Raw genomic sequence first — 144,179 nt, forward strand, 5'->3', positions numbered from 1 at the left:
CACCAACTCCCGGAGTTCACTCAAACTCACGTCCATAGAGTCGGTGATGCCATCCAGCCATCTCATTCTCTGTCATCCCCTTCTCCTCCCACCCCCAATCCCTCCCACCATCAGACTCTTTTCCAGAGAGTCAACTCGTCGCATGAGGTGGCCAAAGTATTGGAGTTTCAGCTTTAACATCAGCCCTTCCAATGAACACCCAGGATTGATCTCCTTTAGGATGGACTGGTTGGATCTCCTTGCAGTCCAAGGGACTCTCAAGAGTCTTCTCCAGCACCACAGTTCAAAAGCATCAATTCTTCGGTGATCAGCTTTCTTCACAGTCCAACTCTCACATCCATACATGGCCACGGGAAAAACCATAGCCTTGACTAGACGGACCTTGGTTGGCAAAGTAATGTCTCTGCTTTTTAATATGCTATCTAGGTTGGTCATAACTTTCCTTCCAAGGAGTAAGCGTCTTTTAATTTCCTGGCTGCAATCAGCATCTGCAGTGATTTTGGAGCCCAAAAAAATAAAGTCTGACACTGTTTCCACTGTTTCCCCATCTATTTCCCATGAAGTGATGGGACCAGATGCCATGATCTTTGTTTTCTGAATCTTGAGCTTCAAGCCAACCTTTTCACTCTCCTCTTTCACTTTCATCAAGAGGCCTTTGAGTTCCTCTTCACTTTCTGCCATAAGGGTGGTGTCGTCTGCATATCTGAGGTTATTGATATTTCTCCCAGCAATCTTAATTCCAGCTTGTGCTTCTTCCAGCCCGGCGTTCCTCATGATGTACTTTGCATAGAAGTTAAATAAGCAAGGTGACAATATACAACCTTGACGTACTCCTTTTCCTATTTGGAACCAGTCTGTTGTTCCATGTCCAGTTCTAACTGTTGCTTCATAATACAAATCTTTATAGTTTGTGTTGTTTCAAGTAATGATGATGGTGATCATGATGATAAAATTGATACTAATAATACAAAATTTTACATTTATTTAGCATTCTGGGTAAGACTCTGTTCTAAAAACTTTCCATTTGTTTGTTTACTTACATATCATATAAACTTTATGAGATAGTTACTATTATTTTCCCAGTTTTACAAATAGGGGACCTAAGGCCCAGAGGGGTTAAACAATGGGAGTTTACTCAGTAAATAGTCAAACGAAGATCTGAATTCAGGCCACTACTCTCTACCGGACAACTGTGTAAATTCGGGTGGATGTGGATTCCTGTACAGTGATTACACCAAAAATCTGCATAACTGATCTAGGATTTGGAGTCAGAAATTTGGGGATGAGTGCTTTTCATTTTCATGCCAAAGAAACTGCTCAGCTCTGGCACTATTGATATTTTGTGCAAGTAATTATTGTGTGTACGTGAGAAGCTGTCCTATGCATTTTAGGGCAGCATTTCATGCTTTCACCCACTAGATGCCAGTATATCTTCTTCAGTTGTGACAACCAAACATGTCTCCAGACATTGTCCAGTGTCCCCTGGAGACAACATTGCTCCCAGTTGGGAACTCCTGGCCTAGAGAATTCTGAAATCTCTCAGCGAGAAGCCTAGGAATAATTACCAACATGATCAAATGCTGTGACTAAATTGCCCTGGTATGTTTTTCCCAGGTATTCTTCCACAGTATCCTGTCATTATTCGTTAATAGCGGGTGTGTCTCATTTGTCATATCAGAAATAAATACACAGTGCCAGCTTGTACCAGCTATTGGTTTTTAATGCAATAGGTGGTGAATCTTTAACTTTGTGGTTTACGTATATAATGAACAATCAGCTTCTCATTTTCTAGAATCCAGTGGCTGCACACTTGGCAAGAAATGACAAGTGAACTCAATCTTTTAAAATATTTAAGCCAGTACATGTTTCTTTCCTTGACTTGTTGTTTGGTCACATCAAGAATTTGTGTATGTATGTAAGAGAGGGTGTTCTCTGTCAAAATGGGATAGACTATAAATTAGGTCCATTCTCTGTATTTGAATATGGTTGTTAGGATTTTCAGTATGATGATCAATACTTTGTTCATGATGTCAGAATACATCGTAAAATATCGAAGAGCTATGAAAGGACAAATCATCTCTCAGGTGGGGCTTTCTGGTCATTAAATCATTAAATCTTACTAGACACCAGAGTCTAGCAATAGCATCATCTAATTATTTTTATTTTACTGTGCCTTGGCCTCCATGGCATCTGCCATAGCATTCTCTGCCAGTCAAAACCTTCCTTCCAATCCCTTCAGATCTATTCAAGCATCAAAGCCCAGCAAAAGTCACCTCCTCCATGATTGCCTCCAGAAACTGTAATCAGAAGAGCCACTTCCTTCCCCTGGCCCCACATGTTATCTATTGCCCATCTTTGTATTCTTTATATTCCATCCAATTAAGTGAGGGACTAGCCCTCCAGTTCAGTCTTGCTCCTTATCTCTTCTGTGCAGAAATAAGTGAGCTCAAATTAAAGCTGGCAGTTATTTCGGGGTTGAGAAGGTTCATACATGACCATTCATATTGACAAATACTGTAGCTGCTTTATTTTTGAAGGTGGATGAGTTCATCCTGAAACTCTCACCCCACTGGGTAGTATATATTCAGGGGGTAGGGTCTTAAATCTACCAGTTAAGATACTCTTTTTTAAAAAAATTAAAGTATAGTTGATTTATGATAGTGCTAATTTCAAGTATATATTACTCCTGATTTGGTCTCTTTCTGTTTAAATGCAGCCATCTGACACGGGCTACGGTTTCTATCCAGCGACCCTCCACCTGGAATATTTCGTCTTCCTATTCCATTTCTCCTCAAGATACGCCAATAGTAACTAAAATAAAAATAATTCAGGAAACTCTTTCTCAACAAAACTTGTTTTTCAAGACTGTTATCTTGTTTGGACTCAAAAATCCCATTTTTAAAAATTTCAAAAAATGAATCTTGACTTTCTTTGTAATCATCCTTATTTGCTCAAAGGCAAATGGATGATCTTCACTTTTTGATTACTTTTTTTCCCTGAATTTTGCTTTCCTGGGCCTACCTTTCACCAGATACCTGATTCAGTAATACCTTCTAAAAGCAAAAGAAAGAAATGACTATGTATTGAGGCTATACAAATTCTAAGATGATATGGTCACTAATAACATTGAATTAAATCTTTGCAAATTTTTAAAGAAAGAGAAGTTACTTCTGTAAAGTGAGAGAACAAATGCTTACATAGACCTGGGCCAAGAAAGAACCAATTTCCATTTTTCCTGGGATCAGCTACAATGGGAGCCAAGAAAGTATCCTATCTCACACTGAGATCTCATTTACAGAGGTCATGAAACAGTCATATTATACTTAATTTGATCCTTGATCACAGATCATACTAGTAGACAAACTTGTATTTCTCGTTGGACAGTTAGATTACGTGTTGCTCAAGGTGTAAAGTTTGAGTGACACAGTGTAGAAGGAAACAAAAATATTCCATTTCAGCCAAGCTCTAAGCCATTGTGGCAATATACCCAAATAAGCTAAAAAGATCTGAGATGGACACATACCATATATGGAACACAAACTCAGACAATTTCCATATTAGTCCAATAGCAAGAAATTCTTCATTTATCTCATGGCTCTCCCAATGGCTATCAGGGGGTAGAGAAATTATTTCCCTGATCTTGTTTATTCAGTTGCTAAATTGTGTCCCACTCTTTATGACCTCATGGACTGTAGCCCACCAGGCTTCTCTGTCCATGAGATTTTCCAGGCAAGAATACTGGAGTGGGTATGTTGAAAAATGCCTGCTTATTTCTTGTATGGAAAAGTCTAGATTGGGGGGATTATTTTGTATATGAAAAAATTGTATTATGATTGGGCATGGGATTACTGAAATGTAGAGTTAAGAATGGACATTAGAAGTCATCTTTCTTAGCCTCTTCATTCAACAGATTTATTCTAACATGTGCTTATTGAGTGCCTGAGGCCTAAAGAGGTCTGAGAAGTGGTTGTCAACATTGTGCTTTGAGTCACCAGGGAATATTTTAAAAAAACATGCATTTCCTGGGCTCCAGCTGAGGAATTCTGATACAATTGCTCTGGTGTGACATCTGGATGTTGGTAAATTTAAAGGCTTCTCAGGTGATTTTTCATGCTCATAAAACTACCCTCTCCCTCCATTAAAAAATGACATTAAATTTTTTATCCTGTATCTTATCCACTTACTTAGATTAATTTGATGAAGTAAAGGGGAGAAAATGAGAGAAACTCTCCAGATACTTCATCATTTCTATCAGCTTTTATAATCTTGTCCCTTTTACGTCTAGACTTACTTTTGCAGCTAGTCCAACCTCTCTGGGGCTTCCCAGGTGGCGCAGTGGTAAAGAATCCACCTGCCAATGCAGGAGATGCAAGAAACACATGTTGGATTACTGAGTCGGGAAGATACCCTGGGGTAGGAAATGGCAACCCACTCCAGTATTCTTGCCTGGGAAATCTCATGGACAGAGGAGTCTGGCAGGCTATAGTTCATGGAGTCACAAAGAGTCAGACACGACTGAGCACACACAGTCCAAACTCTTAAAAAAAAGTTGAATGCCTACTGAGAAATTCACAAATTCTATGCACTTGAAATGTGATTTTATTCCCCATGACGGATATTGTGAAAGTATTTTCAACGAAGGATAAACCGTGCCTGTAGCTGACTGACTTTACCATGTCTACCTGAGGTACCAAAGAACACAAAACCTGAGGCTCAGTGGTGACCTTGAGACTGTACAAACCTCAATTGGACCGCTGCTCAGCAATCCGAAGTCCATCAATTTCCAAGGAAGTATTTGGTACTATCAGATACTGGAGACAAATTAGAGAAAGAATTGCAGGAACTTTAAGGCCTGAGAGAATGGTTTACATAAAAGTCAACAGTCAGAAATGGGGAAGTATAGAAATTGGAGGTTGCAGATGTAGAAATGTTGTGTGAGATCAGCCCCTAGTGGGCAACTTAATGATTACAATTGTTCAGCCCTGGAGTTGAGACGACGTGGCTTGATGCTGGAACAGTATTCATGGCCTCGTCAGACCACAAATATTCTAAACACAGACTGCAGATGGCAGAAATGTGACATTCTCTTTATTATATATAAACATATAATATTAATCTTTCACAGGGTATATGGCAAAGGATATCCGTGCTTCTCTCTAAAACAGACAGCTCTTGTTTTCCATCACTTGTAGAAGAGAATGCTAGAAACTCTTCAATGCAGAGAACAATGGTCCCATATGATGGTGCTTCTTCCTACCTCTCCATCTTCACCTCCTGCTTCTTCAGTGTTCCATTCACAGTGTCAAGACGAGAAGGTTTTCAGGCAGAGAAGGAGGAAAAGCATTCTAGACAGGGATATTCTGCATGCAAAGACCCAAAGGGAGTAAGCAGCATGGCATGTTTAGGAAATTCTAAATGTCTTGGTATTTCTGAAGTCTAAAGTGCAGATAAGGATGGACATCTGGGCTTTCAAGTCTAGCGTTCATTTCCTTCACTTACCACTTGCCACAGAGACAAGGTTAGAGAAGTACTTCTCTATCCTGAGATAACGGACAAGCGAGATGGTTTTCGCAACTGACAGCTTCCTATCAGAGGCAGGGGTGGTGGAGAAAGCCCATGTTCTGTTTCAGCTGAGAAGCCTGTCCTCAGCTTCACTGACTGGTGTAGGAATGGGGGTCTAAGGCTCTGGGATTTACCACATTTTCAAGAGAATCCCCAAATCTCTTTTTTTTTTTAATGGGATTTCTACTCCCTAGGCCATATTTATTCATTTATTCAATACTAAGTGCTGTTCTAAGCCTGAGGACACGGCTGAGAACAAAGCAGATAGAAGCTCGCACATCTGGGGTGCTTCAAGTTCTAATTGAAGAGACAATTTTAAAAACTAAGAAAATTATTAAATATGTTAAATGATAATAAATGTTATGGAGAAAAATAATGTAAAATGTGGCTGAGGAGGGCTGGAGATGTGTTGTTACTTATTTATTTATTTTGGTTGTATGACCACTCATAGGGCCTAGGACTTTTCAGCTTCTGCTTGTTTACTTTTTTAATTTATTTTTGATTGGAAGATAATTAAATGCTTTACAATGTTGTGTTGGTTTCTGCTGTACAGTGTGAATGAGCTGTAAGTATACATAGATCCCCTTCCTCTTGAGTCTCCCTCCCACTTCCATCCCCATCCCTCCTCCCCAAGGTCACCACAGAGCACAGAAGAGCTCCCTGCGCTATACAGCAGTTTCCTGCTAGCCGTCTATTTCACACGTGATCATCAATCCTGCTCTCTCAATTTGTCCCATTCTCTCCTTCCCTCACTGTGTCCACAAGTCCGTTCTCTGCATCTGCATCTCTATTCCTGTCCCGCAAATGGGCTCATCAGTAGTGTAGCAATCTTAAACAGCATGGTTGGGGGAAGACTAACTGAGAAGGTGACATGGGAGAGCTCAGATCTCACATAACTGATTCACTCATTCAGTGTGTTCAGTGGCATTTATTGAGCATTCCTATGTGTGAGGCATGAATCGACATATTGGGGATAGACTGATGAACAAGACAGACCAGCTTCTTTCACAGAGATTATATTCTTGCTGGGGAGACAGACAATAAACAAGAAATCACACAGAATAATGTCAAAACAGCAATTCTTTGCAACAAAGAAATAAAGCAAGATAATACGTTGGCGAAAGAAGGGGAAGTGGCTAGGCTGGACAGAGAAGTTGGTGAAGGTCACTCTAAGTGACAGTGGGTGGAATGAAGGGAACCTGCTGCACAGAGGTCTGGGGAAAGGCATTCAAGGTTAAGGGAACAGCAAGGGCAAAAGCTGGGGGGTGGGAACGAGCTAGGCCAGGGGTGATGCCTTGGTTCATGGAACAGAACAAAGCACATTCAGGAGCAAAGCCATGGCCAAGGCCAGGCTCAGACAAAACTGAATCAGAAAGTGTTCACAGTGACTTCCTCTTCCCTTTCGTTAGCCAGCTTGTCCTCCTCTCCTGGTGGTTCCCTGGCCTCATTTAATCTTCAGGCTCTTTCTCTTTCAGACTGCCTCTCAGAAAAAGATGTGACGTGGACTTCCTTGGTGGTTCAGTGGTTAAGAATCCACTCTCCAGTGCAGGGGACATGGGTTCGCTCTCTGGTCGGAACAAAGTTCTCAGCGGCCATGGGGCAACCAAGTCCATGTGCCACAACTCCTGCATGCCACAACTAGAGCAAAGCTGACACGTGGCAACAAAGACTCGAAGCTGACAATAAATAAGTAAATAGATAAGTAAATATATATATAAATTTTAAAAGTTGTGATAGCCTGTCTGTAATAAAAAACGATAAGGCTAAAGAGGTTTTATTCCCACTAAGAGTATCCATGTGTGCCTGTGTACTCAGTCATGTCTGATTCTTTGTGACCTATCAACTGCAGCCCAAAAGGCTCCTTCGTTCATGGGATTCTTCAGACAAGAATACTGGAGTGGGTTGCCATTGCCTCCTCCAGGGGCTCTTCCCGACCCAGGGGTTGAACCTGCAGTCTCTTGTATCTCCTGCATTGGCAGGCAGATTCTTTACCACTGTGCCACCTGGGAAGTTCCAAGGGTATTTATACTTCAACTAAAATGATTTAATTATAAAATTTGATGCATCAGTTGTTTGAGTGTTGGAGTACTTGATTGGTGTGGGAGGATACTAATTTCCTATGGATGTGGTAACAAATTATTGCAAATGTAGTGGCATAAAACAACACAAATGTATTATCTTAAGAGTTCTGGAGATTAGAAATCCAAACTAAGTTGGCAGGGCTAGGATCTTTTTGGAAGCTTTGGCGGAGAATCTGTTTTTCTTTTCCAGATCCAAGAAGGTGTCCATGCTCCTTGCCCTGTGGCTCTGTGTCACTACATCCTCTGCTTCAGCTGTCACATCTTCATCTCTGACTCTGGCTTTCTCACCTCCCTCTCCTAAGGACCCTGGGATTACATTGAGCCTGCTCGGATAATCTGGGATAATCTCCCATCTCAAGATCCTTCACTTAATCACATCAGCAAACTCCCTTCTGCCTCATGAGGTTAACATATTCTCAGGTTCCAGGGATTGAGACATGGACATTTGGGGAGTCATTAATCTATCGGCCACAGGGAGTAATATTCTGGAGACCATGAAATTAGACCACCAGATAACTCCCTACTTCCAGGTTGTTTCTGCTCCTTATTTTTGTTGAAGTTGTGGGAATGAAATAGTTCTGTAGTCTTTCTGAAGGGCAGCTGCTCAAGACACCTGAGTAATTTTTCTTAGTCCACATTGGTAAAGTCAGAGAAGACTGAATCTCATTGCACTTGTAATTTTAAACATATTGTTTACCCATAAGGTTAATTTGAATGGCAGCTTCCGGGATGGGGCTTCCAACACTGCAGTTTCTGACCTCTCTGAAACTTGAATAGCAAAGTCCTACTGAAGCAAAAATGACCGGAGGCCTGAGACAAGGACCTAAGAGGATGGACATTACTGTTTACCAAGGCTCCATGGGGACTTCCCTGATGGTCCAGTAGCTGAGTCCACGTTCCCAATGCAGGAGGCCTGGGTTTGATCTCTGGTTGGGGAACTAGATCCCATACACCACTGGCAACCAAGAGTTCACATGCTGCAACTAAAAAAAGATCCCACGTGCTGCAATTAAGAAGACCCAGTGCATGCCTGCGTGCTCAGTTGCTTCAGTCATGTCCGACTCTTGACTCTTTGTGACCCTATGGACTGCAGCCTGCCAGTCTCCTCTGTCCATAGTATTCTTCAGGCAAGAATACTGGGGTGGGTTGCCACTTCCTCCTCCAGGGGATCTTCCTGACTCAAGGATGGAACCTGTGTTTCCTACATCTCCTGAATTGGCAGGCTGATTCTTTACCCCTGAGCCACCTGGGAAGCCCATTTGTTTCAACTCATCAGACATAATGAGGTCCCTGCTATGTGTTGGACTTGCCAGCTGCTGAGCTGTGCCCTAAGCATCATAAAACTTTCCAAGTCATATATCTGGCATGTGTGTAATAGAATATTATTTAAAACCATTGTTTAAAACTGAAATGTAGTCACAAAAATACTGAACTGGTTTATGGCTACTTGCCAGTAACAAAGATCATTAATTTGCTAAGCCAGAGTAACAAATTCTGGACAAAAGTGTTCACAAAGATCTTCCCAATAGAATTGAAATTAAGATAGGCTGAATTTCTGCCTTTTAAAAGTGACTCTGGAGACATTTGTAAGGAGCAGAGCAGCTGTATGCAAGAATATTTATCTTAGATTCCCTCCCAGTCTCTCCCACATCAGCAACAACTGCTTAACATTCAGTTCCCTGAAGTCCTACAATGTAAGAATCTGGACCTTTGTGAGAACTGCTTGGTGGTCCAGTGGTTAGGACTCTGCCATTCACTGCTGAGGACCCAGGTTCAATCTCTAGTGGGGGAACTAAGATCCTGCAAGCTGCAGGGCAGTCCGCAAAACAAAACGAGCATTTGGACATTTGAAGGAGAGCCCACTTGTTTCTCTTGCACAAGATGCAACAACTACCAGTTGGAGATGAAGGATCATGAGCCTTTTGCTCTACCACTCCACTGTGGGGACAGCTGTCTTACACATTCCTTCATGAGCCTGGACCCCTTCCCCGTGGCCTCGGTTCAGGGTTGGCTACTGGGGGGCCCCCGGGACCTCACCGCTCTTGCACTTTTTAAAGTCGTCACTTTCACACATTGGAGAAGGAAATGGCAACCCACTCCAGTGTTCTTGTCTGGAGAATCCCAGGGACGGGGGAGCCTGGTGGGCTGCCGTCTATGGGGTCGCACAGAGTCGGACACGACTGAAGCACAACTGAAGCAACTTAGCAGCAGCAGCAGCATGGCCCCCATCCCAAGTCGTTCCTTCTAGGTATCCCATCCGAGTGCCTGTAGCCGCCTGCTCCAGGGCCACCCGGGCTCACATTTGGGGAAAGTGGGTCATCCAGCAGTGACACTACAACCCCAAGTGATTCATCCAGAGACTAACAGAGGGATACGGGGCGCGCGGACAGGGAGTCACTACCCGGGTAACAGCGGCTCCACCCGCCTGGTCCACGCGCGTGCAGGGGGCGGGGCAGCAGGCCAGTCCCGGGGCGGCCCCGCCCCTCGGCCCCGCCCCCTCGGCCCCGCTCCGGCGAGCGGAAGTGACGCACACCCTAAGCCATTTCCGGCCAGCCCGAAACTAGGAAGCAACTTGGAGCCGCCGAGGTGTCCGGCCGCCCCTCTCCGCTGCTCCCGTGCCCCGTGGCCCGGGCCGCGCCGAGCTGTCGGGAGCCCAGGCCATGGGGCAGCCCGGGCCGTCCTCAGTGTGAGGCGCGGGGCCTCCCGCGGGCTCCCCGGACGGGCGGAGGGCGGGCAGGCGGGAGGCGTCGTTCCAGCGGCGGTCCCGGCCGCTGCTGCCCGCCCAGGCTCCCGGCATCATGAACATAGACGTGGAGTTCCACATCCGGCACAACTACCCCTGGAGCAGGCTGCCGGCCAACGTGAGGCAGGTACGGAAGCTGGGGACCCGGTCCCGCCCCGCCGCCACCTGCTCGCGCGCCTCTGGGCTCACTCCCGGCCTTGCCCCTGCTAAGGGTCTGGATTTAACCGATCCCAAACCCGGGTGTTCATTGGAAGGACTGATGCTAAGGCTGAAACTCCAATACTTGGGCCACCTCATGCGACGAGTTGACTCACTGGAAAAGACTCTGATGCTAGGAAAGGTTGGGGGAGGGAGGGGATGGGGACGACAGAGAATGAGATGGCTGGATGGCCTCACCGACTCCGTGGACATGAGTTTGAGTAAACTCCGGGAGTTGGTGATGGACAGGGAGGCCTGGCGTGCTGTGATTCATGGGGTCGCGGAGAGTCGGACACGACTGAGCGACTGAACTGAACTGAACTGAAACCCGCGGGTGGGGAGGGGGTGGCCGTGGGGCCACAAGGGCAGGATGGGGCTGTTGCGAAATGGGATGGAACGGTGTCCGCTGGACTCGCCTGGCTCCTTCGCACGCGGTCTTCGTTTTACCAGGCACTGGGCTAGACACTTTCGAAACAAATTTGAAACACAGCTCCTGATCTTAAGAACTTGGGGGTGGTGGCAAAAGGACGAGAAACTAATGACTGCATTACAGGCTGATAGCTGCTCACACGAACCAGCATCATAGTATAGGGGAGCGCACAGAGGAGGGACTCAGAAACTGTCAATGGAGCATCAGAAGGATGTGTAGGAGAGGCATTTAAAATGGGTTTTAAAAGAAAAATAAGAGATAGCTAGAAAAGAGGGGGATTAAAGATTTTCCAACGAGAGAGAAAGTCATTATGAAAAGCTTAGATGACTGAAAGCGTACTTTCACGATCTGGAGGTGGGGCTTGGTTAGTAGTGCTTGGGAGTGGGAGCTGTCAGGGCCGGATTTTGAAGAGGTTTCATACTTTCTTTTGTTGGACTTTATAGCCTCCCGACGAGGTGGGTTTATTAGAGATGTTGCAGCAAGAGAGTGACAAGGAGGTTTGGTCTATTTTTCCCTCAGAAGTAGTTCTCAAATGCTGGAGTGTCATTTTCACTTAGTTTTCCAGATATCTATTGAACACCTACTATGTACTATGCCTCGTTTTAGGTGCGGGTAATTTGCAGCAGTCAACACAAGAAAGCCCTGTCTTCATGGAGCTTACATTTTAGAAAAGAAAGACGTAAACAAATGAATAAATACATGATATGGCGAGTGGTGGTGAAGCTTTTGAAGGGAGTGATGAGTGCTGTATAGAAGGCACTGTTTTTCTCTGGTCATTGGTTGACCTTCAAGTTCCTACCATTTTACTTGGTTGGGAGTGAAATTTTGTCTTCCATTGGTTCTGAACACTGGCATATTTGGAGGGTTTGGGATGGTGGTGGTGATGTTATAAAGATTGTTACTTTGCCTTCTCTCTCAGCTTGGGGTCTTAGTTCCAGGAAATGAATAATTTAAGGTTCTGGCAGTGTATCACGTGGCAGAGAAAATGCTTTCACTTCAAGATACTAAAAACACAAGAAAGTGGAAAGATAAATTTAAGGAACTCTGATTTCTTGGGTGGTAGTGGCTGCCCTTGTGACATTAATCTTGAACAGGAAGAAGAAAGCTCTAAACCTGGAGGAGTAAGTTTTTCTTGTTAAGCTTCAATGAGGGCCTTAATGGACACTTTCTGTTTTTAGAATTTTGTGGCATATGGCAAGACAACTGGAAGAACCAGTAATCCTTTGTTTCCATGTTTACTCTTCCTTTAACAAAAATAAATGTAGCTTAATAGGCAAGAGCTGGATGATTCCATTATGTCCAACAGAAATAATCGATCTTAATTAGTGTTGGCAAAGTTTTCTAAACCTTAGTCACAACTATTAAAAATAATCTCCAAACTGTTATAATCTGGTACAAACATGACATTAAATTAAAACTTTTGGTAACAAAAAATTAAAAGAATTGATGTTTTAGCTTAGGATAAGCTTCCACTTGTCGAAGGTGTTGCAAAACACCTCTGCACAAGTTACTTCATGGACTTCCTCTTGCTCTGTTTTCCTAGGTCAGGCTCTGCCTTGATTTACTACATCAGCTTTCTCTCTGGTCTCCTCCCTCCTGTCCATTCCTCATACTGTATTGGGGTGCTGCTGCTGCTGCTAAGTCACTTCAGTCGTGTCCGACTCTGTGTGACCCCATAGACGGCAGCCCACCAGGCTCCCCCGTCCCTGGGATTCTCCAGGCAAGAACACTGGAGTGGGTTGCCATTTCCTTCTCCAATGTGTGAAAGTGAAAAGTGAAAGTGAAGTCGCTCAGTCATGTCTGACCCTTAGCGACCCCACGGACTGCAGCCTACCAGGCTCCTCCATCCATGGGATTTTCCAGGCAAGAGTACTGGAGTGGCTTGCCATTGCCTTCTCCGGTACTGGGGTGAGGTTTCTAAAATGCAGACCCAACCCTTTTACCGCTGTCTCCATAGATTACTTGTTGCTTCTTGAATCCAGATGTTCACTTCTCCAGGAAGGTTTCCCTGACCTAAATCTGAAGTAGTTGACCTCCAGCACTGTATTTCTTGTCTATAGGGCTGTAGTTGTCTTCCAGTAAATATTTTTGGAGTGAAGGAATGATAGCATCAGTTTGAGATTTTCTTTTTTCCTGGAGCTTAAAGCTCAGTCTGTTTAAAAGTGGGGAATAGTCCTTGTGTGAAAGAATTTGGGTGTTGTTTTTTTTTTTATGTTAACAGATACTAAGTACTTTGATAAGAGTTTCCAGTAAGTTTTGAGGCGTTTAATTTGGAAGTGAATCATTTCTGAAAGCTGGGGGAAGGTGATTCAGATTTTTTTTTTAATGTATTAAATTTTTTATATATAAATAAGGTGAAAGGTTTTTTTTTACTTGGTATGAGCTATACTAGACTTCCAAGAATATATTAAAAAGTTGTGGATCACACCATTGTTTGAGGATTTGGCGGGGGGATTTTTGAGGATTTGAGGATTACTGGTAAAGCTATAAGTTTACCAGTATTCATTGTTCAAAACAATTCATAGTTGTTTTATTTGAAGGGAGATTTTTATGATGTGGTTCTGTGTGATCCAAGGAGGGTCAATTAAAAAAATTACTATGTACTTCTTTGAGGGGGCTGCATATTGGGACAGGATTTATGGAGCAAAAGCTTTAGGAAAAAATGCTTTATGTTAATCTGATGCACAGTGGATGTTTCGCAGCGAGTTTCTGTGGCACTCCATCTGTTACAGTTCCTTTTATACTCAGCCCAGCTTCATTTGTCAGACCTGGTTGGAATTTCTGCAGGGTCAGCACTGCCTCAGAGTAAAATGACCTTTCTTTAGTTGCCTCCTATAGAGGCAACAGTGTTTTAAAATGTGAATGGTGGGAAATTTGGGGTAGGAGTGGAAGAGAGGTAAAGAATCTTTGTGAACAAAGCAGTTAATATTTTATGTACCAGGGTGGTGAAGAATAGAATCAGCTTTTCTTTTAATGTAGTTTTTAGTTATTTGTGCGTGCACACATGTATTGATCAGAACCAGTCATTACTTAATGACTATGGCAAAGACTTAGATGTTTAATAGCTCTGTTCTCTAATTAGCTTACAAATAACAGGGCCCTTATATTTCGTGTAAGTGGTTTGATTTACACTTTTTATCCTGGAGTTAACCAGGAACAGAATTTTAAAGGAAGAAAATAGTTGTAAGTTAGGATAAATTAAGGGACTTATTTTGAAACAGAAGAGCAAATCCTCAAGTTTGAGAGTTGCTAAGATTTTAGCAGATTGTGTGCTGTGTTGAGTGAGTGTGTAGTGTGTGTGTATGTGTGTTTTGTGTTCCTTGAGAAAGAGACTTTTATTTGGCAGTAGAGCTAGAGGAGATCCTTTAAAAGTTTTACAGAAAGCCTGATATTTTGAATCCCCTAGATATCTTGAGTCCTGAGCTTGGCTTTGGGGCTGCATCAGAGATGGGAGAGCAGTTTCTCTGTTAAATAAACTTTTAACTTCTAACTACTTGTAATGTTAAAGTGGATGAAAAGAATGTAAGCACATACATTTCAGCATTTTAGTTTTCTCACATTATGTCCCTTTTTTCTTAAAATGGTACCCACCAATAGTTCCAGTTAGATGTGTTTCATCTGTCTTATGAAGATGGCCTTAAATGAAAGTATGTATGTGGACATTTACCTTGGCTCTCAAAAACCTACAAGTAAGAAGTATAGTAACTGAATCCTCTGATCTTTTCTGTCATTAATCTCTTCAGTTCAGTAGCTCAGTCGTGTCCTACTCTTTGTGACCCCATGGATTGCACCACACCAGGCCTCCCTGTCCATCACCAGCTCCCGGAATTTACTCAAACCCATGTCGGTTGAGTCGGTGATGTCATCCAACCATCTCCTCCTCTGTCGTCCCCTTCTCCGCCTGCCTTCAATCTTTCTCAGCATCAGGGTCTTTTCCAATGATTCAGTTCTTTGCATCCGGTGGCCAAAGTATTGGAGTTTCAGCTTCAGCATCAGTTCTTCCAATGAATATTCCATTAATCTCTTAAGATGTTTTTTATAGTATGTTGGAAAGATCATGGCTAATAATTAGAAGGGGGATAGCAGTCACATATTAAATGTAGTTTATGGTCTCACATTGAATGTAATGTTTAATCAGACCAGCTTACACTTTGCTTTCATGAAAACCAATTTTGAACTTAAAACACTTAAGTTCACAGCTAGAAAGTATTTTGCTCATTAAAAAATATATTGGAAATTTAGACATCTCTATTTTCTAGAGTTGTCTAAATGTTTTCTAATGAGACCATTAGATGATGTTTTTAAGAAATAATCTTATTTAGAGGTACATTTGAAATATACATTCCTCAGAAATCTTAATTTTTAATAATCATAGCCTTCAACTGTAAGTAATTATCAGACAGGGATCTGTTCTTAGTGTCCATTCTTAAATTTTAAAAAATGTAGGTGAAAGAAATCATCCATCCCCATTCACACAAGTTGGAAACCGGCAAGAAGGAAATTTTTTATTAGTAAAATTTAGTTTTTTGTTAAGTGCAATTATGCTCTCTGACTGCTCTTTTTATATATATATATATATATATATAATACTTTAGATAGCATCAGTAAATCCTTTTAGAAAGGCAGACTGAAGGTAAGCACACTGGTTTTTTTGCTCTAATACCACTGCAGAAAAGTTTGTATGATAAAATTTAAGAAAACCTTTACTCAGTTCTTGAACTTAGAGATTCCAGGATAAAATTGGGGGGCATGGTATTGAAATTTTAAGGAGGGAAAGTACTGTTGGTTAAGTTATTTAAAATCTATTTGAATTTTTTTTTTTAGAGTCTTGGAAATTCACAGAGAGAATATGAGAAGCAGGTTGTCCTATACAGTATTCGAAATCAGTTACGCTATAGAAATAACTTAGGTAAGTAGAGCCATTTTTACATTGAGATAGAATTGACTGTTAATAAGTTATCATTTTCATAAATCTCTCCTGTCTTTTCACCGTATTTCATAGTACTGAAATCGTTCATGTACAGACTTTATGAAATTCTATAATGACCCATTACACCTAACAATAATTTGCATTAGCAAGTAGATTTTTCCTTCTAATTCCAATGAAAATGATTTTTTAGAGTCTTCTTTATAGATTTATTTTACCTACAGAGTACTAATTTGATTCACATGTCTTCTTTTTTACTTTATGTGAGAAAATATGCCAGAAAGAATTACATTTCTTTTTGATTTTTGGCTTTGAGTTTTTTGTTTTGTTTTCTATAAATTTTCCAAGTAATGTAACTTTATGAAGCCTCTTTCTATAATAATTGGAACAAATTTTAAACAATTAGCTCCATTTTTTTTTAACTTCTCTTCTGTAATGTTTGCCTTTTATGTGTCAGATTATTCTGTTGCCCTGCTGATCTTCCTTTCCATTTGTTACTCTTATTTTAAACATAGTATTTCAGAGAGAGGTTTTCTATGTGAAGTGTGTATTCTGTGGAACTCAGGGGTCTTTTTGCATTTAAAGCACAGAGACCAGCAAATAATTTTTTAAAAATAGACTTGATTTCATGGAAAGCTGCCATTCAGATTGGCTGTTTTGTAAAGTATCATAGTAAGGGATTGGATGGTGTATAGCTAATGTTTTGGTGGGGGAGACATTCCATGCTCTCTTTCTTTGCTTTTTGATTTATTAAGAATTACTTTTGTACTTATGTGTCCCATTATACATTTTATTTATATTCTCTGAAGTCTGTTTCTTGTGTTATAATTGTTTCCTTGTTCCAGCTTAGGTTGTTTTATTTGTTCTCTTCCAGTTTACATATTTTTATTTTTAATTAATACTAGCTTGTAAAGAATTTAACATTGTATTTACAATACTAACTTGTAAAGAATTTAGCATTGCGTTTACTAGTAAGACGTAAATAAAATGAGAATTCCCCTCTGTCTCCCAGTTAAGCATGTCAAGAAAGATGAACGCAAGTACTATGAGGAGCTGTTGAAGTACAGTCGGGATCACCTCATGCTGTACCCTTACCATTTGTCAGACATCATGGTGAAAGGCCTGAGGATAACACCCTTCTCATATTATACTGGGATCATGGAGGTGAGTTTACAGGATATATGAATCTAGGGGAGGGATGAGCCTTCATGTCACAGACGCTTTGTGGATGATGACCAGCTCTGTGGCACCCCGCCACAGTGGACATTGTTTCTGAATTGATAGTGTAAAAAGGACAGTTGTTTGCAAGGTAACTGTTGCACTACACGTGGTTGTCCTTCGCAGTGTTTTCACAGTGGGAAAGTATCTATTCTTATTCTGTGTTCTTGAAGATGTTGTTGACCCCTTGTGCTCTTGTAGGTTAATCAGTCATTTATGTTAGCACAGTTTATATAAAATTAATTGATTTTAATACATGGTTAAGGTTGAAAATGTGGCTGACAGAATTGGACGTTAAGCTCAATATATATTTAGCTATTTGCGAACTGTAGAAAGAATCATTGATGATATAGACTCAACATTATATAATGCATGTGTCAGAAGAATAGAAATATATTACTGATCCTGGCTGCTGATCTTTCTGTGATTATTAACTTTTAGATGTTAGCCTTTTTCTAAAGGCAGTGTTTAGACTTGTGTTGAATAACCTTAAGAACTAGTTTATATACTGCTTCTAAGGGAGCTTTATATAAAGATGGGCAGTATTTATCTGGTATTCATTGGTGATTTAATTCTGTTTGAGTGCTGCTATTCTGGGCTCACTGGCCCCTTGAAGAGCAGAGGGCACATAGAACTGAAGAAGCTGGGTGCCTGCAGGATAAGGCTGCCTTCACAGGAGCTCCCTCTGCCTGTCTTCTTAAGCCCCCTTTTCAAGGCACTGCTGCCGCCCCATGTCTCCTGTGTGTCCCTGTTTTGGAGGAAATACAAAGTAAAGGTTGAGGCCTGGCAGCTGAGTTTCTGTCAGTCCCTTTCCCTGGAACCAGTGCAGCATAAAGAAGGTGGCAGCTGAGCAGTATGTAGAATAGTTGTTGCTGTCTGATTATTATCCTGGTGTTTGTCCACAGGTTTGGGGGAGATAACAGCGAGATTTTGTCCCAGTTTCCAGCTTTCAGTTGCATCCATATGCTTGCTATTCTCTGGTTTCTGTTCTTAAACCATTGGGTATAACTCCTGGGTTGAAAATGGGTCTTATCCCCACAGTAAACAGCTTTTATTACTGGAGAAACAGATGAGGGTTGGAAGAAGCTGGATACTGACTGTGTCTGTGTTGCTGGTTGCAACTTGGAGGAGCAAAGACTACTTAGTGGTTAGGTCTTTGTTGGCAGTGCTGTGACCCACTGTCAGGCCTTCTCTTGGGATTCTCTCTTGCCCTGGGGTAGGAGTCTAGGATCAGGTTTGAAGTGTGGAGACCCTGCAACCCTCAGCTCAAAGGGAAGTAGTCCTTGCATAGCCTCTGCAGGGCAGAGGTTGCAGGGCAACTGTCTGGGCTTCATAGCTCTGTGAGGAACCCAGACCTGAAAGCCTGACCTTCAGTTATTAGACAAGAGACCACGTGGTATGTGCCACTCTGTGATATGTGTGGCCTGGACATTTTGCATGTAACATTTACTTTTTTTTTTTCTTTTTAAAAGGACATTATGAACAGTGAGAAAAGTTATGATTCACTGCCCAATTTCACCGCTGCTGACTGTAAGTATTACTCTGAGCCAGGTAACAGTTAGTGTCTTTGCATGTGTGTGCTCTTGTCTGTGTTGTAATATGTGCATTTTAACATGAAAAATGAGAACATAAGCAAGATTATTGATAATTTTATCAGGTGGTATAAGTCAAGTATGAGATTTAGTTTTAAATGTCTAAGAGAGGGATATTTTGGAGTGGCAGAATCAGACAAATGGGACTAGTTTCTTTCTAGAGAGTGAAGTTCCTTTTCAAACTTGGGCTGTGGTGTGTACTAAATGAGGAAGAAAATTCACTCACAGTATTTTTGCAGCACAGTACATGGCTTTTACTAACAAAATTCGCTGCTTTTTTTCATTATACTTATGAAGCGTGTCTATTTGAAATGGACAGTTCTGTTGTGCTAAGAAGAAACTTTTGCTGAGAAGTACATTTTGACTTCGTGGAATTGGGAGGACTTCTGCTTTTAAAAAATTTTCTCATTTAGCATTGTCAAAAGTGTCAGCAAGAATTTATCTCTCCCAATTGGTTTTCTTTTGTATTTCGTTTGAAGACTTCTTTTTAACTTGATCCTAATTGTCAGTAATAATCAAAAGAGGAACGAAAGTCAAAGATTTTTTCCTAGTAGACTGTGTGTGTACTGACTTTTCAAGATGTATTAAGTGATTTTAAAAGAAAGACTCTTTCTTCTAGGTCTGAGGCTTCTTGGCATAGGAAGAAACCAATACATTGATCTGATGAATCAGTGCAGGTCATCAAAAGTAAGCTAGTTCTTTCTCTTTCTCATTTCTTGTCCCTCTTACCACAGTCTTGTTAAATTTTTAAGTAGTAGAAATAATGAATTGTGATTTCTTGGATCAAATAAAGTATGCTTAATACAGAAATAATACAAAAACAACTCATCAGTATCTCTGGGTTATAGCTTAAGTGCTTATTGAATTTAAAATGTTTAAGGCATAGGACGCTTCATTTATTTTTAAAAATCTGCTCCATTGATCTCACCTGTCATTCCACTCCCAGGGTACAGTTTATGAGTGAAATTGATACACATTTTCACATGGGTTTCTTTTGAATATCTGGATTTAGATTCAGAATTAATGATAGTATTTTGAAGTAATTTATTTTGAAATCATTTACGAATGACTTTCTCCATTCAGTATATCTAAAATACCTTAGATTTTAAAATGTGAGAATTTTAAAAGGTATTTAGCCTGTTAGAAATAATCTTGTTATAGTGTGAGTAATAAAAAAGAAAACAGTAATTTTAGGTTGATTGCAAATTCTCATATATTTGAACCATTGCAGAAATTTTTCAGAAGGAAAACGGCACGTGATCTTTTACCGGTAAAGCCAGTGGAAATTGCCATAGAGGCCTGGTGGGTGGTGCAGGCCGCATATATCACAGAAGATGACATAAAGGTAGGTATCTTTAAAAATTAAGCATTTTTATTTAAAAAATTATATTTAACTATAGTTGCAGAACTTTTTTTAAAACGTGACACTATTTGGTGTTCCTGAAGGAAATTAAACTTAAATTCAAAATTGTAAATGATCTCAGTAGATGAGAATATTGGTAAGTTTGGAAAATACTCTTCATTAATGAGGGAGATTTGATGTGGTTCTTATAGGGTCATCTGGGGATTTAATTAGATGGATGTTTCATGTACAGTTGACGTGATGCCGCAACTCCCAGCAGTAACATTGATAACACTTTTTGAGCGCTTGGTGTGTGCTCGGGGTGCCAGGCACTGTTCCAAGTGCTTTTTATAGTGTCACATTTGATTCTCATAACAACCCCAATGGTGCGGGGTTGTTTGTAGCCTATTTCACATGTGAGGAAAGTGAACACAGAGAAGTGAAGTAATGACTCCAGTCACAGTGGAGTAAAGTCCAGGGTTTTAAATCGGACAGTTTGCTGTGCTCTTAAATCACTGTTGAAATGCTGTACTCAAGTGTTAGATGCTTGATAGAGCACTAAGGTCAAGATCAAGGGAAATGCTATTTGCAGTGGTCAGACCACATTTGTTACAAGCTGTATACATTTAAGAAGAGATGTTGATTTAGAGGAAGGAGGTGGAGCAGTAGATGAGGTGCCTAGAGACCAGTCATACCCCTGGGCTGAAGGAATTAAGTGAGCATGTGGACTTCTTTTTAATTTGCATTTTATTTTACTTCCAAGGACAGAATAAATCCAGTGAGAGCAAGGCTTAGAAATTCTGCTTCAGTGCATTTACTTTTAATTAAGATATCAGACTGTTTCATAAGATAGTAATCTTGTCACTGATAATAATCCTGTGGCATGTGAATTAACTTTTGATTTGAAAGCTTCAGAATCAGTATGTGGATCAGATTCCAATTCAAAAACGGTGAATAAATATTAGTATTTATTAGTGAACATGTTACTTATCAGCAAGTATTAGTACTTAAAATTACTTTGTTTTGTGAGTTCCGTTGGTAGCATACTTTGGCACCTTAATTGATGGTTATGTGCATAGCCTTTTCTGTTTGAATTCTAGAGTAAAGAATGAATATAACAGGTAGTTCATATAATTAATGACATATAATCCTTGGTTTAAACGTAAATAGATTTGAGGAGACTTATCAGTTAGTTAATTTGGACAGCACTTAATTGAAAATATTTTGCTTTTCCTAGATATGCACTTTGCCTGAGAAATGCGCTATTGATAAGATCATTGATGCAGGCCCTCAACTCTCTGGATCACTAGATTACAATGTAGTCCATAGTAAGTGGTTAGTAGAAATGGTCTTCTGTCAACATAAAAACTTATTTTAAGCCATCAACAATTAGTAGCAATTCTTTATCAATTAGATAAGAATAGTAATATTTCCTCAGGAAGGTGTGGTATTATTTAAAATGTGACCTTTGTCCATTGTTTTCCAGTGTGTCTGTAATTAGTCACATAGACTATAAATTTATGTGAATGAATCATAAGAAAAATTTTGCAGTTCTGAGCATTTGAGGGAAACCAAGATTTTGAAAGCTCTGATAATAATGTTTTTCTTCTGTCTTTTTTTCACATACCATTAAGTTGTAAGAATCTTTATGGAAAATCAAGAATAAAGTTTTTATTTTATTTTTTTAACTGCTAATGTTTACTGTTTCATCTAAAACAAGATACTTTTGCTTCTGTAGGTTTATATAACAAAGGATTTGTTTATCTGGATGTACCAATATCTGATGACAGTTGTATAGCAGGTGAGTATGTGGTAATATTTCTCAATGTTTTTTGAATGGCTGCTAGGTGCTGGGCACTGTGTATCACCCTAATAAGTTAGACACACATCATCCTGGGATCTTTGTGTTAGAATTTCTCAAAGAAAACCATTTCTTCCTCATTACGTTACAGCACATTGTGGTGACTTTAGTTAAATTCCTTCTTTTTATTTTTATCTTATGGTGGTGTAAACACTGTGTTAAAATAGAAATCCAAGGTAAATTTCTTAAAATCCTAAATCAAATCTGTCTTTATACATGTATGTCACCTTTTAAACCTTGTTCACTGCGTCAGTTTCTCCATGTATTCAGTAACATCACAGAATTGCATGTTGTTCATTTTTACCAGACATACCTGTGTCTTATTTTTTCATGTAATGACCGTCTTTTTTGGCTTATCTCTTCCTCCCTTCTTCACTCCCTCCCCAAGTCAAATCAGTATTAAGACCCTTGTATTAATACGAGGAAGTTTGGGGCTTCCCAAGTGGCTTAGTGGTAAAAAATCCTCCTGCCAGTGCAAGAGACACAGGTTTGATTGGAGAAGGAAATGGTAACCTGCTCCAGTATTCTTGCCTGGGAAATCCCATGGACAGAGGAGCCTGGTGGGCTACAGTCTGTGGGGTTGCAAAAGAGACACCACTTGGCAATAAACAAACGAACAAGAACAACAGTGGTTTCAGTTTACTAAACCATTACTCTGTTGCTGGTTATTTAGATCATTTCCTTCTTTATTTATTTTTGTGATGTGGTTAATATCTTTGAACACAGTAGAGCTTTTTTTCTATAGGTTAGATTTCTTCCCAATTTGTAGAAGCACTTGTTACATTAAGGTTATGTGTTGTAAGTGTGTTTTCGATCATACCTTTTTGCTTGTTTGTGATATCATCTGCATTCTAAGATATTTGTATAATCAAATATATAAAGAGTCAAAAAATTTCGGGAACCTTACTGTTAACTACTGAGTGATAGGGCTTATTACAGAAATACTCCCTCATATCAGGTTGTCATGCTCCAGTGTGTCCTGACCTTTATGTTTTATTTGTGTTTATATGTGTTTATGCCCAGGCCTTCCTTGTCCTTAATTTTTTAAAAAATAATTTTCTTTGCTATTTCCAGGTATTTTTCTTTATTTTTATTAATGTCCTTTTGAGTAGGAAATAATTAGGATTATAAAATACTAAACTTACAACAGAGTATAAAAACATCTGCTTCCGATGCCTGCCCTGAGTTACTCAATTTCTCTCTTGGCCACTACTGCTAAGTTGCCTATATACTCTCTCACAAACATACTATGCACAAATATATATATATCCTTTTTTGTGTGATTTTATTCTTACACAGATGGTGTATCCAACGCATGCTTTGCTTTTTTAACTTAATATATATTGAAGACTATTCTGTATCTCTTTATGTAGAGATAAATAGTTTCTCATTCTTTTTGCCCAATGTAAATTGCATATTTCTAACCTCTTAATGCCTTGGTTTCTTCATCTCTAAGATAAGGTATAGTTTTTAACAACTCTTGATATTAAGAGGATTAAGTGAAATTATATCTATAAAGCAGCTAGTAGTGTAGTCTGGTATTTAGTAAGCATTCAGTAAATTTTGACACTTCTTTTTCACATAGTTGATAGTGTAGTAAAAGAACTAATTATATTAAAGGATGGGATTGCTGAAATATTGCTAAAAAGAAACCTTTGATTCTTGACAGTTCTTGGTTGATTAGAAATATGGGTAGCAGCAAATCGGGAAATGCCGTGAGACAGAGCTGTAACTGGGACAGCCTACCCTGATGTGTGCATTGTGGCTCTTCACAGCGTCTTCATTCTGCTCACTTGTGTTTTGTCTTACAGCTCTCTGTTGGAAATGCTTTCAGGTTTGGGGTGCAGGGAGGTAGTGTTAGGGTCAGAGGACACAGGGACACCAAATCCTCTTGTGATCTAGGCACACATCTTCCCAGAATTCTTTTAAGGAAGTGTGCCCACAGAGGAGACTGGCAAAGGCAAGCGTAGTGCCTCCTCATTATGGTTGGGAAGAGCAGCCTAGTACATTGGAGTAGGGCATCTGGCCCAAAGAGATGGGGAGAAGTGAGTACCAACTGCCAGGTGGAGAGTAGTGACTGGGCAGCCTCTTGTGCGGACAAAGGTTTTGACCCTCTTCCCATTAAGGAGGATACAGAATAGAAACCCCCAAAGAGCAAATTACATCAGTGATAAACGTGGCAGTCACACATATGGGTTTCCCCTTTTGTCAGGATGGAGCGGGGATGATGGGATGAAGGGCAGCGAGTTGATACTTTTTGTCCCCCTGGTTTTGTATAGCATGGCAGCTTGCAGCCCTTGTTTCTCTGCTTCAGACCAGGCATCCTGCTGCCTAAGACCGATCAAAAACATACCCTTGGCAGGCTTCCCCATTCTGAAGCAACTACAGTCCCCCTGCCTTTCTACTGAGTCCACGCCTGTAAGCACTTCTCTGCCTGAGTAATGCTGAGCGGTCCCTGGGGGTGAAAGTACTTTTATGGATTTATGCTCTGCCATCAGAGTCCACTATGTGTAGACAGCATTCTGTATAGGACCTTTACTTTGGGAGTTTTAGAAAAACTTGCAGTGGAGTTGATAAAATGAATCAAAGGCTGAATTCATTTCCTAAGTTGGAGGTCTCTTTTTGAATAGTTATTTGAATTAAACTTTCTTCTTTTATAAAATTAAATTGCTAAGAAATGTCTGTTTTGTTTATTTTAGTTCCTCCTCTTGAAGGTTTTGTAATGAATCGAGTGCAAGGTGATTATTTTGAAACTCTGCTTTATAAGATATTTGTGTCAATAGATGAGCATACTAATGTTGCAGAGGTAAGTGTGACAGCATCTTATGAAAGAATTTAGCCTCAAGATTATAAAATAAGTTTGTGTAAAGTAGATAAAATTATTTAATGATATAACTAAAATATTTTAAAAATCCGTTCATGGTTGGATCTTAGACTATTAATATACTTAAGTCACGATTCTTAAGTTACTTCCTGCATATGTATATAGTTGTGATTTGGTTGAATAACTTTATGTGATGACTTTATAGTAAAAGCATTGTAAACAATTGATCTAGAATTTTTTCATTTTAAATGAGAAAATTAAAACTAAGTAATTCTAATTAAAGTAGCTCAAGTAATTATAATTCACACTAAGTTGTTAGGGTCACTACCTGGATTTGTACTACTCTAAATGTCTTAAAGATATGGAAAGAAGAAAATTCTGCTTACCAAATTTATTTATTTAGTATTTCCATGATTAATAATTTAACTTTTGCTCATGATGGATAGGTTATCTATAACTGTTTATGATGATATACTGATAATTCTTAGGGTGTAAAATAATTTTTAATTTTATTGTCCAGCTTGCAAATGTTCTTGAGATAGACCTGTCTCTGGTTAAGGTATGTAATTTTCCTACTCTTTTTCACTCATGTTACGAGCACTGAATGGATTATAGATCTTTGTCTTGATACTGAGAAGCGGAAGCAGTGAGATGCTTACAGAGTCAGAGGAAGCAGAGCAGAGCAAGATCAGAACCCTGAAGCAGTATCCCACCCCAGGGAGTGAAAGCTGTCCTCACCCATCTGTGCTCAGCAGGGAGCAGCCTGACCAGTGCCTTGTAATGAAGTCACAGTGTCTTGCGGTGATGTCAGTTAAAGCACCAACTCCCGCTTCTTGGGGGGTGGATCTAGGGAGGGCCAAGCCAGAGGGTTGGCGGCTTTCCCTCTCCTGCGTATGTGGAGATCTTAGGGGAAGACCAGGCCTACTGAAAATGATTTTTTCTGGCTATGGGATGAAAATATTTGAGGATCTCTATAAATGTAGTCCATAATAATGTTTTCTGTCTACAGACATTCTGACATCTGGTTTATTTCAGATACTCGTTTCCTTTATATTCCTTTTAGAATGCTGTGTCAATGTACTGCCGATTGGGGTTTGCCCACAAGAAAGGCCAAGTAATAAATTTGGACCAGCTTCATTCATCGTGGAAGAACGTTCCATCCGTAAACAGATTAAAGTAACTCATTTATTTAGTATGAGAGTTTTTTGTTTTGGGGAAAAGATACAATTTTATGTACAAAATTTTATGTATTCAGCAGATTGAACCCTATATATTAGTGATGTTTAATCTTGTGTGTTTTGGGATTTTTTTTAGAATCTGTTGAAAACTATGACACTTTCCCTAGAGAAAAGCTCATACTATATGTTACATACAAATTTAAAATGTTCTCAGATTCTCTAAAGCCCGTCCATGGGTTTAGTTAAGAACCTTTGCTGTGGGTGCAGAATATTTTAGGGCTCCGTCTCAGTTTGGGGCCGGAATGTAAGAGTGGATTTAGGTGAATGTTTGTAACCTCAGTACTGACTTCAGTGGCTGTTTTTTATACGGTCATCTATGTGGTTTTTCAAAAGTGACTGTTTTCTTCATCAACAGGAGTACTTTAGATCCACAGAAGATGCTCCTGTCGTGGGATGGCGGGGCAAGTAGGAGCCCTGTACAGGAAGCTTCATCGGCTACTGACACGGATACAAACAGTCAAGAAGACCCAGGTTAGTGGTGGCCCAGCTTGAGCCTGTCTGTAAATAAGCCGTGTGTCTGCACATACACTCATAAAGCTAACTCTCCAGGCTTACGGTTAATTTGTGATTTGGGCTGGATTTTCTTCACTCAGTATGTATCTTTGAGTCCTTACCCATATGCTGCTAGATCTCAGGGGCGTAAAATTGATAGGAAATACAATAGTTTTCTTCTAAAAACTGAATCTGCAGAGTGTAAGAGCCACCGCAGCGTGAGAGGCACTGTGGTGTTTGTGGGGAGCAAAGAGGAAGAGCCCTCCTTCTGCCCAGAGGGGTGTAGGCAGCCTTCGTGGAGAAGATGGTGTTGGGGCCGAGAACAACCAAGAGAGCGCCAGCTGGCGCGTGCAGGAAGACCACCGCAGGAAGGCCTCTAGGTACAGAGGGGACAGAGCATAGAGGACGAGGGGCTTGCACGTGGTTGTGTGGGGAGAGGAGAAGGCACAGTCAAGTGGCTGCTGTTCCTGCCCTCGGTAGTTCTGTTCCCTGGACCCGGCGACTTGTCCACAGAGGTTAAGCTCGGTAGTCATTTTGATCTGACAGTGATCAAGTCGTGGTTTATTATTGACTTTCAGAAAGTTTACTGCACAAGTGAATGGCTTAAAAAATTTTTTTCTTTCTCTATGTTGGAAATAAGGTAGAATTGGGACCGCTTATGACTTACAGTATTGCCTATATTATGTACTTTTAATTCTTAAATAAAGTTGAAATGAAATACTTTCTCACTGCAAATGATAAGTAATAAACAGTTTTCATTTACTTGATTTTTATCCCCCCAGCAGACACAGCCAGTATAAACAGTTTGAATCTGTCTACAGGATACACAAAGCGTATCGCGTTCCTTTTTGACTCAACACTTACTGCCTTTTTAATGATGGGAAACCTTTCACCAGTAAGTCAAATTGTTAATTAAATATAAAAAGGTTTAACAGTTCGGTACATAATAACTCAGTGTTGTTAAATCTTTTTTTTAAGTATTAAATTTATTCCTGAAAATGCAGCCAGCTTTGTTTTATATTCTTTAGAGGAGTGTGGCAGCTTTTTAGTGAGGGCTGCTTTTATAATTAGAAAAATCAACTCTATATGCACACTTGAGGTTAAACATATTGGAAAGCATAGTATAAAGATAAGATGCTTAGCATTCAGAGGGAAAGCTAGAACTTATTAATAATAGGCTCAAATAAGGTACATTTCAGTTTTGGTTTTGTTTCTCTATTTCAGAATTTGAAAAGCCATGCAGTCACAATGTTTGAAGTTGGCAAACTCTCAGATGAGTCTCTGGACAGCTTTCTTATTGAACTAGAAAAGGTAAATCTAGATAGCTTATGGGATGTCAGGGTGTTTGGACTCTTTTCTTGCTTGATAAAACATCAGTTGTTGGTTGTGTAGATTTTTGGTATATTCTTGCTCATTCCTACCTCATTCCCACCCTAAAACTGTGGCAGTCATTTAGGTTTAAACATATTGAGTGGATGAATGAATTTTGTGATTTTAAAAGAGTCATTTACCTCACATAAGCTCTTAGGATAATTTGACTTAATGAGGAAATGGGGTACAGAAATCTTAAAGTCTATGTGCAGTTTTTATGCACTTTTCTAAAATAGCCTTTCTTTATTTTTTTCTTTTCATCGTGACTTAAAAAATCTACTCTTAAGCAATTTTTATTTGAAATTTTTTTCCACTTAATCTGGAACAGTATCCCTGGGTATCATATTTATGTCTACTCTCACTGTCCCTTTTAGCATCTTGAAGACTTCAGCCATATTTGTTTTTAACCATCTTCCCCCCCCATGAGTACAGCCTAGTTTTCCTTCATTCTAAATCTAGATCGCCTTTTTGGTGTGTTTCATTCCCTGAGTATTTTATTCTGCGCTCTGTGCTTCTGTAAGCAAGTGGTTTGTGTGCCTAATCTGTTGTTTGATGAATCATTTCGGTACCTTCCTTGCTCTAGTGATGAACTCACGTATGTTTAGAGAATGTTTGGTAATTTTGTACTTCCTTTGTATCTAAAAAAAAAAAAAATAAACCACCATAACATTTTTTCCTTCCCACCTTCTCCATAGGATTTTTACTTTTTTAGTGCCTGAGATGATCCTTGTTATGAATTTGTCTCCTTAACTTTTATCTTTATATTTTCACTGTTTCCTCAGTGTTTTTAATATCTTGTTTAGCCCCATTTCTTATTGTGTATCATCTTTTCCAATAAATTTTTTATATTCCAGCACATTTTAACATGCTTTCCAGCTTTTTATTTTTCTCACCTCAGCTGGTCTTTTACCAAGTACAGCAAATTGGAAGATCTCTTTTACACTATATATATCTGTTTTCTTTTTTACCACATAGACATTCTTGGAAAAGCCCTTTAAGTCTGAAATTTAATTTTTAAAACTAGTTTCTTAGCTATTTTTTAAAAAGCTTCATCTTGATCAAACTTAATTGGCTGATCTTGTTAATGTAATCCAAATATAATTAGTTATTTCCCCCTGTAGACCTGGCCTTCTGCTTTCTCTGCTGCTTCTGGAATGTGTGTGCTTTTACATATTAAATGGGTGACTGACTCAGTGTCAGAAGCGCATGCATTAAAATGTAAACCCGGTGAAGGCAGGAGTTCTGTCCACTCTTCTGTCCTTACATCCTAAAGAGGTCATAGCACAGAACCAGGGACTCGGGGAATCCTTGTTGAGTGATTTAAAGCTGTATGTTCAGCAGTACTGAAGAGCTGTATTGAGTCACATACTCTGTTGTCCCTTGCAGAGTTGTGAACAGGGTGATAAAATAGCGGCACCATTGGTGACCATGGATTAGACTACTTGTCTAGACAAAGCAGAATATACAGATCTTAGAGTTTTTTGAGCACCCTGTTTGAATCATATATGGAACATATAATGTTATAATTTGACATGACTTTGTTGCTGAAGTTGTTAGTTTTACTTTTCGGGGTAATTTCTGTCACCTTCCAAAGTATAATCGAATGGAAGCTCAGCCAAGATTGAGGTTAATATGTGTTTCAGTATTGCCTGGACAAATTTCTGACTGGCTCATTTTTCAGTTCAGTTCAGTTGTGACTGACTCTTTGTGACCCCGTGGCCTGTAGCATGCCAGGCTTCCCTGTTCATCACCAACTCCTGGAGCCTGCTCAAACGCTGCCCATTGAGTCGGTGATGCCATCCAACCATCTCATCCTCTGTCGTCCCCTTCTCCTCCTGCCTTCCATCTTTCCCAGCATCAGGGTCTTTTCCAATGAGCCAGCTCTTCACATCAGGTGGCCAAAGTATTGATGTTTCAGCTTCAGCATCAGTCCTTCCAATGAATGTTCAGGATTGATTTCCTTTAGGATGGACTGGTTGAATCTCCTTGCAGTCCAAGGGACTCTCAAGAATCTTCTCCAGCACCACAGTTCAAAAGCAGCAATTCTTTGGTGCTTGGCTTTCTTTACAGTCCAACTCTCACGTCCGTACATGACTGCTGGAAAAGCCATAGCTTTGACTACACGGACCTTTGTTGGCAAAGTAATGTCTCTACTTTTCAATGTGCTGTCTAGGTTGGGCATAGCTTTTTTTCCATGGAGCAAGCAGAAAACTAATTTCACAGTATGAAAAGACTGATTTTTAATAATGTCTAAATATTTCTACTTTATGGTTATAAACCAGCATGAATGGCTTGGGAGTGGTTTTCGTTGCAACCCGTACGTTCTCTTGTTTCAGGTTCAGAGCACTGGTGAAGGGGAAGCACAGAGGTACTTTGACCATGCGCTCACTCTGAGGAACACAATACTGTTTCTGCGTCATAATAAAGATCTAGTTGCTCAGACTTCACAGCCAGACCAACCCAGTTATGGTACGCTAAATATACTCGATTTTGAAGACATGATCCTATGAAACTTCTTTCTAAGAAATTAACAAGTCATGCTCACTTATTTAATCACCACTTATTTTAAAAACATTTCTTGTTCTGTGAATTTCTTTGCTCGTCAGCCGTTTCTTAGATTACTTTCTCTCCTCTCTTGGGTGCCGCTGACATTTGTAGTATCTAAATGTTTTTAGCTGTCTGCAAGAAAAGTGGGAGTGTTAATTTGTTTAAGTAGCTGCATGGGATGTAGGCATTTGTAGATGTCTATCTACAGATGTGAAACAGGCATCTGTTTTGAGAGGTGGACACAACGACAAAATTTATTTAGGAAGCATGAAGCATCAAGAATGAAGAATTCATTTTATAAAGATAAGAAACAGGGCCTTTGTGTTCAAATGCTGCTGTAGTATTTACTGAAGTATTTTACTTGCTGCCTTGGTGTGCCTTCTCAGTTTTGTGATAGAAAGGGGTTCCCAGACTTCAGTTGAGTTGATGTAGTAGCTCCTGAATTGAGGAGTGGCCCCAGAAATGTGCTTTTACAAAGATGCAGCAGCTTGGGCACCAGTGTAAGAACATCCCACTGTGAATGTAATCGCATCCCGTAGTCCTTGGACATTCATGGGAGTTGCCTTTTGGGGGCCTTGTGAATTCTGGCACCACTGTCACATTTGATTTCACGCATTCTTTCATTTACCTCAAAGTTCTATTTTCTGGCCAAGAACCATCAGTTTCTTAGTCATATCCATTTTCATTCTACTTCTTTCACCAAGCATCTGGCTTTCTTTTCAGCTCAGCTAAAAACGTTTAGGATGGAATCATTTGTTACTTCACAAGAGTTGTTGCACAGGGAAGAACAAAAACTCTAGGTAGTTCAGCTGAGTGAGGCTAGACACTCAATACCTGGTGACCCACTGCTTCAGCTTTAGAGTGTTTGGTTCAGAGTTATGCTTTAACAGAATTATAAATGATTCCATGCTGGAGGTTATTCATAAACAGTTGAAACTGAGTATTAAGTCACCAAATACCAAGAGACTAAAGCTCTTTTTGATAAGCGTTTGTTGATAGTAATCATTTTTTGGTTACCAAATATTAAATCATGTGACCTAGCAGTGAATGCCAACAATCTTAAATATATCTCTGGATACACAAACCCTGGGATTTCTTGGACTTTTTAGTGATTTTCAGAGATAATGGGTTAGAATATTTTAAGTGTCCTACTGCCCATCATAGAATCCAAGAATGTTACAGAGTGCTAGTGACCAGCCAGGGGTAACTCATTTTATAAAGAAATTCAAGCTTTTCTTTGTTAAATCTCCTGTGCATTTAGTCATTAAAGCTCATATGATTAGTAAATGGAAGAGCTGGGGCTTGAATCCACGTCTCTTGAATATTTTCCATTTAACACGAAGGTTTTTATTGATTTATTCATGAACAGTCTATTGCTTAATGGGTTGGGTTAAACTTTTTCACATGCATAATGAATAATCTATGTATCATCAACAAAATGGTAAACCTAAACTTATTCTGTGTGAAAGTAGAGTATAATTTTAACGTTTAAAGTAGATTTAGTAGTTGACTGTTTCTGGAGCTTTGATTGCTTAGAATAACTGACGTGCCTCCAAAGTTAAAATGTAAGTAACTCCTCCCTCCCCTTGAGACCAGATTGGCAATTGTTTATGAAGTTTCATTCTTCTAACCAGCCTTTCTTAACTGGGACTCCTCATTAGAACCACAGAAGATGATTTCAGTGACTCTTTTCAATTTTTCTAATAATGATGTATAACTAGTACCATTTTAGATTCATAGAAAAGAAGGCCATTCATTCCAGATAAAGAATTAACTTTTTTTTAGGACATAATAAATACCCTCCATGTTAACAAAGTAGCTTTTTGTAGGTACCAGATGGGTTAACTCAGTCTTACTCCTTTTTAAAGGAGAAGCTCTGTAGTATTGGTGTTTAAGCATCTATTTTTGAATAGAAAGAATTTTCTTTTTATGCCATTAGCAATTTGTAGTTTGAGTATATCATGTCGTACTTGATATTGTAAAGCAAAAAGCCTTGTGATCCTATCATAGAAGCAAAGTTCTGATACTGTGACAGGACTAATTTCTTAGTAATCTTCTGGTTTTAGACAGCTTGAGGCACTGCTTGAAAAATGAAAACAATGTGTGGTCTAACTTAGTAAGATCATAGGCACTCCCCTTATTTGTGAGAGGCCAGACACAAACACCTTCCAGAATCCCTTTGCCTTGTATGCCGTTAGCTGGATTGATTGTCCCCCCGATCATGCAGAACAAAACTCTTGCTGAACAAACTATGCTTAAGCATCTGTCCTTGTGATATTAGTGAATTTTGACCACCCAGTTAGTGTTTTCTGATTTCTACATTGTGTAGTCCACTGTTATTCCCCCCACGACTAATAAGCGATCTGTAGGGGAGACACTTTAAGACCATGCATATATCCTACTCTATCAGTGTTTCCTCCTAGATTTAGCATTCTCTGTTGATCCTTGTCTGAACCATTCTTTACTGTGATGGCTGCGAATTGATCTTTTTTCCTCCCAACTCCACCATTTCTTCCTCATTTAACATTTGGGACAAGTTTTCTCTTATATTCTCAGTATGGATTTATCAGTTTTTAATTTTTCAATGATTTATAACCAGTCATTATTGTCTCATTTTTTTGCTACTGTTGTCTCAGATTTGGCCCATGGACTCCTCTTGTCGTGCTCTGCCTCTATCTTTTTTTAATTTGGTGGGGAGTAAGTCCTTAGTTTCTGACAAAGCTATCTTACTTTGTGTTTCTGCTCCAGCCTTGGAATCAGCCTCCTCCTCTGGTTTCTTTTAGTGGTGAATGGTATGAAAGACCAGGATCTTGGGTGCCAGTTGTACTCAGGGCTTCTAGGCTCTTTTAGCAAGCCATATCCTTTTTTAGATTCATTTTTGCTTAGAGGGCTCACTTGATCTTCTGAAGGTTCAATGAACTCTTTTTTAGAAGCAATAGCATTGGAAATTTCCAGAAGGATTAAGAGTGGGAACACTTAACATCATTTGCGTGCTGAGCTCATGCTTTATGGACCCCAGTTTAGGGCATGTGTTTCTAAATAGGAATTCTTGCCCCTCTGGTCAGTTCAGAATTTGGCTGTGAAGTTTTATAGAGATAAAAAATTGGGAGAGGGAAGCATACAGCTTTCCCGTGGCACTTGGGCTTTCATAAGATGGCATTGCCATGATGGAGAGGAAGTAAGGTAAAGCAAACGTATTTAAAGTGAAAGGTTAGCTCGAAGAACACCAGTAGACAGTTATCTTTCTGGATCAGAATAAAGACTTTAGCTTTAAATCTTAGGAAGTCTTAGTTGACCTCCTAGGAAATAAAGTGCTTTTAAAAAGATACTCGACCTTGTTTTATAGACTTTAAGTTTTCACGTGAAACACTGAAGGCAGTTCTCAGTATTTTCATGCTCAGCGTCTCGTTTCACGCTGTCAGTCTCTCATCCTCTGTGTGTGGTTGATCGCAATCCAGGTTTTCCTCTGGATCTCCTGCGCTGTGAGAGCCTTCTTGGGTTGGACCCTGCAACCTGCAGCAGAGTTCTGAACAAAAATTACACATTGCTTGTTTCCATGGCGCCTCTCACCAACGAAATCCGGCCCGTCAGCAGCTGCACCCCTCAGGTAAAGAAAGACCCACTGGGAAGCCTGCTCTGCCGCTGTTTTCTTCTTCCTCACGGCAACTTGAAGGGGAGGTTTAACAGTCTTATGTATTGATTCTCAAATTGTAGATAGCAGATACTAAAATCAACTCAGAAAGCAGTTTTGTACGTATTGCTGTTGTAAGATGTTCAATTTGTGAGGTATAATTGGTACTCTCTCTATATATATACACACATATAATATACACACATATATATATGTGTGTGTGTGTATATATATAAAGATGTGTGTGTATATATATGTATTGTCTAGTGCCCCTAGAGAAGGAAATGGCAACCCACTCCAGTGTTCTTGCCTGGAGAATCCCATGGACAGAAGAGCCTGGTGAGCTACAGTCCACGGGGTCGTGGAGACTTGGACACGACTGAAGTGACGAAACCACCAACCACCATTGTTGAGTGATTAAGGACACATTTGATGACAGTTTTCTTCTTGAAAGCAGGATTTCAAAGAGAATGTTTTTGGATCCTCTAAGAAGGAAGCCTGGGTTACCTTGAAGGATAAGGTACCTTTAATGAGGAAGAAACGAAGTATTTAGGAAGTGGGGCTGTGATGCTGAATGAGCTGACAAGGAAAGATTATACTTGAGAGACAGAACTCTGGTCACCTTTAAAATCGTGACGATGACTTCTGGTCTTTGACTTTTTGAAAATAAATCAGTTTCATATATCTGGATACTTAGCATGGCGTGTCCCGTGTGACGTGTGCCATTTTCAAAGCGCCAGGATTGCACTACATCCTGCCTGGTTTCCTGGGTGTGCTGGGTTTCACGGTGTAGATGAAAGGAAGGGATTCTGGTACATGGATGATTCTGTTGCCTGTGCAGATCTAACTGCTTCATGAGCACACTCCCCGCTTAGCCTAGATTTGTCCTCTGTTCAGTGGGAGTGGGTATAGATTTGCATTTACTAATGTCTGTTTTATAATTCTCTGTGTCCCTTCCCCTCTGCCACACACGCACACTTCCTTCTACTCTTTAACACAGCCTTTGGGCGTAGTAGGAATCCATGAATTGAATGATGGATGCAAGGATAGATAATCTCTCTTTTGATAAAAATTATTAACACTTTGATAGTGCTTATCTTGTGCTGCCAGGTACTGTTTTAAACTTTTAGCAATGTCCTGAAGAGGTAAGTATTTTGTTGCTGTGTTCCAAATGAGCGAAAGGAGGTACAGGGGACCTTAAGTAACCTGCGGCGATACAGCCGGGGCGATGAAGCCAAGTTTCAGACATAACCTGACTGCTCCAGACTCCATTGTCTTAACTGCAGTGACAAGAACTGCTTTCTCAATTCCTGTATATATTTGAAACTGCTTGAACGGATCATTTAACATTTATCTTCATAAGGCTAAGAACAGTTAACACTTCCATGAGGCATTAGCTGTAAGAGTATACTTAGTCCCTTGTGAAATCTGGCTTCGTTAGATAAGCATTTACAGCTTTATTTGACGTGTTCTATGATTTTAGCACATTGGACCAGCTATCCCAGAAGTCAGTTCTGTCTGGTTTAAACTGTACATTTACCACATCACCAGGCAAGGACCACCATCTCTTTTGCTGTCCAAAGGGACAAGACTTCGAAAACTGCCAGATATATTCCAGGTATGCTTTTGTGGGTTTTTTAAAAATCATTTTTGAGGAAGATAGAAACTGGTAAACACTATTCTAGACAACTTTCTTGATTTTTTAAAGTTCCTAAATGCCCTGGTGTGTTTTTTTTATTTCCTGTCCCTAGGGTTATGATCGATTATTAATCACGTCTTGGGGTCATGATCCTGGGGTGGTTCCTACGTCAAATGTGCTCACCATGTTGAACGATGCCCTGACACATTCGGCGGTTTTGATTCAGGTAAAGTTAGCTTATTTCAAGCCCTCAGTTTTGGATTTTAATTTCAAAGATCGCAATTTGTTTGACTCTCTGCTGAGTCACAGTCAGGCATCCGTAATTAGACATTTGTCAGACTGACACATGAAGACGAGAGATCAGGATTTTAGTCCTGGCCTTTGTCTGGCAGACTGAGAGTGGTGGAAACAATGTGGGCTTTGAAGTCAGCCTCAGCTTTGAGTTCCAGCGTCAGCTTTTGCTACCTGTGTGGCCCTGTTTTTGGTTTTTTTTAATAGTGGCTTTAAAATTTAGCTGTGATTCACATACCATATTCCCCGATTGAGTTGTGTGATTCAGTGGTTTTCAGTGTATTCACAGATGTCTACAGTCAGCACCACACTCAGCGCTACGACATTTCCCTTTTCCTGTAGTTCTCACTCCCCTGTGCGACTCACTGTGCCAGCCTCCCACCCCCGACACTTGCTGTCTGTAGAATGCCTGTCTGGGGCATTTCAGATACATGGAATCATTTACAGTCTTTTGTGACTGGCTGCTTTCCTGTTGTCGAGGTGGCCATGTTGTCACTTCTTTGGAGTATATCCTTAGAAGTGGAAGTGTGGAGTCATGTGGTGGCTTTATGTCTTAACTGTTTAAGGAACTGCTGGGCTGTTTTCCAAAGTGACTTTACATTCCCTCCAGCCCTTGGTATTACCTGATTTCTTAATTATAACCACCCTAGACGGTGTGAAGTGGTGTGCAACATTTTAGAGATACTCTTCTTAAACTTAGTTTCCCCCATTGGCAGAATGGGGATGGTAATATCTACTGTGTAACAACAAAACTAATAGTAGGAACTGATGCCAAAGGAATCATTTTTAGCTTTAAATTGGTAAGAGAAGGAAACGAGAAGGTGTGAGTGTCTAGAGTACAGTGCACTTTCTGGTACTTAATAGGTTCTCTGTAAAGATTTCATTAATTCATTGAACTGGCAGTGTACTTGCCATATTCTGTACTAATTAACGTGGGTTTACAAGTAAGACATGATCCCTATCTTCAGGGAACTTAATTCTGATGGGAAAGGTTGTGTAAGCAGTTGCATCCAGTTTTTAGCTGAGGGTTAGAGAGAGTTTTCGGAGAAGGCAATGGCAAGCCACTCCAGTACTCTTGCCTAGAAAATCCCATGGATGGAGGAGCCTGGTAGGCTGCAGTCCATGGGATCGCTATGAGTCGGACACGACTGAGCGACTTCACTTTCACACATTGGAGAAGGAAATGGCAACCCACTCCAGTGTTCTTGCCTGGAGAATCCCAGGGACAGGGGAGCCTGGTAGGCTGCCCTCTGTGGGGTCGCACAGAGTTGGACACGAATGAAGTGACTTAGCAGCAGCAGAGAGAGTTTTAGGGGAACTGTTAGCCTGAAGTACCTTCTAGCTTTGGGGCAAGGACAGAGGCTTAGGGAGAGCTTGTCGGAGAAAATGAGACCTGGGCTAGCTATCAAAGACCGATTTAGAGGAGAGTGGGGCCAGGCAGAGAGGTACAGTTAGCATGAATAAATCCTTGGGTAGAGAGTTTTTTCTTCTTTCTTCATAACTGGTTCCCTAGTGCTTGGAACAGTGCCTGGCTCGCAGAAGTTGCTCAGTGAGTGTGTGTTGAATAAATGAACAGGAATACGAAGTGGGAGCACATGCTTGGACCTGTGAGCTGTTATGTCATCTTGAGGGGTGGGCTGCAGTGTGATGGATGGTGATCAGAGATTCGTCTGGAGCAATAGGCAGGCCCTGCCCTGGAGCGCAGTGGACCTTAATTGTCCTACCGCAGTGTTTAGACTTTCCCTTTAGATCCATGGTAGCCAGTGAAGGGTGCTGAGCAATGGATTAACATAGTCAGTTGCGATTTAGAAGGTCAGCCTGAAGACTGTTGAGAATGACTGGGTGGGGGAAGATAGGATTAGCATGCAGTCTTGGAAGCCAGATAACTTCAGTGACTTCACCTGCAAATTGGCGATAATAAAAGGTCTTACCTTTATATGATTGTTGAAAAGAATGACTGAGATGGGCGATCAACATAAAATGCTCTAGACCTGTGTTTAGTACATCGGAAGATCTCAAAAAATGTTCACTACAGTGGCAGTGGTGGTGGAAGTAGAGAGAGGAGTTTTGCCTTTTCTAAAAAAGAGTGTCTCTTTTATTAAATTTTATGGAAAAAAAGATTTACCTTTACTGGAACTTGCTGCTGCTAAATCACTTCAGTCGTGTCCGACTCTGTGTGACCCCATAGACGGAAGCCCACCAGGCTGCCGCATCCCTGGGATTCTCCAGGCAAGAACACTGGAGTGGGTTGCCATTTCCTTCTCCAATGTGTGAAAGTGAAAAGTGAAAGTGAAGTCGCTCAGTCGTGTCCGACCCCTTAGCGACCCCATGGATTGCAGCCTACCAGGCTCCTCCATCCATGGGATTTTCCAGGCAAGAGTACTGGACTGGTTTGCCATTGCCTTCTCCTTTACTGGAACTTAGAACAGCATAATTAAAATTTTTTATTAAAACCATGTTCTTATAAATAGTAACCATCTTGTTTAGGATTGAAATAATAAATGTATCAATGGAATAGAAGCAAGATATTAGAAACATATTCAAGTTGTTACAGGAACCAAGTAAATGAATATGATTTTTTTTCCCCTGAAATTATTTTTTTCTTTTACATCACAGTATCTTGAATTTGATTAATGTGTGGATCTTCTTTAAAGGGAAAGAATGTATAGATCCCCAGTGTTAACTTTTCTATGAAAATGATTCTGTATAGGCATAAAATGAAATAGCTTATGCTTATTATTCACAGCTGCAATTATTTGAATGTGAGGATTAAATTGCTGTTTGTAACATGGGAGTGAGGTGGGTTAGATTCATAGATTTTTTCAATTTAACTTTTGAATTGATAGTAAGTTCTTGTTTCAAAAATAAAACATTGTTAAAAGTTACAGAGAGAAAAGTATCCCTGCCCTCCTAACACTCTGTCCAGACCCCACTCCCTGACTCTTCTCCAGATCAGACAAGCCCATTTGTTTCTGCTGCACCCGTCTAGAATTTCTTTATACACATGCAAGCAATTACATACAGATATGCCCCATGCTTTCTCCACTTAGCAGTTGGAGATGTTTCTGTTTCCCTTTGTGGAGAGTGTCCTTTTTCTGCAGCCGCCTTGAAGGTGTGCGCGTTGACTTGTCTCCTCAGCCCCCTGCTGACAGACGCTGCTGTCTGACTGTGTACAGCTGCAGTGCTGCAGCGACTCCCTGTGAGTGCGTGTCAGTCGGCGCAGGTTTTTGAGATTTGCACTCCTAATCCGCAGCGTGCCAGGGAGCTCAGGGATCCTCCATCACTTTTCTTTCTCAGCACTACAGCTAACCCCCTCATGAATGCACAGGGTCTCATTCAGGCTTCACTCAGCAGACCCCTGATTGACCTGTTTTTTTACTAACCCGTCCACTCACTTTAGACACATTGCCTTAATAGGTTAATAAAGATTTAAGATTATGTTTACTTGCTGGAGAAAAGCGGAGAATTATTGAGAGCATTTTGATGGAGTATTAAGGTGGAATACACCATCATGAGGCACAGTTTTAATTATCATTTGAGTGTCTACTGTTGGAAATACAGATTTCACATATACCTTTCAACTTGTGTTTTTTCATGTTTAGGGACATGGTTTGCATGGGATAGGAGAAACTGTCCACATACCTTTCCCATTTGATGAGACAGAACTACAAGGAGGTACCTTACTTTCAAATTGTATCCATTTAACTTCTTTATAATTAGTCTTGTCTATCATTGGAAGCATAGCAAGAAGTAAATTCTTAAACTTTTTAAGTTCTAGGGTCTTAAAATCATTCTGCTTTTAAAGAGTACTGGGAAAGGTAGTTTTCTGTCACATGCCTTTTCGCACAAAGAACTAATGGGATAAGACTCCTTTAGGACCTAGGACTAGAAGGAACACTAGTCTGTCTTGGAGATGAAGAAGCTAAGTAGGCAGCTACTTAGATGGAAGACTAGGTTTTCTGTATGTTTAGCCTTTTAGTTTCCTTTTATTGTTTGTTCGTAGGTTGGCAGAGAATACAAGTCACAGGGAGGACTTTATGCTTAGAAAGTTGATTCCCCCCCTAATGTTATTACAGTCTTTTTATTTATTTTTTATGGGGCTTTTATGGACACTAATGGACATTTGTAAATTAACTTATAGTTTACAGAGAACTTGTGTATTGTTTCCTGTTTCAGCATTTGTTTTTAGCAAAAACAAATTGAAATTTTTTAAATTAATGGTCAATGTGTTTTAAGTTTGTGCTATAGTATTACAAGTTCCCAATCTAGAGTCCTTAGAGAAAATGAGAAAACATTTTAAACAAAACCTAATTTAAAATGAATAAATAATTTTAAATTGTTTTTAAATTTTATTTTTTCTGCTAGAGGGGACTTGAGTGAATTGTAGAGTCTGAGCTAAATTAAGCTGATTCTAGGTTCAAGGGTGAAAAGGCCTGTTTAATGTTACTCCTTTCTAGAATTGTGAGCTGTAATACATTTGATGAAAGATGCTCAGGGAATTTCTATAAAAGCAAATTCATTCTTCCTTTTGTTTAATGTAAAACATCTCTCCTCTGTTGATTATTAAGAAAGTATATTCAGCACCTGTGTTTCCTGCTCCATTCAAAATTGTCATTCTAGAATCTATTTTACTTGTTCTTAGAGTCATATTGCTTGGAATTTTAGAGAGCAATGAATCATTCAAGTAATTTAATTTTTGTTAATTCATATAAGAACTTTTCTTCCAAAATGTTAGTCCCCATTGTCCCTCCTCCCCTAAAGCAGGGAAAAAAGAAGAATATTTACCTAAGTATTTTTTTCCTTTTCACGTGACTAGGCTGTAAATGCTTCACATTTGAAATTAAGTACTCTCTTTTGGCTGTTGTGAAATAAATGTGTACAAAATTTGGAGAGGAGAGCTTTCTCCTCCAAAATAGAGTCCGTATTCAGAAATAAGTATTTCTCTACAACTAAACTTTGCTGGTTCATCCTCTGATACTTTATAAATTTTGTGGACAAATTATTTGTTCACCAGAAGATACAGGATAGTGACAATAGGATCTTAAAACTCATAAAATTTTGAGAACTGATCAGTTACTCTTTTGCCTTTAGAGATTATTGTGAAGATTCTAAAAAAGAGAAATATTCATATTTGGCTATAGAGCATCTTCCTCTTTTGTAAGTTCACATATTTATGAGAACTTGAGCCGATACTTAAGTAATTTATTAGGGATATAATTTCAAGTACATTGTTAGCTTTATTTTCAATAAGAATACTTTTACTTTTCTTAAAAAATACAAAATGTGTATTCAATATGGAATTTCCTGGTAGAAGCCCACTAAGTAAGTACTTAAGGCAGAATGGAAGTACAAAGAGAAGCCTAGGGAGTTTGCCATTGACAGGCCATGTTTGTTTACTTAGAGAGTCAATTGTCTTGTTAACAACAATTGCCTTCTGAGGTCTATAAGTGTGTTGTATATGTATAGCATCCTTTTACATTTACAGATATTTATTCATTGAAATGAATTTTGATAAAATATAAAAGTTCTAAGAATTGTGTGATGTTAACAAAAGGAAAGTATCAGTTTTTGGTGTTTTGTTGTAAGACTATTGACTTATAATCGATGTCAACTCTGTTCTTAGAGTTTACTGGTGTCAATATGGGTGTTCATAAAGCATTGCAAGCACTGAGGAACAAAGTGGACCTGCAGCATTTTTGTGGATATGTCACCATGTTGAATGCTTCTAGCCAACTTGCAAACAGAAAACTCAGTGATGCTTCTGATGAGAGAGGTTAGCCACTAGTTGTGTCCTTTGAGTTAAGAAAATGGGCATTGAGTGTATCACAAACTTAAAAAGCATGGGGACTTTGTGGAGATGTTGACTTATTTAACACTTAATGTTTTTCCGCTGAAAATACTCTGACGTCATTGGGACAATTATCAGTTATTCAGATGGAGAAAATACTCAGTGCATAAGTAAAGAAGTGATGACCTGGGGTTGGAATACAGAATGGTTATTGTGTTTGAGCCCTTTACTGTCCTATTTCTGTTTATAGGCTTTAAATTAAGTTCCTTTATAGGGTAATGGTTTCAAAACTTTAGTCTCTGTGTAAAAGTATTTTCAGACCAGGATGAACAGTTTCCCCTTCAGCTTTCCTCTTTCTGTTGGAGGCACCATTGTCTCAGCTACGCAGGCCTTAGAACTCATGTCTCTGTCTCCTCCTTCTCCTTTCCCACTCAGCCTGTTAGTTTCCAAGTTCTGGGAGTCAGTCTTTAGAAACGACTTACGTTCATTTTCTTCCCTCTCTCTTTAATTCTCTGTAACTACCGTTCTAGTCTGAGTCTTGATATTTTACGCGTGTTTTATTGCAACCATTTCCTGCTTAGTCTTCTTGGCCTCATTCTTCTTCTTTCTGTCTCCAGCCCGTCTTGCATATTGACAATAGCTAATTTTCCTTAAATGCCTTTCTTTTTAAAGATTCGTTTTCAAATCACCTCATTACTAATTGTTTTCTGCTCTGGCATAATTTTGGCTTCTATATGGCTTTGGTTGCCATGGTGTCACCTGTGGTCCACAACTCTAGGGAACTTTCTAATTCAAATCTCTATCATCGATTATATTCACTGAACCTCTTGCTTTGAAATCCTGAGAGAATATGCTTAATTGCTAGCCTTCTAGTGAATTCAATTAGGTATTCACCCCTGGTCCATATACCTTTGGCCAGAGGAGCTGGGTAACTTTCAGCAGTTGACTGCCAGGTATCACAGGCGCATTTTTAGAGAAGAGGGCTGTGGATTAGTCATTGCAAAGAATGTTACGAGAGCTGTCGTGTTTCCTTTCATTCATTCTATGCACGTTTACAAAATACCTGCTTGGTGCTGGAGATATTTCTCTTACCAAGACCTAAGGGGAAGGACATGGCAACCCACTCCAGTATTCTTGCCTGGAAAATTCCATGGACGGAGGAGCCTGGTGGGCTACAGTCCATGGGGTCGTAAAAGAGTGGGACATGACTGAGCGACTTCACTCTCTCAAGGAGTAAAAAACCCTGGGGCAGAGACAAGCAACTGAATCAGCCTACTGTGTAATGTTAAGAGACTAAGATACAGGGGTCTGCTTAAAGTGCTAAAGCAGGAAGGAAAGCTTATCTAAGCCCAGCTGAGCTATCAGACCCTCTTAGAGAAGGTAAAGTTTGAACTGAATTTTGATAAATGAGACGTTATCTACAGATAGATTATTGTTGTTTATTTGGAGGGTAGCAGCCTTAGGCAGCGGAGAAGGCAATGGCAAGCCACTCCAGTACTCTTGCCTAGAAAATCCCGTGGCTGGAGGAGCCTGGTAGGCTGCAGTCCGTGGGGTCGCTAAGGGTCAGACACGACTGAGCGACTTCACTTTCACTTTTCACTTTCACACATTGCAGAAGGAAATGGCAACCCACTCCAGTGCTCTTGCCTGGAAAATCCCAGGGACAGGGGAGCCTGGTGGGCTTCCGTCTATGGGGTCACACAGAGTTGGACACGACTGAGGTGACTTAGCAGCAGCAGCAGCAGTCTTAGGCAGAGGGGATCAGGTAAGAGAGTAGCTTATCTTGGCCAGAAGAGTTTGATGGGCTGTAGTAGAAGAGAGTAGAGAAGCAATAGGTAAGATCTAGAAGATCTCAGAGGATGTAGTATGCTGAAAGACATACGGAGTCCAAATATTTTGAAAGGGAGTGATGTAATCAGACTGCATGTTTCCATGGGGACAGAAATGACTTTAGTAATGAAGTGAAGGTCTAACCTTGTGTTCTGCCTTGTGAATCCTTGTTTTTTTAGGCCAAAGCTTCACAACTCAGTACTATTTATGTTTTGAGCTGGCTAATTCTTTGTTCTGGGGGACCATCCTGTGCATTGCAGTATGTTTAGGATCCCTAGATCTCAGTAACATCCCGGTCCCTGTTCATGGCAACCAAACCTTGTCAAAATTGCCAAATATTTCTTGCGGGACAAAATTGTCCCCCACTTAACTTCTCCTTTAGGCTAAAGACCATTCACTATTTTTCATTGTTATTTCTGTTAGGACTGACTTATCAACAACGTATACCAACTTCTAGAGTCCTAATATTTATTGTTTGCCCTTTAATTATAAGGAGAACCTGATTTGGCTTCAGGCTCAGATGTGAATGGGAGCACAGAGTCATTTGAAATGGTCATTGAGGAGGCAACTCTAGATTCGGCTACAAAGCAAAACTCTGGTAAGGCTTTAAAAATTATTTGCAAACTCTGACTAATTTCTGAGGTTTAATCCTTTTGCAAATGATACTGTTTGGATATCATTTGCTCTTATTACAATGGGCCTTTTCATAAGTATTTTCTGGGAAACATTTTTATATATTTAGAATAATTAAAATATTATAAAATGTGACATGAAAATAAAAAATGTTTCATTTTTCCTATGTTAATTCTTTCATCTTGTAGATGTCTTAAATTAGATTTTTTTTTTTTCTGGTAAAAAGCCACTTTGAGTGTCTGATGAAAGCTGTGTGCCTTCTTCCCAGAAGCATGTACATACTCAGAAAACATTATTTCCTGTTTCAGAGATTCACTGACACTGCTCTGAGTCCTCTCCCCTGCTAAACCCATGTGCGTGTCAGTGAAAGCAGGAGGAATCTCTGAAAATCTCTGGATCTCTGACCAGAGATCAGACTGACCGCTTAAACCTTGGTCAGTCATAGGACATGAAGTATACACGATTAATAACTTTGTGTACCCTTTTGTAGTTGCCACAACAGAAGCAGATTGGGTTCCTCTGGAATTGTGCTTTGGGATTCCACTGTTCAGTTCCGAATTAAACCAGAAAGTCTGCAGAAAAATTGCCACCCATGGCCTTTGCAGAAAAGAGAGGTGAGGGTTTCCGTTTGCTGTCATCCTTTCACATGTGAGACTTTTAGGCTCTCAGCATTAGTTGCTGTGCCTTACTTTCTTTTATTTCACATATGCTTGTTCATTGATTGAGTAAAGATGGCTCGTTGAAAGGTTTTGCTGTGTATTTTAAATTTAAAGTTCAGTCCCTCAGAAATTAGGCACATGCAGATATTTTGGACACAACCTTTTGGTTAATGATACTGACTTAGTTACTCAGATTTGGCGAGAGTATGGATTAAATGGGCATCCTTATATGACTCTGTCCACCTAGCTTTTTTTCATATGTAAATATCTATAGAAATATCTCTTGTGCACTTCTCTCTTAACATACACAACTCAAGTTATGATAGTAATGATTATCTCCTAAAGTAGAATTATGGCTGACTTTCTAAATTTTCTTCAGTTGCCACATTTTCTAGATGAACATGCTTTACTCATCAGTCATGACAAGTAGGTTTTATCTTGTATGCTCACTCTCATCTGTGAGGCAGCGTGGTAAAGGTCCTGGGACTGGTTAGCAGAGAAGCGTATCACTAAATCTGATGATCGTGGTGGGTGGCTTAGAGAGAGGAGATGTCTACAGACCTCCTTGACATTGTTATTTAGGAAAACAAAATTGGAGAATAAATAATTTAGTTGGCCTAATGTAGTTTGTATAAGAAAATTTAAGGTACTTAATTGACATAATTTTAATAACTATCTTGAAAATAAAATAATATACATGAATTAAAAGGTAAAAATACTATATAGCTTTAAAGATTGCCACTATAATGGTTACCAGTTTACATGTGTTACCAGTTTACTTATGTTACCAATTTATAGTTAAAAATGTGTTCCTACATTTTTATTTTTAAAGTGTTCTTGCATTTAACATTTATATTTGGTAGTAGTTTAAAATTTTCCTTTTAACAATAATTTTCTAATTTTGCTTGTACATGATGTTTTATTTCAAAATGGTCTTTTTAATACATCCTTATATTCAAACAAGCAGAAATTTCATTGATGAGAACCATTGCAATTGTTTTTTAAAAATTATGTGATTAATTGAGATGTATATACATATACTAACATGTTTATTAAAATTAAACTCCCATGTTAGTTCTTGTTATATTTGTTTTAAACTTTCCCCCTTTTTTTCAGCCTTCAAAACCTCTTACATTCCAGTAGAAAACTGTCTCTACAAGTCCTTAACTTTGTTCACTCATTCCAGGTAACAAAAACCAACAAAACCCAAGGTGTATTTGCATAGAGCTTTTATAGTGTCCAAAACACTTCTGAGTTTGTACTCAGTCTCCACAGCAGTAAGCCATGAAATAAGTTGTAACTTTAATGTATAAATGAAGATACTGAAATTCAGAAAGTTAACTGACTTATGCATGGTCTCACTGGCCAGGTCTTTAGGAGGCTTGAACTGTTTGTTCTGTGCTGCTGGTGCTTCATTTAACAGAAGTGTTTTAAGCATCTGCCATGGGCCGTGTACCATGTTGGGTTCTGGTTCTTGGGTCAGTTGTTGTTTAGTTGCTAAGTCATGTCCAGCTCTTTGTGACCCCAAGGACTGTAGCCTGTCAGGCTCCTCTCTCCAAGGGATTTCCCAGGCAAGAATCCTAAAGTGGGTTGCCATTTCCTTCTCCCGGGGATCTTCCCGACCCAGGAATTTTACCTGTGATTTCTGCATTGGCTGGTAGGTTCTTTACCAGTGAGCCACTAGGGAAGTCCCCTCTTGAGTCAGTTCACTTCCATTCATAACTGCAGTGATTCCCTAGTGCAGTGATTAATGAGATGGGACTGACCGTTAAGGTAGTGAAAGCCAGTGCTCTAGACCTTCTGTCTTACCCCAAGGAAAGAATGGATACCGTAGACTTGATTTGTAGATAAACTTTTAGAGTGGAATATTTTTTGTTTGAAATATCTGTTCTAACATTATGAAATTAGTATTTTGGAATTTAGCTTCATTCATTCTCTCAGTAAATACTTGAGTCAGCTCTGAGCCAGAGTCTTTACAGGGTCCTGGGGAAACAGAACTAAGGCACTATGGAGCTGAAGTGTTGTGTGAGAGCTAGTCAAGGAAACGCTGAAATATACAAGTAGTTACAGATTTCAGTTTGTGTGCTTTAAAGGAGTCAAACCCCTTCCGATATGATAGAATCTAAAGGCAGACCAAATTTAAAAAGGTAGAGGTGACGTATAAGCTGAAATCTAAAGAACAGGGAATAGTATTCCAGGCTGAGGTTAGTAGGTATGTAGGTCCTTTGTCAGGAAGGCACTCAGCCTGCAAGCAAACGAGAGGACCAGTGTGGCAGAAGTCTTGTGAAAGTGGGGTAGGGGCAAGAGGTGAGGCCGATAAAGAGTGGAGGGCCTTCTAGAGTATGTGAAAAAATGTGTTTTATGCTTACTGCAAAGAGAAACTGTTAGTATTAAAGACTTATAACAGGGAATGACATTATTTCTAATTGACTATTTTTAAAAAGATTAGTTACTGTTTAGAGAATAGATTAAAAACAGAAGCTTAGAAATAAGACAAGTTTGAAGACTGTTGTAATAACTGTAGTGAGAGATATTGATAGATGAACCCCCTTTTCATTTAAAAAAAAGTTTGTATCTGCAGTAAAGGATTTTTTTTATTACTGCTATACCTGTAATATAATAAATTGTGCATAAAACATACAAAACAAAAGCAAACTTTATTGGATGCAATAAATAGATACAAGATTTTACAAATTTTCACACCCCTGCACCTCACTTTGGTGTGAGGACTGCACTTCAGTGGAGACTGGTGGCCTTGGCTGTGGTGAATGAATCAAGTAAACTCCTTCGGGATACATGCTGGAGGTACAGTGAGAGAACTTGGTGATAAAATAAACGTGAGGGAAGATTGAGGATATGGTAAGGAAGGGAAGAATGAAGGTACTTTTCATACTTCTTGACTAGCTTGCTGCATGGAGTCGAGGAAGGACCCGGTAGGGAACATTTAAGTTTGGTTATGGACGTGCTAAGTGTGGAATTTATGGTGAAACATCCAAAGATAGATGTTGGATAGGAGGAGATTGGAGCCTGGAGTTCCAAGAAGTCTGCGCTGAATGTGTGAATCTGAGAGCCCTGGGAGTGGATGGATTGTTCTAGTGCCTAATGTTGCATGAAGGTTTTTGTAGATTATCTAAGAACTAACTTTTTCTTATTCTCATAACCTGTTATTTCTCCCTATTTCAAAATACTTCTCATCATCTGAGTGTATTTGTCATTTCTGCATGTGTTAACACCAGTCTTGATTATTTGAGGTTCATGAGGTACATCTTTGCATCTCCTATAGTGCTCTGCAGTCCATAAACATTTCTTAGGTAATCAAGGTCTTGATTTCTCATTAGCTGAATTAAGTGGTTTGGTAAAGTGTTGAATAGGATTTTTTTGTCTTGTTTCTTGCTCTCTCTAGGAAGGTGCTTCAACACTGGATGTTCACGCTGAGGCCAGTTTTCCAAGTTTGCTTTCACAGTCATCCTGTGCTGACATGGGAGTCCCCCTTCCTGCAAAGAACTTAGTATTTAAAGATGGTATCTTAACGGAGTGGAGTGGACGATCACCCTCGTCACTTCTTATTGCTAATCTCCATTTGCAATAATTTGGTTACATCATTTGTTGCCCACCCTTTCTGCCTTTTTTCTTTCTTACCGTTAGCTTTATAGTGCCAGCCACTGAAAAGCTTCCTGCTGCTGCAGTGCAATTCATGCTTAACTGATGTTAAAGTTTGGGGAACTCGTTCATGTTTTCAGAAGTTTTCCTCATTCCTGCACCTCCTAATGCAACAAAGAGCTTTTTAGCAGCCTGCACTGTATTTTTTACCTTGAGACAATCTGCATTTCTTTTATAAAACTGAGGATATACTTTATAGGCTTTATGATGACTGTTATGTTTATAAGCAGTCACTGAATATTGCAATGGTAATTTTATATGTTAGTTTATCAAACATAAATCTTGTTTAATTTTATATTTTGTTACCTACTCTTTAAGGGATCATGGGAAGAGGTGGAACTCTTCCTCTGAAAAGGCTTCTTAGTATTTAAAGTAGCAGAATTATAAAACTGTAAACATCCATTATTGAGAGATGATCTGATAGGGCATTAAGAAGTGCTGTGGATGTTTGTAAATTAGGTATATCCGTTGAACATTGTTGAAGGTATGCAAATCAGCATAGTTAGGTATGGCTTAATGTTGACTTAGGAGATCTTAACGCAGACTGTGACTACATATTGACATCTCATAAGAAGCTTGGGAAACATTCTATTTTTAAACAATGTTTATATGTGGACTTGTGTTGTCGCTCATTTGGGGCTTTATATTTTCATAGAGTCTTTATGGAAAAATAGAATTTATTTTCCACTCTTGTAGCTGTGGCTGCTGCATGTTTTCTCCCTGACTCATTTACCCATGAGTTGTTACGGTATTGGCTTTGAGGTTTCAAACCAAGGATTTGGATTTTAGCTTAGAATTACATTTAGAGGCATTAAGGCTGTGTCTTCTGATCAGAACATTTTAGTGACAAACCTGCTGTGAGGACACATTGTTAGGCATTTGGATCTTAAATTTATGTGACTAGTTTTAGACAAAATGATAAAGACAAATCGAGTAATTTCAAAATATTTTCTTGAGTCCTTGATTCTTTTAGTATCTCAAATGTTAATTAGAATAATTGGAATCACTTTTTAGATTTTTCGAGTTACCTTCCTTGGGAAGTTTGTGCAGTGTTATAGTTTAGCTTTTCTCATAGAATAACGGTTTGCTAGTTTAAAACTGTAACCAAACTAACTGGTCAGACAGCATATATCTAAAATATTTAAAGCATTAGAAAATTTGGGAAGGTTAAACCTGAACATTTTGCTGATGATTTTTGTTATTTATAGAACTGACATTTGTGTATTTAACATACTTCTGGAAATATATGTCTTTCGTAATACTGTTAACATAACCATGCATTCAATACCTTAGCCTCCCTATTAAATGTTTTGAAGCAGGTTACCTGTGGCACAGTCACTGCTGTGTTTGGGGTAAGTGCAGTAACGTTTAGTATTCTACTTTGTCTTATATGAGGTGGAAACCAAGTGTATGTTATAAATGTTTGTCTATAAAAGGAAACATACTAATATTAAAATAATTTCTTATAACTGTGAATCACTCATTTATTTTTCCAATAATTGATATTGTACATTCCTAGTGCTATTAGGTAGGTATGTAATTTTTATAGTTTTTCACCTGATTGTTGTAAGTATTTCATTTGATCAGGGTTCTTTAATCTCATTTGCTTTGTTCAGATTAACTGTAGTTATTTTATTTATTTCTGTATTAACAAGCTAAGCCTATGGTGATGACATGTACACTAATAAAGCATTGAATGTTTATAGTTGGTAGTGAACCCTGTTGTTGGTGAATTTAAAACTTAAAATATGGGAGTGATTTGCTGCTATATTTCCTTTGAGGGATAATAGAGGAAGAAATGGAACATCATAATGATCATGAATTTTAGGGAAGGTACAAAAAAGAAAAAAGCACGTAGTCACCTCTGGTTTCTCACGTGAATGAGGAAAGATTCTACTTCCAGCTGAAGACGTCTCATACTTTTAAAGATGGAGAATCTGCATTTTTAGAGCTGTTAGCAAAATGTGAAAGCCACTTTTATGCTTTACTTTGTGGATTTGGTTTTGTTTCATTCATACATTAACTCATGTCGAGATGCATTGCTTAAACCTGTGTGTTGATCCTATTCAACAATAAAGGTAAAATATAGAATTTCTTATTTGCCAAAGAAAATGTATGAAAGAATTTTTATCCAGTTTTTCTGCAGACGTTTAAAGTCATTTCACTTGGCTTTGTGCTCCCTCCCCTCTTTTTTGTCTTTAATGTAGCTTAAACCATTGGCAAACTACAGAAATCAAGAGAAAAAAGAAATATAAAAGACATAGAATTTAGTATGGTACAGTTTCACCTTTCACACAGGTCCAAAGAAATGTAACTTTATGTTAAGATCATCTGACTTCCTTGATTCCTTTTTTCCTTTTAAAATTGTAATCAGATGATTCTGTGTTTTTTTTAATTTCAGGAATAGTGCTTTCTTTTACTCGTTTCCACTTTTCTCTGCCATTTGTGTTTCTCTTTTGTGTTAAGTGTTTGAAATACAGTTTGTATTTAATGATTTTAAAATACCAAAGCTGTAACTGAGTACAGTGGATTTTTCCTGGTTGATGTTAATATTACAGTGAAATGTATAAAGTGTTGTCAGTCTGATTATGGACACTATAATATGTTTACAAATAAACTGTGGTGTTGATCAGGTTGCTGTGAAAATGTGTATAATCTTCTGTTAAGTCCCTTTCATAATTTAAAATACACACATGCTTTCAGTGCTGAGGCTTCTATACTTTAAAAGAAAAAACAACAACAACAAACTAATTTTACAATAATTTCAAATTAGCAGAAAAATTGCAAAGGTGTCTGGAGATATTCCCTATACCCTTCCACAGGCTTCCCCTAATGTTAACACCTTATATAAACTATGACGCATTTGTCAAAACTCAGAAATTAACACTGGTACCATACTATTTACTAAAATACAGATGATGATTGCGTTTTCACGCATTTTCCCTCTGATGTTTTCTTCTGTTCCGGGACCGTGTCCAAGGCACCATGGGGCATTTATTTAGTCAGCACTGCCTCATACTCCTCCAGTCCATTGACAGTTTCTCAGTCTTTCCTGACCTCGAGACTGTGCAGAGCACTAGTTGGTTATTTGGTAGGATGGCCCTCAAAGTGGGTTTGTCTGGTGTTTTCTCAGATTGGAGGCTGTGCCTCATGGGGAGGATAGCACAGATGTCATGTGCCCTTCCACGTGTCTCATGTCATGGGTTGCATAGTTAACAGATGTTACTAGTGGTGTCTCTACTTTGGTTAAAGTGATGGTGTCTGCAGGTTTTTCCACTTTCCATACTCTTTTTTTGGAAGTGAGTTACTCTAGCCCACACTCAAAGGGAAGGAGCAGTGTATATATTCTTTACAGATTTTCTTTTAAAGATTTGTTCCTTTGCTTTATTTGGTCATTTGTTTATATTAGTATGTAATCATGATTATTTATTTTATACTTTTGAGTCAAAATCCAGTATACCTGTTATTTATTTTGTTGTGCAAATTGTTCAGCTTTGCCTATCGGGAGCTCTTTGAAGCTGACCTCTAAATCCTTTAACATACCCTCATTTTTTTTTTTAAGACTAATCTTCCTTTCTAGCACTGTGGGTGTTATCTGGATGCCAGCCCTGGAATTAGCTATTTCCCCAAGGAGCCTCGGTTCCTTTCTTTGCAGATTGGCATTTGGAAACCAAGATTGGGATTTAGGTGTGCTTGCTTTCTCACCTTTTTGGTGAAAGGACCTAAGAGATATAAATATGTGTACTAACCAGTATGTGGGTGCACATGTCCATATGTTTAGATCTATCTGTAGGCATATTAAGTTCAACTGATTCTCATAATTCAGCACCATAAGTTTCATTCTGAGAAACCTGGCTCCTTTTATCTACAGTTTATTTGCTTATTTGTTGAACCCTGGCATGCTTATACAGTGGTTTCAGAATAACTATGTTGTACCCCTGTGAGAAACAGATAGACTTAGCGTTCCTTTAAGTACTTTTTTTGTCTTTAACCTTAAATAGTATCCACTCAAAACATTTTCCAAAGCAACAGTACAGCTCATTGTTCCCTTCATTGAGGTTATAAGATACATTTGCAAAACGGATTTCGTTTGTCACACACTGCATTCCATGTGGGATCCCTTGACATCACAAACCCGAAGTGCAGTTTTCATTTTCTTCGGAAAGTTTTATGTTTTTTTCACATAGTCAAATTCACTCTGCCAGGTCTTTGGCAAATGCATAGCATGTGTTCACCCACCATCCTTGTACTATCCAGAATGGTTCTGTCACCCTGAAAATTCCCCTCTGTACTCAACCCCTCACCCTACACCTCACAACCACTTTTGCTTTTCTCAGAATGTCATATAAATGGTGGAATTGTACAGTTTGTAACCTTTTAAGCCTAGCCACTTGTGCATAACAAAATGCGTTTTAAATTCATACATGTTGTAAGTCAATAGCTCTGTTTCTGTTGCTGAGTACTTCATTGTATGGACATATCAATGTCGTGTAAAATTCATGTGCAAGTTTTAATATAAACACAATTCATTTTGCTTGAGTAAATACCTAGGAATGGGATTTCTGAGTCGTTGGTAAGTGTGTATTTAACTTTATAAGAAACTGCCAAACTCGCCAGTGACTATGACATTTCACATTACTGCCAGCAATGAATGAAGGTTCCCATTCCAATGGTATCTTACAGTGGTTGAAATAATTCATTTTCCCAGTGAAAAATTATGTTGGGCATCTTTTCATATGCTTATTTGCCATACATGCGTCTTCTCTGGTAAGGTATCTGTTCAGATCTGTTCCTCATATTTTAAAAATTAGGTGTACTGAATTTTAAGAGTTCAGTAAATATTTGAGTACAGATCTTTGATCAGATACACGCTCTGCAGGTGTTTTCTCCCAGTCTGTCTTGTCTATTCATTCTCTTAATAGTGTCTTTTAAGGTAAAGAACAAAAGTTTTAAATTTGACAGTGTCTGATTTGTTAGTGTTTTTGTTTTTTTAATGGATTGTGCTGTTGTTGCTGTTATCTAAAAATTCATCACCCAAGATGCAGCATTTTCATTTTCTTCTCAAAGTTGTATAGTTTTATGTTTAGGTCTCTGACCGACTTGAGCTAATTTTAATGTATGAGGTACATGTTTATCCTTTCTTTGCTACATCGCCATAACACCTTTGTCAAAAATCAGTTGATGGGGACTCCTCTGGTGGTTCAGTGGCTAAGACTCCATGCTCCCAAAGCAGAAGCCCTGGCTTTAATCCCTCATCAGGGAACTAGATCCCACATGCCACAACTAAGACTCAACCAAATAAATATTGAAACAAAAGATCAGTTGATAGACTTATAGAGACAAAAGTAGATCAGTAGATGCCTGCGGGGGAGATGAGGAGTGACTGCAGATGGGCATGAAGCATCTTGGAGTGCTGGAAATGCTATGAAAGTGGATTGTGGCGATTGATGGTTGTTCAACTCAGGTTTTCAAAAAAATGCACTGTACACTTAAATCAAGTAAATTTTATCATGTAAATTATACTTCAATAAAGTGGTTTTAAGAAATCAATTGACTTTTTTTTTGTCTGGGTCTATTTCTGAGCACTCAAGTCTGTTTCATTGATCATCGTGTCTGTTCTTTTAATACCACGCTGAAATTGGATACTGTTCAGTTCAGTTCAGTCGCTCAGTCATGTCCGACTCTCTGCGACCCCATGAACCACAGCACGCCAGGCCTCCCTGTCCATCACCAACTCCCGGAGTTCACCCAAACTCATGTCCATTGAGTTGGTGATGCCATCCAGCCATCTCATTCTCTGTCGTCCCCGTCTCCTCCTACCCCCAATCCTTCCCAGCATCAGACATTTTTCCAGTGAGTCAACTCGTCGCATGAGGTGGCCAAAGTATTGCAGTTTCAGCTTTAACATAAGTCCTTCCAATGAACACCCAGGATTGATCTCCTTTAGAATAGACTGGTTGGATCTCCTTGCAGTCCAAGGGACTCTCAAGAGTCTTCTCCAGCATCACAGTTCAAAAGCATCAATTCTTCGGCGATCAGCTTTCTTCACAGTCCAACACTCACATCCATACATGACCACTGGAAAAACCATAGCCTTGACTAGACGGACCTTGGTTGGCAAAGTAATGTCTCTGCTTTTTAATATGCTATCTAGGCTGGTCATAACTTTCCTTCCAAGGAGTAAGCATCTTTTAATTTCATGGCTGCAATCAGCATCCGCAGTGATTTTGGAACCCAAAAAAATAAAGTCTGACACTGTTTCTACTGTTTCCCCATCTATTTCCCATGAAGTGATGGGACCAGATGCCATGATCTTCATTTTCTGAATGTTGAGCTTCAAGCCAGCCTTTTCACTCTCCTCTTTCACTTTCATCAAGAGGCCTTTGAGTTCCTCTTCACTTTCTCCCATAAGGGTGGTGTCATCTGCATATCTGAGGTTATTGATATTTCTCCCGGCAATCTTGATTCCAGCTTGTGCTTCTTCCAGCCCAGCGTTCCTCATGATGTACTCTGCATATAAGTTAAATAAGCAGGGTGACAATATACAACCTTGACATACTCCTTTTCCTATTTGGAACCAGTGTGTTGTTCCATGTCCAGTTCTAACTATTGCTTCCTGACCTGCATACAGGTTTCTCAAGAGGCAGGTCAGGTGGTCTGGTATTCCCATCTCTTTCAGATTTTCCACAGTTTATTGTGATCCACACAGTCAAAGGCTTTGGCATAGTCAATGAAGCAGAAATAGATGTTTTTCTGGAACTCTCTTGCTTTCTCCATGATCCAGCGGATGTTGGCCATTTGATCTCTGGTTCCTCTGCCTTTTCTAAAACCTGCTTGAACATCTGGAATTTCACGATTCACATATTGCTGAAGCCTAGCTTGGAGAATTTTGAGCATGACTTTACTAGCATGTGAGATGAGTGCAATTGTGCGGTAGTTTGAGAATTCTTTGGCATTGCCTTTCTTTGGGATTGGAATGAAGACTGACCTTTTCCAGTCCTGTGGCCACTGCTGAGTTTTCCAAATTTGCTGGCATATTGAGTGCAGCACTTTCACAGCATCATCTTTCAGGATTTGAAATAGCTCAACTGGAATTCTATCCGCTCCACTAGCTTCGTTTGTCGTGATGTTCTCTAAGGCCCACTTGACTTCACATTCCAAGATGTCTGGTTCCAGGTGAGTGATCATGCCATCGTGATTATCTTCGTCGTGAAGATCTTTTTTGTACAGTTCTTCTGTGTATTCTTGCCACCTCTTCTTAATATCCTCTGCTTCTGTTAGATCCATACCATTACTGTCCTTTATCGAGCCCATCTTTGCATGAAATGTTCTCTTGATATCTCTAATTTTCTTGAAAAGATCTCTTGTTTTTCCTATTCTGTTGTTTTCCTCTATTTCTTTGCATTGATCGCTGAGGAAGGCTTTTTTAACTCTCCTTGATATTCTTCGGAACTCTGCATTCAGATGCTTATATCTTTCCTTTCCTCCTTTGCTTTTCGCCTCCCTTCTTTTAACAGCTATTTGTAAGGCCTCCTCAGACAGCCATTTTGCTTTTTTGCATTTCTTTTCCATGGGAATGGTCTTGATCCCTGTCTCCTGTACAATGTCACGAACCTCCATCCAGAGTTCATCAGGCACTCTATCGATCAGATCTAGACCCTGAAATCTATTTCTTACTTCCACTGTATAATCATAAGGGATTTGATTTAGGTCATATCTGAATGGTCTAATGGTTTCCCCTACTTTCTTCAATTTAAGTCTGAATGTGGCAATAAGGAGTTCATGATCTGAGCCACAGTCAGCTCCTGGTCTTGTTTTCGCTGACTGTATACAGCTTCTCCATCTTTGGCTGCAAAGAATATAATCAATCTGATTTCGGTGTTGACCATCTGGTGATGTCCATGTGTAGAGTCTTCTCTTGTGTTGTTGGAAAAGGGTGTTTGCTATGACCAGTGCGTTCTCTTGGCAAAACTCTATTAGCCTTTGCCCTGCTTCATTTCGTGCTCCAAGGCCAAATTTGCCTGTTACTCCAGGTGTTTCTTGACTTCCTACTTTTGCATTCCAGTCCCCTATAATATAAAGGACATCTTTTTTGGGTGTTAGTTCTAAAAGGTCTTGTAGGTGTTCATAGAACTGTTCAACTTTGGCTTCTTCAGCATTACTGGGTGGGGCATAGACTTGGATTACTGTAATATTGAATGGTTTGCCTTGGAAACGAACAGAAATCATTCTGTCGTTTTTAAGATTGCATCCAAGTACTGCATTTCGGACTCTTTTGTTGACCATGATGGCTACTTCATTTCTTCTAAGGGATTCCTGCCCACAGTAGTAGATATAATGGTCATCTGAGTTAAATTCACCCATTCCAGTCCATTTTAGTTTACTGATTCCTAGTGACCACCAAGAAGGTCCCAAAATTTCCTTACCTTATAAGGCATTTTGATTTGAGTTTTCTATTCCATGTAACCCAAAACATCCTAAATGATAAATGATTTTTTAGACTGGAAAACTAAAGGGCAAATAAGTGAGATAAGTTATCCAATGTCACTGAACAAGGAATTACTGGGGTTGAATTTGCATACAGAGCTGTCTGACTTCTCTCCGTTATACCAGTTCAATCATTTCCCTGGAGTGTGGCTTTGGACAAATTCTACCGCTTCTCTGAACTTTGACTTCCTTCTCTGTAAAATAGAGATGCACATTTTGCCTTTTGTTGTTGTTTAGTCATTAAGTTGTGTCCGATTCTTTTGTGACCCCATGGACTGTAGCCCACCAGGCTCCTCTGTCCATGGAATTCTCCAGACAAGAATACTGGAGTGGGTTGCCATTTCCTTCTCCAGGGGACCTTTCCACCCCAGGGATGAAACCCCAGTCGCCTGCATTGCAGGTAGATTCTCTGCCTCCGAACCACTATGATGCGTTAAAGTCTTGTGGCCACTGCTGAGTTTTCCCAATTTGCTGACATATTGAGTACAGCACTTTCACAGCATTATCTTTTAGGATTTGAAATAGATCAACTGGAATTCCATCACCTCCACTAGCTTTGTTCATAGTGATGCTTCCTAAGGCCCACTTGACTTCACATTCCAGGATGTCTGGCTCTAGGTGAGTGATCACACCATCGTGTTTATTTGGGTCATTAAGATCTTTTTTGTACAGTTCTTGTGTGTATTCTTGCCACCTCTTCTTAATAGCTTCTGCTTCTGTTAGGTCCATACCATTTCTGTCCTTTATTGTGCCCATCTTTGCATGAAATGTTCCCATGATACCTCTAATTTTCTTGAAGAGATTTCTAGTCATTCCCATTCTGTTGTTTTCCTGTATTTCCTTGCATTGATCACTAAGGAAGGCTTTTTTTTTAATCTCTCCTTGCTATTCTTTGGAACTCTGCATTCGAATGGATATATCTTTCCTTTTCTCTTTGCCTTTAGCTTCTCTTCTTCTCACAGCAGTTTGTAAGGCCTCCTCAGACAACCATTTTGTCTTTTTTGCATTTGTTTTTCTTGGGGATGGTCTCAATCCCTGCCTCTTGTACAATGTACATAATAGTGTATGTTATACACAATATAATGTATAATCTCATCTAAAATAATTTCAGGACCACCAGGGAAACACACAGTTCACACACACGCTCAAATATGTATTTGGGGCTTCCCTGGTGGTCCAGAGGTTAAGAATCCACTTGCCAATGCAGGGAACATGGGTTTAATCCTTGGTCTGGGAAGATCCACATGCCATAGAGCAGCTAAGCCTGTGAGCTATAACTCACGCTCTAGAGCCTCTGCTCCACAAGAGAAGTCACCGAAGTGACAAGCCCAAACAACCCAAGCAGAGAGTAGCCTCAGCTCACTGCGACTAGAGAAAGCCAGAACAGGGCAACGAAGACCCAGTGCAGCCAAAATAAATAAATATATAAATTAGTAAGCACAGACTTACTTCTGTGCAGCCCCAATTGTCCAAAAAATAAAAATGTATTTGGAAAAATGGCGGTTTACCCTCACATCTCTCCTGCCTTGCGCACTGTAAACTGCTTCACCATTCCCAGCTCTGCGGGAAGCATGTGCTATTGGTTGTCACTTGGCCTCCCCAGACTCTCTCCCTCATTGCAAGATGCTTCTCCGTGAACACCAGTGTCAGTTAACAGCTTCTGTGCGACAGGCTGTACTTCTCCTTATTGTGTTGTCCTTCTTCCCATCGTTACCAGGTGTAGATCAGACTCTACTGAAATATATGTGAGTCTGACTTGGGTCCTTTGGCTGTGAAGGGCAGCCTTGACACAAGTGGTGAAAGTTCAATATTGGTCTAAGGATGAGATCACAGTTTCTGTATGTCTTACACACGTGAACTCATTTTCTCTTCACAACAACCCCATGAGTTAGTAACTTAATTTACAGATGAGGCAACGGAGGCTCAGACAGGTTAAGTAACTTGCTCAAGATCACGCAAGTAGGTAGTAAGAGCCAGGATCATCCAGGTTCTGGAGTCGGGGATTTTGCCGCTGCACTGTACTGCCTCTCAACAAACAAACAATAAACAAACAAATGAGATAAGTATATTGTGGATCAGAGAGTGACCTATACCAATGGAGAATACCAAAGGAGGGTGTGCAGGGGGCTGGGTTTTCACTGAAGTGAGTGGTCAGAAATGACGTCTCTGAGCAACTGAGGATTTGAGCAGAGGCCTGATGGGGTTGAAGGAGGAACCTTGAAAAATCATTCATTTCACTCATGAAATCAATCTTAAGGATATATTAACTCTGATCTTGCCCACTGCGCAGCTCAACGTAATAAGATATACAGAATCAAATTTAGGAGAAACATTATTATTGTTTGGTGCTGGAAAATAGAGACAAGAATATCAAAACACATGGATGAGAATAAGGATGTATGCTTAGTCTTCTCCACGCCTGGTTCAAAGTGGGGGCAGGATTATACAACAGAGAATGCAGGCTCCTGGGGGCGAAGTCCACAGAGTCAGGGTTGTTGTTGTTCAGCCGCTCAGTGTCCGACCCTTTGCGACCCCATGGACGGCAGCACACCAGGCTCCTCTGCCCTTCACTAGCTCCTGGAGTTTACTCAAACTCATGTCCATTGAGTCGGTGATGCCAGCCAACCATCTCATCCTCAGTCGTCCCCTTCTCCTGCCTTCAATCTTTCCCAGCATCAGGTTTTTTTTTTTTTTAATCAGTTGGCTCTTCACATCAGGAGGCCAAAATTTTGGAGCTTCAGCTTCAGCGTCAGTTCTTCCAATGAATATTCAGGATTGATTTCCTTTAGGATGGACTGGTTTGATCCCCTTGCAGTCCAAGGGACTCTCAAGAGTCTTCTCCAACACCAGAGTTCAAAAATATCAATTCTGTGGTGCTCAGCCTTCCTTATGGTCCAACTCTCACATCTGTACATGACTTCTGGGGAAAAAAAACCATAGCTTTGACTATACAAACCTTTGCTGGCAGAGTAACATCTCTGATTTTTTTACGCTGTCTAGATTTGTTGTCGGAGAGGGCAATGGCAAGCCACTCCAGTGTTCTTGCCTGGAGAATCCCAGGGACGGGGGAGCCTGGTGGGCTTCCGTCTATGGGGTCACACAGAGTTGGACACGACTGAAGGCGACTGAGCAGCAGCTGCAGCAGCAGGTTTGTCATAGCTCTTCTTCCAAGGAGCAAGTGTCTTCTAAATGCATGATTACAGTCACCATCTGCAGTGCTTTTGGAGCCCAAGAAAATAGTTTGTCACTGTTTCCATTGCTTCCCCATCTATTGATGGGCTTTTTACTTTGCTTCCTCGCTTCCCCCATCTGTGTTCTGTAAAAGAACTTGGCCTCCAGACCCTGATAAGATGGATTTTAGACTGTCCAAAGCCGTATTCCTGTAGACTGCCAGGCTCCTCTGTTCATGGGATTCTCTAGGCAAGGATACTGGAGTGGGTTGCATTGCTGTCTTCCAGGGGATCTTCCCAGGGATCTGTGTCTCTTCTGTCTCTTGCATTAGCAGGTGGGTCCTTTACCCCTCGTGCCCCCTGGGAGGCCCTGTCTCAACACCTCATCTCTCAGTTAATCGGCCTGCTATGCAGCAAGTAGGGCGAGTTTGAACTCAGGGACGAGAGGATGCTTCAGAGACTCAGGGTGAAAACTGATGAGGGTCTGAACCTGCACTAAAACAGGGCTAGCAAGATACATGAACAGTCAAAAAATGTTCACGTTTGGCGAAAAATAAAGGTTTCTTTCCGTTTGTTGAGAGGTTGATTTAGGAGACTGAGGTCTAAGTCACAGACAGACCACTAACTAGTTTTGTGGCCTAGGGCCAATCATTCCTTTTAAATGTTACTTTTCTTCTGCCGCGTGGTGACAATGATAACTGTCCTGTCAACTCAGGATGCTGCAGCAATCCAGAGAAGCAGAGAGCCTGAAAGAGCAGCCATCACTATAAAGGACTGTGTCCATGGAAGTGATCTGGGGATATGGGGACGGGCATGCTAATTGAAATGAGGACGGGCATGCTAATTTATTCACAGGCACGGGCTGTGTAGCAAAGGACAAGATTATCATGGAAGTGATTTTTATTGGTATAATTTTAGGCAGTTCTGGGATTCCACATCAATTAGGATTTTAAAAACACAAGGAAACATGGAAAACTATTATTTAAAAGAATGATTTTTTTTTTTTTAATTTATGTGAAACAATAGCAGCATCTGAAGAGGAGAGACTTCCTCTGTCGCTGTGAGTAGTGACAATCACAGAACATGCTGAGTCTTACAGCCGCTTCTTGTTTTAAAAAAATTTTCATTTCTTTGACTGCACTTGATCTTAGTTGCAGCAGGTGAGACCTTCATTGACATGTGTGGGCTCTTTTAGTTTCAGAATATGGGATCTAGTTTCCTGACCAGGGATCAAACCTGGGCACCTTGCATTGGGAACCCGGAGTTTTAGCCACTGGACCACTAGGAAGTCCATTTACAGCCACTTCTGAGCAAAATGGACCCACCCACTATCCTAGTTGAGGGCTCAATTCAAGGCAGCTGCGTTTGATACCTCACGCTTCATCTGACCCAGCAGCAGCAGATACATCAGTGGTCTAAGATGTGCCCTTGTGTCAAAGAGACTCTTCCAAACGGGAATAATTAACTGAGCCAGGAGGGCAGTTTCTATAGGAAATTTGAATGAGAAAGTAAAGCATCCCCTCTGTGGCATAAGGACCATGGGTAGACGGGTAACACGGCAGACCCCTAGGGAGAAGGGGGGGTGATGGTAGAAGGAAGATGGTAAAACACTAGGGAGATGGTCCAAGACCTTTTACTTCCAGCATTTCTGGAGTTACTTTAGGTCAAGAATCACTCTTCTGCTCTATTTTCCACGAGGCCATGTTAACTTCCATTATTTTGTTCTATATAATTTCATTCAGTGGGAGTCCTTAAAATAATCTTCACCATTTACTTGAGTTAGCCAAGCCTCCTGAAACCAAAAGGCTATATAAAAACACTGCGCCTATTCATCTGAACTGAGAATAATCTTTTTTGAGGTGTTTGAATGTAAAACAGAAGTCATCTACAATTTGCTTAAATGGTAAAGTTAGATGGTATGTGACTGGATAGACTCAGAAGTTTAGGTTAAACATTAGAAAAATGCGTATTTCAAATTCCTCTTTTATAGAAGGGCCATTGCTTTAAAAAAGGAAGATGTCTTAAGACTAGTCATGTCAATGACAATGAGAACAAGGCTGAATTAACTCATGAAATTGATGGTGGAGTGGAATAATCCTGGACTTCAGTCAGAAGCCTTAACTTGAAGTCCAGGTCCTATGACTTCCTGGCTGGGTGGGCACTGAGGTTGCAGGTCAGTCAGTCATGCAGGGCCCCAGGTGTTGAAAAATGGAGATGTGATGGTGTTGGCCCTTCTATAACAACGATGATGATGATGATGGTGTCACAGGAGTCCATGAGATAAACTATGCGAAGTTCCTCATAAATAAAACTAATCGGTATTGTGAAATTAAGAAATTAGAGACTTCCCTGGCGGTCAAGTGGCTAAGACTCTGCTGTAGTGCTAGGCTCCTCTGTCCATGGGATTCTCCAGGCAAGAATACTGGAGTGGGTTGCCATGCTCTCCTCTAGGGAATCTTCCCGACTCAGGGATCCAACCTGGGTCCCCCACACGGCAGGCAGATTCGTTACCATCTGAGCCAGCAGGAAAGTTGGGAAGAAGGATTAAGAGGCTTGATCAAAGTTGAAGAGCTTCGGATTCAAGCCCAGGTCTTTTGGGCTCTGCATTCTGTGAATGATTGGCTCATTCTAGGATGCTGAAATGGATGGGCTGCCATGATCCTTGCAGATTGCCCACTCTAGGCCCTTCTTTTGGGAGAAAAGGAATCTGAGGTCCAGGGCAGTGAAATGACCTGCCCAAGGGCACACAGCTAATTACTGGTGAGATCACATTCTCAGACTTGGGGCTCTGACTCTCACAGCAGTAACCTGTCATCTGTACTAGGTGACGTCTCTGGTGTGCAGCTCTTCTGAATTTCCATGCACTTCTGCAGATAGGGCTGTTGAGAATTACAGGGAAAACTTACCCTTCCTGAGGGAGCAGCTGGCATGCATGCTGTGCTGTGTCTGGAACGGCCCCACACCCTGGGTTTATGGTGTTTTGCCTCTGGCTTCTCCTGGCAGCAGGTAGCTGTCGCCCAGATTAAACAAATAAGGGAGTTCACTGAAAATCAACCCCTCAGTTCTTGTGGATCAGCCACGTCTAGCATGAATGTTACATGGTACTGCACCTGGAAGGGAGCAGAAATGACACATTAATATGCTCACAATAGCCAGTTTGAATGGAGTTCTCATCAGGTATCAAGGTCCTTTAATTGTCATAGGCTACCAGTTAGTCGATTAAACCCATTTAACGATGTGGAAACCGAGAACCAGGGACATTAAGAAACTTGTCAGTGTTGAAACAAAAAAAGCCTCATGAGTACTGGAACCAGGTTATAGACTACATTCTCTGGTATGTTTGATGCCAAAGCTGACATTTGTAATCACTGAACACACCTGTGCTGGACTTAGCTTTGTAACCATGGGAATGCTGGGTGGTTGGGAAATAAGGCAAAGTTTTGCCTCCATGAAATTGATAGTCTCACATGGGATGCACAAGTGTACAAGCATGATTAATTAAAGCACTTGCTATCTCAGAGGGAGTGCTGACTTTTTCTACCAGGCCTTCTTCTAAGAGATTTATGAGAACCACCTTTGATTTTTTTAACATGGCTACACAGTGATTTTTTATCTGCATTTTGCAGATGAGACCACCGAGTGAGAGAGGTAAAGCAGATCTCCAAACTTCCTATAGTTTATAAGTGTTACAGTCTTGATTCAGTCCAAGGTCGTAGTTACTATGGTCAAGTTAAAGAAAAGAAATGCAATGCAAATCTAGAAGGAGAAGTCTGTGGGCTTGAAAGCCTGATTACACTAAATGCTTTGAACTGACTTTGATAGATCTTCCTGCCAACCTCGGTGATCTGGAAGAGCAGTGGAGTGCCTGGTGTTGGAGGCAGCATGTTGTAATCAAAATGGGAAGAGAATGGATGCCAGAGCTCTTGAGACCCTTGTCTTCTTCCTGGTGAACTGTGCAGCCATTGTAACATGGCTTTTGTAAGCCAAGAACACATTGGCTCTTTCTTCGGTGTCCTGCTTGCTGTCACTGAAAGGAGCTCATCAGTCAGTTCAGTTGCTCAGTCATGTCTGACTCTTTGCGACCCCATGAATCACAGCACGCCAGGGCTCCCTGTCCATCACCAACTCCCAGAGTACTCAAACTCATGTTCATTGAGTCGGTGATGCCATCCAACCATCTCATGCTCTGTCGTCCCCTTCTCCTCCCGCCTTCAATCTTTCTCAGCATCAGGTGTTTTCCAGTGAGTCAGTTCTTTGCGTCAGGTGACCAAAGTATTGGAGTTTCAGCTTCAACCATCAGTCCTTCTAATGAACACTGAGGACTGATTTCCTTTACGATGGACTGGTTGGATCTCCTTGCAGTCCAAGGGACTCTCAAGAGTCTTCTCCAACACCACAGTTCAAATGCACCAATTCTTTGGCGATCAGCTTTCTTCACAGTCCAACTCTCACATCCATACATGACTACTGGAAAAACCATAGATTTGACTAGATGGACTTTTGCTGACAAAGTAATGTCTCTGCTTTTTAATATGCTATCTAGGTTGGTCATAACTTTTCTTCCAAGGAGTAAGTGTCTTTTAATTTCATGGCTGCAGTCACCATCTGCAGTGATTTTGGAGCCCCAAAAAACAAAGTCTACCAGTTTCCACGGTTTCTCCCTCTATTTGTCATGAAGTGATGGGACAGGATGCCATGGAAGGAGCTCATAAACCTGGTTTATTTTAAAGATATTTTTTGTTTTATTGCTTGTGTCTGGGAAGATACCCATAGGTGCTAACAAGCCCCACAAAGACTGGAGAATTTGTAAAAATCTTCAGAGAAATCTCGAAGTTATAAGACTAATTCTGTTTTTTCCTCATATTCCTTTCTTAGGCATACTTCGGTAATTATTCATCAATTGATTTCTCTTTGGTATTACACATGTCTGCTTCTTTAATTCCTCAAAATCTTCAAAGAAGGAAAAAAGAGAGATGTTTTCAATTTGGCCAGCTGTATTTCCCCAGTGAGGCTTCCCTGGTATCTCAGTAGTAAAGAATCTGCGTGCCATTGTAGGAGACGTGGTTCAACCCCTGGCTTGGGAAGATCCCCTGGAGAAGGAAATGGCAACCCACTCCAGCATTCTTGCCTGGAGAATTCCATGGACAGAGGAACCTGATGGTCTACAGTCCATGGGGTCACAAAAGAGTCAGACACAACTGAAGTGACTTAACAACAGCAACAATTTCCCTGGTGAGTTTCCTTTCTTCTGACTTTGTGACAATGAAAATGACAGTTGTCTGGCCAATGCCATTGGTTATTAGCTATGTGATTTGGGCAGGTCTTCTTTTTTGGGCTCCATTTTCTCTCTCTCTCAAACTGGGGCTACATAAAACCACTGGTTTGCGCATTGAATTGTGCACTCTCAGAAATGGTCCTCACGAGCTATGGAATTATTGGAGAAGATCTGGAAATCCATACGTCAGACAAGTCTGAAGGCTGAACAAAACCATGCCTTAACATACATCTATTACATGTGTATAAGGATGCTGTTGTAAATTATGAAATGTAATTTAAAGTATTACTGTAATTTTACTAATTTTGGCCACTAAGCTTTTCTTAATTAAAACGCCATTAAAACTGTTATTGAATATTTCCTGATTTTGATCATCATGATTTTCTTAATTAAAATGTAATTTAAAATATTCTTGAACTTTTGTTCATTTGGGTTATTACAATGTTCTTAACAAAAGATACTACACATTCTGTTAATATGAGGAAGGTCTGAATGCATCTTTAATATTGGGAATGGGTCTCCCAAATGCAAAGGTTGGGAATCACAGGTCCAGATGTTTTGTTGGGTTCTTTCCAGGTCTAACATTTGGGGATCCTAAACTGCAGTGGCCAAAACAGTAGCCATTAAGCCACATGTAGCCATTTAAATTTCAATGAATTTAAAAGAAATGTACATAGTTGCACTCGCCACATTTCAAATTCTCGGTAGTCACATGGGTTAGTGGTCAGCGTTGGTAATAAAACATTTCACTGTTGAGGAAATAGCCTTTTCTTGGAGAACTGAGTGGTTTATTTATTTTTTTGCCTCACTGAGCAGCTTATGGGATTTTAGTTCCCCAACCAGGGATCTCAGCAGTGAGCGTGAGAAGTCCTAAACACTGGACCACTGGGGAGTTCCCTGAGTGATCGTAATAATATGTTGTCCTTGCGATGAGACGGTATATGTGCATGTGTATACTCAGCCATGTCCAACTCTTTGCAGCCCCATGGATTGCAGCCCACTAGGCTCCTCTGTCCATGGGATTCTCCAGGCAAGAATACTGGAGTGGGTTGCCATCTCCTCCTCCAGTGGATCTTCCTGAGCCAAGGATTGAACCTGCATCTCCAGGGTTGGCAGGCGGATTCTTTGGCGCTTGAGCCACCATGGTCTTAAAACATAATTCTTAGAAGAATATGAGTTTGAGGCTGGAAGGCACTTAGCCTTTGGTTCTGTCATTGAAGGGAATTAAGACACGTGCTGCTAGGTGTGTCTGACGGATGGGTCCACTCTTCGCCTGACAGTTTCCTTTTGCAGCTTTGATTACACTGGGTAACATGATGCTTGAGAATAGCTGTGCACGCCAGTGAGTGTTGATTCAGCCACACCCCAAACAGCCTCACCCCAGATGACTGAAACGCAGAAGCCTGTGCCCAGGATCTGGATAAAGCCAGACATCAGGATTTTGCCAGTTCCTAGCCCAGAGGAGCCACCAAGAAGAGGAAGAATGGAGAAGCCATCCAAAGCCAAGTAATATATCTCCTTTTGCTAACAAGGTTTCTGGGTGTGGCCAGAGCCAAAGGGCCGGGAGCTGGGGAAGGAGGGCCTCCCTTCAAAAAATCCTTAAAGATTAACCGAGACTTAAAGCTTAGGAGGGAAAGTTCATGGGCCAGAAAGCCGGCTGGGTCTGCCCTGCACTTAAAGGGCTTCCCAGGCAGCTCAAATGGTAAAGAATCCACCTGCCAATGCAGGAGACGTGGGTTTGATCACTGGGTCAGGAAGATCCCTTGGAGGAGGGAATGGCAACCCACTCCAGTATTCTTGCCTGGAGAATTCCAAGGACAGAGGAGCCTGGCGGGCTGCAATCCACGGGGTCACAAAGAGTCAGACACGACTGAGTACGTGTATGCACCTAAGAGACAGAATTTTCCCTTCTGATGAGCAAACATGTCATATTCATTGTAGAAAACTTGAAAATATAGACGCTTTGAAGATTCTAAAAATCACTCACAGTATCACTGGAGACGACCATTGTTAACATTCTGAACATTAAAAAATTCCTTTAGCTCTCCCAACTGAGCCATAAGGTGAAAAGTGAAAGTAAAAGTGTTTGCTGCTCAGTCCTGTTCGACTCTTTGTGACCCCATGGACTTAGCCCGCCAGGCTCCTCTGTCCATGGAGTTCTCCAGGCAAGAATACTGGAGTGGGTTGCCATTTCCTTCTCCAGGGGATCTTCCCAACCCAGGGATCGAACCTGGATCTCCCGCACAGCAGGCAGATTCTTTACAGTTTGAGCCACTGGGGAGCTATAAAGGGTTATAGTAAATGTTTTGTATTTTCGGAAACCAGGCCCTTTCCTGATGTAATTGCACTAAGCTATAAAGCCAGGTTAAACTTGTGGTTTCTTTTCTTGCTCTGGCCATCTCTTGCCTCAAAGTCTCTTCTCTCTGTAAATAAGAAGTGGGGTCTTTTTAGTCCTATGGTCTCATTCTTGGACCTGCCTGGGGAGTTTTGCTGGGGCTCAGTCTGCACCCTTATGGCTACAAGGGCCTTGGGGAAGTTAGTCGTGGGTTCAGAACAAGCCTTGGCTCTTCATTTTGCTTGGGGCTGGTGCAAAGGGGTGGGCCAGTGAAAAGGGGTCTAAGCACATTTGTATCATTTCATCTACAAAGCAACTTGGTAGAATTAGCTGAGCACATCGTCAGCTCTGCTTGGGGACAGGATTGGGGTAATGGTATACAAATGGGCTGCTGAATCATTTTTGAAAACTTAATCATTCATTAAATATATCTGTTACGAGTACAGCTATTTACTAGGTTCTGGGTCCACACACACAGGTCACCCAGATCTTCTCTCAGAGCACTTACAGATAAGTGGTATCGATGAACAGCAAAATAAACGACTATGATGTGAGTGCTGTGAAATTATGATAGGAGTAGGAACCCGGGTGGGAAGAGAAATTTCACCCATTTTGGAGGATCGAGGAAGGCTTTTCAGAAAAAGTGCATCTAAGCTGAGAAGTGGAGGGTGAATGGTAAACAACATTCTTGAATGTGGGGAAGATGAGAGAATGTTCCAGGTAGAAGACACAGCAGGAGTAAAAGCTGGGAGGGGAGAAAGCGTGATAGCTCTGAGAGGACAAGTTCAGTAAAGGCGATGTCTGTCCTGCATATTTTCCCAGTAAATGCCTTGAACAATAATGTTTGCTTCCAGACTGGCCTGTGTTGATCTCTGATAGCACATTTCCCTCCCTCCTCAAGTGTTATTGTCACAGTTTCTCAAGAAGACCCAGGTGGGGGTCACCTTCCTCAGGCAGCCCTCCTAGATTTCCTCTGGGGGAAAGAAACTCTCTCTCCTCTGAATAATTCCCACAGTGCTCTTGTCCTCTCTCACTTTCCATTTATACAACAGCTATGCCCAATGTCTCTCTTGCTACTTTCTGGAACTCTGAGCAGACTGAGGTCAGGGACACACTGTCTTCCAGAATCTTACCTGGTGCCTGGAACAAAATTGCAGATACACAGCATATGTGTGTCCAGGGAGAGCTGGGCTCAATCAAGGACTGGTCTTCTATGGGGCTGTCTTGTACTTTCTGAGATTTTATCTTATTGTATTTTTTTGGCCATGCTGCACGGCATGTGGGATCTTAGTTCCCCAACCAAGGACTGAGGTCTGTGCGGCCCTTAAGTGGAGTCTTAATCACTGGACTGGGAAGTTCTTTTGTTGAGATCTTCTCACATCCTCTCTCCCATTATAATCATTCTTTCCCTCTAGAGACCTGCCCTGATCCTCTGCTATGGCCAGGCTCAAAAATTTTCAGAAGAGGATAATGACATTTGATTTCATTTGTGCATGCAAACTGGATGTGTCAGGATGAAGGTTCCAAGTGGAGTTATAAATAGTGCTCAGAGCAAGGGCCGTGCTGTGTGTGGAGAGAGAGTGGAGCTTCTCACTTGGGGAGTAAAACTTTAGTGTTCTGGAGGGTTTTTGGCAGGGTTCATATCCAACCAGTATGCATGTGTTTGGCTGCATTTATTGGTAAAATAATGAAATAGTTTCTGAACCAGTGGCTGAGTGGGCTCCTATCTTGAACCCAGTGAATGTCCTGACACCCCGGATCCACTGACATCCAGCAATTAATGGGTTAGTGCTGATCAAGACAGGTCTCCAGGGTCCTGCAGCAGTGCCACTTTGACAGGTCAATCCCCATGCCATTTTGAATACCACCCCTGATTATCAGATATATGTCTGTCAGTGATAGTGAAGAGTTTCCTCCTAAAGAAACATTTGGGGTGGGAGTGGCTTTTGATAAAAGACAACTGATTAGGGAACCCTATACAGCAGTGATTCCAACCCTCGAGTTAATAATTGACTAACAGTATCACCCCAGGGAGGTTGCTTCACCTCTGCTTCTCTGTTTTCTTGTCTGTAAAAGAGGGAAAAGTAATCATTCCTGTTATCCATCCATCCACCCATCCATCCAACTACCTGCTCGTCCATCCAACAAACAACTGTGCATCCCCAACCTAGAAATGTTGCCTAATGGTGGCCAGACAGACATTTAGGGAGTTCAGTTTGGGAAACAGGTCACAAATCTAGTTTTGAAGGTAGAATGAGCTGTCAAAAGCACAAGCCTTTCAAAACTGTGGAGGGTTTCACTGATGGTGAGTCCTCACGACAAAGTAGAAATGTTACTTCCGTGGTGTTGACTCGGGCCGCAGACTAGGGCATTTTGGTGCAGTTTAGCAGTCAGGAAGGCCTTTTAGGTCTTCATCTATTCATGTCATTTGTATAATCCTGCCTGTACCAAAAGACTATGAGTCAGTTTCCATTTAACTAGTATTTGATAAAAGCCTTCTTGTTCCAGATACAGTTTCTTTTCCCCAAATGAAAAGAACCTTACAATTTTTGCTGATTGTAAACAGAATGCACAGGTTTTATAAAAATGTAAAATGGCACAGTGAAAGCTATAAAGATGAAAGTAAAATTACCCCAATCCTGCCTCCCAGAGATTAATACTCATCTTTTTGATGAAAATCCCTTCAGGCATCTTTCTATGCTGATATGCATTTTTAAAAACATAGACTATATTGTGTTATACATGCCGTTCTGTAACCTACTTTTCCTCTGAATATTATCAACATGCACTGAAAATTCCATTATCCAGTGGGTGATTGAAAAGAAGTGTTTAATATTAAAAAGCACTGTGACTTTTATGGTTTCTTTTCTCATATAGTACCAAGATTCTGTGAGAGTTAAATCCTTTTCTTGCATTTCCTTCTTGAACTAATCAAGTTTGTGCTTGTGTCTTGTATGGCGGTTCTTTTTCAATTCAGTGAGTACATATTGCCCTGTTGTTGTTAATGAATACCTGGTACTCCACTGTACGTACAAAATACATTTATTTAAATAGCCGCCAGCTGATGAATATTTGACTTATTTCCCATTTTCGGCTAACGTAATCATTCCATAATAAACATCCTTGTGTATTCAACTTTGTTCATTGGCAAAGTTGTATGATCTCATCCTCAGGATAAATTTCTAGAAATGAGAATCTGGCTGAGGTCAAAATTTAATCTGTATTTGTATCAGGGGCTATTATGGGGCAAGAGAAGTTGTGGAAACTCGAGGCTTAGCTGGGTTGATGGAACTTCAAACTCATGGCACAATCATAGAACAGTCCAGAAAGCAGACAGCTGAAGAGTGAATGCTTTTAGGTGAAACAGTCACTGAATATTGGAAGCAGTTTCAGAGAAAGTAAGTGAAGTGACTTGCTTTGGAGTCCTTAAAAGTAACTGGACCTTCCTCCCTGAGGTTACCTCTTAGAGAGCTCTGCGTAAAGGCAGTTGGATGAACAGATTCTTTTCGTTCAACAAATACTTCATGAGTGCCCCTTCAGTGTGAGGCATGGGGCAAAGCCAGGGCAGCAAGGGCGGCCAGTCCATGGGGGACACAGGGTGGCCAGTGTGAACTGCAGCTCAGAGTGGGTGTGCTCCGGCCAGTTCTTGCATCCTTCTGTGACTCTGCGGCTTCCTGTCAATGGATGGGCACACTGTCTGGCCCCCGAGGGTTGTAATCCACTTCAAAACCGAGGATTCGGAGGGTAACGCTGGGTTGTCATGAAGAACCAAGACAAGACTGGTTCCGTGGCCCCCAGAGCTGGGAGGAGAGATGGTGGCTGTGTCTGGGAGTCAGCACTGAGCAAGGAGCACTCGAGGTGAGTGAATGACCACACAGCTGCTGTTGGGTAGGGAATTCACGCTTTACACAGGAAGACACGCTGATTGAACTTGGGGTCTCTTCCTACTCTGGAACTTTGTGATTTCATAATAAAGTTTTAGGTAATGTAGTGTTCATTTGTTTACTCATTCAACAAACTCAAATGCCGGGGACTCTTCTAGGTACTGGAGACAGAAGACAGATCAGGTTAGGTGTCTGCCACTGAGGGACTGTTTTCTTAAAAATTTTAAAGTAGAGAAGTCATATTTATCATCTTAACCATTTTAAAGAGTATTCAAGGGAGTTAAGTATATGCACATTGTTGAGCAAACAATCTCCAGAGCTTTTTCATCTGTTGAAATAAACTCTGTACCCATTAAACACCAGCTCCCAATTTCCTCCTTCCCTGCCCCAATAATCACCATTCTGAGTTTGACTACTTCAAAGAATTTATTTATTTATTTATTTTAATGGGAGGATAATTACTTTACAATATTGTTATGGTTTTCACCATTCATCAACACGTTGACTACTTTTGATACCTCCTGTGAGTGGAATCACATAGGATTTGTCTTTTTGTGACTCGTTTATTTCATTCAGAATAATGTCCTCAAGGTTCATCCATGTTGTAGGATATGACAGAATTTCATTCTTTTTTAAGGCTGGATAACCAGGTGGCTCTCAGAGAAGGCAATGGCACCATACTCCAGTATTCTTGCCTGGAAAATCCCATGGGCAGAGGAGCCTGGTGGGCTGCAGTCCATGGGGTCCCATAGAGTCGGACAAGACTGAGCGACTTCACTTTCCCTTTTCATTTTCATGCCTTGGAGAAGGAATTGGCAACCCACTCCAGTGTTCTTGCCTGGAGAAGCCCAGGGACGGGGGAGCTTGGTGGGCTGCCATCTATAGGGTCGCACAGAGTTGGTCACAACTGAAGCGACTTAGCAGCAGCAGCAGCAACCAGGTGACTCAAGCAGTAAAGAACCCATCTGCCAACACAGGAGATGTAAAAGACTCAGAGCCTGGACTCAAAAGAGCCTGGAATCCTTCTCCCTAGGCTCTTTCCCTACCCTGCTCCCCACTGCAGAAAGACATTGCCATGTTTCTAGATCCCAAGGGTCACCTTTGGATCTTCATGTTGAGCTTGTGTTGTATCTTATAATCGATGTATATAATTTATATGTTAGTGTCCCCCTACAATTCCCCCAGCCCCCGAAAAACTGTTTGTACATTAGTGCTTATCTTTCTATATTCTACTTAATCCCACTGGCTCTTACAGCAGTCCAGGGTGGTAAATATTAAGAGATGCTGGTGAAGATTCTGTAGCTAAGAAGGACAGAGGGACTTCCCTGGAGGACTAGTGATTAATACTTTGCCTTCCAATGCAGGTGGCACTGGTGGTAAAGAATCTGCCTGCCAATGCAAGAGAGATAAGAGACAAGTTTGATCTCTGGGCTGGGAAGATCCCCTGGAGGAGGGCATGGCTACCCACTCCAGTATTCTTGCCTGGAGAATCCCATGGACAGAGGAACCTGGAGGGCTACAGCCCATAGGGTCACCAAGAGTCAGACACAACTGAAGCAACTTAGCATGTTCCAATGCAAGGGGGTGTGGGTTTGATCCCTGCTTGGGATGCTAAGAACCCACATGCCTTGTGGCCAAAAAACCAAAACAAAACATGGAAGCACAATATTGTAACTAAATCAATACAGACTTGAAAAATGGTCCATATTAAAAAAAAAAAAGTGGTAGAGTCAGCTTTGAACCCAGACTGACTCATCCGAATCTCTTCTTTTCCTCTGAATCATGTGTCCTGGCTCTGGTTTCCAAAAATACAGCAGCTGTGGTCTCTTGCCCCCTCATCCTGTCTTGCCCTCTTTGTTCTCCTCCTTCCATGTCTTTTCCTGTCCTGGGGAGGGGTTGCTGCACAGTGAGTTTCTACTCTCTGAGCCAAGAGTCGTGGCTCCTGGCCATCATCACTCCAACATGGTGATGGAGGAATTTGCCCCCAAGATTTATTCCAAAGCTGGTGAGGAAATGTCTGGTAAGAAAGTGAGAGTCTGGAGAAGTTTTGCAATTTGCCTAGAGTCATGGATAATCAGTAAATGGCAGGCAGTGAAAAAGTCAAGCTTCTTGGGAGCTTAGTTTTATGTCACAGAAGTGAGTCAGACATCAATAATGAGACTGTAACAACCAATCTCATTTTGAGGAAAATAAAAGATTCAACTCATGGCTTGGCTGAAAGACTGGGCTAGTGAGTCTAGCTGTTCCTGAGATAAGAGGATTGATGAAAAAAAATGTCTAGGTCTCTACTGGAACTGGTTAACAGAAATAAAATCTGTACTAATCCTTTGGGAAAATCAAGTGAACTCTGAGTGGTAAGGATTCAGTGATAGAAGTCACATTTCTTTATTCAAATATCTGAAGGGCAACCTAGTTTTTCTTTGTGAAACTGAATTTTTGGCTTTGACTGTAATATGCATCCTATGTTTTGAAAATCTTCACACCGGCTTTTGTGGAAGCACTGTTCGTTTCCGTAGAGATCTTATTTTAATGCTTTTTCACAAGTTGTACTTCCGGTTGGTTGATGGGTGGGCTGGCTGATACTCTCTTACTTTACTAATGCCTGCATTATTCAAGACAGAATCCCAAACGCTGACAAAATAAACACAGGTCACATTTATCGCTGCTTCTCCACGTTCTGCAGTTACCTTTGCAAGGGAGCCGGGTTCCTTCAGTTTGACTGGATTTGTTCTTTATGAAGCTTTACTGACTGCTGTCTTACACCTCTATATATCCCTGTTTCTAAAGTTGTCTGATGAGATTTCTTCTCACTGCTTCCTTTTCCCTTTCTGGAAAGGTATGCAAAGTTCATGCTGTGAATAATGCAGGGCTTTACTTATGTAATTACTACTAATGATGATAAGGGTTAGAGACCAATATTATTAATACTTGAATATGAATCAAAGTTTCATTGATTTGTAAATTACCTTCTAATGGAATTTGAAAAAGTCTTCTCATCAAAATGTCTCCAAAAATTCTCATTAAATGCTCATCTTTCCATACAAAGGATACAGATGAATTCACTGATGAATAGTCCAACATGTTCAATTTTTTAGAGCAAAGAATCATATTTGGATTAACCAATATCACTGCTGCCTGATGGTGATTTGTTGAAGTTATTTATTGTTAGTGGAATGAGACTATGTTTTTCTTTTTGACTGCTCTGCACCTTTAATCTTCTTTTCCCATCTGTAAATTCTTCCCAAGGTAAAACCCATAATAAACCTGCTTCCCTTGCAGCTAGGATGCTGACATTAGACTCCAGCTGCACCAGTCAGATGCGTGCACTTGAGATTTTTTAATTGAAAGCTAGTGACACAAATAAACAGGTGCAGCATAGAATGATTCTGGTGAGGGGAAGGGCAAATAGCCTGTTTTCTTATTTATTTATTTTGGCTGCACCAGGTCTTCACTGCAGTATGTGAGATCTTATTTTCAGACCAGAGATTGAACCCGGGTCCCTTGCATTGGGAGTGCAGAGTCTTAGCCACTGGACCACCAGGGAAGCGCCCAGATATCCATTTTCTCAGAGAGAGCAGTAACAGAGGTTCTGGCAGTACCTCTGGTTTGCAGTGAGGTGGATAAACTGAGGGATCTGTACCCAGAGATGGGGTCTACCCAGGGGCTGTCTGTGATGTGTGAGGCATTGCTCCTGGCTTTGTAGTCTTCAAGGTTTTCCCACTTTCCCTGAGAATCTGGGGCTTCTCTTGCGGCTCAGATGGTAAAGAGTCTGCCCGCAATCTGGGAGACTGGGTTCGATCACTGGGTTTGATCTCCAGGAAGATCCCCTGGAGAAGGAAATGGCAACCCACTCAAGTATTATTGCCTGGAAAATCCCATGGATGGAGGAGCCTGGTGGTCTACAGTCCATGGGGTTGCAAAGAGTTGGACATGACTGAGTGACTTCACTTTCGCTTCTCACTTTTGAGAATCTGAAACTGTCTCATATCCTTTAACACATTCCTTTTCTCGTTAATCTAGCCACAGAGAGTTTCGGTAATTTGCCACTAAGAAATCCAACTGATACCACTGGAATATGAGGAAGAAGAAAAGGAAATAGGATTTTTTCACATGTATCTCATTTCAGCTGTTGAAAGACATCAGTAGAACAAGACTCTTTGCCAGGTTTTCTTCCAGTAGCCATCATCTATTTCAACTGATTCATGTTTTAAAACAGCAATCTAGAGACAGGGATGCTCACCCAGACAGGGTGTTTCTAAGGGAAACGGAGGGTGTTTTAATACCAATGAATGGCTATGAGTTTGGGACTCACCAGTGGCCTTTTTGTTGCTGTTTAGTCACTAGGTCATGTCCAGTGGCCTTAGGAAACGGCTTTAAAAGATGAACTATGAAGAGGTTAAGGATAGAGATCTTCTGGAAAGGCTCCAGGTTCTTAGATTGTGAGGTATTAGGAGTTGGTTGAAATAAAGACTACAGTTTCATTGGAGGCCCATGATTTAATTCTTCCACCCATTCATCCAACTATATTTATTAAGTATCCATTCTGTACCATGCACATGCAAAAATATCAATATTAAGGAGATGGTGGTGAACTTGGCAGAGCTACACAGGCCTTTATTTGATGCTCCGGGCTTTCAGAGTGTTTCCACGTACAGATGAGGGAAGGACGATGGGCTTTAGTATAACTGAAGATGATGAACACTGGAGAGGCTGCATGATTTATCCACCAACACATAGCCAGTAAGTAGTAGAACTGAGAATCAAATTCAGTTCTTCTGGTTCCAGAATCTTACATTCTTTCCAGGATGCTAGCCCTCCTTACCTGCTAGAGTTCATATCAGCAGTGAGAGACAGGTGTGAAAATAATACTTTTCTTGGAAGGGAGTCTGATTCAGAGAAGGGTTAAATTGGTAAATATAGAGGCAGGACCTCACTTTCTAGGGCTTGTGGTCTTATTTCCACTGTGCAATTGTACTATCCAGGCTGCTTCTCTCATTTATATCTTGATTATAAACATAGTATTGAGAGATGCCCTTGATGGATGATATTCAGGGAAGGGAAAACATCAGACATCATTGGGATGAGCGTCAGGTAGCTTCAAATATAGTCAAGCGGGAGAACTAGAGAGAGAGGGAGTGCAAGAAAGGGAACTCTACCTGCTTAGCCATTTCCTCCTAGGGCTGTGATTTTATAAAAGACGTGGTCCCCACCCTCACTGATACCACAGTCTACTGGGCAAGATAAACATGTACACACTGAGTCATTTCTATCCTCAGGCCTGTGCATATATGTATCCTACTAGGTGGCATTATTTTCCTTCTTTTTTTTTTAATTGAAAGTTTTATTGAGACAATTGTAGGCTGTTGAGAAGTGAAGATAGCACGCGATTATGGGAAATAATACAGAGAGATCTCATGTACCCTTTACCCGGTTTCCCCAAAGGTAACATCTTGCAAAACTATAGTACAATATCACACCTAGTATATCGACCCTGAAACAATCCACTGACTGTACTCAGCCTTCCTGAGTTTTACTTGTGCTCTGCGTGTGTGTGTGTGTGTGTGTGTGTGTGTGTGTGTGTCTGGCTCTATACAGTTGTACCGCCTGTGTTGGGTTGGGATCTGACACCATAGTTAAGACACAGAGCAGTCCCATCACTATGAGGACCCCATGTGCTGACCTTTCGTATTTTTACAACCATATTTCCCTCCCTCCCTGGTTTTATATTTTGTGTCTTGGGTACCCTTGGTATCTATAAAGAATCAATGAAGGGACTTCCCTGGTGATCCAGCAGCTAAGGTTCTGAGCTCCTAATGCAGAGGGTTTGAGTTCAATCCCTACTCAGGGAACTAGGTTCCACAAGCTGCAACTAAGGGTTTGCATGCCACAGCTAAAGATCAAAAATCCTGTGTGCCACAGCCAAGATCTGGTGCAGTCAAATAAATAATGAATAATTTAAAAAACCTCACAACACAAAGTAACATAAAAAGGACATTTGAACAACTCCTAAAATAAAGCATTTTTTAAAAAGGAATAAATGAACTAACAATGCCATAAGAGATTGTATTACGTTTATATTTATATTTGTGTTTATATTTTCATGTGTCCTCTGAAGGAGAGGAAGAAGCCATTCATTTGAGCAGGGCCTTGAAGTCAGAGGAGGAGGCAGAGCTTCACAGTGAGTGAGGGACACTCAGGACTTGACTGGAGGGGTGGTGACTAAGCTCGTGGACTCCACGAAGGCCTGGCTGCCTGGGTTTGAATTCCCTTTCCACTACTTACTGTCTGAGTGGGCCCCACCAGGCAGATCTCTAGGCCTGCTCAGTTTTCTCATCTTTAAAACAGAAAGGACATTGGACCCACTTCAGAGGCCACCTGGAACAAGCTGCAGTGGTGCAGGTATGAGGGCCAGGAAAGGGGTAAGACTCACCTCGACAAACAGATGCCACTCTTACAGTCTCACCTAGCAATTTGAGAAGGTCCTTCAATGACCCGGACTGAAGTCCAGTCTCGTTCTGCCTTCGTGAAGAGGTGTGGATTGAGCTTTCTCCTTGTGGCTGATGCGGGAGACAGTTCTCAGATGACACCCACCCTTAACACTCCCACAGTGGTCTTGGTTCTCGCCCTGCTGGTCACTCTCACTGAGGATCCTGAGGCCTTGCTGGCATTTTCCCATCTCTTCTTAAATGCATTCTATGAGGAAGCTGCTTTTTTAAAGATTGTTTTTATTTTTAAATTTTAGTTGTGATGCACAGGCTCTCTAGTTGAGGCCCTTAGTTGGCATGTAGAACCTTAATTCTCCCGCCAGGGATTGAACCGGGACCCTCTGCACTGGCAGGCAGGATTCCTAACCCCTGACCACCAGCCAAGTCCCAGAAAATGATTTGTTAATGAGCATCTAATCTGGGAATTTGTGAACTTCCGGAGTGGCTGCTCTCCTGAATAAACAGAGCTTTGTGTAGCAAAAGCCCCACCTACGCTTTGCACACATGGTCAGTGGATGAGTTTGACCCCAGGCTGACCTCCTCCCTAACAAAGAGGCTTGTAGGAAACTATTCCCAAGAATCAGCTCCCTTTTCATTCACTTCCTCTTCGTGTGATTGAGAGAGGTGTTTACTGTGGGTCTGATCTGCGGGTAGTGTGTCTAGACCTCTCTTGGTTCCACTGACATTCCTTTGTTGTGTACACACCTGCTGTGAGAAAATAAATCTTGTGTTACAAAGACAAAAGGCAGTTAGTAGAGCAGGATTTGGGTTAAAAACCCTTTATGAGTCCCTTTGCCAACTGTCAAATCCACTTCCAGAGGCCACCACAGGAGAAGGCCTGTCTGAGGAACCACAGAGACAGTTTTTCCTAAAGGATGAATCTGAAGAGCACCTGGGAAGGCACTTTCCATCCACAGTTTCACAAGTGTCCTCAACAAATCGTGTGCTGTGAAATATTCCTGTCTTTTTCTCCCCTTAGAGATTCTTGCAATCTCAATAGAGCAGGGACTTAACCCATTAAGTGTGGGCAGGTCTGGAGAGGAGAGTAGTGAACTGTTTCCTAGTTACAGACACAGGGCACATTCAGCAGGCTGGTGGGATAAGCATACATTTAGGGGATGTGGGAAGGGGTTTTAGCCTTCACTGATGGTTCTTAGCTAGTGCTCACTCTAAGGATGAAAAGACTTTTCTGGTGGCTCATACTGTAAAGAATCTACCTGCAGTGCAGGAGACGTGGGCTTGATCCCTGGGTCAGGAAGGCCTCCTGGAGAAGGGAATGGTAACCCACTCCAGTATTCTTGCCTGGAGAAGTCTATGGACAGAGGAGCCTGGCAGGCTATAGTCCATGGGATCTCAAAGAGTTGGACATGACTGAGCAACTGAGCATGCATGCTAGGGATGAAAATCTTATTTTCTGTTATTACTCTGAGCATAAAAAGAGGTTTTCCCTCTCTCTTCTTCATCTAGCCCTTCCCCTTTTCAGTAATTAATATGGGTGTTCAGGTTGTTCTCTAATGTGTTACAATCCATTCCTGTTATTGATTTTGATACTCAAATTGTCTCCTATTTTTCCAGAGAAAGGCCCTTCAGGTTGGCTCCTGTGTCCTTTCCACATGCCCCTATCAGGTTTTTTTTTAGCAGTTTCTTTCTTTCTGGAATGAGGTGTTCCAGGTTCCTATCTAACCTCTTGTAATTATGTTAGAAAAGCAGGAAGGTAAAAATCATTTCCCAGCTTCAACACTGGCAAACATATCCTAGAACTTTGGCAAAGACCCATCAGGTTCTGGACTGGTCCTATTGATCACTGAAGCTCCAGAAATGGGTCCTAGGAAAGTCACTGTTTTCTGTGAGAGGCAGCTGAGTGTAGACACTGCTGTTGATAAGCAGACCTAAGGACTAGGCAAGTGCAGATTCATGGACATCTGGTCAACACGACCCCTGGCACGTATCTATGGTGATGGGAGATGGGAAGCATATGGTAATTAAACCCACAAGGAAAACTATTTCATCCAGGGATTTGAACTCTTGTTTCCCAGATAACACAGGAGAGCAGCAAACCAGTTATAAATTATCTCTTTGCTTTGCACCAATTTAAACAGGTGCTAGTGGTAAAGACCAATCCTGGGTGTTCATTGGAAGGACTGATGCTGAAGCTGAAACTCCAATACTTTGGCCACCTCATGCGACAAGTTGACTCACTGGAAAAGAGTCTGATTCTGGGAGGGATTGGGGGTGGGAGGAGACGGGGACGACAGAGAATGAGATGGCTGGATGGCATCACCGACTCAATAGACATGAGTTTGTGTGAACTCCGGGAGTTGGTGATGGACAGGGAGCCCTGGCGTGCTGTGATTCATGGGGTCGCAAAGAGTCGGACACGACTGAGCGACTTTGACTGAACTGAACTGAAGTGGTAAAGAACCTGCCTGCCAATGCGGGAAACATAATGAGATATGGGTTCAATTCCTGGGTCAGGAAGATCCCCTGGAGGAAGGCAGGACAACCCATTCCAGTATTCTTGCCTGGAGGATCCCATGGACAGAGGAGCCTGGCGGGCTACAGTCTACAGGGTCTCCAAGAGTCGGACACAGTTGAATCGACTTAGCACACAAACGTCTTCTACTCTCATATCTGTAGAGATGAGGATCCTCAGTAAAGGGAGACAGTAAAAGAATAATAGAGAAGATGATGAGGTGAAAAAATATCTCCCAAACCAGCCGATCAAAAAAAAAGTCAAATGTCAAAATGTTTCATCAAGGCAGAGAGACTTCTAGACAGTTTGTATGTTACTTGACAAGCATCCCTTAAAGAACTTTGCAATGCCAGTTGAGTGTGTGGAAAGAAAGCAGTAGACCTGTGTATGAGGATGGGAAGAAGAATAGCCACTTGGTTGGAAGGAGCCAGTGGCCATGGCACCAATGACCTAATATTACACTAGGATGCATGCCAATTGGGATGTCCCAAGTCAACTGCCCACATGCTTTAAAACTGCTCTGAACCCTCCCAGTTGTTCCAAGTACAGAAGCTCTGAAGTTGGCCCACACTCCTCAGGTTCGATGAGAAGGCCAGGTCCTGGGGAAGAGATGAAGACCAGCTAGTTTTGAGCCCATAGTGTGGTGCCTTACTTTTTCACTACAGAGGCTCAAAGCCCTTTAGTATTATCGACATAGTTAATTATGATGTTGCCCTTTTAGTTGGAAAGTGCATTGATATTTTAAAATAAAAGCTGATTGCAGTCTGATCTTTTCAACAAACAGTGGTGAATTTTCTAAGCAAAATGAGGGTGCTGTGACATCCATTCACCTGGACCCAACCGCCTCGCATTTTCTGGTCTTGCCAATGTTAGGAGAAGAGAGTGACTGTTAATAAAACAGATGTGCAGTGTTCAAGCTTTAGAAAGTCAGCTTCCTGGGGATATTCAGGAGTTGAGTCAGCAAATACACACACTGTTCTCCTTTGTCTTGCCTCTTGCAGACACAGATAATCTATCAGAGTTTCAAAACTTTCTATATAATATTAACTGGATGCCTGCAATGGATGGGATGATGTGGGCAAGAAAAGTGAAATGTATCTTGTCTCTCCTCTAAGAGTTTTCAGTATGCTTGGGAAGAAATCAAGGGTGATAGCAACTGTTCTCAAATGCACTTTCAATCTATGAGAATTTTACAGTTACATGGAGTCAGAGTCATCCATTTTTCACTGTCCAGCAGTAGTAGAACGAGGATGGTATGTTTCTCCTGGGTCTCTTACAATGTAATAGTATTTTCCAGAAAGACACTTGTCCTCTAGCTAGTTTTGGTTATGATTCCCCTCTGCTGTGCAGTCTAACTGTGACTTGAGTTTTTTTTAATTGCACAGAACACAATAACATGCTGGTTACCCCCAGTGTTGGAACATGGCTTATAGATATATCGAATATGGGATAGGGAAGCAACGAAGTGTGAACCTTAAGAGCGGAAGTTCAGAGTCAAGTCTTGGCTGTCTTCAGGATGGTTGATCCTGGGCAAATCAGCTTAAGCTCTCTGATATCTGTTTCTTTATCTGTAAAATAGTGACAGTGGTAGATACTTTACAGAGTTGTTCTGAGGATGAAATGAGATGAGTATAAAGGTGTTTGTCACAATTCCTGGCATATCAAAATGCTCAAATTCATAATTGCCATTATTATTAAAAAATTTTTTTCTTTTAAATATTAATTTTTTCTGCTGTATTGGCCCACAGGATCTTCATTCATTGTGTCACGTAGGATCTTTCACTGCAGCACATGGTCTCTAGTTGGGGTGTTGGGGCTTACTTGCTTCATGGTATGTGGGATCTTAGTTCCCTGATCAAGTATTGAACAGGCTTCCCCTGCACTGCAAGCCAGATTCTTAACCTCTGGACCACCAGGGAAGTCCCAGTCATTATTACTTTTTAAATTAAACTTGTTATTTTTGGTTGTGCATGGCCTTTGCTTAGTTGCAGTGCACGGGCTTCTCATTGTGATGGCTTCTCTAGTTGCAGAGCACAGGCGCTAGGGGACACAGGCTCAGTAGTTGCCCTGAGGCATTTGGGATCTTCCCGGACCAGGGACTGAACCCATGCCGCCTGCATTGGCAGGCGGTTTCTTAACCCCTGGACTACCACACAAGTCCTGCCCTTATTTTTATTCTTATCACTATTATTACATGTGGAGTCGATTCCAGCAAGCAGCCTTGTGGATGAGCAGAAATGTCGACAGAGCGCCCCCACCCCCCACCGCTTTAGGGGTGGAAGCATCGCTCAGGAACTCTTGCGCTGTTCAGGGTTCCCATCAACCCCTGGACGTTAGCAGGTTTCCTCTGGCTCTCTCTTGCTCCTTCACTTTGTAGACTCATCTACTCCAGCTCTGCTTCAACTGATTCCTGCTGCCCTGAGCTAATTTCTCTATTCCTCCACCTGGTGACTTTGTTGACTCTTAGGTTTCAAAATCATGTTTCTGTTTCCTATTTCGATGACAGGTAATCAAAAGCAGTTAGTTGGTTTCCCCTTTCGGTCTTGCCAAGAACATTTCTTTTCATTACTGTACATTTCAAGGAGGGAGAAGGAGCACTCATAGAATTCAAGAAGACCGAATCCCACGTAGACTCATGTTAGGCCTCTGGTCCCTCAGTGACTCTAATGTGCCCTTTCAGATGACTCTCACCAAACTGTTTACACAGGGAACACCTGCTTGGCACAGAGAAATCAATATCTTTTCCTACTAAGCTTCCAATGTACTGCACTGCTGCATCTCCAGGAAGTTTACAGAAAAACTGTAGCACAATTTGTAACAGTGATTTATTTCCTTTTCGTTCAGTTGTTGAATCATGAAGGGGTGAAGTGAAAGTCGCTCAGTCGTCTCCGACTCTTTGCGACCCCTTGGGCTATACAGTCCTTGGAATTCTCCAGGCCAGAACACTGGAGTGGGTAGCCTTTCCATTCTCCAGGGGATTTTCCCGACCCAGGTCTCCCGCATTGCAGGCGGATTCTTTACTAGCTGAGCCACAGGGGAGTTGAGGTAGAATTCCCAACTTTCAACGTTGAGTGGAAACATTTGATATCAATTAAAACAACAGGGTAAGACCCACAATAATAGGTCCAGTATTAAGAGCTATAGATAGTTTAGAATTGTTTAGTTACCCACGTATGTGGAATCTAGAAAAATGGTACAAATGAATTTACTTCCAGGGCAGAAACAGAGACACGGATGTGCAGAACTAACATGTGGACCCAGCTGAGGAAGGGGAGGGTGGGACAAATCGGGAGAGTAGCATTGACGTATTTACACTGCTGTGTGTGAAACAGCTAGTGGGAAGCTGCTGCACCGCACAGGGAGCTCAGCTCTGTGCTCCGTGATGACCTAGAGGGGAGGGGTGGTGGAGGTGGGGTGAGAAGGAGGCCCAACAGGGAGGAGATGTATGCACACATGTAGATGACTCACTTCGCTGCACAGCAGAAACTAACACAGCATTGTAAAGCAATTATATTCTCATTTTAAAAAGAAAGTTATAAAAGAGAATCCACTGCTTATGTTTCTTATTGTACTCAGTTCACCCATCTCTTAAAGATGACACCTATTTTAAGAAATCAAAATCACACCATTTGCTAAAAATAGGAGCAAACGTTTAATATAAAGGATAATGAATTTCCTACTCTTCCAGGGAAGATTACATTGGTTGAGGTTTTCCTGGGTCCCTTTGCTTTTTCCTCCCACTTTTGGTCATCCATTTGGGCACAGCAAAAGAAGTGAATATCAAACCATCATTCTGAGGCTTTTTAATTATGCTGATTGCAGCCATGAAATTAAAAGACGCTTACTCCTTGGAAGGAAAGTTATGACCAACCTAGACAGCATATTAAAAAGCAGAGACATTAGTTTGCCAACAAAGGTCCGTCTAGTCAAGGCTATGGTTTTTCCAGTGGTCATGTATGGATGTGAGAGTTGGACTATAAAGTAGCAGAAGAATTGATGTTTTTGAACTGTGGCGTTGGAGAAGACTCTTGAGAGTCCCTTGGCCTGCAAGGAGATCCAGCCAGTCCATCCTAAAGGAGATCAGTCCTGGGTGTTCATTGGAAGGACTAATGTTGAAGCTGAAACCCCAATACTTTGGCCACCTGATGCGAAGAACTGACTCATTGGAAAAGACCCTGATGCTGGGAAAGATGGAGGGCAGGAGGAGAAGGGGCTGACAGAGGATGAGATGGTTGGATGGCATCACCGACTTAATGGACATGGGTTTGGGTGGACTCCGGGAGTTGGTGATGGACAAGGAGCCCTAGCATGCTGCAGTTCACGGGGTCGCAAAGAGTTGGACACGACTGAGCAACTGAACTGAACTGAATAATGTGGACGGAGAAGGCAATAGGTGTCCATTTGTTGGAGGGTGTCTACTTATTAGCAGGATTTCTCAAACTGTGATCTGAGTTCCAATATTTCAGTCACCAATTCAGAAAAACTAACTTAAAAAGTTTTGTTGTCAAATCCAATTGAGAGCTACTCTGTAGTTCTTTTGTGCTTTTGATGAGTCTTATTTCATCAAAGTATATTATTTTTGAATCTAAGTCTTGTAAAATGGGCCACTCCAGAATTTTCCAAATGTATTTCAAAATGAAATCTCTATTTGTGGAAGGTCCAGTTCTGAATGGTAAGTTCTAGATTTAGAGTCTGTTAGAGTGGGTCCTGCAAAGAGCAGATTCCGAGATGGCACTGGTGTGATCAAGATTTATTTGGAGAGGGAATTCTCTGGTGGTCCAGTGGTTAGGACTTTGAGCTTCCACTACATGGGGCTGGTGTTCAAGCCCTGGTCGGGGAACTAAGATCCTGCATGTCACTTGGTGTGTCCAAAAAAACCCCATTTATTTGGAAAACTTACGAGAAAGATAGAGCTTCCCAGGTGGCGCTAGTGGCAAAGAACATGCCTGCCAATGCAGGAGACATAAGAGACACAGGTTTGATCCCTGGATCAAGAAGATCCCCTGGAGGAAGGCATGGCAGCCCACTCCAGTATTCTTGCCTGGAGAATCCCATGGACAGAGGAGCCTGGCAGTCTACAGTCCCTGGGTTGCAAAGAGTCAGACACGACTGGAAGCAACTTAGCACTGACGCATGGGAGGGATAAAGAAGAAGGAGTACCAGAAGGCAAAGAGTTTCAGACTATGAATCAAACCTGACTCCTGTGATGAAAAGCAGGAAGGAAGGGGAATTGGATAGGAAGAATCTTCCAAAAAAAAAATTTCCTCCAGGCCAATAGGGACTCTTGGGACTCAAGTCATCCATTAGAAAATACCATGTTTTATAGCACTTGCAGTGCTTATCATTTGCTGGGTAGCATGATCTCAGTGTGGCACAGCAGTGAATCAGAGGTACAGGAGCTAGGGCTGTCAGTGAACTATGCTTCGTGCAGCCAGAGACCTGAGTGGCACTTTTTCATGACTACCATGGTTTCCAGTTTTGGCCATTTTTAACTGTGCAAGCTTGAGTAAGTCATTCCAGGCTTGGAAACTAAATGGTTAATCTATCAATGAAGAGGGAAACCTTTCTATGTCACACAACTGCTGTGACACATAGCTGTATGTAAAAGTTCTTTGTAATCTATGAAGCACTCTAGAAATAGAAAAGAATATTACGATGGCGTGACTGAAGCCTTTTCAAATGTATTAGCTGTTAAAAAGCCATTATGCTCCTTGACCACAATGCATTGTCTTTCCCAGATTGCTCTGTATTTCCCATAGGCCCACTGCAGTGCTGGGCATCTAATAGGTAATGAGTAAATGTTTGTTGAATAATGGTAACAACTTTTGAGAGTTCTCCAAGGAAACGCTCCATGACTGAGATGGTATGTGGGATGATGATTGTAGACACTGAAATGTATTCCCTCTGGCAGAAGGCCCCATCGCAGGAGGCAAAGCATGGGGGAGGGTGGAGGATGATATTTGTTGATATGATCTGCACTTGTATTTGGAATTGGCGTAGCAGCTTCGTGCAAAGGGCATTATTCTTCCCAGAGTGGGGAAGGCTGGAAGAGAGTTTCATAACCTTCTTGTTTTGCAATATAGCCTTTCTTTTGAGAATTTTTAAAATAATTCTGAAGCCTACTGAATTCAGACAAAATCCCAATCTTCTGTTTAGCTAACTTTACAGCATCACTCCTCTAAAGTTCATTTCCTGGAGTTGTCTGTCAGTTACATTATTGAACCCTTTGAGTTTTACCAGCTCATCCTTTCCCCTTTTGAAGAAGAATCTGTTGGGGCTAAAATGTTTAAGGGGCAAGCGCAGGAACGAGGAAGTTGACAGTGGGGGTGAAGTGTGACTGGGTAATTTCTTAAGGAGCTGACTATAGCTCCTCTGGTTCTGTTTCCTGAGAACTCACAGTTTTGTCTGTTCTTCGTTCTACATTGCTTTGCACCAGCTCAGCATTTTCAGCGTTCAAATGTTTGTGGAATGAACTAATGAATGAATTAGATGTGCTGGGTGCAGGAATCAACTACAGAGAGTTTCTACCTTAATGGAACTGTTGGTCTAAGGGATGCTTGTGAAAAAAAATATGTAAAAACAAAATGACAAACTCTGATAAGTGTTGAAAAGAAAAATCATGAGAAACATGAGGACCTGCTGAGGAGGAGGAGAGGGGGAGTATCTGGGATGTTAAGTGCCATCTTTCTAAGGGGCAGGATGGAGTCAATAGGGTAAGAGGTGTGTGAGGGCATATGGATTCCAGGCACAGAGAAGACCACGTGCAGAGACCCTGAGGGAGGGGCATGTTCCAGTCAAGTTGCCAAAGGAAGGTGGTCAGAGCAGAGGGAGAAAGCAGCAGAGATAAAGCAGAGAAATAAAGCTCTGGGTTTTTCCCTGTGATGAACAATCAACAAAACTTTATGACTGTCTACCATGCAGCCAGCTGACTTCTGTTGTTATGATGTGTACTTGTATCTGAGTCAGATATAATAGCTGCATGGCAAGACTGTCATTCTGCAAATAAGGAGGAATAAACTTAAATTCTAGGAGGAGAAATGTGAGTTTTAGCTAGAGAACGCTTGAGGGCCCCTGGGCTATTGAGCTCAGATAAGAGCGGCTCAGTTCAGTTCAGTTCAGTCGCTCAGTCCTGTCTGACTCTTTGTGATCCCATGAATCGCAGCACACCAGGCCTCCCTGTCCATCACCAAATCCCGGAGTTCACTCAAACTCATGTCCATCGAGTCGGTGATGCCATCCAGCCATTTCATCCTCTGTCGTCCCCTTCTCGTCCTGCCCCCAATCCCTTCCAGCATCAGAGTCTTTTCCAGTGAGTCAACTCTTTGCATAAGGTGGCCAAGTTACTGGAGTTTCAGCTTCAGCATCAGTCCTTCCAATGAACACCCAGGACTTATCTCCTTTAGGATGGGCTGGTTGGACCTCCTTGCATCCCAAGGGACTCTCAAGAGTCTTTCCCAGCACCACACTTCAAAAGCATCATTCTTTGGTGATCAGTGTTTTTCTCAGTCCAACTCTCACATCCACACATGACCACTGGGAAAACCATAGCCTTGACTAGATGGACCTTTGTTGGCAAAGTAATATCTCTGTTTTTTAATATGCTATCTAGGTTGATCATAATTTCCTTCCAAGGAGTAAGTGTCTTTTAACTTCATGGCTGCAATCACCATCTGCAGTGATTTTGGAGCCCAGAAAAATAAAGTCTGACACTGTTTCCACTGTTTCCCCATCTATTTCCCATGAAGTGATGGGACCAGATGCCATGATCTTAGTTGTCTGAATGTTGACCTCTAAGCCAACTTTTTCACTCTCCTCCTTCACTTTCATCAAGAGGCTTTTTGAGTTCCTCTTCACTTTCTGCCATAAAGGTGGTGTCATCTGCATATCTGAGGTTATTGATATTTCTCCTGGCAATCCGGATTCCAGCTTGTGCTTCATCCAGCCCAGTTTTTCTCATGATGTACTCTTCATATAACTTAAATAAGCAGGGTGACAATATACAACCTTGATGTACTCCTTTTCCTATTTGGAACCAGTCTGTTGTTCCATGTCCAGTTCTAACTGTTCCTTCCTGACCAGCATACAAGTTTCTCAAGAGGCAGGTCAGGTGGTCTGGTATTCCCATCTCTTTCAGAATTTTCCACAGTTTGTTGTGATCCACACAGTCAAAGGCTTTGGCATAGTCAATGAAGCAGAAATAGATGTTTTTCTGGAACTCTCTTGGTTTTTCCATGATCCAGCGGATGTTGGCAATTTGATCTCTGGTTCCTCTGTCTTTTCTAAAACCAGCTTGAAGTTCACGGTTCACGTATTGCTGAAGCCTGGCTTGGAGAATTTTAAGCATTACTTTACTAGTGTGTGAGATGAGTGCAATTGTGCAGTAGTTTGGCTCAGAGGTTAAAGGGTCCGCCTGCAATGCAGGAGACCTGGGTTTAATCCCTGAGTCGGGAAGATTCCCCTGGAGAAGGAAATGGCAACCCACTCCAGTATTCTTGCCTGGAGAATCCCATGGATGGAGGAGCCTGGTGGGCTACAGTCCATGGGGTTGCAAAGAGTCGGACACGACTAAGCGACTTCACTTTCACTTTTGAGCATTCTTTGGCATTTCCTTTCTTTGGTAGTGGAATGAAAACTGACCTTTTCCAGTCCTGTGGCCACTGCTGAGTTTTCCAAATTTGCTGGCATATTGAGCACAGCACTTTCACAGTATCATCTTTCAGGATTTGAAATAGCTCAACTGGAATTCCATCACCTCCACTATCTTTGTAGTGATGTTTCCTAAGGCCCACTTGACTTCCCATTCCAGGATGTCTGGCTCTAGGTGAGTGATCACACCATCGTGATTATCTGGGTCATGAAGATCTTCTTTGTACAGTTCTTCTGTGTATTCTTGCCACCTCTTCTTAGTATCTTCTGCCTCTGTTAGGTCTGTACCATTTCTGTCCTTTATCGAGCCCATCTTTGGATGAAATATTCCCTTGGTATCTCTAATTTTCTTGAAGAGATCTCTAGTCTTTCCCATTCTTCTGTTTTTTTCTATTTCTCTGCATTGATCACTGAGGAAGGCTTTCTTATCTCTCCTTGCTATTCTTTGGAATTCTGCATTCAGACGCTTATATCTTTCCTTTTCTCCTTTGCTTTTCACTTCTCTTCTTTTCACAGCTATTTGTAAGGCCTCCTCAGACAGCCATTTTGCCTTTTTGCATTTCTTTTCCATGGGGATGGTCTTGATCCCGTCTCCTGTACAGTGTCGTGAACCTCCGTCCATAGTTCGTCATGCACTCTATCAGATCTAGTCCCTTGAATCTATTTCTCACTTCCTCTGTATAATCATAAGGGATTTGATTTAGGTCATACCTGAATGGTCTAGTGGTTTTCCCTACTTTCTTCAATTTAAGTCTGAATTTGGCAATAAGAAGTTCATGATCTGAGCCACAGTCAGCTCCTGGTCTTGTTTTTGCTAACTGTATAGAGCTTCTCCATCTTTGGCTGCAAAGAATATAATCAATCTGATTTCGGTGTTGACCATCTGGTGATGTCCATGTGTAGAGTCTTCTCTTGTGTTGGAAGAGGGTGTTTGCTATGACCAGTGCATTCTCTTGGCAAAACTCTATGAGCCTGCTTTATTCCATGCTCCAAGGCCAAATTTGCCTGTTTCTCCAGGTGTTTCTTGACTTCCTACTTTTGCATTCCAGTCCCCTATAATGAAAAGGACATCTTTTTTGGGTATTAGTTCTAAAAGGTCTTATAGGTCTTCATAGAACCGTTCAGCTTCAGCGTCTTCAGTGTTACTGGTTGGGGCATAGGCTTGGGTTACTGTGATATTGAATGGTTTGCCTTGGAAATGAACAGAGATCATTCTGTCGTTTTTGAGATTGCATTCAAGTACTGCATTTTGGACTCTTTTGTTGACCATGATGGCTACTCCATTTCTTCTAAGGGATTCCTGCCCACAGTAGTAGATATAATGGTCATCTGAGTTAATTTCACCCATTCCAGTCCATTTTAGTTTGCTGATTCCTAGAATGTCGACGTTCACTCTTGCCATCTCCTGTTTGACTACTTCCAGTTTGCCTTGATTCATGGACCTGACATTCCAGGTTCCTATGCAATATTGCTCTTTACAGCATCGGACCTTGCTTATATCACCAGTCCCATCCACAACTGGGTATTGTTTTTGCTTTGGCTCCATGCCTTCATTCTTTCTGGAGTTGTTTCCAGAAAGAGCTGCTACAGATCTTCTTTTGTGAAGAACAGATCAGACAAGGGGAGGGGATTTTCCCCCTTGAAAGGATCAGGGATCAGGAGGCGAGGTTCCAGCTCTGATGGTTCTGTGATTGGCTGTGTGACCTCAGACCACATCACCTTTTTAGTCGTCACTTTCCCCATCTATAACACCTGGGGTTGGGGCTCAGGGATCTCTGACATATTTGCTTCTGATTGGGGTCAAGTTCATGATGACCAAAAAGGGAAGAAGGGGTGCCCCATCTGTGAACCCCTGAGCCACGGGCAATTTCTTTGGGGACAATGAGGGCTCAGCTTGGGCTCTTGAATGAGGTTGCCTTGTGAGTTACTATGTAACCAGCTCAGTCCTCACTTGCAAAACCTTTTCCCTACCCCTGTCTTCCTGTCTCAGTGTCCTGTCTCTTGGAGGCTCTTATACCATTGCCTGGTCTATAGGCATCAACCTCCTAGTCTTCCCTATGAGAGGTTAGTAGAGAGAACCCAACTCTTTTCTCCTTTCCTATGGCACCATCAAGAAGTGCAGAGGGGACTTCCCAGTGGGTAAGACTCTGAGCTCCCAACACAGGGGGCCTGGGTTCCATCTCTGATCAGGAAACTAGATCCCACATACTACAACTAAGACCCAGTACAACCTAAATAAATAAATATTTTTTTGAAAGTGCCAGAGGAAGTAACAAAGTGGGTCAGTTCCTTGAGGTTGCCTGGGAGGCTGGGAGGCTTAGAATAACAGAAAAGAATCCTCTCCCAGGTCTGGAGGCCAGAAGTCTGAATTCCAGGTGCTGAGAGGACCGTGCTCCCTCTGAAGGCTCTGGGAGAGAATCCTTCCTCTTCCAGCTTCTGGTACCCCTAGGTGTTCCTTGGCTTGTGGCCACATCACTCAAATCTCTCCGTCTTCACATGGCCTTCTCTGTGTGTCTTCTCCTTTTCTGTTCCTTGTAAGGACACTTGTCACTGGATTTAGTCCCCACTCTCAGGTGGCACTAGTGGTAAAGAACCCGCCTGCCAATGCAGGAGATGCAAGAGACATGGGTTCAATCCCTGGGTCAGGAAGATCCCCTGGAGAAGGGCATGGCAACCCACTCCAATATTCTTGCCTGGAGAATCTCATGGACAGAGGAGCGTGGTGGGCTATAGTCCATATGGTCCCAAAGAGTGGACACTACTGAAGAGACCTAGTACAACACAGCATGGGAGTAATCTAGAATTACTTACATCCTCAAAGATTCCTCATTTTTTTGCAAATAAGGCACATTCACAGTTTTCAGAATGTGAATGTATCTTTCGGGGCACCACTCTTCGGCTCACTACAGGCCATGACTCCTGAGACATCTGACCCACCAAAATGCCTTCTTTTTATTTATTTTTCTCCTTTCTAAACTTGACTTCTTGAAATAACATCATACTACAAGTTCCAATGAAATGCCAGAGAGGAGACAGCAGACTGGAGAGCCTGAGAGCACAGGCTCAGCGGGTAGGTGTTGTTGCTCAGTCACTAAGTCTGAGTCTTTGGGACTCCCTGGGCTGTAGCCTTCCAGGCCTCCCTGTCCTTCCCCATCTCCTGGAGTTGCTCAAACTCAAGTCCATTGAGTCAGTGTCAGTGACGCCATCCAACCGTCTCATCCTCTGTCGCCCCCTTCTCTTCCCGCCCTCAATCTTTCCCAGCATCAGGGTCTTTTCCAATGAGTGGGCTCTTCACGTCAGGTGGCCAAAGTACTGGAGCTTCAGCTTCAGCGTCAGTCCTTCCGATGAGCACTCAGGACAGGCGGCCTTGGTTCAAACCCCGGCACTCATCAACCCCTCTGTGACTCAGTTTCACCATTCATAAGTTGGGCACAATAACTGTACCTACCTCTGAGGGCTGTTGTGGGACTTACATAGGATAATACTTGTTAAAGTGCCTAGAACTGGCCTTGAGTAAAGTGAAAACAGTTTCCTTGTGGAAGTATCTGTGGTAGTATGTGGGAGAAGGGGGCGACAGAGGATGAGATGGATGGAGGGCATCACTGACTCGATGGCCATGAGTTTGAGTAGGCTCCAGGAGTTGGTGATGGACAGGGAGGCCTGGCGTGCTGCAGTCCGTGGGGTCGCAAAGAGTCGGACATGACTGAGCAACTGAACTGAACTGAAAGTGAAAAAACATATTACAAAGGAGTCGAGGATGGTGAAAATGACTGAAAACCCAACTTGGATGGCTAGATGGTGGCTCGAAAGTATCCAGGGCTTTGACACTGTCTGGAGCTGGGGTTTCTTTGAGCCTCGATCCATCTGTGGCTACCTGACTTGGAATGAAGCACACCAGGGGCCCCTCCCCTCAGGATCTGCTCTGAGCTGCTGTGTTTGTGGATCAGCGTCTTGGGCTCCGGCGGCCAAGCCAAACAGCAGGCACTGGGTTTCAGATAGGGAGCACCGGTGGACACAGTGGAAAGGGCATTTCCGGGGAGATGCCCACCCTTCCAGAGGCAGTCGAGTGACCCACTCCATGCTCGAGGGGAGCCTTTCTCCTCCCAAGGCCAGTTCTGGACTCTGTGCCTCTAGCCCTGCGTTGAGTCCGAGAAGAGAGTGAGCACGAGCACTTCCGGGCACGGTCAGAAGCCCTCAGTGGTCAAGGTGAGGCCGGCTGCTCTTTTTCTCATGAGTGAGCAGGACTCAGTTGCAGTCCGGGCTGTCGGGAGCCCTCTGGGATGCGGCTCCTCTGTTTGTGCTTAGAGACCTGGGTTATGATGGGTGAAGCCTCAGATTGCAAAGAGGCTGGGCTTCAGCAATGGATACTGTGTGGCTGTAGGCAAGTTTCCACACCTCTCTGAGCTGTGGGGTTTAGCACCTGGGAAGGGAGGATTGCACTCTTGTTAAACCTGTGGCTCTAATTGGTATTTGGGAGGAGGTATAGAGTGGAGCTTGGTTGCAGCTTCGAGCTGTGCGATCTTAGGCAGGTTACTTAACCTCTTACACTTTAGTTTTCACATTTGTAAAAGGGATTGAACACTGCTGTCAGATGGTTATTGGGACAACTAAATGAAAAAACTGTATGCAGGACCTTAAGCCAATGCCTGACTTATCCTACATGCTGAATCAGTTCAGTTCAGTTGCCCCGTCATGTCCGACTCTTTGCGACCCCATGGACTGCAGCACGCTAGGCTTCCCAGTTCATCACCAACTCCTGGAACTTGCTGAAACTCATGACCATTGAGTTGGTGATGTCATCCAACATCTCATCCTCTGTTGTCCCCTTCTCCTCCTGCCTTCAGTCTTTTGCAAGCTTAATGAACAGCAGCTATTAAGATTTCCCCAGAGTACTTTGAATAATGACACTCAATAATGAAATGGATGACTCTACTGAATAAATTATACACTGTACAATGGATAACTGTTTAATCCCAGCATGGTCTAGATGGAAAAGCATTCAGCTGGCTGTGGGAGACTCAACTCTGTCCCCAGCTTGGCCAGTTTGTCGCTGGGTGACTTTGAGCGAGTTGCCTAACCTCTCTGAGCCTCAATTTTCTTGACTTGAAATAAGAATCATAGTAGCCATTTTCTTTTATTTGCCAGGAGCTGATCAGTGTTCTTGCCTGGAGAATCCCAGGGACAGGGGAGCCTGGTGGGCTACCGTCTGTGGGGTTGCACAGAGTCGGACACGACTGAAGCGACTTAGCAGCAGCAGCAGCAGATCTAAGGGCTTTTCATATATAAACTCAATCCTTGTTACTTTGTGAAGAACGTAGTTTTTAATATCTATTTTACAGATGAGGAAATGGAGGCATAGAGGAGTTATGTCATTCGCTTCAGGTTGCGTGGACTATAAAGCAGAGGCCAAGGTGAGATATGAGCCTGTGTTCTTCCCAGGATGCCACGGAAAGACTCCCATGCTCTGTTCCCTCACAGAGCTTCTGTTAGGGTCCCACATGTGACAAAGTGCTTGGGGGAGGGAAGAGTATCATCCAGGTATGACCCAGAGTCCCTGTGTACCTCCTCGGGTCTGGGCTCCACTGCATCTTTGTTTTATGTGCGTGATATTCATTACTGTGTAAACTGGGATTCATGTATGGATGTGAGAGTTGGACTGGGAAGAAAAATGATCGCCAAAGAATTGATGCTTTTGAATTGTGGTGTTGGAGAAGACTCTTGCGAATCCCTTGGACTGCAAGGAGATCCACCCAGTCCATTCTAAAGGAGATCAGCCCTGGGTGTTCCTTGAAAGTTCAGTTCAGTTTAGTCGCTCAGTCGTGTCCGGCTCTCCGCGACCGCATGAATCACAGCACGCCAGGCCTCCCTGTCCATCACCAACTCCCAGAGTTCACTCAAACTCATGTCCACAGAGTCGGCGATGCCATCCAGCCATCTCATTCTCGGTCGTCCCCTTCTCCTCCCGCCCCCAACCCTTCCCAGCATCAGAGTCTTTTCCAGTGAGTCAACTCGTCGCATGAGGTGGCCAAAGTATTGCAGTTTCAGCTTTAGCATCAGTCCTTCCAATGAACACCCAGGATCGATCTCCCTTAGAATGGACTGGTTGGATCTCCTTGCGGTATAAGGGACTCTCAAGAGTCTTCTCCAACACCACAGTTCAAAAGCATCAATTCTTCGGCAATCAGCCTTCTTCACAGTCCAACTCTCACATCCATACATGACCACGGGAAAAACTATAGCCTTGACTAGACGGACCTTTGTTGGCAAAGTAATGTCTCTGCTTTTTAACATATTATCAAGGTTGTTCATAACTTTCCTTCCAAGAAGTAAGCGTCTTCTAATTTCATGGCTGCAATCAGCATCTGCAGTGATCTTGGAGCCCCAAAAAATAAAGTCTGACACTGTTTCCACTGTTTCCCCATCTATTTCCCATGAAGTGATGGGACCAGATGCCATGATCTTTGCTTTCTGAATGTTGAGCTTCAAGCCAACCTTTTCACTCTCCTCTTTTACTTTCATCAAGAGGCTTTTGAGTTCCTCTTCACTTTCTGCCATAAGGGTAGTGTCATCTGCATATCTGAGATTATTGATATTTCTCCCAGCAATCTTGATTCCAGCTTGTGCTTCTTCCAGCCCAGCGTTCCTCATGATGTACTCTGCATATAAGTTAAATAAGCAAGGTGACAATATACAGCCTTGACGCACTCCCTTTCCTATTTTGAACCAGTCTGTTGTTCCATGTACAGTTCTGACTGTTGCTTCCTGACCTGCATACAGGTTTCTCAAGAGGCAGGTCAGGTGGTCTGGTATTCCCATCTCTTTCAGAATTTTCCACAGTTTATTGTGATCCACACAGTCAAAGGCTTTGGCATAGTCAATGAAGCAGAAATAGATGTTTTTCTGGAACTCTCTTGCTTTCTCCATGATCCAGCGGATGTTGGCAATTTGATCTCTGGTGCCTCTGCCTTTTCTAAAACCTGCTTGAACATCTGGGAGTTCACGGTTCACATATTGCTGAGGCCTGGCTTGGAGAATTTTGAGCATGACTTTACTAGCGTGTGAGATGAGTGCAATTGTGCGGTAGTTTGAGCATTCTTTGGCATTGCCTTTCTTTGGGATTGGAATGAAGACTGACCTTTTCCAGTCCTGTGGCCACTGCTGAGTTTTCCAAATTTGCTGGCATATTGAGTGCAGCACTTTCACAGCATCATCTTTCAAGATTTGAAATAGCTCAACTGGAATTCCATCACCTCCACTAGCTTTGTTCCTAGTGATGCTTTCTAAGGTCCACTGGACTTCACATTCCAAGATGTCTGGCTCTAGCTCAGTGATCATGTTATCGTGACTATCTTGATTGTGAAGATCTGTTTTGTACAGTTCTTCCATGTATTCTTGCCACCTCTTCTTAATATCTTCTGCTTCTGTTAGGTCCATACCATTCCTGTCCTTTATCGAGCCCATCTTTGCATGAAATGTTCCCTTGGAATCTCTAATTTTCTTGAAGAGATCTCTTGTTTTTCCTATTCTGTTGTTTTCCTCTATTTCTTTGCATTGATCACTGAGGAAGGCTTTCTTATCTCTCCTTGCTATTCTTTGGAACTCTGCATTCAGATGCATCTGAATGCAGAGTTCATTGGAAGATCTGATGCTAAAGCTGAAACTTCAATACTTTGGCCACCTCATGCGAAGAGTTGACTCATTGGAAAAAACTCTGATGCTGGGAGGGATTGGGGGCAGGAGGAGAAGCGGACGACAGAGAATGAGATGGCTGGATGGCATCACTAACTCGATGGACATGAGTTTGAGTGAACTCTGGGAGTTGGTGATGGACAGGGAGGCCTGGCGTGCTGTGATTCATGGGGTCGCAAAGAGTCAGACACGACTGAGCGACTGAACTAACTAACTAACTAACTAAGTAGAGGCTTCCCTGGTAGCTCAGTGGTAAAGAACTCACCTGCCAATGTAATGATCCCTGGGTTGGGAAGATCCCCTGGATTAGGAAATGGTAACCCACTCCAGTATTCTTGCCTGGGAAATCCCATGGACAGAAGAGCCTGGTGGGTTACAGTCCATGGGGTCACAAACAGACACAACTCAGCAGCTGAGCAAGCGCACACGCAGGTAGAGATATGCTGTGATCATGTGTGAGTTCAGTATAATCTTCTCCACTTCTGATATTGCTCCTAGAGAGGATTGGAAGTAAATGAGTTTTTCATCATTGCTTATATGGAAAAATCTTTACTGAGAGTCTCGAGTTTGGGGTCAAGGACTCAATAGAACTTTATACCTCTTCTATTAGCGTTTAGACCTCTTCTGTTAGTGTTTCCAGGTGGAGACTGGGAGGGACAGGACTGGGATGCCCTGCCAGTTTGGGACCCTGAACTGAGACTGAAACCTCAAGGACAGTTACTCCTGGAGAGGGTTTTTCTTCCCAGCCAAGAAGCTCAAACTTCAGCTTTTGCAAAAATAATTTCAAAGGAAACCCAGCAGAGCCTTCAAGAACGTCTTGGCTGAGTGCCGGAGAGACAGTTGATGAGATTCTGTTGTTCCTGAGACCCTGTAAATCTCACACACAAGACTCCCTCGAGATGAGCTGTTCTACAAAACCTCTCCAAAATGCCTTCAGTGTTATGTCTGGCTGCATGAGGTTCATTTCCTTCAGGTTCATTTCCTTCTATGCAGGATATCAGTGAAAACAGAAGCAATGAATTTCTGGTGGGGATTTTTTTTTCCTCTGTGATCTGTTCGGGGTCTGGCTGAGTGATACATGCTTGTGAGTCATTGCATTGACTTGCCTCACTACATTTCAAGTTTTAACTGACAAGAGAGCTTCACCCAATTGCTCTAATTGAAGTCCTTACTTTGGGAACTTATCAGCTTGAGTGAAGTAGATTTTCCCTCCTCATGGTTGCAGAAGCCATTAAAGAATTCAAGCGTATAAAGGAGATGGGATCATATGGAGGTCGTATCTGAAGTACCATAGCCTTTCAATTTCAGCCTTGATTGGCTTTTGCTTTTATCAGTTGTGAAATTCTTTTCATTTGACTTTGGTAAGTAGACAGAGGGCTTCCCTGGTGGCTCAGAGGTTAAAGCGTCTGCCTCCCATGCGGGAGACGCGGGTTCGATCCCTGGGTCGGGAAGATCCCCTGGCAAAGAAAACGGTAACCCACTCCAGTACTCTTGCCTGGAGAATCCCATGGATGGAGAAGCCTGGTAGGCTACAGTCCACGGGGTCGCAAAGAGTCGGACACGACTGAGCGACGGAACAGAAACAGAAGTAGACAGAGGAAAGTGGTTAGGTTATCGTAGTTGACCCCTTGGAATATTTTCTGTAATGCACAGGAGTTCTGAAGGAGAGCTCTGTGGAAGAATAAAGGCCATTTTTTCATTTATTTATTTTTAAGTTAATTTTTATTGGAGTCTAGTTGCTTTACAATGTTGTGTTAGTTTCTGCTGTGCAACGGAGTGAGTCAGCTCTCCGTGCACATGTATCCCCTCTTTATTGGATTTCCTTCCCGTTCAGGCCACACGGAGCATTGAGCAGAGCCCCGTGTGCTGAACAGCAGGTTCTCCTTAGTTACCTGTTTAATGCAGGTGTGGTCTGTTATCAGCTTTTGCCCCACCTGTGTTTGGAGAGGAAGGGCTGTGGAAGTCCACACTTGCTGAAGTCTTAGCATTCTTGGGGGGTAAATCTGGGAATAAATGGGTACCAGAAGCCAAGCCCCAGCAATTTCAATAAGCAAATATGACCTTGATCTGGTTCCTAGGTCTTAGCTTTTTTTCCCTGGGTCTTAGTTTCCCTATTTGTCAAATAAGTAGGCTAGTCTTGAAGAGCAGTTTTCAAACTTGAAAAGTTTATTTATGCATTCCTCGAACTCCTTAACACAGAAAACAGGTGACGATGAAGCCCCTCAGATTGAAGGGGTGGAGGGAAGAGGGCAGATTGGGCCATCTCGATCTTTCCTTACTTCCTCCTACCTCGACCCCCTGGGTAGACACCTTGGCTTGAGATCATTGATAACCCCTCCCACCCAATATCTAGAATTCTTTTTCCAATCCCTCCTTTCACTAGCATCTTTACTGTAGTCATTCTGCCCAAAGATAGAAGTGAAAATGACTTTTTTACTTCATCTCTTCCTGACTGAAATTGCATAGTCCTGTTATAAGTCACTCTGAACTATTCTGTCTTGGAAGAATGCATATAAATTTTCATCTCCCCCTTGTATGTTTTGGAAGTATTTGTAGTCATCAATTTGTGAAGGGGTAAACTCCTCATCACTGTAGTCTTTGAGGCTAGGGTTGGCTTGTCAGCTGAAAGTCCTATTTATTAAATATTTTATCAAACAAATACCTCTTGAGGACCTAGTATGTGCAAAGCACACACGTGTGCCCCAACCTTGCCTAATGGGGAGGACGGACATACATATAAGCAATTCGTAAGGGAATGACTGGAGAAGGCAATGGCAAGCCACTCCAGTACTCTTGCCTGGAAAATCCCATGGATGGAGGAGCCTGGTAGGCTGCAGTCCGTGGGGTCGCTAAGGGTCGGACACGACTGAGCGACTTCACTTTTTCACTTTTCACTTTCACACATTGGAGAAGGAAATGGCAACCCACTCCAGTGTTCTTGCCTGGAGAATCCCAGGGACGGGGGAGCCTGGTGGGCTTCCGTCTATGGGGTCACACAGAGTCGACACGACTGAAGTGACTTAGCAGCAGCAGCAGCAAGGGAATAACTGGCTTCACCAGCTTCAGTTCAGTTCAGTTCAGTTCAGTCTTTGTGATCCCGTGAACCACAGCACGCCAGACCTCCCTGTCCATCACCAACTCCGGAGTTTACCCAAACTCCTGTCCATTGAGCTGCTGATGCCATCTAACCATCTCATCCTCTGCTGTCCCCTTCTCCTCCTGCCTTCAATATTTTCCAACATCAGGGTCTTTTCAAATGAGTCAACTCTGCATCAGTGGCCAAAATATTGGAGTTTCAGCTTCATCATCCGTCCTTCCAATGAACACCCAGGACTGATTTCCTTTAGGATGGATTGGATGGATCTCCTTGTAGTCCAAGGGACTCTTAAGAGTCTTCTCCAACACCACAGTTCAAAAGCATCAATTCTTCTGCACTCAGCTTTCTTTATAGGTTACAAATAAGTCACATTGTCTTTTATCATTCAAAGTCATTGCTTTAGTAGGTTTGAAGAGTGGTCAGTTTGTCTTCGGTAAAGACAAGCCTTCCTACCCTTGTTTCCCTGGGAGCATAAAGCACAGTTTTGCTTTTAAATACTTCTGTTCCTTTCAAAAAATGCTTCTGACATGTACACACTGCTTTATTTCCTTATTTATGGCTGCAACAGTTCTTCATTGCTGCATGCAGTCTTTCTCTAGTTTAGAGATCAGGGGCTACTCTCTCGTTGCAGAGCACAGGCTGCTCACTGCAGGGGCTTCTCTCGTTGCAGAGCACAGGTTTTAGGCGAGTGGGCTTCAGTCCTTGTGGCACAGGGGCTCAGCAGTTGCAGCTCAAGGGCTTTTAGAGCACAGGCTCAGTAGCTGTGATGCTCAGGCTCAGTGGCTCCACGGCATGAGGAATCCTCCCGGACCAGGGATCGAACCCGTGTCTCCTGTGTTGGCAGGAGGATTCTTATCCACTGCCACCAAGGAAGTCTGTTTTTAAATGTTAAGCAAAGAGATAAGTTTACTTACAGTCATAGATTTTGCTCCCATCACTCTGAACCGTATTCCTCCTGAAAAGGAACCCTTCTGTAATAAAGGTTGTCCCAGGGCTTCCTGAGACTGTAACACTATTGTATTTGGATGCTTACCCATTTCAGACCACGGCTGCTGAACTGCGACGGGCTTCCAACTTCAGCCACACCCTGGGCCAGCACTGGCCTTCCTCATGACTTTCTAGTCCTGGTATTGGGCATTGGTCAACAATCGAGATTCAGTCATCCTCGTCATGAACCCCCAGGCATCTGCAGTTCCAGCCACACTTCAGGGCCTCTAAGGCTAAGGACCCTGTTGGATTTATCTTTGTACACCAGCGCCTATCACAGGGCCTGGGCCACAAACAAAATCCATGACCTTTTGTTCAATCACCCCCAAGGGACCAGTAGCAGAGAAGAACCAACCGATAAAAGATATTCAGGCATGATAAAGAGAGAGCAAAAAAGAGATGAGTTGAAAAAGGGAGTGATTTTAAGAAATGGATGAAGACCAAGGCTGGGTGATAGCCAGGGGTGCTGCACCATTTAACAGAGAACAAATGGTTTATCTGCTACCAGCATGAGTAATTTCCTCTTTCTACCCAGCTCCAAGGTGAGTATTAGGATAAGGCTTAGCCACTGACTTTTGAGATTGTTCTCTTCTCTGATTATGCCCTGCTCTGATTATGGACTTAACTCTTTTCTGTCTGATACGATATATTTTTTAAAATGTATTTTAAAATTTTTTGCCTGGGATGGGTCTTTGTTGCTGCACGCAGGCTTTCTCTAGTTGTGACGACCTGGGGCTCCTCCTCATTGCGGTACAAGGGCTTCTTTCAGGGCTTCTCTTGTGGAGCGTGGGCTCTAGGGTGTGGACTCAGCAGTTGTAGTGTACTGGCTTAGCAGCCCTGGGGCATGTGGGATCTTCCCAGATCAGGGAAGAGCTAGTGTCCCTTGCATTGCCAGGTGGATTCTTAACCTCTGGACCAGCAGGGAAGCCCCTGATACTTTACATTTTTAAACAGAGACAGAGAGCTTCCAATGAATTCCTGTGGCCCTTTCTCTCTGTGTGTGTCCTACAGTCTCTTAACCTGTGCCAGGCATTATGAAGGTACAGACATAAAATAGACGTGGTTACTGCCTTCAAAATTTCAGCGTCTAATAAAAGAGAATGATATTTTCAAGTAACTCTTATGATCCCTATAATAAATGATTTCATATTATAGAAATAAGGACAAAGGGCCAGTGGAATCCAGAGGAAAGAGTGACTTGATTCCCGCTTACAAAACTAAGAACTGTTCACATAAAAGGAGGTAGCTGAACTTTCCTAGAAGAAAGATGTGGGTGTTGACAGTAGAGATGGGAGAAGTAACCTTCAGTGGAGGCCCTGGAGTGAGATCAGGTTCATGGACAGAAGCGTGTGACAAGTTTCGTAGGAGCTGCCCACTGGACTGGAGAACAAAGCGTGGGAAGTCAAATACTGGATTAACAGGCTGAGCCTCTAATGTGGAGAGCCCTAAGGGACATTCATAGAATGTCGATCCAGTTTTTTCTTTTAATTAACATGTTTGGGATATGGTGGGCTTCCCTGGTGGTTCAGTGGTAATGAATTTGCCTGCCAGTGCAGGAAATGTGGATTCTATCCCTGGGTCGGGAGGATCCCCTGGAGAAGGAGATGACAACCCACTCCACTATTCTTGTCTGGGAAATCTCAGGGACAAAGGAGCCTGGTGGGCTACAGTCCATAGTATTATAAAGAGTTGGACACAACTTAGGTACTAAACAACGGCAACAGTACGATATAGCACTTCAGTATTTACAAATAGAATGTTGTATGTTTTATATCATTTAGTCTTCATGACAGCTCTCTAAGAGAGGCATATCTTATCCTCTAATTTACAGATGAAGAAACAGGTGCAGTCCAGGGTTTAAGACTTCACCTTCTGGTGCAAGGGGTGTGTGTTTGATCCCTGGCTGGGGAGCCGAGACCCCACCTGCCTCAGTGCCCAAAAACCAAGACAAACAAACGAAAAACAGAAGCAATGTTATAACAAATTCAATAGACTTTTAAAATGGTCCACATTAAAAAAAAAAATAAGGATCTAAAAAGAAACTGAGTTGCAGAAAGTTTAAAGATTTGCTCAAGTTTCCATAATTAGCAGGTGGCTGAGCTGATAATGAAAGCCAAGACTTTGATCCCAGAATCTATGTTTTTAAAAAGGGAAGCATTTTGTTGAAGCATATTGTTGTTCTTTAGCTGCTAAGTTGTGTCCAACTGTGCAGTCCTATGTAGCCCACCAGGATCCTCTGTCCGTGGGATTTTCCAGGCAAGAGTACTGGAGTGGGTTTCCATTTCCTTCATCAGATAATCTTCCTGACGCTTGACATATACACATAAAACACACACACAAATTATAAATATATGACTTGAAAAATTTCACAAGTGGATAGAGCAAATAGTAATCTCTATTAAGTTAGGGAGGTTTTGCATCTTTCCAATATTGCATTTTTCCATCTATGAGCATGGAGTATCCCTTCACTGATCTTATTTTGTAATTTCTGGTATAGAAATCTTGCTCATATTTTTTAGGTTTATTCCCAGGTTTTCAAATTTTTTGATGCTCTTATGATATCTTTTATTTATAATTTTAGTTAATACTTTGTTATTGGAATGGTGGTGGTGGTGGTTTACTTGCTAAGTTGTGTCCAACTCTAGCGATCCCATGAACTGTAACCCTCCAGACTCCTCTGTCCATGGGATTCTCTAGGCAAGAATACTGGAGTGGGTTGCTGTTTCCTTCTCCAGGGGATCTTTCCCATGCAGGAATCAAACCCAGGTCTCCTGAATTGCAGGCAGATTCTTTACCAACTGAGCTACGAAGGAATCCCCTTGTTATTGATATAGAAATGTACAATCGATTTTTTAAAAATTGACCTTGTTTCTAGATGACATACTGAACTCGCTTATTCAACGAATCAAACTTTATTTACTTTTTGACTGGCTACGTGGTTTGTGGAATCTTAGTTCCCTTACTAGGCCCTCAGCCTTGAAAGCAAGGTGTCCTAACCACTGGACTTCAAGGAAATCCTCCACTTATTAATTCAACTAATCAAACTTTATTGAATTGTTAAGAGAGGGCCTCAAGTACAGTGTTGGATAGAAGGGCTGATAGCAAACATCTTTTTTTTTTTAGTTGGAGGATAATTGCCTTAAAGGGTGTGTTGATTTCTGCCTTCAGTCAGTTCAGTTCAGTCGCTCAGTCGTGTCTGACTCTCCACGACCCCATAAATCACAGCACGCCAGGCCTCCCTGTCCATCACCAACTCCCGGAGTTCACTCAAACTCATGTCCACAGAGTCGGTGATGCCATCCAGCCATCTCATTCTCCGTCGTCCCCTTCTCCTCCCGCCCCCAACCTTTCCCAGCATCAGAGTCTTTTCCAGTGAGTCAACTCGTCGCATGAGGTGGCCAAAGTATTGCAGTTTCAGCTTTAGCATCAGTCCTTCCAATGAACACCCAGGATTGATCTCCTTTAGAATGGACTGGTTGGATCTCCTTGCAGTATAAGGGACTCTCAAGAGTCTTCTCCAACACCACAGTTCAAAAGCATCAATTCTTTGGCGATCAGCTTTCTTCACAGTCCAACTCTCACATCCATACATGACCACGGGAAAAACCATAGCCTTGACTAGACAGACCTTGGTTGGCAAAGTAATGTCTCTGCTTTTTAACATACTATCAAGGTTGGTCATAACTTTCCTTCCAAGGAGTAAGCGTCTTTTTAATTTCATGGCTGCAATCAGCATCTGCAGTGATTTTGGAGCCCCAAAAAATAAAGTCTGATTTCTGCCTTACAACAACGTAAATCAGCCCTGAGTATACATATGTCGCCTCCCTCTTGAACCTCCCTCCCACCCCAACCCGCTAGGTTGTCACAGTGCCCAGAGTCAAACTCCCTGTGTTGTCCAGACCTTCCCGCTGGCTGGCTGTTCTGTACATGGTAGTGTATATGTTTTAGTGCTACTCTCTCAGTTTGTCACACCCTCTTCCTGCACTACTGTGTTCACAAGTCTGTTCTCTATGTCTTGACAACTAACATCTTTGCATCCTTTTATTTAAATCTTAGAGAAAGTCTTTTAATATTTACCATTGATGTGATATTAACTCTAAGATTTAGGTAGATATTCTTTATCATATTAAGGAAGTTCTCTGCTCTTCTAGTTTTCAAAGATGGCTTCAGAGTGGAGACTAGTTTGCAGGAATGAGAAAGAATGGATCCAGAAAGGCGCAGTTAGAGAGAGGTCTGTATGAGAGTAGGAGCAGTGTGGCTGCAAGGAGGGAATGTGAGGGAGGGATGCTCTGGGGTCTCTTCCTCCTCGAAGGCTCTTACGTGGTAACTGCTCATCTCATAAATTTCAAAAGAGAAAAGAGCACTGCTAGTTGCCAGAGTTCCTTTCTCTGGGTGTCCCAAATGCTGCTCTTTACTATTAGATTCTTTGTGATAAAGATGTGGTCCAATTCATTTAGAAAAGTCTGAACACTCTATCACTCTCCTTGGAAAGTCATGATGAAGGTCAGCATATTAAAGGCTCTGAGAATCCTACAAAGGGAGGATTTAATTTAATTATTTAACTTAATATAGCACCCATCCTTCTGTCTTTGATTCCATTACACCAATAAAATGAGACTCAAAAGGAATTTTCGAGATCCTCTCTTTACCCATTATGGAGTTGAATGAAACTCACCTATAACAAAATCTTTATATGTCAGTCTGTTGGTTTTCTTAGGGTTATGACTGTATCTCTCTCTTTCCCTGTTATGTTTGAAACCATTGAGAAATAGACCCATGCGGCAAATTGGGACCAACAGATCACCTTTATTGCTGGCAAACGTAGATGGGAAGAAGCTGAATGGGGTGGAGTCCAGATCGATTTTCATATACTTCACTGTGAAGCAGAGGGACTCGCCCTCCCTGCTGCCTGCAGGGAGAAGAATCTCTGCCTCAGTGACTTACTTCCACCTGTAGTAGGAGCAGAAAGCAGAATACAAATGTTCTGCAGGACAGCTGACTCAAAGAAGGGAAGACCACATGGGAACAAAAACCTTAAACATGACCCGAGAGAAACATGCCAAGCGGTGGTGCCATACTGTTATCATTGTGCCAAAAGATACTCGGGGAATAGATGTGGAAAGGAAATTTTGGGGAGTAAAGAAAAGATGGCAGTCTCAAAAGGGTGGAAGCTTGAAGACTGATTTATGCTGGGACATAGGGAGAGAGAGATGCTTGTTCTAAGTAAGTCTATTTGGGACTTAGAGATTGATCCTTTTATCTTTAGGAGAACAGAGATCAGGGCTCTGATTAGCCAGCATATAAAGAGGATGCAATAAAAATGAACATTTTCTTGGGGACCCAGGAAAGAGAAAGCTTGGGGTCAGCGAGTCCAGCGGCCCTAAGTATACTGAGTCAATGACATGACCTGCAGATTTGTTTCTCTATCTTCCTTGCTCTCCAGCCAGCCCAGCCACACACTGATCTTAGCTAGAGAGGAGGAGGAGCAGGAGAGGATGGAGGCTAGTGGCCGTGGGTAAAAAGGCTCCTCCAACCCTTGGAAGATGGTCTCAGTAGTGGGTGCTCTCGGTGTGCTGCAGGGTGGGCGAGAGACATGCGGGAAAAAGTCTCCATTTTCCTGGAACAGACCTACAACAGCACCTCCTACCACTTTGCCCTTGAGTTTTTGGCAAGGGTTTCTGAAGGACTGTCAGAGACTGGCTTAACCCGGGATGGTTCTACCCAATGTGACTCCAGATTATTCCAGAGTCACCCTTGGCTCAGAGAAACCACAGGAGGGAGGATTCATTTGCATCCTTGGAGGGGCATTTCCTAGACTCTGGCAGGTGAAATAGCAATGTTTTCAGTGACAATGTGCTGAGCTGGTGATGTCTGAATCTCACTGTGATGGCTGATGGGGCTGGAATATACAAAATGAGGACCTACCAGAGAAATATCCATTTACCTCAGCAAGGTGGGAGATTCCATATTACAGTAGGCAAAAATGGAGTGTTTCCCACCAGATTGGGAATCAGTTCTCCATCTACTCAGGCTTCCCAGGTGGCGCTAGTGGTAAAGAACCTGCCTTCCAATGTAGGAGACATGAGACACAGAGTTCAATCCATGGGTCAGGAAGATCCCCTGAAAGAGGGCATGGCAATCCATTCCAGAATGCTTGCCTGGAGAATCCCATGGACAAAGGAGCCTGGTGGGCTATAGTCCATGGGGTTGCAAAGAGTTTGACACGACAGAAGCGACTTAGCAGGCACGAACATACTGCATCTACTCAGTTCATTGCCTGGGACACCTCGGACCCAATAGAGGACTGACCCTTCTCTCTTAAACTGAAGGACTCAGTTCCATCAAGACTGAGCTGATCCCATGCAGAGTTAGAGAAGACAACAAATTCTATGGGCTAACTGTTGGGATGAAGGTTGAGTGGAAGAGGAGTTGAGGCTGGACAATAAAATTCACCCAGCCTATCCACATAAATTCACTAAGCACTCTGAATTTCCTAAATGGTATTGTTCCTGCTGGTTAAAATATTATCTTTGAACTTCCTTAAAAAATACAAACCTTGTCTCTGAGAACACAGCTCATCAGCACAGATAACTTAGCCATAGGCGTTTGAAACCCTGATGCACTTCAGAATCACGTGGGGAACTAAAAAGACTACTGTGCTTTGGCCCCACTCTGACCAATGAAATCAGACTCTGGGATGGGATCTGACCATAATGTGTGAAAGAGTTTTAGCAGGCTCTTCAATAAGAACCCGATGTACAACCAAAGTTGATCATCATTGCTCTGAACAAATAGGATACGATCAGGAGAATACTAATGGGCAGATCATAGGGAGAGGGGAAGAAAAGTTTCAGAGTCTCAACAAGGCAGGATGTCATGTGAATTTATATTTTCACAGTCTTCTGTCAAAACCCACATTATAGCTAATTCTGTGTTTGCTGGTTTGCCTTTAATAAATCTATGCCAGTCTTAGAAGTAAGATGAGCATACAGAGAGCATGTACTCAAGAAGGTATTTCCAACTGGCAGCTAGAAACTTCTTCAAGGCTCTATGGATAACCTCAAAATGGTGATGAAGCTTGGTTTTGTTTTGTTGTTTAAGATAGACCTGATTCCCTGCAAATCCATTCTTTTGATAAAGGAATTTTATTAAACATTAATATATTAAATGTAACATATTTTTCAAATATATATTTTAAAACATTTTCAAGAGTTATCATATATAGAAACTCACAAATCAAAAAAATTCTTTTTCTACACTGGATGTTATGATTGTGTTTGGAGAGTGAGGTACGGAGGTGACCTGAGTCCTCTTAGATGGGAAGGAGAGCGGGAGGGGCCTGGACTGGTCACACCCATTGATACAATTAACTTAGTGTTTGGCCTCTTGGCCTGAGCTGCTTCTATTCTGCACTGAAGGTAGAAAAGATGATTCTAGAAGAGGAATCTGATGACACAAGTGGAAACCCACATAGAGACCATGGTTGTGAGCCATTTCCTAATCCCGGCACCCCTGAGCTGTGGACATGACCGTAAAGTAGTTATTTGTAGAACTTTTAACAGTGCAGCATGAGGGTTCAAGGAGGTCACACACACAGCACCCCGTGAGAAAAGCAGAGTGAACTTTATCGCCACTTCCTGCAGAAGAGGAGACTGGAGCTCAAAGAAGTCCCATGGCTGGCCCCAGAGACACAGTCAGAAAGGGACATAGATGAGACCCGATCTCCAGTTGCCCGGCTCCTCTGTCTGTGTGCTGGGCTGGCTGCCTCCCTGCCTGCGTGAGCCCTGGGGTCCACCTTCAACAGATGAGCAGAAGCGTGTTAAACACACACACTGTTTAATGCTCTCGTTGTTTGCACGCAGATATCGGAGTCACGGTAGCTTTCACCCTGAGGAGACCAGGTGGGTACGGACATTTCTGTGTGTCTCTTATCTTTGGGTGGCCCTGGGGGGAGATTCAATAGACCCTAAGCCAGAGACTCGCATCCTTTTTTGGAAGTGTATGTGGTGGGGTTCCCGTGCTGGAAACCTTGACACACTGGAGCAGGGTGGGTGATGGCAGCTGCCTTGAAGACTTACCAGGCAATTCTTCCTGAGTTACTGGCTGATCCCAATATATTGACTGGAAACCACTGGCATCCTCTTTTTTTAAATTTAGTTTTATTTATGTTATAAATATATCTCTTAAATTGAAGTACACTTGCTTTACAATGTTGTTAGTTTCTGTTCTACTACAACATGCATAAACTGTATGTATACATATATCCCCTTCCCCTTGAGTCTCCCTCCCTGAATCCCACCCCTAGAGGCCCCTGACAACCTCTTGTTTGTAAAAATGGGTGATAATAGCATCTGTCTCATGCATGGTACATTTCGGGGATCCAAAGAGCTAATGTGTATAACCTGGTATTTCATGGAACATGGTGAGTGTCAAAGTATGTTTAAAAAATTTTAAACTCAGGGGAATATTGTAGCATGTTTTCTTGTCATCAAGAAAATAATAATAATCTTTGGCACATGTAGGGCTTCCCTGATAGCTCAGTTGGTAAAGAATCTGCCTGCAATGCAGGAGACCCTGGTTCAATTCCTGGGTTGGGAAGATCCACGTGAGAAGGGATAGGCTACGTACTTCCTTGTTCTTGGGCTTCCCTTGTGGCTAAACTGGTAAAGAATCTGCCTGTAATGCTGGAGACCTGGGTTCAATCCCTGGATTGGGAAGATCCCTTGGAAAAGGGAAAGGCTACCCACTCCAGTATTCTGACTTGGAGAATTCCATGGACTCTATAGTCCATGGGGTGACAAAGAGTTGGACACAACCGAGCACCTTCACTTCATCTCATAGCACATTCTACATTGTCTAAACGTTGTGTCCTTTTTAAACATCACCCTGTGGCTAGATAAGAAATATTGAGTTATATGTGACTGAAACAAGCTCATCTGAGTTAAGCATCCAGCCCCAGATTCTGGAGCCAACAGGTGGGCTCAAGCTGGGTCCTGAGCTGGGTTCTGTGTCTCCAATTTACTGCCTGCTGCCTGATCTGCCAGTGACTCGATCCTTCTGGGTTGGCGAGCTGTGTCCGCTCTCTACTGTGGACGTCATGTGGCTGAGGAGGAGGAATCAACCTTCATCAAGAAGCCTTTTCACACTGGGCACCATGCTGGGAGTATCCTTGAGGACTGACTCAGGGTTCCAGGCAAACACCCTTGTGTGTTTATGAAACAAACATCAGCCCCCCTCCAGAAAGTAGTGTGGGTTGTCAATTCCTTGGGCATTACTAGAAGTGTTCTGGCTTCTTCTGCAGGGAGTCTGAGCTGTGATCTTCTCAAAACTGATTCTTCCCCCAAATCAATGAAGAATCTCTGAGGGTGGTTCCGGATGTTGGCATGTTTCAAACCTGTTCTCTGGCTCACTCGCTCAGTCGTGTCCGACTCTTTGTGACCCCATGGACTGTGTAGCCCACCAGGCTCCTGTGTCTGTGGAATTTTCCAGGCAAAAAACCTCCTAGGTGTGTCTAGTAGATAGCAGAATGAAGAACTCTTGGTTTTAAGGGGTAGGGGTGCCTGTTTCAGGCAGATTCTTTACCACTGAGCCACCAGGAAAGCCCTAAACTGTATAATTAAATGAGTTGCATGGATTTTTCAGTTTTCTAATGCATCTGAAAGGTGTTCAGGGAATTCTCTGGTGGTCCAGTGGTTAGGACTCATGACTCTCACTGCCAAGGGTCTGTGTTCAATCCTTGGTCAAGTAAATAAAATCCAGCAAGCTGCGTGGTGCAGCCAAAATCAAAGTGGGGGGTTGGGGGGTGTTTATACTATACTGTAGTGTGCAAAAGCATTATGTCTTAAAGAATGTACGTACGTACCTTAATTAAAAAATACTTTATTGCTAAAAATAATAGTTTGTTGCTGAAAAAAGATGCTGAGCGTTCAGTGAGAGGTAATCTTTTTTTCTGGTGGAGAGTCTTGTCTCGATGTTGATGGCTGCTGATGGATCTGTCAGGTTGGTGGTTGCTCAAGGTTGGGGAGACTGTGGCAATTTCTTTAAAATAAGACAGCAGTGAAGTCTGCCACATGGATTGCCTCTTCTAAAAGGTGGGACACCTCTCCCTCCTCCCATGCCCACGATAGCAGCCTAAGGCGTGCCCCGATGCCTCAGTCCCCAGCTGCCCCGTGGGAGAGTTCAGAATGCTGAGGCCATCCGTGATGAACACTTCTGCTCCCTAAAGGTGTATTCAGTCTCCCTCTGGTAGGTACTCTTATTTATTGGTAGCAACTTCCTGTTCAGTTCAGTTCAGTCGCTCAGTCGTGTCCGACTCTTAGCGACCCCAAGAACCACAGCACGCCAGGCCTCCCTGTCCATCACCAACTCCCGGAGTTCACTCAAACTCATGTCCATCAAGACGGTGATGCCATCCAGCCACCTCATTCTCTGTCGTCCCCGTCTCCTCCCACCCCCAATCGCTCCCAGCATCAAAGTCTTTTCCAGTGAGTCAACTCGTCGCATGAGGTGGCCAAAGTATTGGAGTTTCAGCTTTAACATAAGTCCTTCCAATGAACACCCAGGATTGATCTCCTCTAGAATGGACTGGTTGGATCTCCTTCCTGTTACCAAGTGGAAATAGCTCAGTCTTCTCAAGTCATCTGAGAGCTTGCTGGCCAGGTTCCCAGGAACATTGCTTCTGCCTCCGTGAAATGATCACAGGCAGTGAGCCCTTGGGGACCACAGTGGCAATTCAGGGTTTGGAAGGCACTGGCCGTGGTACCTCTGCTGGGTAACTCTCCTTTGAAAACAGGAAAGGAAAAACTATTATTGGAAATTTTCTTCAAGACTTTCAGGAAAGAGGGATTTCCCTGGTGTAGCTAAGATTCCTGGGAGACGTAAAAGGATGTTCTTGTCACAGCTGACGGCAAATCAAAGTGGGAAAAATACTACCTCCAAAAGGCATGTTTTAATACTCTCTACATCTTGGACACTGTCCTAGGTATTTTGCTTACTTCCCCCTTTTTATTCTTAGAACAATCCTGTGAAGAATGTACCTTGTTATTTATCTCCATTGTACCCTGGAGGAAACTGGCTCCAAGAATCGCTGTGACTTGTCCAATCCACCCATGTCTGGGTGGCTTTGGAGCCTATTATTTCCATTTTACTGTATTTCAGGGTCTCAAAGGATCACCGCCCCCACCCCCAGGTCCCTGAGGCCAGTCCCCCTCCCCCATTGGATTTCGATGTCTGTCCTCTCTACAACATCCTCCATTAGTGGTTCTCGGGTGTCTGCTTGCACGTGTCCAGGACCAGGGAACACACTCCCACCCAGTGCAGTTCCTTCACTGTCCACACAGCACCAACACGGAAGGCTCCTTAATTCCCCATCTGGAGCAAAGCAGGACGTAAAAGAGTAAATAAGCAAATAAGTGAATGGAGGGGACGTCTGTCTCCTAGTTGTTTCTTCTCATTGGTCCTAACTTTATCACTTCAAATAATGAGAATAACTAACATTTATTGAGCAACTAATATGTTCCAGGTACTGGGCTAAATGCTTTACGTTTGTTATCTCATTTACACACGAGGACCCAGGAGTATAGAGAGGTTAAGTGACCTGTTTCAGGAGGCAGAGATGGCTTTAGAACCCAGGGAGTCTGGCTGTGGAGGCCCTAAACCTGGCCACTGCCGTCCACCCCCTCGTGAGTCCTAAATATGTCAGCCAAAGGGGCAGCGTCCCTGGTTGCTCCACTGTCCTTGTGTTGCTCCAGGACGCTCCCTGAAAGAGCCTGAGCTTTGCTGCTCTCTCCTCCCTTCTGCTCCTGTTCCTCTTCTTGCCTCCTCTATGGCCGCCCCATCAACCTGACCGCCGCAAGGCCAGGACTTTTTCTGACTTGCCACCCTTCTACACAGTTCCAGAGAAGGGTTCTCTCAGGAGGCCAGCAGAGGGTCAGGATGCTCCTGGCATCAGCTGGAGACAGCAGACTGGGCCCTTTCCTGGGTTGAGAAAAGTGAAAGTGTTGGTCACTCACTCATATCTGACTCTTTGTGACCCCGTGGACTGTAGCTTGTCAGACTCCTTTATCCATGGAATTCTTAGGCAAGGATACTTGAGTGGGTAGCCATTCACTTCTCCAGGGGATCTTCCTGATCCAGGGATTGAACCTGAGTCTCCCTCATTGCAGGAAGATTCTTTACTGGCTGAGCCACCAGGGAAGCCCTGAGTTGAGAAGGAGGCCCCCAAATGGATTCCTGCTCTTGGCTAATAATAATAATAATGATAGTGGCTGACATTCCAGGTATATACCATGTGTCAGCTGAGCTATGCACTTGTGGCATGACCTCAACAAACCCCAGGACTGCTGGCCCTTGGAAATGGTCTGGGAGCTTGGCTGTGGAGAGGGTGTTTTATTCTGCTTGGGGGAATCAGCAGGCTCAGGCTTCTCCATGCTTAGAGTCTGGGCTCTGAAATCAAGCAGACCTGGCTCCAGGAGTAGCTCTGATATGTAGGGGCTGTGTGACCTTGGAAACATTGCCTGCTCTCCCTGAGCCTTGGCTGTTCATTTGTAAGATGGGTAGGAGAGGGTTGCCGTGATGACTAAATGAAATCATTTGTTTTGAGTGCCTGGCGTAGGTGAGTAAAGGGAAATGGAGGTAAAAACAGTGCTGTCTTTTAACTGTGGTTCTAGGTGGATCTCATGGTTTCTGTTCAGGTGGGGTTTCCGTGGTTTCTGCAAAAGCAGACCTATCTGGAGAGTGTGTTGGGTCATCCTGACACTTGCGGGTTTTATTTTTTCGGTTGTGCTGCACAGCTTGTGGGATCTCAGTTCCCCAACCAGGGATGGAACCTGGGCCGCAGTAGTGACAGTGCCGAGTCTTAACCCCTGAACCATTGGGAAGTCCCTTGACACTTGTCTTTTGATAAGGAGGATGGACAGCTTCCAGAAAAACGCAGTGTGTTTGTGTGTGTGTGTGTGTATTTTCTCTGAACGTGTCTGAATGAGCCAAAGTTGCTATTACTGTATTTTTTTGTTGTTCTTCCTTTTTTTTTTTTTTTTCCAGAAAAGGGATGTTTGGGCTAAAACTGAAAAAGAAGAAGAATAAAGCAGAGAAGGGGTTAATCCTAGCCAACAAAGTTGCCCAAGGTGAGGCTTTTGGGGGTTGGGGAGGGACCACTACCCTGGGGCCTGCAGGTCTCCAGAGGTGACCCCTACTTGGCTGAGAAGGAGGTTCACTCTCTGTGGGAGTGAGGTGGGAACTGTGTCTGGGTCTTTGAACCCTGCCAACCCAAAGTGTGCACCCACGGCAATCCCCAGTGGTGCTGGGTCATCTGGTCGCTGAGCCAAATGGATGGGTGGACACCTGCTGGGCCATGAAAGCCACCCCCCCCACCCCCCCAACCCCCCCCACCCCCACCGCCCCGCCAAGGAGGCAGTGACAGAAGAGCTCCCGGCTCTGTTCTGATTTGCTCTGTGCCCCAGGATAAATCACTCAGTACCTCCAAGTCCCAGCTTCTCCCTTTGGTAAGTGTTTGGAGTGTGGGCTCAGCTGACCGTGGGGGTCATGGGGAGAAGCAAGTGAGATGATGAAAATCAGCGGGAGGGCAGCAGCTGCTCTGGGGGAGGTTATCCATCCACCGACTCATTTAACCCCTCCATCTCCTGCCAGAAGGTGCGGTCATCCCAGTTTCACAAAGGAGGTCGCAGAGATGCAGTGAGAGGATGTGAAGTGTGGAAAAGACCAGCTGCAGGATTGCAGGCCTCAGTGGAAAAACCAAAATGCAAGGGCATTGTCAATAACTTATTAAGAATAGCTGGATGGTGATTGCAGAGCACTAAGCCAAGGACAGCGAAATCCTTCTAATCACAGGGCTCCGGCAGCGGGTCCTCTCTACCCGAGAGGGGGACGCAGAGGGGGCCCAGCCCTGCCTGCCCATCCTCTGGGGCAAAAGACTTCAGCACTCTGGTCTCCCCTTTCCGTACCAGTAAAATTGGGGTAAAGCCAGGGCGCACCCCAGCATACTTTCAGACTACCTCCTTGACCTTCAGAAAGCATCTCTGTGTGTCCTTGGTGGGCTGAGATTCACACACACAGCAGCTCAGAGGAAGCGAGCAGATCATGAGCGCCCTGCACAGGGCTTCCTTGTGTTTGGTGATGGACAAAGCCACCCTCGGGCCCCTCGGGCGCCTCGGGTCTGAGGAGCAGGTGGCAGAGGCAAGAACAAGGCCCAGGGCCGCCGCTCCAAGTCTGAGCATCCGGCACGAAGGCTGCCTGGTAGGAGTGGGGAACCCCGGTCTTGAGCGTGCGTCTCTGACCTTCCACCGGACAAGCCTCTCCAGTGCCCAGACATCCTGCTGGCCACCCCCTGCAAAGCCCCTCCCCACTGCGGGCCCGCCTCTGGGTCTATGCAGGAGTCCTCCAAGCACAGAGAGGAGGAGTGGAGCAGAGGCGTGCGGCCCAGGACCAAACTCCGCCCCACTGCAACAGAGTCACAAGCACAGGGGTCCCCAGACGCCTTGCGCCTGGGCTCCAGCCCACCTCTGCCGTGTCATCCTGGGCTTCAGTCTCCTCACCTGTGAATTGGAGACACAGAGCATGAGATCCTTGGCTCCCCACACCAGTCCTGCAGGTTGGGCTGTGAGAACAAAGATGGACCCATTTTACAGATCAGGAAACTGAGGTCCAGGCACAAGAGGTGCTTTGCTCAAGGCCTCAGTATGTCAAAGGATTCACAGCAGGGGCCTGAGTCCCAGGCAAAAGGCTTCAACCAAAAGAAGAGTTGAAGGGCCAGTTGGTTCAGTGGGGCCAAGGCCCGGTCACGTCAGAAGCTTTGGTGGGCACATGACGCGCAGGCCTGGACTGGGTGTGTCCGGAACCTGAGCTGGTTCTGGACCGGGAACACAACCCCCTGTGGTCTGAGCACAGAGGGCAACTGTGGCCGGCATGGGTCAGTGCAGCCAACAGGGCACAGTGGCGGAGCCGGGACCCTGCTGCCCCGTCAGGGGTGCAGGAGCCAGCAGCTCCCCACCCGTCCCCCTGCTCCCCTGGGTGAATGGAAACCCCAGCTCAGATTCTTCTTTTTAAAAACCCCAAACAACCCAAAGCGACCACTTGTCTTCTAAACAAGAAGCTTGCAGGAGGCGGGGTGGGGGGGTGTGGGTGGGGAGTGAATCCACCCTCACATCAGAGGTCACAGTGATTCAGGCCCAAAAAGGCTGCTTTAAAAGAAACCATCCATCTGTGTACCAGGATGAGTTAGGGAGCAACTCTCGGGGAATGGATGGGGCTTTTAGAAGTTCACGTAAGCGATTCTGCCCTCTGTCTCCACACCGCAGCTGCAGCGGGCCGGGGAGGGCTTCTCCATCAGCAGAGGGCAGGACGTGGTCAGGCCCCAGGCTCCAAGCCCTGGCGCGTACAGGAGTTAAGACCCCCAAGGGTCACTGAGGACCAGAATTCTTGCCCACAGCTCTGCACGGAAGGGTTCCAGGTTGCAGGAGAGCCATCAAGGCAGAGCCAGTTCCCAGGGTATCTGGGCTCGTGGCCCAGGGGTCCACACACCCACCCTGGCCCATCCACTCTGACGCACAAACCCCAGGGCCCCCGATGACCACGGAATTAGATTGTAACTGGTGTGATGTTTGTGGTTCAGCCTCTGTCTCTCCCAGACCTGGGCTCCCGTACACAGCCCCCTCAGCCTACTCACCGGTAGAGCCCAAGGGCCCAGCGCACACCTGGCCCCCATGAGCATCCAAGACCCCAAAGGCTGATGCCCTGCACCCTCCTCCCCCTGTGTGTCCACCAGCCTTTACAGACCGTGGTCTGTAAAGCCATGGCCCTGCCTTGCAGTCCTCACCAAGGAGCAGGGTTTCCAAGCAACAGGGTCACAGTCGCATTCCCAAAGCACCTGCAGACACACACACACACGCATGCGCACACATACACGCACACCCCCTGGTTCACTTGTGTCATGAAATGGTGCCAAGGACCCCGGCCCAGCCCCCTGGTTGCAGTGAGACGTCAGAGGACCCGGAGGAGGCATGCACAGAGCCCGTGCCATGCCCAGCCAGCCTCGTGCAGAAGGAAGTTGTTTCAGGGATGAAGACCTCCCACGTGCAACGTCGCCCCCAGGCTGCAGGCCAGCCTGGCTTTCCTGTCCTTCTCGTGTGTCTCTGGGAACCCTGTCAGCTGTTCCCAACCTCCCAGGCAACTGCAAGCTTCCAGGCCCCCTTGTGAAGAGGTGTGACCCCAAGGGAGGAGGGAGACGAAGCTCCCCAGGGTGCCCTGTCCCCCATCCCACTGTGAACAAGGCTTCGGGGAATCTTCCATGTTCACCTAGAGTCAGGTGCCCATTTGGCGGGTTGGGGTCCCCAAAGGATGAGGGGCATGCTCCCAGGGGCCACAGAGACCCTTGGCCACCTGGAGAGCTCGTTCAAGGGGACCCTGTTTCCTGGAGGCTGGGAGAAAGAGGGCCGTGAGGGAGAAGTCACCATGGCAACGCCTTGGAGAGCCGAGACTGCTTCCTTTCCCTTCTAGTCAATTAAAGGGCCATTTCCAGGGTCCCTACTACGCGCGAGCCTGGGCAAAGGGTGCTCAGGCAGGGCTGGGGTTGGGGAGATGGGGAATAATCCGTCCCCCCACCCTGAAAGCCTCCTACTCTGCAGAACATCACACGGCCTCACACACAGTAGACCTGGCCATGGAGTCCTGCATGCAGCAGGCGCTCAATGGATGCTTGCTGAACTGAAGATAAAGGGCAAGTGAGCGTATTAATGCCTTTGCACAGAGCATCTCTCATCCCTAAGTTTCCCCAAGGTGAGGATCAGATGTGATGGAAACACCTGACGCAGGTGACAAGACAACTCCAAGGGGGTGAAAGGCTCCTTTTTAGACCAGGAATGTGCCAGCCCTGGAGAGGAGCCCCCAGCGGCTGTGTCCAGACTCCTCGCTGTACAGGGGGCAGCAGACCCAGGGGTGGAGGGAGAAGTGGACGGGGCAGCCCCCGAAACCCCGTGGGTTTTGGAGCCGGGCTGTGGGCACGGGCACAGGCTCCGCCTGGCCCCCGCCTCGCCCCGCCTCGCCCCCGCCTGGCCCCCGCCTCGCCCCGCCTGGCCCCCACCTCGCCCCGCCTGGCCCCCGCCTCGCCTGGCTCTGCAGCCTCAGGCCGGCCCTCCCGCTCTCTGAACCTCCAGCACCCCGCCGGGCCTGACGTGCTTGTTTCCATCAGGGTTGGGGTCCAGTTTCTCTCTGCTGCTCGCAGTCACCTTGAGAGCTGCCCTGAGCGTCCCTCTTCCTCTATTCCAGGGTCTCAGAGCTGGTGATGAGGGGCGGGGTCAGCCTGGCTGCGCTTGGAGCCGGGTGGTGCCCAGTCTGGATGGCGCACACACCCCCGACTTCTGCCGCCCTCTCCCCGGTCCTTGGGTCTGGTGACATGTGGCTCAGAAGATGAGGCTGTCGGAAGGCTCGCCCATGTGTCCCTGCTGGCAACAGGTCTTACTTGTCCCCTTCGTGCGGAAGCGCAGGCCCAGAGGTGTTCAGTGTGAACGGTGTCCACTGTGAACGAGGCTCTGGGCGTCTCGGTCTGGACTTCGGGGAGCTTCAAAGCAGGGGTCACCAGCATAGAGGCAGAGGGATGCCAGGCTAGGACAGGAATGTGGCTCTCCCTGCGCGGCGACCCCCTCCTGGTTCAGAAGCAAACTCTTCTCAGTGCTGGGTCAGGCTGTGCCCCTGCCCACACCTTCCACCTCTACCATCAACCCCAGCTCTCGGCAGCCACCCCCGACTCCTCCAAGCCAATTACATACCTCCTGCCTGGTCTCCCACCTCCCCTCCTGGCCTCCCAGCTCCCTCTCCACACTAGGCCATCCCTGCAAGGTCAGCCTCAGCCCGGGCCCCACACTCCCCTGACCATCTGGATTCCAGCATGCTTGCTTCTGTTAATACATCCTACCTGCCAGGCTCCCTCCCAACCCCAGGGCCTTTGCACGGCTTCTCCCTCTGCCTGGAACACTTTGGCTTCTCTCCACTTGCCCTTCAGATCTCAGCCCAGGCTGCCTCCCTGAGCCTGTGGACCCCCTAAGTCTGCCTTCTCCCAGGGCTACGTGTCCCTCCTTCTCCGCACGTGTCCCAAGGGCAATTCCACATAAGAGTGTGCGGGTTATGGTTCCTGTGCCTTTTTCCCGGAGCCCTGTGACAGCTGGGCCTGTGTCCACATTTACCCACCAAGGCAAATCCCCAGCAACAGCAACTGGTGAAATCTGTTAACTCGTTAAAATAATGAACAGTGAGGTTTTGCTCTGTCTGGGAGGGGGGTGGGGTGGGGCACAGAGCCAGAGGCAGGAGGGATGGGTGGGCACAGGCAGGGGTGAGGGGTGAGGGGATGAGCCTCTGGAGCTAGACGTGGGAAGATGGTGGGGAAAAACCGCAATGGGATCTGAACGCCGAGGATGCAAACCTGATGGCCAATCGTGTAGAAAATTCAGAGCCGTGAGCCGTGAAGAGGCTGTAGGGAGAGCGGGTGTTCGCCCCCCTCCGCTCGTCTGCTCACAGGCAGCAGTGCATAGCGGCTCTGGGACCAACAGAGGAGGGGCAGGCGGCAGGGGAAAGGACGGACGCGGGGCCACATGCAGGTCCAAGAGAACTCGCAGGTGCCCAGGTGGATGCTGTTAGCCAGGGAGACCGTTACCAGGGAGGGACAGGAGGGAGGACCCAGAGGGAGGCAGGCGAGCTGGGGCTCCAGAAGGGCCTGGAGAGGAGAGCCCAGGTGAGGCCGGAGTGGATGGGGATGGAGCCCTGGCCCTGGCAGTCTGGGGCCAGGGGGCGCCCAGGAGGGTGTCAGCAGGGGCGGGACTTGGGGCTTGATGGGACAGAGATGGGAGGGTAGGTTGATAGGGAGGCCGGTTTACATGCTCTTTGTGTGAATCAGAGGGTGAGCTGGGGAAAACGGGGAGTGGGGGTTAGTGCAGGCGGAAGTGAGCCCAGGCCTGGGGACCCCAGCAGGGACATCAGAGCCCTGCTCCTGCCGACCGGCGGCCCTGCCTGCAGGTTTGTTTGGGTGGCTCAGGGATCCAGGCAGGGCTGATGTTTCCCCCGGACCCAGAGGCGAAACTTGGAGAGCTCTCCACAGCCCGGGCTGGTCTGGGCAAGACCATCACAGTGTGGACACGCAGCCCTGGGCAGACAGCCGCCGGTCATGACAGTGCTGGCTCAGCTGGGGCCGGGTGTGAGGAGATCCGGGCACCCCCAGGGAGGACAGCCAAGAGGAAGGAGGTGAGGGAGGTTGCCCAGCCCTCCAGGAAGCAGTGGTAGAGTCCGGGATCTGCAGCCGTTTGGCTTTAAACATGCTGGCCTTTGTGGTTGACCATCCATGAGAGCAAAGGGCTGGGTGCGCTGTCTCCGAGCTTGAAACTCCTGGGCAGCGGGGAGGATCCCACCATTCCACTTTCACAGAGGAAGATAAGGAAGCTCACAGAGGCCATGTAACTTGCCGCAGATCACACAACTCAAAGTGACAGGGTCTGCTAGACCCAGCAGCATCCTGAGGGCACGGTCACCTCCCCACAACCAAGCTGCCTGACCAGTAGGGCCCACGATCTCCATCTGAGCCGGAGACCCTGTCCATCCTGTCTCAGCTCTGACCACTCGGTGCCCGGGGAAGCCTGTTCTGAGTGAGGTGGGGCCAGCACCATGGACAGTGACCTCATGGTTCTGTCCCAACCAATGAACTGGCCTGAATCTGACCTGGGGGAGGACTGACAGAAGAGGAAGCCAGGATCCTGGGCCAAGCCCATCTCTCCGTGTCCCCAAGTTCTCCAGGCTCCCCGAGGGCTGTTTCCACGGAGCATTAAGCTGAGGTCTCATTTCCAAAGAACGCGGGTGCCACTCCCCAGGGCTCCAGAGGCCCAGCGACATTTGGGGAAGGCAGAGGAATGGAGGAGGCAGGCGTCGAGAGACACAATCAGGGTCTCATTAACATTTTGATTGCGGCGGTGGCTCCCCTGGCGCCTCGGCCTGGACACACACACACACATTCAATCTGGAAGCGAAGATTGAGTCGGGGAGAGGAGCGCAGAAAAAGAGCAAAACAGACTTATTTTAATAACGCTAAAAATAACCGTGTCAATATTCTCTTCTGTTTGGGGAGCCACGGATCACTTTTTTAATGCACCTTCTGAGCGCTTCTGTCCGTCCTAGTGGTGGGAGCCTGGAGGGTCTGCCCTCCAGACCCAAGGCTACTTGTGGGTCTGGAGTCAAGGGCTTGGGGTCATCTGTACCATGGGGACCGTACCTCCTCTGTCTGCCTCCCAGATAATCCAGTCCTGGGGTATGCCTGTCACCCCACAGACGGGCAAGCTGAGATCTGGAGAGAATCGAGGAGGAAGCCGATGTGTCTGCACCCTGGAAAATGGAGGCGGCATCGCCCCCTTTAAAGGAAGGAGCTACTTGCACAGCGTGACTGATGGCCCTGACCCTCCTGCAGCCCTGAGGCGCCTGAGTGTCGGTCCAGGCTGCCCCTGTGCTGGGAGGAGAAAGCGGAGGGCACTGCAGATGGGCCCGAGGTGTGGGACCCAGCTCTCCCTGCTCACACATCTCCCCTGAGTGGGCAGTCCAGGCAGTCCACTGAGGCAACAACTTCCCCCCTCCATGCACCTGCCCACGTGTAGTCCAGGGTCTGGGGGTGACCATCCCTTCCCCCACCCTGCCTCTCTCCATACCGTCCCTAAAGTTTCCGCATCTTGACCCCAGCCCATACATACCCCTTGCAGGTTCTGACTGGCCATGCTTCACCTTGGGGCACAGCCCTGCCTGCTCTGAGCCCCACAGGCCACTGACCACAGCCAGGTCCCTTGCCAGCACCTTCCATGTCTCAACCTCACCCCTGGCCTCTCTGAGGTGTAACTGGATGTTGGCACTTCCTGGACCCTCTACCAGGGTCCTGTGTGTGAGCCTTTCCCCACCAACCATGTGTCTCACCCAGTGAGAGCTTGCCCAGTCCCTGCGCTGGGGCCTGGAATGTCAGGTTCCTCTTGAGGCTGCCCCCATGGTGCCAGCTCACTCCCTGCTCCCTGCTCACAAGACCCCCAGCAGGACACTCAGGGTCTACCAAGGTTGCAGCACCACAGCTTTTAAGTTTCCCACCGCTTTCTCTGGACTCGCCACCCACCAAACCACCAGCCGCTCCTCAATAGCCTGGTTTCACACCCTGTGCACTATCTCCTTTCTGCTGCCTTCCTTCTGTCCCCTCTTCCTATCAATTTCTTATTCAATCTTCAAGACCCAGCTGAATGCCACCTCCTCTGTGAGGCCTTCCCTGATAGCTCCAGGCAGAGCTGACCTCTCTCCCTCCGGAAAACACAGCCAGGTTACCCACACCCCTATGAGAACCCTGCTGCCCTGGCTGGTAACAGTCAGGGAAGTGTTCTTCCAGCAGCCCAGTAGGGAAACGTGTCCAGCCACTCAGCATCTGTGGCCTCGGCATATTACTCAACCTCTTCATGTTTCCTTGACTGTAACATGCGGCTTTCATAGTATCTCCCTCAGAGATGCACTTTGAGATTTAAGTGAGCTAATGTATGCAGAGCGCTTAAAATACTACCTGGAAGATACTGTGTGTTCAAAAAATGTTCATTCCTATTGCTAGCAGCAGCATCACCATCATCGCCAAGTCTTCACCGTCACCTCCATCATCGCCACCAGCGTCTCCATCACATCACCTCCACCATCACCACCAACACCAGCATCTCCACCATCTCCATCGTCATCACCACCGTCACCATTATCACCATTTTCTCTACTGGACTTTCAGTCTCCTTGCAGGCAGACAATAAGCACAAATCACTGCTTCCCTGGGCGCTTGACCTGACACACAGGAGATGCTGACTAAACCTTGTTGGGTGACACCACAGGCCAGCAGGTGGGCACAGGAGTGACTAGAGGAAGGGACAGGTAGGCGGTTGAATGAATGGACGGATGGGTGTGCGCAAGAGGAGGGCTGGGATGGGTGAGTCAGTGAGTGAGCGAGCGAGCTGCTATAAGGAAGAGCAGATGGAAGCCGAGAAGGTTCCTCCCACACCAGCCCCTGCAGATGCTGAGCTGCCTAGTGACGGCAGGCATCGCAGCACCCCCACACAGCCCTGATATTAAGATCGCTGAAGGCTGTGCTGTCAATATCCGGGGGAGCCTGTCTCTGCAGCCGTCAGCAGCAGAGGGAGCCTCCCCTCCCCTGGGCATTCGGTGCTGCTGAGACGACCCCTCCCTTCCTAAGTCTCTAGAGGTACAGTATCCTGCAGGTTCTAATTCCCTGGACTGAACAGCCTCAGTGCCAGGGGGTGTGTGGGGGCAGGTCAGGGACTGGGAGCACTGGGCGTCCCTCCTTGCCTCTCACCACCCCCGGGGCCGCTCCGTGTGGGTATCCAGAGCCCCCCAGCCCTTGCCCTTCCTTACCTCAGCACACTTCAGCACAGCTGTCCTCGCCACCCTCCCCTCCCAGACACTGGGCCCCACGGGGGTTTCCCGGCTCAGCCCTGAGCCCACGTGCTGAGCCCTGTTGCACAGTAGGCCCTCATCCATGGGGCTCGCTCCAGCGAAAGGCTGCATGGTTCAGTCAAGGTCACAGGGAGGGGACACAGAGCAGGCCGGGAACTTCAGTCTCACCTTCTACCACCCAGGCCAGGCTTCACGCTCCCCCAGGAGACAAGACCCAGTGGGGAGTCCGGCCTGCTCAAGGTGACAACAGGCAGTGCCCCTGGGTTCATGGGCTTCCAGGGCAGCCTGTGGGGAGGAAGAGGCCTGGCTACTGCCATCCCACCTTGTTATCCCCCCGTTATCTGTGGATGAGGACCATGTTAGAAATAAAATGAAAGTGAAAGTTGCTCTGTTGTGTCCGACTCTTTAAGATCCCCTGGACTGTAGTCCATGGAATTCTCCAGGCCAGAATACTGGAGTGGGTAGCCCTTCCCTTCTCCAGGGGATCTTCCCAACCCAGGGTTGGAACCAAGGTCTCCCACATGGCAGGCGGATTCTTTACCAGCTGAGCCACAAGGGAAGCCCAAGAATATTGGAGTGAGTAGCCTTTCCCTTCTCCAGCAGATCTTCCCAACCCAGGAATCAAACTGGGGTCTCCTGCATTGCAGGTGGATTCTTTACCAACTGAACTATCAGGGAATACAATACATTTAAAAATACTAATTCATTTTTTGAAACTATAAACCCATTATACATTAATACAAGAAGCATGTTTGGATTAAGTAGTATCATATTTCCCCAAACCAGAGAAAAGGAGTGAGAGCAGAGGAATGGCCTTCATGGTTGCAAACCTCTTTTGTGTCTGGCTGAGTAGAAGCCACCAGAGTCTCATTTCCGCTCTTGCCTTCAGCCTATTGCGATGTGTCACTTTGATTGTAGTTAATGAAGAAAAATCCAAGACCTTGGGGTCCTTGCAAAGATCTCAATGACCCCCAGAGCTCCCAGCTCACACTCTGAGGACCAGTGATGTCAACAAGTCTGGTCTCCCCGGAAAATCCACCCACCCTGACTCCCCAGGAGAAGGAGTCCATCCAACCTACTGGTCCCTCTGAGCACCTCACCTCTGCTGAGCCTCAGGTTATTCTTCAAGATTTGTGAGGATTAACTTAAATAAGGCGTAGGTACCTTCTCAGACTCATGCCTGGTCCACAGAAAGAGTTCAGAAAATGATATGATGGCGGCACCAAGAATCGCATCTTGCCTATGATCTGCCCAACTCCCACTCCCTGCAGAACCTGCCCTTTCTTCCATGCAGGCCTCCTGGATTGGCCATACCTCCTCCTCCCTGCCTCCCACACTTGCCTAGATGCCTTCCAAATCCCAAAGCTCACTTCCAAGCTCACCCCTTTTCCAGACCCCAGCCTTCCCCACTTCACCCAACCATCCCCCACCCCTGCCCCATCCATCACCCCAAGACCAGCAAGGGGAAGGGCCATGTTACTCCCACAAGTCTCTTATAGTGAACACAGTGATCAAGACCCCAGCTTTGGACTCAGGCAGGCCTGGTTTGGAGGGCTTTCTAGGAGCCTCAACATTTCCCTCTGTCAAATGGGGATAATGACATCTCCCTGATGGGACCGTGATGACCATTAGAAATAATCCATTCAGTTACTCAGCATGCTGAATGCTTGACCGGTGGCCAAGGTGGCCAAAGGAGCTGCCTCTGGAATGTGGGTCTGATGGGGAAGGCAGACATCCACCCAATAACCAGAGGGAAGGGTGGGGGTGGGGCCTTCAGAGCAGGCAAGGGAGCCCCTGTAACCCCCTCCCCAACTCACCAGGACCCCAGGAAGGCCCAGGAGCTGGAGAATGGAAGCCTGGGAGGAAGTGGAGGTTTATGATCTCCCTCCCAGCCGCCCCTCCAATCTACCCAGGACTCCAGGCTCCCCAGACTCCTCCAGGCACCCAGGCTCCCCCAGGCTCCCCAGGCTCCCCCAGGCTCTCCCAGCACCCTCCCCCCGGCTCCATGTCTATAGGGGGGGGGGCGGGCACCAGCTGAGGAGAGGTCCAGGTGGCGGTGTTTGTTCTCATTAGACTGTGAGCCCCTTGAGGGAGAGGCTGGGCCTGGGACGCAGGGCGGGGAACCCAGCCTAGGTCAGCTCTGAGGGTGATGGGGAAGACTGGGAGACCCAGCGGGGCACAGACCCTGATGTGTCTGCATCTGTGGGTCCGCTCACTCTGCACGTGCGTCTGTGCAAAAGGGAAGGACCCAAGGTGAGGGACAGCCTCCCACAGTCTGAATCTGCTCAGGACAGTTCTGTCTCCTGAATATGCTCTGCTTCCCATGAGATGCGCCTGAGATCTGTCTGTCCTTCATGACCTGCGACTGGGGCCCCTGTCCCTGCTGCTGTTCTGGTAGTCTTAGGACTGTCCCGCTCACGCACTCACTCATCTACTCATTCTTTCAAAATAGGAGTTTAGGACCCACTCTGTCCCAGATGCTTGCCAGGGGCTAACTGTGGTCTGGTGAGGTGGCTGAGCCCTAGTCTCCCCCTCCCAGCCTCTCCCTCTCAGCTTCCACCTCCAGCCTCCCCCTCCCAGCTCCCCCCTCCCAGCCTCCCCCTCCCAGCCTCCCCCTCTCAGCTCCCCCCTTCAGCCTCCACCTCCAGCCTCCCCCTCCCAGCCTCTTCCTCTCAGCTTCGACCTCCAGCCTCCCCCTCCCAGCCTCCACCTCCAGCCTCCCCCTCCAGCCTCCCCCTCCCAGCCTCCCCCTCCAGCCTCCCCCTCCCAGCCTCCCCCTCCCAGCCTCCCCCTCCAGCCTCCCCCTCCCTCCAGCCACATCCCACTCTTCAATTGGTGACAGTCACCAGCTGGCCCATTCTTAGAGACTTTGCTCAGCTACTGTCTTTGCCCAAAGATCTCCTGGAATGTTCTGCTCCAAGAAAACTCACATTGCCCTGGAGACCCAGAGCCCAGGCTCCCTGTCACAGGTCCGCAGAGAGAATCGCTCATTCCTTTATCCACACATTCCCTCAGCCTGCATTTAACCAGGATTTGTTGAGCATCTGCTCCATTTCAGGCTGGGCTCCAGGCCCGAGGCCTCAAAGGTAAGCGAGGCAGCCAGGGGCCAGCAGAAGCCCCTCCCGGTACCCACCCTACGTGCCCACCTGGGCCTCCACTCACACACAGTCCTGTGAGAGATGCATGTCCTGGGTGCCCCCACTGCACTGCAAACCCAGAGGAAGGATGCATCCTCAATCAGTGCGTGCCCCAGCCTGGCACATAGTAGGCGATCAGGGAAGGAAGAGGAGAGGGAGGCGATGGGGAAGGCACGGGGCGGGAGGCAGCGGCCCTGCCCGCTCTGCCCAGGGCTGGTGTCCCTGGCCCGGCTCCAGTTGGCTGCAGCACCGCGGCCCCTGGGTCAGCACGGGCGTGCGTGTCCACGGGTATCGGGCTGGGGCTGGGGTGCCCGCGTGCCAAGCTGGCGCTGCTGCGTCCTCGCCAACTGCGTGGTCCTCACTGCTGCTTCTGAAAATGTCAGCTTCTTATCTCCCCAGGATTTTTCCTGACTTGGAGAATTCAATAAAGCAGCTGAGTAACACTTAAAATAATAATGAAGCTCTGTATTCCTGCGACTCCCGGCTGGCTCAGGGAGCTGGGTTGCCTTCCTGCGATGATCAATCTTCATTTTCACACCAGGCTGGACAGCTCTTCTGGGCCGGGCAGACCCCGCGGGCCCCAGGGAATCAGCAGACGAGGCTCCGGCTCTCTTGCTGCCGTCTGAGTGGTGTGGGCAGGGAGGCCCCCGAGGCTCAGCCCGGGGTGCTTAAGCGCTCCATCCCCATTACCACCAAGCATCCCCCAACCACCACCCAGCCCCCCACCATGGCTCTCCTCTGACCTCACCCAGGCCATTCCCTCCAGCCCAGTCCTTCCCACCTGGAAATTCCTGACCCCCTTCACATCCAGCTTAGGGACCAGTCAGACACCCCCGACTCCCCAGCCTTCAGAAAGTTTCGGCAAAGCTGTTTCGCACGCTGTGGTCCATCTGCAATGCCTGAGGAGGGAGCAGCTGCTATTCTTCTTGTATACGGAGGGTACACTGAGTAGAGAGGGGCCCTTAGATTTGCTGACTGCCTGTAGGAAGAACGAAGCAGGGTTCATCGAGGTCACGGGGCCTTCAATGGCACCACCCTCTACCCACCCCACTCCCCCTGCCTGGAGGTGGACTTCCTTCTGAGACTGGTGGTCTTTGCAGGCCTCCTCTTGGGTGAGACACTGCACTGAAAGGCAGCCCATGCAGGGCAGGTTGGGGCTTGGCAGGCCCCCCTACACTTCGTCAAGTTCAGTGACCCTGAGAGCCTCCCTGTGTTCATCTGCACACTGGAGCCGTGACAGTTTCACCCAGAAAGCTGAGGATGAAGCATGCATGCCTGGGGTTGAAACCTCATGCACCCCGTAAGCGCATCGGGACCCTTGCCCTTCCATCCCTCAGGCCGTCTCTCTACACCAGCATGTATGTGAGCATGCTCCATCGCTTCAGTCGTGTCCAACTCTTTGCAACATTATGGAATGTAGCCCACCAGGCTCCTTTGTCCTTGGGATTCTCCAGGCAAGAATACTGGACTGGGTTGCCATGCCTTTCGCCAGGGGATACTGCTGACCTGGGGACTGGGCCCCATCTCCTGTGTCTCCTGCATTGCAGGCAGATTCTTTACCCACCTAGCAAACCTCTCCACCAGCATATGTGGCTCAAATATACTCCAGGTTGTCAGCAACCTCCTCTTATCAGACGCCTGCAAATTGACCCTGCACTAATGAGAACTCATTCACTACCTGGACAACAGCAATGAGCTGCCTCCGTCATCGAGTCTGTCTCTGGGAACAAGGCCCTAAAGAAAGCTCCCAACCTAGAGGAGAGGCTGTTGTGTGCAGAGTGGGGTGGGGGGGCTCTGGGCTGGGGCCCTCCGCCAACCTGAACTCTACCCTAGGCAAGCCTCCTCCACATTCCTTTATCTGGAAAACAGGGAACAGGACCTCATCAGAGAGCCCCCCAAGGTTGCTTTGATGTCCAAGGAGATGATAGAGCTTAAAATCCTTCAGAATGATAAGAAGCCTCAGCAATGTGGCTGGTGGGGTCTAATAGAATCACTTTGTCTGGGAGAAGAGGGGCCAGGAGATGCACCAGCCTCCACTGGGAAAAATGTTCACAGATCAAACTGCAGTGGAGAGAATCAGATGCCCAAGAGGAATAGAACTGACCTGTGACTTGAAGAGTGGTGCCCCATGGGGAGCCTGCAGGGTCTGGGGTGATGGAGAGATGAGCTAGAATCCGATGTCACCCTGGCCACCAATCTAAAAACAAACCCATGAGCAGGGAAAAAATGGTCCTTGGATGTCATTTGAAGCCGAGGCTCTGGACTCCCAGCCGCTACCCCAGCCAAGGACCCCTCAGACAGAGAAGTGTTTACCCCTCCGCCTCCCGTATGACTGAGCCTCATCACTCAGCCACTCGTCACTAAGTAATATTACCAGCGATTACACACGATGCAAGCGTGCACTCCGGTTATCGCGCCTAATTGGGTCATAATGTTGACAAATGTGTCACTTTGGAAATTCTGACTGCAGAAGGACCCCCAGCGCCCTGCAGCAGGGAACATGCTTGGCCCGCCCATCTCCCTCCCCTCCCCATCAGCCTGCAATTCCATTTCCTGTGAAATACTGGTGGATGGCACCCCATGGGCTCCCTGACCCACCCCACCAGGCAGACTGGAAGGTCTGGCAAAAGCTTGTGTGGTCAGTGAAGGGCCGGCAGCCAGAAGGAGGGAAGGAAGGCCTGTCCCTGTGGGCTCCAGGGCTCACTCACCCATCGCCTCTCTGAGAGTCAAGAGCAGAGAACTCAAGGTCTGTGGAGAAGCCCCTGCCCACAGTACAGCTGAATGGGGGCAGCGGCGAGGACCCTCCCATCTCAGACACCTGTCCGATGCTCACACCTGGGCATCTGGAAGCCCCTCTCTCCTCTCTCTCTGAAAAAGGCAGGTGATACCTGCCCATTTGAAGCAGGAGGGGGACTCTCGGGGGCTTTAGGATCCCCGGGGGCAAGGGGAGCAGTTAGGGTCAGGAGAGACCGGAGTGGTGGTTCTCAGCTCTCGTGCTGTGCAGTATTGTTCCTGTTAGTGTTGCTGTTGTTATCAAGTTCTGTACCTCAGAGAACAACTGTACACGTGAATGCTTTGTGTAAATAAAAATGAAGTGAAAAAGACTCATGCACGGGCCTCCCATCTGGGGGTTCTGACTTACTTGGTCTGTGGTGGGCCCTGAGGCTGGGCCTGCCCTAAGTTCTTCTCTTGTAATTGTAAGTCATGGGAGGGCGGAGGGGAAGGTGGTGAGACTCACTGGGCCGGGTCCGTCCAGGATGCAGCCACATGTGCCCCTGTCCAGGGTCCTGAAAGGCTGGGGCTCTCTCAGGTCACCTGACTGGCTCTGCCTCCCTTCCTAAAGGCCGGCTTCCTCTTCCAGGGCAACGGAAGGGATGCTGTGTCCACAGGGAGACTGGACATGACATGGCTTGTTCTAACCCCTACCAAAGGACCAGCAGGGTGGGGCCTTCCAAACACTTGGAGACAGGCCCAAAGAGAGGGCCTTTGGAGTCAGAAACTCAGGGGTTCAAATCCCAACTCAATCACTGAAAAGCAAGGGAACCTCTCGAACCTCAGTGTGCCCGTCTACAGGATGGGGAGATGACACACGCGCTCCCCAGGCATACCACACCCCCGTGAGGACGGGTAGGAGGGCTCTGCATCTGAAAAGTCTCACTCAGACCCTGGCCCCCCACAAACCCCAAGTCCTCTCTTGAGCTCCCCTTGCTCCCTCTTCTAACAAGGGAGATATTGGAGAAGTGGTTCTAAAAATACTTACCAAGTTAGCAAGCTGTGTGGGTGGCTGGCTGCCGCCTTCATCTGCTGGCAGTGCTCCAAGGACCCAGGAGGACTGTCTGGGGGTGGGGTTCAGAAGCACGACTGTCATGAGACCCCCCTCACTTGGCCCTAAGCTTGGGCCCTGCTGGGTCATGGCTGGGGGCAGGCAGGAGGGGCTGGTGGCATCAGGACCCTCAAGGCAAGAAACCACAGCCCCCCTCCCACTCCGATGAAGCCCTACACTGCTGCTGTTTTAATTTGACGCAATGGTGTGATTAGGAATTGAAGGTGGGGAGAGGGGTCAAGAGACCCCTTTGTGGCTCACTGGGGCAAGAAGTGTTCCTCCATCTAATGAGGAAACCGGCGGCCCTCTTGTTGAGTCCCGCCGGCTCCCACACCCACCTTCTCCATGGCCCTGGGACACTCTGATGGGAAGGAGGATGTCCCACCAGGCCTAGAGGGACGGCGCCCACGATGGCCTGGATGGGTCTCCTCCACCCAGCCCGGGGCTTCCAGGGCAGCCTCTGGGGTCTGCTCCATCCACCCAGTGTGCTAACAGATGTTTGCTCAACTGACACCAACCTCAGGAGGCTCACCCATGCAGCCCTGAAGCCTCGCGAGTGCTCGGCTGGGGGCAAGACTGGGAGTGGGGTGGGGTGGGGGCCAGGGGTCGGGGGCCAACCTAGATCAAGCCAGGCTTGGTCCAAGCCTCCAAGAGGCCAGGAGTCGAACACTTGAGAACCACGGGGAGGGGGATCCTGAGAGAGGGTGCAGCTTCTGCACACGGTGGGGTGTGTGTGTGTGTGTACATGGTGTGTGTGTGTGTGTGTGTGTGTGTACATGGTGGGGCATGTGTGTATGTGTGTGTGTGTGTATGTGTGTTTGTGTGTGTGTGTGTGTGTACCTGGTGGGACGTGTGTGTGTGTGTGTACATGGTGGGACATGTCTGTGTGTACATGGTGCGGGGTGTGTATGTGTGTGTGTAAATGGTGTGTGTGTGGAGGGGTGTGTGTGGGTGTGTGTGGGTGTGTCGGTGGGGGTGGGGAATGAGGGTATAGCTTTCCCACACAGGCCGGGCGGTGGGCACTGGGGTGAGGGTGCGGGTCCTACAGGTGGTGAAGGGGTGGACGAGGGGACCCCAGCACCCCCAGCTGGCTAGGCCCCTGCTCTGGCCACCCAGAAAGCCAGATGGAGGCAGGATACCAGCCCCAGCCCCACCTGCCTGCCCCCCCACGAAGCCCCTGGACCGTGAGCCCCTGGCCCAGGCCCCGGCCCCAGTCCCCGGCCGCCAGTGGTAGGTCTGAGGTGCCCGCGAGGGGTCAGCACTGGGCGGCTGCGGGAGACAGGGGCGGCGCCTGCCGGGTCCACCCTGGGGGCAGCCGAGAAGTCCCAGCGTTGGAGAGGGCATGTCCTGAGGTGAGATTTAATAAGCGGACGGGGGAGAATAAATTCTATTACACAATTTTATTTCACAGCCTCCCCTGAGTTGAATAGCAATTGCCGACGCAGGGCTCATGTTATAAATAGCAGAGATTTCAGGGCTGGGAGGCCTGGGGACTGCCTCACCACCCCCTCATTTTGTGAGAAATGCCAGCGCTCCTTCCTTTCTGCTCGAGGGGCTTTGGAACAGCCTCAGAGGGAGGCAGGCAGAGGCGTGCGCGCTTGAGACCTGCAGGCCATGCGGGGAGGGGATGGTGCCCTCTGGGAAGCCCCCACATCGCGCACGGCCTCGCAGAGGGCACCTCCCCTCTCTAACGCCCTCCTCTGCTCCTTCCACAAACATTTATCAAGTTCCTAGGACCTACCAGCAATGAGAGAGACACACACACACATCCTGGCTTTAAGGAGTTCTTTGCAGAAGAAGCAAATGACATAGCAACCAGCCTTAGGTGAGGGTCTGAGCAGCGCAGAGCTACGGAAGCTTCCAGATCTTCCTGAAGGTGCCAGGAAAGGCTTCTCTCACATGAGCTGGACCTGAAGAGTCAGAGGGATGTCACCTGGTGGACAGGGCAGGGCAGGGTGCCCCCGGCAGTGAGGGGTGTGAGCAAAAGGAGAGCAGGGGCTACTCTGAGCAGGTCCTCATTGAGGGGGTGAGAGGGGAGGAGCCACGAGTGGCCACGGAGGACCTTCTTACCACAGAGGACGCTTAGAAGGGCTCAAGGCCCCGTGGAGGAGTGGCAGTGACCCGGCGGGCTCTCAACACCGGGCGGTGGACTGCAGCAGGGGCGGAGCCTGGAGCTGGCCAGCGCTGAGCCCCTCCAGGTGTGAGAGCAGCACCCAGGGGCCCCTGGAAGCTCTGCTCCCCCTCACCCAACCCTGGGCTCAGCTGTCTCCTCTCTGAACCTGCGGGTCTTCTGCAGGTTCCCCTAGTTTTCAGCCTCACCCAGCCCACTAAGACCCAGGTTCAACAGAATGGGCTCAGATACCTCCCCCTGACACACACACCATACTCTTCTATTGCAAATAAATCATTTTAAATAAGTGGGCCATTGGATGAGCCGAGAAATCAGAGTAATTCGGAAATAGCCTCAACTCCAGCTGTTAGAGCAATAAAATCAGAAACAGCTCATGTTTTGTTCGGAAATTTACTTTCTGCAAAACACTTTTGAGGTTGTTGTTTTTCCCTAACTAAGCAGTTCCTCCCCACAGCCTTGTCAGGCAGTGATTCCAGTCCCACCTTGCAGAGGTCACACACACCTCGGAGGTAGCGGGGTGGGGGTCTGGGGCCAGTGGCGGAGCAGGGGCTAGCATGCTGCTTTCAGGGGGCCAGCTCTTCTTGGCAATATTTCTTTGGTTTCCAAGTAACCAATGGCAGGATACAGGACCCCAAAGTGGTCAGAAGCCTTAGGAGTGGGCTGCCAGCTCTGGGCTGGGGTCTGAGAAGCCCACATTTGGATCTGGCTTTGCTCATGATGTTGGGCAAGTCACAGGCTTGAGTTCAGGGACCCTCTCCTTCAGCGACAGCCTCTCTGAGCTCTCTCTCAACTCCTAGCAGGGGTCTGACCCAAGCCCTGACCCAGCATCAGAGTGTCCTGTCCTGGGCTGGTCTCTCCGTCCATGAAGGTCTGGCCTTGTCTTCCCAGTGAGGCTGCACTTTCCCCAAGAACTGTTCTCCTCCTGACCCCAGCCCAGCCTCACCAGCAACAGCACTGCTCCCGGGACCTGCACCATGGCGCGGGCTCGGGGCAGCCCCTTCCCTTCTCTGCCTACAAAAGGAGGTGTGGGCAAGTTCCGAGTGCCAGCTCCCGACTGGAGTCACGGCAGTGTCCGCCACTCCCCCCTCGCCCCCAGCCAGGAAGTGGAATCCAGGCGGCAAAGGGGGTGACGATGAGCCCAGGTGGGAATGACCTACTGTTCCCCAGGAAAGGTTGGGAAAATTGGCGGTATAGAGTCTCACCACCCTTGAGGGCCGGGCGGCTGGGAAAGAGGCAGATGCAGCGGGAGCCTCCGATTTCGGGAGGAGAGGCGGGTCTGCCACTGTCTCCCCACGCAGGGCTCAGGAGACAGATGGGGCGGGCGCCTGCCTCTCAGCTCGGTCTGTAACTCTGGCGGCTGTCTGGACTAAGAAGGTGGGAGGGAGCTGATCGGGTCCGGAGGGGAAGCCCCGAGGAGGGGGGGCCCTCGATGAGCCAGGGTTCCTTCAGCCAACACCCTCCCACCCTGCGAGCAGGTTGGAGGTACATAAATCTGAGCGGGCACAGAGGCTGAGCTTGTGGGGAAGTGTGGTTTGTGCCGAGGAAGACGGGGTCATTATGCTGCTTTACAGCGTGTGACTTTGCTGCCAGTGCAGGAAAGAAGGCTGTTCCATCATCCCCAGAGACACCTCCTCCCTCCCCCCACCCAAACCCCCTCCCTCCTCTCTGTGTGAGGCGCACCTGCCCCTAAAAGAGCATTCTCTCTTATTTAAGATGCTGAATAAATGTCCCCAGTGTTTTCCCAGGCAGGGGAAGGCCTGGGGAAACGGGGCTGTCCTGAGCAGCCCCACCTCCTGGGCGTCTCGGGGAGACAGGGAACCCGGTCACCAGACCTGCCCTCCTCTGTGGCTCGCGGAACCCGGCACGGCCTCCTGGGTCCCCGCCCCCACACGGTTGTCCAGTCGCTCAGCCGCACCCGACTGCAGCCCCGTGGACTGCAGCACGCCAGGCTTCCCTGTCCATCACCAGCTCCCAGAGTTTGCTCACACTCATGTCCATCATGTCGGGGATGCCACCCAACCATCTCGTCCTCTGTTGTCTCCTTCTCCTCTTGCCTTCAATCTTTCTCAACGTCAGGGTCTTTTCGCATCAGGTGGCTAAACTATTGGAGCTTCAGCTTCAGCATCAGCCCTTCCAATGAATGTTCAGGGTTGACTCTGCATCCTACAAATAGGTGTCACTCTCCGTACTGGGTCACATCATCTGGGAGAGGTGAAGGGGTTTTGCAGGTGTGATTAAGGGTTCCTGGTCAGTTTGACTTGAGGTTGAGGCAAAGGGAGTTTACTGAGGGTGGGCCTGGCCTAATCAGAAGAGAGCCTTAAGAAGATGTGGTGTTTCCCAAGCTCAGAGGCTTCAAGCAACAGAGACCATCTCTCCTGCCAACCCTGAAGAGGCTAGGCACCCAGAATCCCACAGCTTCCACAGAGTGAGTTCTCCAGCATTACAGGAGCTTGGGAGAGGACCCTGAGCCCCCAAGGAGACACATCCTGGTGACACCAGGACGCACCTGGGGAGACCCTGAGTGGAGAACCCGGGAAGGCAGGCCCAGACTCCCGTCCCACAGAATCGGTGGAGAACAAACGTGTGTCGTCTGAGTTTCCAGGGCTGTGGCGGTGACTCGTGCGGCAAGGAACTGGCACGCTCACCTGCCTGGGGGCACAGCCAGACTCTCCCCGGTCTCCTCACGGTCAGGTGCAACCTAACAGAACGTGGACAAAGGGCATGTGGCTGCTGGCAGGCTTGGCCCATCTGGAGACTCCACGCCAATGCCCTGGCCCAAGGAACTTGAGCTGTCTTTCCTCATGGCTCAGATGGTAAAGAATCCACCTGCAGTGCAGGAGACCCAAGTTTGATCCCTAGGTTCGGAAGATCCCCTGGAGAAGGTAATAGCTACCCAACTCCAGTATTCTTGCCTGGAGACTTCCACGGCCTGAGGAGCCTGGAGGGCTACAGTCCATGGGGTTACAAAGAGTCAGACTTGACTGAGCATCTAACACACACACTGGAGGCTACAGAAGCCAGGGTTCTCCAGGGACACAGAACAGGGAGGCAGACATGTGTATCTAAGAGGTTTATCCCCAAAACTGGCTTATGTGCCTCTGGGGACTGGCAGGTCTGAAATCTGCAGGGCAGGTGGGAAGGCAAGAAACTCAGGCAGCTGAGAGGCAGAATTGCACCTTCCTTGGAAAACTTAGTTTTGCACTTCAGGCCTTCAACTGGCTGGCTGAGGCCTACCCAGATTATCAAGGATAACCCCCAAACTTACCATCCAGAGATGCAGGTATTAATCACAGATATAAAATGTCCTCACAGCAACACATAAATCGGTGCTTTACTGAATAGCCGATACAAGAGCCTGGCCACACTGACACAGGAGACTAACCATCCTGGGCCAAGTGTTGAGGGTGGAAGAGGCAGGAGCTGGCAGAAGCCCGAGCCCTCCCTGCATGCCCAGGTAAAGGGGGAGCCACAGAGGGACCCCACTTCGGATCTGACCTGAGTTGGAAACACATCTCCATTGTGTAGGCCCAGCACGGCCAGCCCTGTGATAACACACACGGGAGCCCTGCCCAGGGCTCAGCAGGCTGACCCAGCTCGAAGCCCGGGACCAAAAGGCCCCGTCCGACCCCCACTCCCAGGCAGAGAGAGGGCAGCAGAGACAGACCCCGCCGGGGGGCCCCGGCTCCCAGCGTCCCGGACACAGCACTCCCCCTGCTCTCCCACTGGCACCTACACCATGCCCTGGCTGCAGACGTCCATCTACCACCTCAGAGGGCCCTCACCTGCCCAGGGGTCAGGACTACAGGCCCGTTTGAAACAAGTGGGTGAACATAACCGAAGACTCCAGTGAGTGAGTCTCAAGCCCCCGGTGGTCACGTGGCAGGGGTGTGCCTCGCACCCAGGACTCCCCAGCCCGCTCCAGGGTAAAGGGGAGGACTGGGGCGCCTGAGAGTGGAGGCCGTGAACTCGCCGGGTGCCCGCGGGGCTGGAGCCATTGGGCGTCAGCACTGGGTGGGGTGGGTGCTGGTGAGCGTCCAGGCTGCCGTCCGGGGGTGTGGCGGCGGGAGAGACGCTGCCCTGTCCACCTGGGGCTGCTGTCAAGGCTGGCTCCAGGGGCGCCAGTGTCTGGGCGCTTGGCTCCCCGAGCAAGGGTTGCGGCGAACTCACTGGCATGTTTCCCCTCCAGTTGAGCCTGGAGCGACCCGGGGTGCGGAAGAGAGGGTCCACAGGACCCCAGCTCTCTCGGCCCCCGCCTCCGGGCTCTCCTCCCCCTGTATCTCCTGCCCTCTCCTCCTCTCCCTCACTGCCTTCTTCCCCTGGTCTCAGCCTGGCAGTGCCCAGCAGAGCCCGCCCTCGGCTCCCAGTGCCCGCAGGAGTGCAGGAAGCAGCACCCTTCGCGTTATGTCAGGCTGTCTCGTGTCGCGCAACGTGCGTCCTGTCGCCCTGCGCTGTGCCAAGCCGGCCGCTCTCACTTCCCTCGGCGGCCCGAGACAGCACGGGGCAGGAGTGAGACCCCCCCAGAAGGCTTCCCCGCAAGCAGGACCCCAGACTCAGTCAGATTGTAGATCTCGCGGACTTTCCCACCAGGCTTGTTCCCCACGTGACTGTGAGTTCTGGGTGACACCACACCTCCATCCCCTCTGCATCCCCTTCCCCACCCCAGGCCCGCAAAGGATGAGTCAGCCTGGAATCCTGCCTGCCTCTGGACTGGATGCAGCACAGCCCCACAGAGGGGACGGCTCCCCCGGCCCAGAGGGGGACCCGGAGGAAGGGCTGGTCCCACCCACCACCCAGCACCTCCCATCCCTCCCTCAGCCTCATCACCACTTCAGATGCGGCTTTGAACGCAGGGCCACAAGTGGGGCTGCAGGGCACAACCCATCCCATCCCGCAGATGACGGACGCAGGCCTGGCCCCGCCCACCCTCTCCAAACAGCTCCCAGGCCCACAGCACAGCACTGGAGCTTCCCTCACCATCCCAGGCCCTTGGGCCACCTTTGTCTTAGCTGTGTCCTCTGACCACGCTTCCCCCCACACCCTGACCACTTCAGTCCAATGCCCTGCTTCCTGCCTGACCCTCAGGATTCCTTCCAGAACCTTCCAGGAGCCCCTAGGTTGGCTGCCGTTGCAATGGCAACCCACTCCAGTACTCTTGCCTGGAAAATCCCGTGGACGGAGGAGCCTGGTGGGCTGCAGTTCATGGGGTCGCTAGGAGTCGGACACGACTGAAGCAACGTAGCAGCAACACAGAAGGTGCCTATAACCGCTACTCTCACTGCTCTTCGTGAAGACAGCAGGTCCTCAGCACACCTGGATTCGGTGTCCAGCCCCTAGCACGGTTCTCACACGTGTGAACTCGTTTAATCATCACAGCCTGCAGGTCTGGCCGGCTGCTGTCACCTTTTACGGCTGAGGAAACCGGGGCTCCTGGGCGCTCGTCTCGGGTGAGGTGTGGCGGCCGGGCTGAAGCATCTGACCTCACGCATCCCCGTCCCCCTCCTCTGCAGCCTGGGTCCCTCGTCCCCTGCACCCGGTGCCCAGGACGGGGCTGACCGAGCAGGGGCAAATCCGCCGAACCTCAGGAACCTCGATGCTCAGGAGCGGCAGGTGCAGAGCGTGGGGAACCCCGTCAGGCTCCAGCGAAGCCTAGCCCGAGACCCTCCCCTCCGCCGCCATCCCCTCCCTGAGCTCCCAAGCCCAGCCTCTTACCAGCACAGTCACAAAAGCCCCTTGAAACCCTGAAGCCCAGACAAATGTTTATCTTAATAAGCTGCAAACAACAAGATGAGGCCCTGAGCGAGCGCAGAGAGCTGCCATGGGGACTGGCTTCCCACAGCTATCGATTCCTGGAGCGGAGGTGGAGGTGTCAGAGGTCCAGCGGCCAGGCAGGAAGAGGATCCACAAGGCCACGGTGCAGGAGGTGGGCCCGGCCCCCGAGCAGTCCCCCGGCCCCCGGGCGCCCCTTGTCTCTCCCATGGGGGCCAGGCAGGTCAGAGTCAGTCCTGGGCCCCCAAGGCCTGGTCTGACAGGGTGTGACCCTTCTCCAAAATGCGTTCTGGCCACTTGTCACCATCACGCACTGAGGACTTGCTCCACCTCAGGGCAGAGGAGCCTGGAAACAAAAGGCTTTCCTGCCGTGGGTTCCAATCCCGCTCTGAACTCACCTGCCAGGACATCTTATCTGCCAACCAGGGGTGAGAGACTCCCCCTGGCAGGGGGCCATGATGACAGGGAGGATTGACAGTCACGTCCCTGTTTGGATGAGTCACAACAAGACCACGCCTCTCCAGGGGGTCCTGGTGCCCAGAAAGCCCACGCTTCCGGTGCCCACACGAACGCGGCCACGAGGGCACAGAGGCCCTGCGTGAGTGCCACACCCTCACCATTGCTATCGCCCGCTCTGTGAACGTCTGAGTTCAGAGTGCCGCCTTAGCATCTCAGACCTCCAAAAACCCCAGACAAGCCAACCCCACCCCTAAAAATAGACCTGCTCACTGGAGACAGTTTGATGAGAGGCTAAAAGTTATCCCCCTGGGCGGCAGGATCAGCACAGAGCAGGGGTGAGGACAAAGCTCGGGAAACGGGGCAACGTCCTCACCCTCGCCACACCCCTGCCCCGGGTGCAGCACCCCCAAGAGGCGGGCGGCTCGGCAGCGGTGAAACGTGGCAGCCTGCTCCTGCATGGCCAGCTCGGGAAGGACGGGGCTGAACCACGATCCTGTGGCTATCGCCAGGAGCCCAGCTTCCTGCAGGCCGTGGGGTGTATATGTGGGGCATGGCCTGAGACGTGGAGACAGCAGTAAACAGTGGCCTCCGGGTGACCCTCAGGTCAGGAAGCCAGGATGGGCTCAGGCAGCCCCGGAACTCTTGGCAGGAGGCCCAGGTCCTTTCGTCAGCCTATAGAGGGCTCTTGGGGACCCTTGGATGTACCAGACTGCCTGCGGACCCTCTCCGTGGTCCCCAGACTCTGAGCAGCCAGGGAAGATCTGAGGATGATGGCCGTGTGGCACCCCAACACCCCCTCAGAGGGCACCAGGGGTAGGGTCACCCTGTAGCTTCTGACCCAAGCTGGGACACGATGAATACTGAAGCTGGGACCAGAGGTGCGAATGGGATTCCTGGTGACCCTCTAGATGGAGGCGGGACAGCCGCTGTGTCATTAATGTGAAGTCTGCCTCTGTTCCTGGGCTGGTGCCCGGGGACATGCCTTTTACACAAATACTGGTCAAGTTTATGAGAGGTGTACACAATTCAGTGCACGGCCTTTGCATTTGTCTCATGAGCTCCCTCCTTGTCCCCCAGGACCAACACTTCCACGCTCATCGGAATGTATTAGTCACGTTCACACCTGCCCGTCTGCCCTACCCATCGAGGAGGGCATCCCTGGGCTGGGAGAGTAAAGAGCCCTGAGTCTGCCGCAAGTGTGACTTTCCCCCCATTGTAATTTGCTTTTCACAACTCTGAGATCCCGGTTAAAGTAACCCTGGGTCGTGCAGTAATAATCAACCACACACCATTTCCTTTGGGGTTAGCCAGGCTTTTGCAAAACACGTTTATCTTATCAAAGGTAACACAGCCAAGTAAGGAAACATTCGGAAAATAGCAGAGTAAAATAAAGCAGGTTTTGCCTGTAACCCACCAGGCAGATGACCCTTGTTAATATGTGGGGCCACGACTTTTCACTGTTTTTAATGCCCCTTTCTTCAAGGCCATTTTGAACAGGGTGGCGAATATTTTTTTACATTGGTGCAATCATATTGTACTCTATTGCCCATTAGGTTTTTGTTCCCTGCAAGTGTTCTCTGTACACACTCTTAGCAAACATTATTTTTAATGGCTGTAATATTCTTTCAACTGGATAAGCCACTGTTTGCTTAAACATTCCCCATGTTCAAATGCTTAGGTTGTTTCTAATTATTTTGCTAAAAATACGTATTTTTGTGTTTTTAGGATTACTTCCTCGGGATGGCATCTGAGAAATTAAGCTGTGGGCCTAAAGGAGCATTTTTAAGTGTGTGATGCTCGTTGCCAAGTGTCTGCTCAGGGGGCTGGTCCAGCGGGGCTCTGACTGCTCATCTTCGCATCCTTGGCTCACATCGGACTTTACGGTGTCTTAATGTCTGTTCCCCTTTATTAGCAGGAACCGGCACTTTATTTTCATGTACGTTTCCTTTATTACTGGTGAGGGAGGCCTCTTTTCCCGTGTTTGTTTTCCTAATTATATTTAGGCTTCTTGTGAATTGGGTAACCGCGTCTTTGACTGATGAGCTGTTTGAGGTTCGTGCGTGTTCTGAACACTTTTTACAGACTCTACACACGAACAACATTAACTATCAGGACGCTGTGTTCTTGAGCATTTGCGTCTCCCTGCTGTACTTGCTCTTCCTTCACTGCCTTTCTTGTGTTCACTGGATGCAGAATTTTCATTTTTATGTAGCTCAACACATCCTTCCCTGCACTTGTGAATATGTTGACCGTCCCCTTTTACATTCTGGCAGGCATTCAGGCCTATCCTACTCTAGATCTGCTGATTTCGAGTGTGTGCTTTAACACTGTGGCCTTAAATCTGGGATTTATCTGGGTTCATAGACCAAGATGGTGAGCTGATTGTCTGCTTACACCTCCCAGAAGAGGTTGAAAACGTAGGCTTTCCTCCCCACCTCAGGCTCCAAAGACCATGATGAGAGAGAGGAGGGGCTTGGAAAACAAGTGAGATGCTGGCACGGGGCTTCCAGGAGGTGGGAATGTCCCCACTGCATTTTTTCCCCAATTTTTTGTTGTTGTTGTTGTACTTATGTACATATAACATAAAACCTAACCATCTTAACTATTTCTAAGAGGATAATTCAGAGGTATTGAACATAGTCATCACAGGCAAACATCCATCTCCATGGATCTCTGCATCGCGTAAAGTGGAAACCCTGTACCCGTTAAACCCACACATACCGTTAAACACCAACTCCCCATTCCCCCACCTGTCACTGGTCCCCAGCTTTCTACTTCCTATCTCTGTGAAGGTGACTCCTCTCGGGACCTTATACAAGTGAAATCACACAGTCTTTGTTCTTTTGTGACTGGTTTATTTCACCAAACATAATGTCCTCAAGGTCCATTCACATTGTAACAGGTATCAGGATTTCTTCCCTTTTTAAGGCTGAATAGGAGAGTTGGACTGTGAAGAAAGCTGATCGCCGAAGAATTGATGCTTCTGAACTGTGATGCTGGAGAAGACTCTTGAGAGTCCCTTGGACTGCAAGGAGATCCAACCAGTCCATTCTAAAGGAGATCAATCCTGGGTGTTCATTGGAGGGACTGATGCTAAAGCTGAAACTCCAATACTTTGGCTACCTCATGCGACGAGTTGACTCACTGGAAAAGAGTCTGATGCTGGGAGGGATTGGGGGCGGGAGGAGAAGGGGACAACAGAGAATGAAATGGCTGGATGGCATTACCAACTCGATGGACATGAGTTTGAGTGAACTCCGGGAGTTGGTGATGGACAGGGAGGCCTGGCGTGCTGTGATTCATGGGGTCGCAAAGAGTCAGACACGACTGAGCGACTGAACTGAACTGAACTGAACTGAATATTCCATTATGCGGATGGGCCACATTTCTGAACCCTTTATCTGTGATGACATTTCCATGACCTCTTTGCATTTTTTAATTGTTTTTCCCCTGAACGACCTTTCTTCTCAAGTCATCATTTGTGTTTAAGTCAGAAGTTTCCAACTAAGGGCAGTTTTGGCCCCCCCGGGGGACATTTGGCAATTTTCAGTCTTCACACCTGGAGGAGGAGAGGCTGCTGTCACCTAGTAAATAGAGTCCAGGGAGGCTGCTCACCATTCCACAATGCACTGGCCAGCCCTCTCCCATTCCCCAGGAAAGGATTATCCAGCCCAAAATAGCAACAGTGTCAATTAAGAAATCCTGCTTTAAATCGAGGGCTGGCTTCCCCAGATAAATCGGCTAAAATTATGCTATAAAATGATCAAATGTCAGTATGTCTGAGACAGCTAGTTTTCCTGCAATGCCTTCTCTCTTTCTTTCTTGAACAGAACGCTTAGCTGGCACACAACCAGAAGACAGAGATGACGCATCCCAGTCCTCCTTGCCACAGGATGCCACCGTGAGACTCTGGCCAACAAGATGCAAATATAAGTGTCAAAGTTCCCTTCAGGGACCCATTATGAAGGCAGCTGCCACTCACACCTTGCCTCTCCCTCCTGGTATCCTGGAATGCAGATGTGATGGCTGGAGCTGCAGTATCCTTTTTGTACCATGGAGTGGCTTTGGAAATGGAGTCTGTGTTTTGTGAATCCACCAAGACAGAAGGGAGGATACAAGGTCCGCCCCTGAGACCTGTGCAGTGCAGGCAGTCCTGCAAATCTGCCTCCAGGCTTTATGAAAAAGGGAGAAATACACTCTTTTCTTATTTAGGCTGCTGCTATTTTGAGTCCCTGTGACTTACCATTAAACCTAATTGTTGCAAATGGTGACATAGGAAATGTTTGTGAAGATTTCTTATGAAATTCCAGCATGAAGTTGGATGGATTAAATAGAATACAATGTGCAGACTGCTTAGCTGATCACTTGGTACATAGCAGGCACTTAACAATTAACTAGCTGAGCTATCGTGAGCCACACTGTGTGGCAGGCAGCATGCCACACATCTTGTACCCAGATGATACTGGTATCTCAATCCTCCCAGCAACCCACTAGGAAGGTGCACTATGGTTGCTGTTATTGATGAGGGAGCAGAAATACAAATGATTCACAATACACTGGGGTCACAGGGTCAGGGTAGAATAGGTTCCAGCCCTACCTTGGTAAACACTGGAGACTCCAATCAGGAAGTATTTAGGATCCAGCCACTATGGACAAAATCCCTTTGCTTGATGATCTTGTTTCATTCCAATTCTGTGAGCTTTTTGTTGCATCCCAATGAGGCTGCTTCAGCTCCAACCATCACGTGTGAATTCCAGGATACATTTCCAAACCTGTGGGGTATTTTTTATGGTGTCCAGGTTGCCATAAGAAACTGTGGCACAGACTGGCTGAGTGGCCTGTGCGGGATCACAGAGTAAGTGGCAGAGTCTGGGCTCAAAGTCAAGTGGGTTTAATATCAGAGTCTGCGCACTTAGCCACCAAGCTAAATGTAGTCCTGGAGAAAACACCACTGACAAAGACAAGAAGCAGAGAGAACACGAGCTCTGGTCACAGCATCACTGCGCAGCAGAATGGAATACCTGACACACAGCGACTCACTCGTGAACTCCGCTCACAGCAATGCCATCCCACAGATGAGGAAACTGAGGCCCAGAGAGGCCAGGAGGTCTACTGAAGACCACTCCGCGAGGCATGGAGAGGCAGATCTGTGTGACCTTGGATGCTGTTCCCCTGCTCTCCTGTCTCCTCCTGAACTCTGCAGCCACCTGAGTCTGCTCCCTTGGTCTGGAACCCCCGCTCTTATCAACAAGTATCTGGCTGCTGGACCTCACACAGTGTCTTCCCCTCACCTGCAGGACTCTTCCCTGGCCAGGTC

At 45.3% G+C, this 144,179-nt stretch overlaps 1 protein-coding gene and 1 long non-coding RNA gene across 8 annotated transcripts; both read left to right on the forward strand.

The window, feature by feature from the left end:
• Nucleotides 1-10,197: 10,197 nt before the first annotated feature.
• On the forward strand, nt 10,198-54,107 carry FAM91A1 (family with sequence similarity 91 member A1). Of its 6 annotated transcripts, none has more exons than XM_088844815.1 (24): nt 10,198-10,513; nt 15,839-15,923; nt 16,954-17,105; nt 18,632-18,689; nt 19,371-19,438; nt 19,983-20,096; nt 21,331-21,421; nt 21,832-21,894; nt 24,654-24,760; nt 25,299-25,337; nt 25,842-25,954; nt 26,372-26,487; nt 27,291-27,403; nt 27,733-27,819; nt 30,216-30,348; nt 33,885-34,033; nt 35,541-35,675; nt 35,809-35,922; nt 39,590-39,662; nt 41,611-41,760; nt 44,099-44,203; nt 44,729-44,852; nt 46,014-46,083; nt 48,301-54,107. In XM_088844815.1, exons 1-24 carry the CDS (start codon nt 10,442-10,444, stop codon nt 48,484-48,486), a joined length of 2,517 nt encoding a protein of 838 aa, XP_088700941.1. In that variant the 5' UTR covers nt 10,198-10,441; the 3' UTR covers nt 48,487-54,107. The 6 variants fall into 6 exon arrangements, with proteins under 6 accessions (XP_088700941.1, XP_088700942.1, XP_088700943.1 ...); XM_088844816.1 differs by having other exon boundaries at nt 27,294-27,403; XM_088844817.1 differs by having other exon boundaries at nt 27,330-27,403.
• Nucleotides 54,108-66,714: 12,607 nt separating this feature from the next.
• Nucleotides 66,715-115,428, forward strand: LOC129538950 (uncharacterized). 2 transcript variants are annotated; one of them, XR_016039310.1, is made up of 3 exons: nt 66,715-66,995; nt 114,127-114,209; nt 114,733-115,428. It is a non-coding gene; the product is annotated as an uncharacterized LOC129538950 (long non-coding RNA). The 2 variants fall into 2 exon arrangements; XR_008682366.2 differs by lacking the exon at nt 66,715-66,995 and adding an exon at nt 108,881-108,986.
• Nucleotides 115,429-144,179: the final 28,751 nt, after the last annotated feature.

This window comes from Moschus berezovskii, chromosome 16 (genome assembly GCF_049115385.1).
Source record: "Moschus berezovskii isolate FMDL1 chromosome 16, NW_MosBer_1.0, whole genome shotgun sequence".
NCBI lineage: Eukaryota > Metazoa > Chordata > Mammalia > Artiodactyla > Moschidae > Moschus > Moschus berezovskii.

What these genes read in the sequence shown, in the direction of transcription:
- FAM91A1 (XM_088844815.1), top strand. Translation starts at nt 10,442, where the DNA reads ATGAACATAGACGTGGAGTTCCACATCCGGCACAACTACCCCTGGAGC. An exon ending in ACGCTATAGAAATAACTTAG is followed by an intron (nt 15,924 to 16,953) that starts GTAAGTAGAGCC and finishes TCTGTCTCCCAG; the next exon opens with TTAAGCATGTCAAGAAAGAT. An exon ending in TCACAGAAGATGACATAAAG is followed by an intron (nt 20,097 to 21,330) that starts GTAGGTATCTTT and finishes TGCTTTTCCTAG; the next exon opens with ATATGCACTTTGCCTGAGAA.